At 36.9% G+C, this 144179-nt stretch overlaps 1 protein-coding gene and 1 pseudogene across 1 annotated transcript; one reads left to right on the top strand and one right to left on the bottom strand.

Moving 5' to 3' along the window:
• Positions 1 to 55665: 55665 nt before the first annotated feature.
• Positions 55666 to 74546, bottom strand: ANXA1 (annexin A1). Its single transcript, XM_026001548.2, has 13 exons — positions 74180 to 74546; positions 66928 to 67007; positions 66725 to 66833; positions 66137 to 66231; positions 65185 to 65298; positions 64670 to 64760; positions 62779 to 62858; positions 62536 to 62592; positions 60631 to 60724; positions 59672 to 59767; positions 58375 to 58433; positions 56896 to 57018; positions 55666 to 55997 (listed from the first exon to the last, which is right to left on the bottom strand). The coding sequence occupies exons 2-13, from the start codon at positions 66991 to 66993 to the stop codon at positions 55944 to 55946; spliced, it is 1038 nt and encodes a 345-aa protein (XP_025857333.1). The 5' UTR covers positions 66994 to 67007; positions 74180 to 74546; the 3' UTR covers positions 55666 to 55943.
• Positions 74547 to 79499: 4953 nt separating this feature from the next.
• On the top strand, positions 79500 to 112426 carry LOC112922065 (ATP synthase F(0) complex subunit C2, mitochondrial pseudogene; annotated as a pseudogene).
• The last annotated feature ends 31753 nt before the right edge of the window (positions 112427 to 144179 follow it).

The following is a 144179-nucleotide window of genomic DNA, read 5'->3' as shown; positions in this document are numbered from 1 at the left end:
TGATTATAGCAATATATTGTAATAAAAGTTATGTGAATGTGACATCTCTCTCAAAATACCTCATTGTACTGTACCCATCCTTCTTCTTGTGATGGTATAAGATGATAAAGTGCCTACATGAGTTGCAGTTAGGTGAAGTTGGCTCTGTGACATAGTGTTAGGCTATTATTCATCTTCTGACAATACATCAGAAGGATTGTCTGCTTCTGGAACACAGTTGACCACAGGTAACTGAAACCAAAACCTCGGGTAAAGGGAAAATGCTGTATGTATTGCATATAATCCATTGAAAGTCACATCTTTAGAGTGTTACCTTTCTCTGTCAAAAGAAAAAGATAATAAATAATGAAGGGTCAGCTGCCACTTTGAATTTCTAGCCTTACCATTGCTTTGATGCTCCAGATATGAATTAGAAATTTCTGCAATATGTACCATAGTTTACAAGTCAAGATTTACTTGTTCTGCACTTTTCTTGCAGAACCCTGGGGTCTCATGAGGAATGAGCAAAGTTACTATCTTCTGGATGTAGAAGGTATCTCCCAGAAAAGTAGGAAGAGAGGGAGTGGGGCAAGATTGTGGTTTGGAGTCAGTATAATGAAGATGTAAATCTTTTATTGAGTATATCACTTTAGACAAAGTTTCTTATTTCCCTGTGCCTTATCTTCTATTTTAAGCATAATGGAGGCAGAATTTCCAACCTAAATGAATCGTTTTGAGATTTAGATGATGTAGTATATACAAAGAGCCCATGTCAATCCTGGGGCATAGTAGAAACCCATTGGTTGGGTGCATCTATTCTGTCCCTATTCCATTATCAGCACTACTAAAAAAAGTTTTCATATATATTTTTTAATTTTATATGTGTGTATTATGTATATATGATATATAATATGGGCATATATTTGTAGAAGAGAGAGTTAGAAGTTTTAAATCACATCTCCATCCTGCGAAATTGGAAATTTACCACCTTTGTGCTTCAATTTTCTAACCTACTCAAGAAGTGTTAAGTTCAGCGGCTTAGGAAGTTCCTGAGGATGCATTAGCTTTCTGCAGAAAAGTAGAGTTTTTGGAAACTCAGAGAAAGGAAAAGGAAAAATGAAATTCTGGGAAATAATTTATTCATGAAGGTCTTGCAGATGAAGGGCATGGCTTTGGTACTACCTTTAACTGCCATATTCATTTCCCAAAGTCTTAAGTTTGGGTTTCTCTCATAACCATAAGTATTTTTTGCTCTAAAACAAGTAAACATCTTGACTTGTAGAGAACCAGTGCCCACAGCCAGCATTACCTTTTTTGGAAGCTATAGTATGCTTTGATTCACTGTCACAGTCCAAAACATAGTGCCTTTCAGGAGAATGCTCCTTGGAGCAGGGAGTCCAAGTCCAGTTGGACATCAGTGTGAACATTGTCATCAGCATTGGCAAGATCTTTTAACCTAATGGAGGGGACATCTAGTCACTGTGCCTTTCAGCAGGAGTGCCCCATAGAGCAGTAACACCAAAATACCTGAAATCTGATGTTGATAAACGTGAGTATGTTCACCTCTCCATCTCAAAGTCCCAAAGCCCCCTTTTAGTCAGAAAGAAAGAGATACTTTTAAATAAATGGGAGAAATAGTAAAGTTAAATTCTTGGTTAAAGTATGTTAATCATCAGACTGTATGATAGAAATGAATGTGTTCACTCCAGCAAACATAAAGCATTACACAAAAGGCCTAAGGAAAAAAAAGAAATGGATATGCTTGAGAGAAATAAAAGAGACAGAAAAGAAAAACTCTTCAAAGTCATATTGGATGTGTGTGGGATGGGGGGTAAGGGACGAGCAAAAGCAGGAGGCAAGAATATCACACTTACATATGTCTTTTGATAACTTTTTTAAAAGAGTAATCTCTGTACCCGATGTGGGGCTCAAACTCAGGACCGAAGATTAAGACTTGGATGCTATACTGACTGAGCCAGCCAGGCGCCCACACAGTTGCATTTAAACAGAACCCAGAAGTTGAAATTCACACTCACTCTGTGTTGCCATTTTGCTGTCTTCAGGGCCCATGTGGCAAGATCATTCTAAAAGATTGGCAAGGGACAGTGGAAGAAAGATTTAGAGTCTAAAGAGACCTGAGATCAGTAACCCTAGCCAAGTTACTTAGAGCCTTTTGATCCTCCATGCCAACTTCCTGAAAATGGATGTATAACAATAATTGTACTTTACATGGATGTGATGAAGAGCATATGAAATGAAGCATGATAATGACAATGCAGTGATAATACAAACTTTTTAACAATGCAAAGTTTAGTAACTCTTGCTTGTTAATATGCAATATTGAACCTTAGAGTATTAGCCATGTTCGATTCAGCACACAGCATATTCCACAACAAAGCAAAATATATTAATTCTAGCTCAGAGATCATTTTTTAAATAACATATTTTGAGGTTTTTAAAGTATTATTAAAATTTTTCACAATCAAGAGTCTGTTTTACATAGTTTATTGTCAAAGTTCTACCACTAACCATTTGTCATGTTCTTCTACTGTTGACCCTCTAACTCCTAGAGTTGGGCATATCTTATTATAGGATTACTTTATCTCATAAGAATATTGAAAACATCTATAATAAGTGGTTTTTAATATTCTAATTTGAGTTTAGTGGGTAAAGTTTCAAAAATATCAGCTTCATGAATTTTCCTATGGGCTTCAAGCTACAAATTAATAACAAATATTGAAAAACAGAGCGTTATTTCTTTTTCTTATGTACATCCTTCCCCTCACTTCTCCAAATCCCCAAAAGCCTAACTTTCAAGTGTTTTTTTTCCTATTGAGTCTGTGGCAAAATTAACAGAGTTCAGCAATTTATTAAGTAAAGTTTCAGAAAATGTCTTTTGATCTAACATATCAAAGAAGAGAATCTGGGATGCCAAAGTCATCCAGCAGAAGGCAGCATTGTCTTTTCATCCTACAGCTGTGTAGAGGTATATTTGATAAAGTTGTTTGATTATACAAAATAGAACTTCGCAGGGCTATCCTTCTGGGGGTTAACTCCATAACCTCACCAATTCCTCTAGAGTTCTCAAGCAAGAAAGACTCTCTCTGTCCATATTACTTCTACACCATGCAGCTAATCTTTGACGACACAGAGTGACATTTTACCAATCTCAATAACACCTGGTAAGTGCCTCCTGTTGCTAGTAGTACAGTGCTTTAATGAACAAATAAACGGCTTATCTACCCTTCTTGGCAAGAAACCCCAGCTATTGAGGCGAAGCACCAGCTCTCCCTATGTTACTTGGGCTAATTGACTCTTTGGATGAAGTTAAATCACACTTATCCCCAGTGGGATGTATGTTTGCCAGTAATCAATAGCTCAACAAGATCCACATGGCAGGTAATTAAGTGGAAAGTAATTAATACCCATCAAAGGTTTTATTAACTGTTTGCCATTCCTTCACTCAAAAGTCCCACTGTACTGTAAATAAGAGAAGAAGAGGCAAGAGGAGGGGGGCAGGGGCTAGTTTTGTTTTGTAGAAAGCCAAATAATTGCATTTTTCTTCCTGGGTTCATACCATTTTGAGGCAAGGAACTGTTCCTCAAGTTACCACTTTATTGGCTTGTTCTCTTTGTTTCATTTTTGCACATACTCAAAAGGAGGATCTCAAATAAATGCACTTATCATAGAAAACCTGTTTTATTCAGATATTATGAAGAAAAGGGAGAAAATAAGATGTCACAGTATTAGGGAACTGTGTGTTGAAGAAATTGACTGCAGATAGGCTAAATTTAAGGGAATCAATACTGCCTAAAAGGAAGAGAAAACTGTTTTATTGGTGAATGGAATGCTCTAGATGTCTTTAGTTATTTTTTGTTACTATCTTAGGTTCTTTAGTTTAAATTAATTCTTAAAAATATTTTATTTTCACTTTTACCGAGAATAAATTCTGCCTGTAAAACTTCATTTACACCAAGAAAGATTTTATGTTGTGGACTATCCTCTTTTTTTTTTTTTTTTTAATCTGTCTTTTGTGCCAATACATTTGGGAGGATACATTCAGAGGACAAGAGTCTTTTCCTTGTGCTTTTTTTCCTTGCTCATTTTTTTATCTGGGAAAGAAATTGAATCAGTTTCCAAAAGTCCTGGCTCTTAGGTGGGACTCAAATGAGGCAAGAAAATGGCATCAGAATGATGCCTAAATTATGAGAACACAGAACAGGTTAAACCACTGGGAGTCAGTACTTCATTTACTTGGAAAATTTTCTCCTATTGACCTGTTAAGACTTAAGGTTTTAAGGCCTGGATCCTTTATTTTCAACATCCTTTAGTTATAAATTAAATAATACAGTAGCATGTGTTAATGATAGGGCCATGGGCAAGAGATTGTTCTCAAGTTAGATCTTTGTTGCCAAGCCTCTATGATAACATATTAACATCCCTTTCCTGTAATTACTGAGACTTCTAAACAATTTTCTTTGGAAGTAATAGAGGCACACATGTTCAGGATGACAAAGTCTCCCAAACATATGAATACTTGACAAAGTATTGTGTGCATCCTTTACCCTATTAAGATGGTCCCATGCTTATAGAAATTTCATAGTGCAAAACTAAAAAAATTATTTTAAATATGACACTATTTTATTCATGAAAATGAATAATGTAACTATAAGTCTGAGGACATAATTGAGAAACTGAGGACATGTATGTCCCTATAAACTTACTCTAGAAAGGGAACTAAAACTCCAGATGCTTTGAATATTGTCAAATTTTCTATGTGTTGCTTTTATGCTCAGAAAAATACATATTGTTTAACTTAATGTTATTTGTATTACTATTAGACATTCTCACTGATATCCATACATTGATTACATCTGTATAATATAAACAACTGAGCCATATAATCACATTATAAATTTTTTTCTTTACAACAAATGTTTTCCCTTTCCCTTTGCTTGACCTTTCCAGTTGAACTTCTAGAGTATTCACTTATCTTATTGTATGTGTGTGTATAATACAATCACATATACAAACATATACAGACACAAATTCACATAAATATACTAAAAATGTTGAACTTTACCTGAGTCCCTATGCTCCTACAATGCCAAAAGGGTTGGAAAACTCATCCCCACCCTACCCTTTTATAACCTCAAAGAACCATCTTGCCCTCCTGTGTTAGATGAAACCCATCCGATTCTTCCTTAGAACTCAGAGCCTTCCTGTTCACACTTCCTCATGACTTCCTTGTTTATTCATCTTTGCAAAACCCATAACACCTTCCTTTTTCAGTCCTCTTTTTTTTTTGAGATGTCCTTTATTAATGAATGTTCTCTCTTTTGCAATCACCTGAATAATAAAATTATCTCATTCATTGTCCACTGTATTTTGCTTTCCATCATACACCACACACACACATACACAAGTGTACATCCATTATTTTTATTTCTCTTTTATAAGAAATGAAATCATATTATTCTTCTATCTCAACAAGACCTCATGCAAACTTTCCAAAAAAAAAAAAAAACCAAAAAAACAATACTTCTGTTGCTTTAATTCCTTATTTTTAACAACTGTATAATATTCTCTGGTTTAAATGTATTATACTGTATTCCCCTATTGATGAGCATTCACTTTGCTTCCAATTTTTGCTACCATAAATAAGAAATACGTATGTTCACTTATATATTTAAAAAAAGGATACCACATAACTTAAAAGAAACACATTTAACATTTCCAGAATTTAAGAATACCCCTTTGGTAGCAGCCCTGCCAACAACAGGTGCTAGTTTTGCCAATCTCATTGGTATCATATTAACTTTACTATTCCACTGTGTTTGTCAACATAGCTTTGTTACTCCAGGGGATTCTTAGGAAGATAAGAATTTATTTTTCATTCCAAGAACTTCCTGAAATATTACCAACTCTTCAATAGTAAGTGTCAAATGACAGTTTATATCCAAGACTCTAAACATCTTGTCTGAATATATTTGGCTGTTTCCAATAATCCTAAACCTTATTTCATGATTTTTCCCCAATCCTCATCAGCTCCTGCATTAACAGATCTGCTTAACACTAGACTTCAAAAACTCAACAATATCCTCACTTGGACCTCCTCTCTCTGAAACACTACTAGGCTCTCTGGACATGATGCAAAAAAGCAAAAAACTCAGTTCTTATCTATCTGTCTTACCTATAGGTTGTTTTGGTGTTATTTTGCAAAGCCAATATTTACAGGAAGCACTTCAAAACTTCTTTCCATGGGAAGTTATTTTGCAGATAAAGGGACAGATGAAAATTCCTTTTTTTAAAGATTTTTAAAATTTATTCATTTGACAGAGAGAGATGGAGAGCATGAGCAAGGGAAGGGGCAGAGAGAGAAGAAGAAGCAGACTACCCACTGAGTAGGGAATCCAATGTGGGGCTTGATCCCAGGACCCCGAGATCATGACCTGAGCCAAAGGCAGCCACTTAACCAAATGAGCCACTCAGGGGCCCCAAAGACAGATCAATTCTAAAGGATAGAATGTGAGTTGCCCAAATCAGTCAAATAATGCATGACTGAAGGGAAAGATCTTAAAATAATTGTCTTTTGCCACTAATATGTTTCCAAAAGGATAAGCATTGCATTCTGCGAAGAGAAATGACTCTTTCTTCTGGACTCTTAAATTATTCTGATATTACGAGAGAGCGGGAATGTTTTTAGTTTGACACACATCTCATAGCTTCTCACATGTAGTCTGTACTCTATCACTAGGGGAAGAAGATAAGTTTAGAGGACTTTCTTATAGCTGGAATACTCAAAAATCTACTGCAAAAAAAAAAAAAAACAGATACTCTGCTGGCTTCTCTGTATGTATTTTCTTATTACTTCGCACCAAAAAAATACCTAAGAAATAACTATGACAACAGTCTTTGCATGAATGAAAATAAATGGAAGCTCCAAAAATCTAAGCAACTAGTCCCTGCTCACACAGGTAAGGAGTGACAAACTAGACTTGAGATCCAGATATATCTGCTCTCCTCCAGCTTGTTATTGTCTCCTAAACCCTACACAGAAGAGAAACTGGATCTCTCTGTTAGAACCAAAAACACGTTAAGCGGAGACTTTAATAGTATGTTAATATGGTGGATGACTCTAAAAATCCCTGCCTTATTTCCTGAACCAGAATTTCTGTGAGAAATGGGAGGAAAAACACAGCCAGCTGAGCCCAGAGCATTATCTTACTGTTTGCATTTCCATAGAAGTCCATGAGCAGATCAGTTGTTGAATGGCCAAGATTCTCGAGTTATGCTGGAGCTGTATCCAAATTTGCTTTTAGTAAATGCATGGAACTCAGGCTTCTTGACCAGTGCATAGGAAACCCAATCACAGTGAAAGGAAATCCAGCTGAGTGGACAGGGTTTCAAGAACATACAAGAAATTGAACTCATACAAGAGGATTTTTAAATGTCTTTAATAGCATGAAACACTTGCCCATTTCTGATAATATTGTAGGAAACGCATTGGGGGAAGGTTAAGTCAACAGTGAGAAGGCAACAAAAAATAGATTCTGAATGATTGATTCCTGTGCTATAATCATCATGACACCATCATTTCAACTACCATTTTTCATATACTTATTACTTGGCATCCAGAATTTATTTTTTTGACAAATCTTCAAGGGGTTGCTCTTCTCAACCCCATTTTTCAGCTAAAAAATCCGGAGTCTTAAGAAAGACAAAGACATTTCCCAAAGTTCAGGGAGCTATTAAGTGGCAGAGTCTGTATTCAAAGTCGGGCTTTTAATCATAGGCCAAAGTCTAAAAAGAAGCAAATCCTAATATATGGATTTCCACAATTAAACAATTTTAAAGATTTTAAGTAAATTCAATGCCAAATATTCCAATATCAGTCTTCTGATAGATAGAAAGGAAAAGATCCTTGCTACCTGGGTCTAATTGGAAGCAATTACCAATACAAAGAGAGTATTCTGCTGAATGACTAATATTGCATGCTACATAGTTTTAAAGAGGAACGTGGCTCCTAATACACCCAGCATGGGTGCCACTCTATAATTACACTGCTAGCAGCCTTGTAATGAGGACCTTCTTTTTCCCCTCCAATCAATATAAATGCCTATCAATGTAAAATAACCACACAGTTTTCTACAATCAGAGAATAAAAAGCAAGCCTAGGCTGACATAGTATCTATAATATATCTAAGTGTAGTGTTTTTTTTTTCTCAATGTGCATTACTGGTATTATTTAACATGCATTGAGGATGGCCAGCATGCAGGAATAATTAGAACAATGGACACCTCAAAGGGAACACATAGATGCCCTGCTGTAATGGTAATGAAAGGTGCTATCAGAGGCAAATCACACCCAATTAAAACATAAAAAGGAGATATTATTAATGCTTAATTCTGACTGTGTTAAGAATCTCTGTTTGCCTTCTTTTATTGCTGATAAAATCGTTGCCTTAGCCTTACCACAAAATTAGTGGTTGGCATTATTAGTGTTATATTCACTGTAACTTCCTAGAAATTTTTGTGTTTGTGTATTTATTTGTGGGCTTTGTGATTTGTGTCTTTATCATAATATTACTTAGCATTAACTTTGTTCATAATTCTTTCAAAAAATGCAATGCCTCAGACAAAACAAAACAAAACAAAACAAAACAAAAAACCAACTCTTTTTACAACATTCAGAACTATTCAGATGGGCTTGAGCTAAATTTGTGTGAGCTATTTGGACTTGTGAGCTGGGTCTTTGTTTGGTTTCTTGTTTTTTAAACTATTATATACTTTACTAAGAGTATCTGAGGACAATACATTAGGGGGTATACAGTAAGGTTTTTTTGGGGGGGGAGATGGAGTGGAAGGGTTAAAATCATTGCACCTCAACTCATTAGCAATTGAGGGTAATCCTTAATCAGTGTGGTTATATGGCCTTGGTCTTAATCTCCCCCAGGAGCTGTTCTGGGGTTCTCTGCTCCTTCCCCTTACCGTCTCTTTTTTTTGCTACATATATGGTTCCTGCTGCATGAGTCTTGCTCAGTCTTGGTCCTTTCTTGACACTTCTTGAAAGGGCAGTCTTTCAGTTTTCAGCCTGTCTTTGTGAATGTTGAAAATATCTATGTAATGATGCAGAACCTATATTCTCTTTAATGACGTGGGTTGTTTTTGTTTTACTTTGGTACATGAGAGGGTTCACAATGATCTTTGGAGGTGACACAACTCTTCCTGTTTGAAATCCAAAATAAGAAGTGATCTTCTGTTATAGCTACATCATGCACTTTCGGAGTAACACCATTTATGTTCTTCAAACAATAGGACCTTGGTGTTTTGCTTAATATGGCATCGGTAACATGTGTGAAAGGATAATGGATAAAGTCAATTTAACTCAGCAAATATATGTTGAGTGTTTAGTAGAAGGCAAGCTTATGTAAGCTGGTTTCTCAACATCAAAATAATTCATAAGCTGGTCCACTAAGGACTCATATCCATGATGACTCATGCTATAGGGAAATTCTGAAAGTGGTACTGATGCAACATAAGAGTGCACAAGGATCCTCCCACACATGTTCTAAGAGAAGAGAGAGAGAGAGAGAGAGAGAGAGGCACATTGCTCTTCTGATAATAATTTTACCTCTTCAAATGTTACACTTTTCATAGTCAGGATAGGAGAACAAATACAATCTAATCAACACTTTGTATCTCTACTGGGTCATCTTTATTATTGAGTAGCATGATACTTCACTGCTCTCTATCAAAAGGGACTATGTAAGTAATTGTCAACTGATGTTAGAGAAGAGAACAGTTATGAGTGGTCAGTAAAGGGACTTAAGGCTGAGTCTTCTGTGGGAGCAAAATGAAAGGAAGAAACCATACCTTTTGCTTTTCCTCAGTGTTCCCTTAACCTCCCAAGTAAACATTGTTCAGTGATGGCATGAAAAAGATAGGACTATAGATGGCAGCAAAGGGCCAGGCCAAATCAAGGCCAATTTCCATCTCTTGGGCCGATGATACACACTGGGAGATAGAACCTGGGCAGTATCTGGTTCCATTAATCCCCCAACCCCCAGCAGAATAACTTAGTGCCCAAGTTAAATACTCAAGAAAGTATGAGTTAAATATGCTTGAAATTGTCCAAATCTATGACAAGGGATTTCTAAATTCACAGAGACAGTGGAATTGTTACATTTTCATATACCTTACACTCTGAACATTGACTAAGGTATTCTTTTCTGGTCCTCTTATTGTACACTGTTTCTTCAAAATTAGTCATTTTTAATACCCAAGGTTATGCATAATTGGATATTAATTAATTTTTTAAGTTCTACTTCTAACCTGGAACTTTTTCCTTCATATTTCCTCAAATCAGAATGGCATATACTTCATATGTATGCTGATTATCTGCCTTCCCCAGCTGTGGCAGGTCTTACTAATTAATTTTCACATGTATTCCTACTGAGTCTCCGAATCCTTCTTGACACAGCTCTACTCCAGCACCATGATCAGTCAGACTTGTCCTGGGAAATTAAACACACACACACACACACACACACACACACACACACACACACACAACAAACTCCTTGACGTAGATAGTTGCAGAAACTGTAATTTGAAGTTCATCCCTTTCATTCTTGTCTGTGTTGTATACTCACTGGCTTGTGGCTGGATCTGTGTGAAACAGTTTTTTCTTTAATGATGCTTTTCTGACTTTGACCATAGGTTTTTTGTTCGTTTTTTCATATATTTTATTTTATTCTGACTTTAATCAGAGTATGAATCAGTTGCACCTCAGTATTCATAGCTGCGCATTGCTCTGCCCTCATTCCTTTCAGAATGTCTTTACCTCTGCCATTATGATCCTGAGAATTAGTCATTTCAATTTTCATTGTGTAGAGTGTGGGCCCTGGAGCCAGACAGCCTGTTTTATAAGTTTTATATAGCCTTCCATTGGTTTTTTTATCTGAAAATGTGGATACTTAGAGTATCCGCCTCCTACAGCTGCTATAAGGATTAAATGGGTTAATGCATGCAAAACACTTAGAACAGTGCCTGCCACGTGGTATGTGTGCAGTACAAGTTAGCTGCCGGCAGTTCCGATATTACTGGCCATTGCTGTTGACCTGGGCTCAATGGATTTACTCTCTTCTATCTGTGTACTCTCAATATGTAAGAATTGATCTCTTATGTATTCAACTTCTATTTATGGAACTGAAGGTTCACGATTACATGAGTGGGGACATATTAACAACAATAGTAATGGCATCAATTTCACTGTGTTTTAACTTACTTGCTTCTTCAGAGCCATGCCTCTTTGAAAGTGCTCTCAAAATGGCCCTAGAAGTTTTCAAGGATTATCTTTCTAGGCTTCCTGGCTGCACTATCCTGTCCCCTTGCCTTCCAATCTCCCACCAAGCATTACAGTCTTTGTTGTTGCTCTGCTCAGCCCTGCAGTCAATTTCAGTTACTGTCCAATTGATCTTTCTGTGATTATGGGAATGCTTTATGTTTACACTCTCCAACATAGGAGCCAGTAGCTCTAAGTGGCTATACAGTACCAATGTGGCTAGTACAACTAAGAATCTACATTTCTTGTATTATGCATTTTTAATCACTTTCAATGTAAATAGCCACATATTGCTAGTGGCCACCGAGTTGGACAGCAGTGAGTCTGCAACCACCAGAGCTCTGCCATATTCTGCGTGACTAGGAAGAAGGCATCCATGTTCCTATGTGGTGATCTCTTGGATGTCTTGGTGATCTCTTGGATGCTTACAAAATCCTGTGTGTGCCCTACACCTCAAAGAGCCTCTTCAAGAAGATCTTCAGTTTCTGTCTTGAGATCCTCATTCTCTAGGTCACAGATACGAGCCAGATTGGAAAAGGACACAAGAGAGACATTTAAATTATGTTTCTCAGTCCAGGCCTCTACCTTCCCACCTCCATTGCAGTGCTCCCTTACTAATTTCTTCTCTTCCACATTCTCCTTTTCAAATCAATTTATGCACATCAACTGCCCCGAGAGCACACAGCAGTTTGACAGCTTTCATACACATGAATTAATCCAGATCCTGTGCACATGGATAAAAACAAATTAGTATGTTCTGTGTTCAGAGCTATTAGCATCCAGAAGTGATGAAATAGAAACTTCTCTATTTCTTCTTCTCTCAACTTTAATCTCATCTCCATTTTCTACCAACCTCCAGGAAATCCTCCGAACATGCAAGGACTCAGCCCATGATGCACATCTTTGTCTTTACACTTCCAATCCTCCTCAGTATCTGAATTATTTGAAAATTGCACATTTATAATCCTGAAATACTCTAGCTACACAGTTCCTCAATGTTAACAAATTCATTTGCATTCCTCCTTTTACACTTAGGTGTGGCCACGTCCCACCTCCTGCATGTTTTAGACCTAATCCACCTACAAGATCTCAAACCCAGAAATCCTCTTTCCTGAGCAGCTGTTATTTCTCCACTCCCCTCACTTTGTTTCATGACATGCTAACTTGGATTATAACTACTTGTATTTATTGCCTCTCTTCTTTAATATTTTGTAAGTTACTTGAGAGAAAAACAATAATTTGTTTCCTGTTTACCTTTAATGCCTTATGCATACAAAGTGACATTTTACTCTATGTAGAATAAATCACTATGTTGGATAAATGTATAAAGATATTTGCCTGTATTCCTTGACTGCTCTCCTGGGGCTTATTTGCATGTCCCTAACAAAACATCTTGTACTTAGTTTTCATAAGATAAATCTATGCCATTTGATCACAGACCTGCACTTTACCAGTGGGTGTTTTGTGAGAAAGTTATTTTTTTGAAAGACTTTATTTATTTATTTGAGCGAAAGAGAAATCATGAGTGAAGGTGGAGGGTGGAGGGGCAGAAGGAGAGGGTGAAGCAGACTCCCCACTGAGCAGGGAGCCCAATGTAGGGCTCAATCCCAGAACCCGGGATCATGACCTGAGCAGAAGGCAGATGTTTAACCACCCAGGCTCAGTCATTGAATCTCTTGTGGGAAAATATCTCCTAAGAGCCTCATTTCTCAATTATATGGAAGACAGACTCTTCCCAGTATTATGAAGGGATAATAATGAAAAGCACCTAATACAGCTATTATTCAACTTATCCCTCTTTGGTATATTATATCCCTTCTCAAAAATTTGAATACATTGAATACATCTTAATGCACAAGAGACTACTTTTCTCTTCATATATTGAGAAATAGAAAACTTTTTTTTTTTTGTTTTTTGGCAATGCCTAGTTTTTATGAGAGTGTGAGGAAACAGGCATGTTCTTACAAATGCCGGTGTGAGTATAAATTTATGTCAACTTTTGGAAAAGTCCTTTGGTGATTGAGAAAGTAGGAAAAGGGAAAGAGGAGAGCAAGAAGACAGAAAAGGAAAAGATAAATCAGAGGGAGAGAAGGAAAAGAGTAAACCTAGGAGGACTGAGCCCAGCACCACCGCTCAGCACAGCTTCTGCTTCCCACATCCCTCCCATGCGCCTCTGCTCCGCTCTTTTCCCTGCAGTCACCATCTGGCCCTGTTCCCAAAGAGGAGAGGACACACAGCCACTCTCCCAAAGCCTTCTGTCCTGGGCTTTGTTTTCCCTGGGCACAGTGATTATTTCTCATATGCCTTTGATGGTTGCATGTGAATGTAGGATCAATAGGAATTTGATAACCAACTCTAGGAACATCAGAAAACAACAACAGAAATAATGTATAGTATTTTCTCATTCATTCCACATAGCAACTCTCAATGTGTGGGTGTGATGGGATTTATGATAAGAAGTATGCATTTAGTCTTTGTCCCTGTTCCTGGCACAGAGATCCTAGAACCCTAATTTCCTAAGTTGTGGAGGGGATAGGGGAAGAGGTATCTTTTGTTATGTTAATGAGGTGAGTTTTGCACACCCGCTTAAGGCTGGGGACTGGTTGCCAGTGAAGCCAACCCTATGATTAGAAGGTTGTCTTTCAGTCCCACCCTGGACCTCTGGGCAGGGGCTGGGATATGGAGGTCGAATCAGTTTCCAAAGGCCAGTGATTTAACCAGCCATGCTTATATAATGAAACCCCCATAAAAACCTTAATGGACTGGGATTTCAGGGCTTCCAAGTTGGTGAACATGTAGAGATTTGGGGAAAGTAGTGCGCTCAGAAGGCACAAAAGCTCCCCACCCTTTTTCCTACCTTGTTTTAGGCAGCTCTTCCATCTGGATGTTCCTGATTCCATGTTCTTTTCTAACAAACTGTTAATCTAAGAAGCAAAATGTTTTTTTTGGGTTCTCTGAGCTGCTCTAGCAAATTAATCAAACACAATGAAGAGGTCATGAGAACTTCTTATTTATAGTCAGTTGTTCAGGAGTACAGGTCACCACCTGGACTTGTGAACTGTGTCTGAAGTCTAAGGGATGGAGTTGTAGGAACTTCCAATCTGACCCACAGGTGGCTCGCACTGGCATCTGAAGTGTGTGTAGAGCATAGCCTTGTGGGACTGAGCCCTTAACCCATAGAACCTGAAACTATCCCCGGTAGATAGTGTCAGACTTGAGTTGAATTGTTGGGGACATCCTAGTGGTGTCTAATTGCTTGTTGCTGGTGTGAGGAATCCCCTCTCTTGGACACACACACACACACACACACACACACACTCGTATTGATACCAGAACCTGTTTTATAGGAAAAGCTGGCTGATCCCATTTCTGTCACTACCTAGATGCATCACTTTGGCTATGTTTGCCCTCTGTGTCTCAGTTTTCTTTTCTTTTAGCTGAAAGAATCAGTAGTTTTAGTTTGACACCTGAGTTTCCCATACCCTGGAGAGTTCTATGGCTCATCAGTTGGAGATTGACTTCAGCAACTCTCACAGAAGGTCAGGAAGCATCTAGAGTCAGGGCTCAGCACAGTGACTGCTTTTTTGCATTCTATGTATGACTTCCACTGAAGAGAGTTTGCATTCTCTAAACCTTGTATATTTGTGCTCACACAACTGTGTCCTCTTGGCCAGGGGACACACTCCTAATCCTGCCTGTCTCCTCTCACGAGTGATATATCTTTGACCTACCCTTCACTTGTGTCCAGAGTTTGCCCAGCTCACTCCAGCTCATGAGTATTAATGGGTTCATTGATGAAACAATAATTGGCCTCATTGGTGGATGGACTTATCCCCTTAGGAATGGCCTCCAACCCTTACAGTTCCCCTTCCCACTGTTCTTTGCATTCTCATGAACTATGCACTTGGGTGTTTTTGCCTGGGATGCTCCCCTCCTTCTTCAGCTGCTTCTAAAGCCATCTGAGGTCAGCCATCAGCCCTACCTTCAAGAATGTGGGACTCTCAGTGCTCCAGAAGCTAACTTTTAAGGAGACAAAATAGAATCACATCCCCCACAACATTGAATGCTTGGAGTCACAAGATATTTCTTGCAGAAGAGAAGTTACTACTCTGTCCCATCCTATGATGCCTTTCATCCTCCAAAACTATATTTCCTATAATCCCCAGGTCTTCCCTTCCTAGGATTATTTTGTTCCTTCTATTTCTGCCTTCTGCCCTCCTCTTCACCAGACTGAGACACAAATCGTATGATGGTGATGGCATGGTACCAACTTCTGATGTGGGCACCGTGCTGTATTTCCTGCCAATCCCATCTCTCACCAAAAAGGCAGAGCAGACCTTTGCTCCACAAGCCCTTTCTTCCCAGGAGATTCATCACATGCAAATAGTGACCTTGGGCAACCCAGTTCATCAGACTTTCAGATATTTCAGAATCCCAGAAATGCCTAGATCTCAATTGTATCCTGGGGGTAAGCATACAAATTCCCCATTCCTTCAAGATCATGCTCTTTACAAGTTGGTGAAGGGTGAGTCTGACAACGAGTGAGGTATGATCCAATACGTATACTTTAAAATTAAATTTTTATGGTAGAAACAAAGTGAATATGGGTTGGTGAGGTAGGCAAGGAATGGAGGAGTGTGTGTGTGTGTGTGTGTGTGTGTAAAAATCAGTGACCTGTGTCCTATGTGAATATTTCTATTTATTGATCCACCAAGGCGATGAATTTAGAGCACTAAAATAAGAAAGCATAAGAAAGCAAGAGCTTACTATAACAGGAAAGTAAAAGTCTGAACCAAGGCCCCCAAAGAATCATAAGAAAGAAAAACAAGCAAGTTAATCATGTCCCTAGCTTCCCATTGGCTATTAAAAAGGCTTTAGATCCACTTTTGTTGTTTCCCTGAAGCAAACATACTGATGTACACTTTGTGCATATTAAACCATTTCCTGGGCTTATTGTTTCTCCCAGGATGATCTCATTTTTAATATTGTATGTGTTTTTGAAAACTGAATAAATTATTTTGTTAAATTGTGAAATTTTATTGTGAGATATATAATAGACACAAATACATACATATACACACAATTTATGGGTGTCTATGTGTGTGTACAGATCAAAACCCTTAAAATAGTTTTAGGATTGGGTAAACAAAGAAGGTTAACTTAGCAGAGGAATATATATCAAAGCCAAAATAACTCACAGAATGCTTACCAACTGTTTCCATCAAAACTGCCTAGGTGCCTGGAGTTGTGCTTTGCAAAACAAGTGAAATGATTTCACATTGTCTAAAAATAGAAAGTATATCTTCAGGAATTAAGTGCATACAAGAATATATGAGCATGGAGAAATAAAACATGAAAGGAATAAGGTATAGTTCTAGAAACACTGATGCTTGACACATCCACAAGTAAATTTATTATAATATTTGAAATATGCAAGTATAAGGAGAACCCAAAGAACTTCAACTCCAGTCCTCCAAATACTATTGATCAAACACAAGTTCCTGGGACTGTTCTAGAGGGCAGGCCAGGAAGCAAACCTACATTAATGTTTTGGAAAATATGAGTCAAGACCCTCATTGAGTCATGAAACCAATGTAATATATTAAAAGCATTTTTCATGGAATAGAACAAAACAAAATAGAAAAGAATTGAAACAAAAAATAGAAAAGATAATGTCAGTGTGTTATCCAAGGCAAGCCCGCTGTTTCCAGAAACTTTGTTTCAGGTATGTACATGTACAGAGATAGATAGAAGATACTTTTTTTTTTTTTTTGTGGCTACTTGCCAAATGTTTTGATAGCTCCTACCTTTCACAGTATTAGTGAGAAACAATTTGCATGGTACCAATAAGGGGATGTTCTACTTTGGAAGTGCTGCAAATGGTGACCTTTCTGCTAGTACAAATGACAAAGCACTTCACAAATAAAACCCTGCAGTTGCAATAATCAACACGAAGTGATGATGTGGGGGAAGAAAAGGAGAGGAGGCAAGAGCAGTGGGAAGTGGTTGGCGATGATAAAGAGCCACTTCAATCTATCAAAGAAAAAAAAAACATAGCTATTAGATTAGCTGCTGCCCACAACTAGTGGTTTATTCTCCACTTCCACATCCCATACACCCCCTTCTTCTTTTTTTTTTTTTCAAATGTGTGAGTTCCTGGACAATACAGATTTTGACATTTCTCATAATATAGAATGGCTCAAAAATCATTACAATCAACAATCATTACAATCAACTGAGTGAAATGGCTGGAAGATGCTTAAATGCCTTTAGTGCCAGCTTCTCACTCACTGAAGCAGACCTCAGACCATCTCTCACCACTGATTAGGCCATCACTTAATGCATTTCCAGCAATGTAGCTGGGACTCTGATTTCATAGGGAAAAGGAGAAAGGGGGGGGGGGCGGGAATGAAAAAGTTGAATGTTTTCATATGAACTGAAAGGTTTCCCTTGATCTTTCTATATCCTATAACTTGACATCAACAGCATTCCCCTTCTAATTGTGCTGACAAGAGATTGTTTTGGATTCTATTTTAGGGCAAGCTTCTTTAGGTTTCATGTTTGGCTTCTTAGTCACAAGATAGCACTAAGTGTGAGGTTTCCCCACACATGTGTATTATTTAGACATTTATTATGAGAATGAGCTGTATGTGCATCTCAAAGAAGGTCAGGAGAGACCATGCCCTATAATGGAGAGAATTCTAGGCTATGAGTCACTAAAAAGCAGAATAAAATGGAAACATTCCCAGAGTTCTCAGGGTTTAGTTCCTTTGTCAGTAAAACAAGTAAGTACTTGGACTAAATGTTATCAGATATTCTTTTCATCCTAAAACTCCTAGAATTTCTCCCTAAAACCATGGAACGAATATAAAAATGCTCACCAAATAATCCATTTCTCCAAATTTCCCAGCCTCCTTTGGACTTGGTTTGGGACCACATACTAGTTCTAGCCAATGGGTTGTGAGCAGAAAAGAGGTATGTCACTTCTACGCTTAGATATCTAAAAGCAGGTTTGATTCAAGATCGCCAGATTTAGCAAATAAAAATACAGGGTATCCAGTTAAATCTGAATTTTTAGTAAATTAAAACATTTTTGGTGAGTATGTGCCAAGCAATTTTTTGGACACACTGAAAAAGTTATTCATTGTGAATTTGAAACTCAAAATGAACTGGGTACCCTATGTCATCTGAGAAGTCTAGTTTAACTTTTAAGAATCTCTCATCCGCTGCTGAAGCTACCCCTGTTGACCTAGAAGCATAACTAGCTGCAGGAAGATGAGATTCCTGAAAAGCTAGGAAGAAGTTAATTGCCTTGGAGAGTCCTACAAACAGCATCAGAATTCTCAGGGGGGAAGAAAAAGACTTTTTTTGGTTAAGTCTTTGCAATTTCAAGATGTATTTTTTACAGCTTTATTGAGGTATAATTGACATATAGCATTATATCAGTCTTAGGTGCATAACATGTTGATTTGAAAATTTACATATTACAAAATGATTACCACCAGAGCATTAGCTAACACTTCCATCATATCTCATAATACCATTTCTTTTCTGTGGTGAGAATATTTAAGACCTACTCTCCCAGCAACTTTCAAGTATGTAATACCGTATTATTAACTATAATCACCAAGATGTACATTAGATTCCAATAATTTGTCTTAGAACTGGAAGTTTATACTCTTTCACCAGTATTTCCCCATTTCCCTTACCCTCCAGCTCCTGGTAACACCATTTACTCTTTGTTTCTATTAGTTCAGTCTTTTTAGATCCCACGTGTAAGTGGTATCATGTAGTATTTATCTTTCTCTGTCTGGCTTATCTCACTTAGCATCATACCATTGAGGTCTATCCATGTTCTTGTAAATAGCAGGATTTCCTTCTTTCTCATGACTGAAGAATATTCTTTTGTGTACATACACTTCATCCATTTATGGACACTTAGGTTGTTTCCATATCATGGCTATTGTAAAACAAACATGGGAGTGCAGATATCTTTTCAAGATCCTGGTTTCACTTCTTTTGGGTATATAGACAGAAGTGGATCCTATAGTACTTCTATTTTCAATTTCTTGAGGAACTTCCATGCTGTTTTCCACAGTGGCTACATCAATTGACATTCTCACCAACAGAGGTTCCCTTTTCCCCACAACCTCACCACTGCTTATTTCTTGTCTCTTTGATAGTAGCCATTCTAACAGGTGTGAGGTGATATCTTATTGTGGTACTAACACTACAAGAGGCTATTTTCCCTTAGACAATTTTCTGTTCCAATAAAGGGACTTGACATTCAAAACAATTCAAATTGACTCTCCATAGGATGTTCCTATGAATGTTCAAACCATAGAATGTTCCAATTTATTATGTGACAGGCTCATATTTTAGTCTACTCTGTCTATCTAGGATAGAGTTGGAAAACTCAACTGTCTTCAGGAGAGAATATATCAATAAGTAAAGCATACCAGGAGTTAGAGGCAGTAGGAGAAGCAGGGCGGGAGGGGGCATGTTCAGAACAAAGGCAACCATGTGACTCATTATCAATTAAGTAGCCAGTGGGGATATAAGTCCAGTATTGCCAAAGATTCCATTATTCAATGGAAGCCAGAAACTCAAGAGAAAGATTATATGAAATCAGCTATATCATATATTGAGAATATGTTTAAGCACTGAGCCATGATACTAAATAAAATATGCCTATAGACTCATAGTTGCAGCCTTTTGTTAGTCATTAGTTGTTTAAAACTAGAAAAATTCTAGGAAAATGATATGATTCAAGAAAGGGGGAAAAGTTTTGAAAACACAAAGCTATTTAGGATACTATCAAAGAAGGGATCTCCAAAGACCTGCCTTTAAGGAGAAGTAACAATAGTGGCAAGCTATATTCAATTTCTCCTTCGGCTGGAGATAACTAACAATGCATGACTTAAACAGTCTGTCCACCAAACTCTACTGGAAAAAATGACCCAGTGAGCTTGTCGGTGTGGAGAGGGGGCAACAACAGATCCAAATGGAAGAAAAAGTTAATCAAGCTCCATTCATAGCTGTCTATCTAAGACTAACAGTTAATCTTTACATTCAGCTTCTCCCACCCCTCAGCTTCATTTCAGCCACACTGACCTACTTGCTGTTTCTTAAACTTGGGGAGCCCAGCTCCCATTCAGGGGCTTTCTTCTTGCCTGCAACTGCCTTCCCCAGATATACATGTCACCTCCCTCTACTCCTTTCATGTCCTTAACTGAAAGCCATCCTGTCAATAGGACCTGCCCTGGCTACAGGATCCCAGTTTTTGTTTTTTTTTTTTTTTGTTTTGTTTTTAAAGATTTTATTTATTTATTCAGGAGAGACACACAGACAGAGGTAGAGACACAGGCAAAGGGAGAAGCAGCCTCCACGCAGGAAGCCTGATGTGGCACTCGTCCCCGGACATCGCCCTGGGCCGAAGGTGGCGCTAAACCTCTGAGCCATCCAGGGATCCCCAGGATCCCAGTTTTTAACCAGCCCCTCTACATCCACAGGCCCAGTCTTGTTCCATGTCCCTCTAGCACTCAAGTGTAGAGTCAGAATAATGCCATTGGCTTATCTCTTCTCCCCTAGCCCATCTCTTGTCCCCTTTAGCTGGAGATACTAGTTTCTGACTCCTATCTTCAACTTATGTTCTACCCCTTCTATTAATTTTTGTCTTCTGCCATTATATCTCTTTAGAACTCCAAGGGTATACTTATTGACTTTAAATATTGCTTTTCTAAAAATAGCATCCTAGCCTAAATTCAAGAAAACAGCATAATTTCTCTGAGGATATTAATTATAGTTTTCTTTAATGTTTTCATGTTATCTTCTGTGGCTTGCACTTGTGTTCATCAGTTGGTCATGTATGTCAGAGGCTTCCTGCAAACGCTTGGTCACCCGTGACTGTCTGCTCATATTTAAACTTGAGGCTCCGGGAAGCACAATTGCATTATCTGCTTTCCCGGGCTTGACTTGTCACCTTGTGGGCATCAGTGTGTGGGGATCTGACTGGTGGGTTTCATTCTAGGCAGCCCCTTGGTTGGGATAGTCGGTTTCCCACAAAGAATCTTCCAATCCCTTGGCCAGGAGGTACAAGCCCAGCTGCCAGGTTCTGAGTCATACATGGAAAGGCAGGCATCCAATGTCTCACTGTTTGGTAGGTGGCTCTGCTTTTCATCCTCTGCTATCAGTTCTGCTTACCCAGGCTTCTTCTGGAATTGGAGTGACATGGTTGCCTAAGTCTAGAAAAAAAAGGCAGAGATGTAGGAGTCTAGTTGCTACTTACTCAGACTCTCATCCAATCCCATGATCTAGATCCACCTTTACCAGGACTCGATTCCTGAGCCACCACAGATCAGCTTGATTCTCGACTTCCTCTCTTGCTAACTCACTTCTCCATATTTTCTGTGTTTTATCAGACGGGTTTCCACTCACCCCTCTGCCTCACAACCTTTCTTCCAAATTAGTCTTTTGTTCTTATGGACTTCTTTGGTTATTCTTTTAATGACTTTTCTCCTTTTCACTGAACGTTTGGGAAACTGCGATTTGACCCTGGACCTGGAAAACTTAATAGCTATCTACTTTACCACTGGAAAACTGTTGCCCATCACAGACTTTGGTGGCAAAAATGAGACCTGTGAAAAAGTGTTGACCAAAAAGAACAATAGCTTTGACCCAAAGAACAATGACATCTTAAGGATAGGATATGGTTTCAACAAGGCAAAAAAAGCTTCAATATATCAGTTGCAGAACTGTAATGATATGGAAAACTGTAAGTCATTTGGAAGAAACTGTTTTGGGAGAACAGAAAGGAACATCATTTTTCCTACCAGACATATCTTTCAGGAAGGACTAGTGGAGAAAGCAACCACGGTGACGATAAGTTATTCAGAGACAGTCTCACGTAAAGATTGTTGCAGGGGAAGGTAGAGATGAAGTAAAGTGAGAACTCAAGGGTTAATTTCCTTAGGATGTTGAAATAACTCCTGAGACATGAAACTCACACAGTATAGAAATAACTGGACAGGCAGTTGGGGGATCAGAGTTTTGGAATACCTTGTAGTTTAACTTGTTTTCCAGCTGAGTGGTGTTGGGCAAGGGACTGACTAGGGTGCAGAGGCTATTACTTTGTTGGCAGTGTTAACCCCACACATTTCCCAGTGAATTAAAATTATAAGGCCAATGACATTAAGTGGTACTGAGTTGAATACTGTTTTGTTTTAATAGCAATACATTTAATGTCATAACTTACATATAAAAACCTATAAATTTTAAGAATATTTTTCCTGGCACGCTTGGCTGGCTCAGTTGGAGGAGCATACAACCCAGGATCTCAGGATCGTGAGTTCAAGCCCCACATCGTTTGTACAGATTACTTAAAAATAAAATCTTTTAAAGAAAAGATTTTTTAAGATGTTGAAGGAAAACAGGCAATTAATTTTTTAAGATACAGTAAACAATAATATTTATGGCATGCAGACATAGTAAATATCTTAAAGTGATTAACCCATGAATGGGCAATATGGGAAACACTTGTCTTGCTAACTTTCTTTGTATATATGTTTGGATTTCATGCATGGTTTCATTTCTACTTTTTTTTTTTTTTTGAGGGCATACTGAGAAGACACATTTTTAAAGTTAAAGAATCAATTCAAAATGCTAGCATCAGCTTCCCATTTGTTTTAAGGAAGATATTTTTCCCCTCCCAGAACATGGAAAAGCAAGGCTATGTACAGTTCATTAAGACCAAGGATCTTAGCAGAAATGGTTTGCTGTAGGCACTGTTGAAACAGATTGGTTATAGCACCCTTGTCTAATAATACCAAGGAAAGCAAAACTATGACAGGCATCCAACTTGGCAGTATTTCCCCCAATGAGACCATTTTGTTTTTGGCAACCAAAAATTAAAGCTTCATCAGATATACATAAGAAATGATTCAAAAAAAAAAAAAAAGAAAGAAATGATTCATAGCACTGAAACTCCAGATCTTGCTCTCTCTTCCCAGGAATACAGGAAAGCCAGTGCTTTTACCTGTAGAGATGGCATTACAGGAAAATATTTTCAGAGCATTCTTCCCAGTCACAGACTCCTATGGATTGGAGAATTTTCCCATTTCTTCCATGATAATGAATAACAACATTAAGACAGATGTTCTCCTAACTGAATTAGGTAGAAATCAATCAATCATTTGACCCTTAGGTGATTTAAGGTGAAAAATGTAAATTCTTAGATACACCACTGTTATAGTGATTAATCAGTTTAGTTATGTTTTGGAAATTACTGTAGATACTAAATATGCTCTTTTTTTTTTTCATTGAAAAATGGCCACTCTTGAAAGGGACATTAAATTGCCTCAGCACTGGTTTGGAGGATATATCTAACCTCCAGCTAGTTAGCTGTTTGGTACCAGGAGTGATACTAACCTTCTCTAAGCTTCGAGTTACCTACCTGCAAAATGAAATAAAGAAAATGCAACTAAAGAGGTATGCATAAATATTAAATAATATAACATATTAAGTGAATGGAAAGAGCAATTGATGTATTTAAGATTAAAGGCATTATTTTTGCATTGATCTACACAAACATGTTCCAAGGTCAGTTTGGTACTGTAGTTAAAATCTGGAAATGTCAGATTTTTTTCCACATAACAATACTTTTATTAATGTCATTTGTTAAATTTCCACATTTTTTTCCTGTTTTGCTCTATTTCGTTCTCTATTATCTTCTCTCAAAACCAAGCAATAGTTGCTTGCATTGTTTCCCTGCATAGTGGAAGATGTTGGCGGCTTAGGTTTTTTGTTGTATTTTATTTTCAAAGATGTGTTCTCAGACCTTTAAATGTGGCTCTGCATCTCTTTTTTGTATTGTCAACTTTTTAAAAAGCTCGATTCATTTAGCTGTGCGCAGGCATGTTGTTAGAATGAGGCTCTCACAATCCACTTGGGAGAACAAATAAAATCTTGCAGTCTTTGCTGATGCATAATCAATAAGGACCTGGCTGCCAGAGATTTTACTTATCTTACAGCTACCTCTGCAGCATAAATGGAGATTAGAACACTCAAGGGTTCTGGTGATATTCATAAACTTTGCTGAAGGATTTTGGTTTCAGACTTAATGAACCCACCTTGAATGCTTTTATCATTTTTCATCTGCTGGAGATAAATTATCAATCTAAATTCCCTAAAGACATCCAGTCTTAGCACCCTGATTTATTCTTAAATTAGTAGATTCAAATCTTTATCTCATTCCTGTTTCTAAGCTGTGCTTCAGAGAGGATATAAAAGCATGGAAGTGTCCTGATATGACAGTTGTGAAGGGTACCACAAACTTCTCACTATATTATTTCATCTTTTTCATTTAAGAAAAAAAATGACTCAGATACTAACTGTATTAGTTTTCTAGGACTGCCGTAACAAAGTGCCACAAACTAAGTGGCTTAAACAATAAAAATTTATTGTCTCATAGTGCTGGAAGTAGAAGTCCAAGATTAGTGTGTTCAAGGGCCATGTTCTCTGAAGACTCCAGGGAAGGATCTGTTCTAGGCTTTTCTTCCAGCTTCTGATAGTTCCTTGTCTTATGGCAGCATGATTCCAATCTGCACTTGGCTTTCTCCCTATTTGAGGGTCTGTCTCTGTGTCCAAATTTGCTCTTTGTAAGGACAGCAATTATTGGACTAGGGGCCCATTACTCTGGTATGACCTCATCGCGATTATTTTACATCTGCAAAGACTCTATTTCCAAATAAGTCACACTCTGAAGTACTGAGGATTATGGCTTCAACATATAAATTAAGGACAGGAGGCACAATTTAACCCATAATTTATTTATGAATCACATTTTGGACAGATAGACTCATTTATGAATCAATCACTTTATTCTAAGACCTAGTCCATAATAAGAGCTTATTCTTCAGATTGGTCCCTAGTAGATGACTTTACAGCAGAGGACTCAGGGTTTCACTCAGGGGTATCTGTTGACTGTGAACTGACTATATATAGAAATATCTTTTCCTTGTTGTGGCTGAGGTTTATAGTATGTAGTGTCTCAGCAGATGTAAAATACACAGAAATAAAGCATGTAAGGTTCTGATATGGCACTGACTCCTAAAACAGTCCTGTCTCTGAGTCTAAAATGTCAAGATAGACCCCTTCATGAATGGATACCTAAATTGAGGTATAAAATTGTGAATATGTTAACTCTAATTCAGATAAATTAATCAATTGTTAAATCTTCTGATTCCTATTTCACAAATGATGGAACTTGATATAAATTCCTATGTCTCATTTGGCCACTAAAATTCTCTAAACTTATAGGAGTGGGTCTTCACCACTCACACTGGCATACAGAATTTAGTGAAAAGTGTGGGTTATGATTTTTGGTATGCATTTTACTTATAGTAACAGAACTTTATTTAGGAGGCAGTCACTTAAATAATTCCTTTTAAGGACTATGGCTTACAGAAAATCATGATTCCACCTAACAGAGTATATAGCACACGGTTCTTGCTTTAAAAAAGTATCTGTTGAATGAATAAAAGTGATTTACCAAGAGATCAGTGCTTGTCCTACTTTAAATTTTTTTCATAAGCATTCATTCACCATGGACAAAATTTGAACTAGAGACTAAGGAAAAAGAGATTAAGGGAGAGAAAAGGCTGAAGATAGAAGGGTAGGCAAAATGACAAAAAGAGAGAGGAAAAGAGAGAAGCACATAGAGGGATTAAGAAGAGATTATAATTCCTCAGTTGTATGCATTACACCACGCTGCTCTTTGAGAAGTCATTCTTATTAAAGAACACTTGTACCTTCAAATAGAACTTGGAATTTGAAATAGCTTTCAAATATTCAACTCACCCATTTAATGCAAAATAAATGATTTGTTAAAAGGAAGAAAAAAAATCCAAGAGGCTGAGTCATGGCAAGAAGTCTTAAATCCGATTGGTTTATTTTGATTGCATTTGCAAGTACCTGATGAAAATGTGCAAATCAGCCCATCTCAGCATTTCAGGCTTCCTGTTGATTGTGTGACAGAGTTGCCAGGCACATAACACATTTGTTTTACAGCACTGCATGATGAACTCACAGTGTTTTACCTCCAGGACTGAAAGTCCTTAATTTGTTCTTTGAGGAACAGTCTGTTTTCATCAGGAGACACGCTTTGCGTTGATCAAGCAATTCTACAGAGAGTGACATTAAAGAAAAAGAATCTGGGGATCAGGGTTAGCAAGGAAGTATCTGCCCAGTGCCCATGAAAACATAGCAGTTTTAATTTCCAATTAAACACATTTATCAATTTTTAAAGGAAATTTTCAGAATATGTCCACAACCAGCACAACAGCAATCTCCAGGGCGAAGAAAAAATGAAACAAAAGCAACGGGAAAAAATGATCAGTGAATTTGTAGTGAGTGCTCTGTTTAAGGGAAGTAATATTAAGTGCCAAGGAGTATGAAATGTGTTTAAAATACAGTTTTGATAAAACATTACTGTCTGCTTAAGAATCTATTATCATTTTTATAAATCTAGTTTGAATAAGTTGTGGGGTGAAAAAATAGAAATATATGTACAATAGATATTGGTTTTCGAAAGCTGGTTCAGAATTCCTTTTGGGAAATATTTTGAGGTATTTATTCTAAATATATCTCCTACATGTTAGCTACCTTCTTCGGGTGGGAGATGCAGGGATGAAATGACAGGTGCTGTCCCTTCCCACGTGGAGACTACAGTCTACTCTGAGCTCATCCCCACAGGCCACTGGGAATAAAGGTGAGGAAAAAAGCAAAAAAGATTCACATTGTGCTCAAGGTAGGAAAGAAGCAGTAATTTAGGGATAAGGACAAACACAAAATCAAGTCAAAGGTAAAGGTTTGAGAGAAAAGAGAAGACCATGAATAAGGAGAAAAACCTTAAACCTGAGGTTGTAAAAAATGACTGGAAAACGATTGAAAAACCAGACTGTCCAATATCCAGTTTAAAAATATCTGTGTAGAGGTCTCATGTGTCAGGATCTTTGTCATTACCTGGGAATAACCAGAATCATCCACTACACCGCTGGAACTACCCCCAGACATAGAGGGTTGGCATGCAGAAGAAGCTGGAAACAGCCGAGATGTCCAGCGTAAGCAGTAGGCACAGGGTGATGCAGGGCAGTCTTGGGGAGGTCAGGATCAAAGATGAAAACCTGACCAGATCTTAAAGGACACAGTGGGACTCCAAATGAAATCCACTACAGAAATCTCTCCTTGTCTCTCTCGCTCCTTGGGTGTGCGAGCTCATGGATACATTTATGAATAACATACGAATAAGTCACTTTTAAAAAGAATTTTAAGTTTGAATCTCAAATTCAGCAGCCAGCCACTTCTGTTTGGTTTCTTAAATCGTAAAATTGATCCTGCTGGCAACAGCCTCACTTCACATAGCCTCGGCATTCTCATCTGTGCATTAGAGGCTTTCTCTTTCTTTTCTGCAGCACATTTCCAAAATCCAAATTCAAGAATAGACATTAAAGCAATTTGTAGATTGCCACCTGGTAAATAAGTAATTATAGCAATGACTTTGTATTTGTTCAGCTCTGAACTCTTCATAAAGCTTTTGACCATATGTTGTCTGCTTTTCCATTCACAAAAACTCTGCAAGGTAGACCTCATTGATCCTCCTGGCAGACAATAAGCAAAGTTCAGAGAGGCCAATTGAGTAGCTCAAAGTCCCACAGCAAGTAAATGGCAGAGGGATCACTTCCTCCTTCACGAGCAGTCCTTTTCAGCAGTGCCTGGGTGGCTCAGTGCATTAGGCATCCGATTCTTGATTTTGGCTCAGGTCATGATCTCAGTGTCCTGAGATCCAGCACGCATCCACTCAGTGCTGGCATCAGGCCTGCTTAAGATTCTCTCTCCCTCTCCCTCCCTTCTCTTTCCTCCCACTGCTTGTACCCACACAGCATCGCATTCTCTCCCTTAAAAAAAAAAGAGCAGTCCTTTTCTATAACCTCCATTTCCTTTTTGCTCTTTAAAGAGACATCAGATAATCGGCAGCAGCTTCAGCTTCACCTAACCCATCCTGCCTTCTGATCATAGTGAACCAGCTCTGTACAAATGACCCATTGCCAGAAATCTTGGACTATCCAATATTTCGATTTAGTTAAAAACAAATATCCAGAAGTATGGGGAAGGTAGACTTAAAAAAAAAGAAACTGAAGACATTGAGGTTTAAAACAGAGCTCTTATCGTGCTGGGTAATTGCTTTTCATAGTTTTTTTTTTTTTTTTAAGCAGAAAATATAGATCCATAATATGCTAATGAACATTCACACTCACAGCATGCGCTGTAATGACTCTGGTGGAGAAGCACGCAGCTTCCATTCGGTTGGGAACAGGCTGCCAAATGAGATCATATCTAGTTTCAAGCAATCAAAGATTAAACAGTATCTGTAGCTTACTCCAAAATACACACACGTGCACATGCACACCATGACTACCACCATCACCACCATAAAATAATATTTTAAGTTACCATAAAATAGAAATGTAACCAGAGAGGAAAAGGAAGCTTTAGAGCAAGTAGTGCAATTGAGCCAAAAAATTAAACATTTTTAAAGGTTAAAGTATACAAAATAAATTACAGATCTGATGGAAACTCCATTCTCACCCACTCTTATTGTCAATCACAATCCTTAGAAGTGCCAGAAGCTGAGAGACATAACATGAATGAAGAAAAGTTGATGTATGATTAAACACAGGACAATCACCTTAACCTTTTGCCTAGACCGACACAGCTTCTCTTCTCAGTATGGATGGGCTTGAGCAGGGATATGCTTTACAGAGGAGTGAGGAGACCCCTGCTCCCCTCCCCCACAGTAACATAGTTGCCAACATTTCAGATCCCAGCACATCAGACTTAAATAATTTACTAATGGTCTCCCTGCATCATTTTGCCAACTGATAGGAGAAAACCCAGCGTCAATAAATAGCAGATTATTTTTACTATTCTTCAGTCTCTGATGAGTGACTGCACATTGCGCAGCCGTGGTTTTGTGCACTGCTGTCACCTCTGCCTTCCTCTGTTTTCTCTAAGAACTAAACCAGATTTGACTCCTTGTCATAATTTGAGTCTATATTGTTAGTGCCTTTCCATAAGATGCAGTCCATTCTAATCTCCTACACCTCCTTCTGAGACACTCCATGCAATACTGAGATCATACTATCTCAGTCCCAAATATCTATCTATCTATCTATTATCTATCTATCTATCTATCTATCTATCTATCTATCTATCTATCATCTATCTATCTATTTTATTTTTCCCCCAATTTAAGGCAGCTTTATATCTAAGTGTATATGGAAGTACAAGTGAATGTACAGATGTGTCTTCATTTGGGTTCTTCCAGAAGCCAACCCTGAAATAAGGATTTGAGAGCAATTAGGGTACTTGGAACATTAACCAAGGAAACAGTAGTGAAGGGTGCTACTGACAGGTTGTCTTAATTCTCCTGTACTTTCATTCTGCTGTGCAAGAAGGCAGACCTAGCTCCAACTAACAAAAAGCCACTGGACAAAGAGAAGCAAAGTGTGGCATTTAGAAGTCAGAACTCCGTGCATTACGCAGTAAAACCCCCAGAGAATATAATGAAACACCAGCATAATTTGCAGGACGCTAGATATAACCCAAATGGGATAAGAGTAGAATCCCCATCATCAGGATGCTGTTAGGATGAAATGTTTACATATGTGTAAACCACGTAGGGTCTATGTATGATAAGTATTCAACAGGCATTATTATGTTAGACCTATAATTATTAAGATTTTTTAAATAATTAGATTATTGTGATTATATATTTTACCTCTTTGTTGTATATTCATTTTTTTCTCTTAGTAATCATTCATTTCTGTGTTTTTATGTGTTTCTTGTCTATTCCAGAAGTTATTTTCATGACTTACAATAATATATAACATGTAAAAAAAATCAAAATGTAGAAAATAGACATTCGGAATTATAGAATGAATCAATGAAGACAAGAAATAGCTATCATAATGACCTGCACATTTGTTTTGGCTAGACATTTGTTTACAAGCAATTTAAAAGACAATGTAAAAACAGCAAGATTGCAAGCCAAAACTAGCTTCTTATTTAATCTGAGCAAAAATACCAAGGGAAGAATAAGGAAAGTTTTCTGAAATCCATGGGCCTGGGTGTTTGAAGGTCCAGAGACAACATACAGAAAATTTTGGCCACATTTTCCATAAAACTTATATTCCATTACCGGGAATATAGAACTCATCAACATATGATATATGTTTGCCATTTAAACAGAGATGTACTGTGTACATAGTCATGTGAGGTTTCTCCTGCTTCTGAAATCCCAAATGACTTTAGTGTGCAGAAGGTAGGTCTGGGGCAGCCCGGGTGGCTCAGCAGTTTAGCACTGCCTTCAGCCTAAGGTGTGATCCTGGAGACCCAGGATCGAGTCCCGTGTCGGGCTCCCTGCATGGAGCCTGCTTCTCCCTCTGCCTCTCTCTGTGTCTGTCATGAATAAATATATAAAATCTTAAAAAAAAAAAAAAAAGAAGAAGGTAGGTCTGTTCTTACAGACTCCTACAGCCCATAGGAAGGAGAGGTAGGTTAGTGGTTCTCAAACTTTCTTGGTTCATGACACCCTTAATGTTTAGTAATACTTCTGTGTGCACCAAAGCCAAAATTAATACCTCCCAATTTATTAAGTAGTTAGTAGTTAGGTCCAAGAAATTGGAAAAGTATTTATGTTCTAGTAATAAAAAAAAATTGATAATACAGTTGACCCTTGAACAATTCAGGGGCTGGGGGCACTGACCCCCTCACTGTTAAAATTTATGTATAATTTTTGAGTCCCTAAAAACTTAACTACTAATAGCCTGCTGTTAACCAGAAGCCTTACCAATACCATACACAGTCTATTAACATATATTTTGCATGTCATATGTATTATATACTGTATTTTTACATTAAAGTAAGCCAGATAAAAGAAAGTGTTATTGAGAAAATCATAAGGAAGAGAAAGTACATTTACAGTACAGAACTGTGTTTACAGGAAAATATCTATGCATCAGTGGACCTGCACACTTCAAACCATGTTGTTCGAGGTTCAACTGTAATACACACAAATGTAAAGAAAAATAATAGTTTATTTATTTTTAAAATAATACTGACAAAAGGATGTGTTTTCTGTTGGGCTCTGCATACTAAGCTTACTTCCAACTTCTAACAGTTGCATTCTTCAACTGAAAATAATCTCTGGCCTCAGAGCATCATGATCTTCACCTGCCACTGCAGGTGAGAAGTACCAGGGAATTAACATCCCCAAGAGCACTCCCAACCAAGCAGTAGTAAGAGTCAGTGCATGAATGCTCCAGCTCCCTTAGCCATTAAGGGCATGACTCTGAGATGTTTGTATTTATCTCCCAGAGCTCCCCATTGGGATTAAGCTCCATTTATCCACAGTAAGTGTTTGCTTGATAATGTCTCCTTTTATTGACTGTCTTTGTATAACTTTCCTACTTCCTCCTTCTAATATTGCCTGGAATCACCTCCTAAGCAATAAACTACTGTACTGAACCCTGGTCTCAAGGTCTTCTGGAGAAAATCAAACTGAGACAAATGAATGAATGATTCATCAATCTTATACCATGTACTAGCTATTCTTGTAAAGTTTCTCACTTCTTTCCTTTGCTCTTTATTCCAGCTCCTAAATTGGAGTGTTATTTATGATAGGCACAGAACTAATCATTATATTCTCATGGTGCCTAATCACAATTCATTCAACTGAAATGCATCAAGCCCCCAGTTTTGCATGCTGTGTTCAATGCTGGAAATACCAATATAAATCAATATAAATAAGACATATAATTTTTGCTTTCAAAAGTTCATAGTCTCAAGAGTAGAAAGACTTATCAACTGGTGACTATTGATATATAGTAAATACCTGCTGAAAGCCCTCAATAAATAATTCTTGTATACCTGGATTAATAAGCATCCTTCTTGCTCCCATAATCTTCTTTAATTTTTTCATTATGTTCTTTATTTCTTTATATAACATTCTCAGAGGAAAGGAAGATAAGTGGGTAATTTTTTCATTATGTTCTTTATTTCTTTATATAACATTCTCAGAGGAAAGGAAGAGAAGTGGGTATAGGTCATAAGTCACATGTTAGGACATGTCCCCTTTGTCATCTCTGCAGTAAAAGTAGGCTCTATTTGGTCCATTTGTTTTGAATAATGCATTGTGAGACCAAGACTGTAAGTCTCACCTTGGGCAGACACATGGAAAAGAAAGCATGAAAGAATTAACACAAATCCATCACCACTGCTAAGGAAAGGGCTTAAAATTATCACTTGTGGTGGGAGATAGCTTCATGCTTATTAGTAAAGGAGATGGATTTATGAAAAGAATCATCTGGATTCTTCCCCTTTACCCAACTCATTAATAATAAAGTTCCCTTGGGAAAGTCCTCTTCAGCAGTCAGGGATCAGGAAAGTGCTACCTAGGTCCATACATATTCAATTCAGTAGTCCCTTGCCAGTTTAGCCATGACTTTTTAAACAGAATTAAGTTAAATAACTAGATAGATAGATATCCATAGAGATATATAGTGAAGGATATAACGAATTCATAATTCTTTGCCCACCATCAACAGCAACAACAAACATGAATAAAATTACTTTAAAATAATTAGGAGTTGTTTCCAAGTTAACTATATTTTCATCAAAGGTCTAGAGCCAGTCTTATTAGAACAGTAGAAAGAAAATAATTCTACTTTCACACATGATGTCATAAAGTGATTTATAATGTGAGCATGATAACAGCTAGCAATCACAGTTTGAAGACATTAGCTCTCAGAAGCTAGATGCAAAGGGAACAGCCTCAGTGGCTGCCAGTATGATGGCTTGAAGGGAATGCCGTATTTCCCTTGAACAATTTAGTGCTCTGTTGGTCAGATACAGCCCACAATTTATGCCCCTGGGGTTAAGTGTTGAAGGAAAAGAGATTTAAAACTCAACTAGGGGGTTCCTTCAAATGAATCACAGATAAGGAGATATTGTGTTTATATGGTTATGGTCACCATGTTGCTATAACAGCCCTCTCTAAATGAGGACGTGAAAAACAGAAAACTCTTCATTGTCATCCCATTTGGTTCATTTTTAGACAGCAAGAAAATTGAGTTATCTACACCCGTGTGCATGCATGTGTATGCACACCCAGTAACAGGCAAGAATATTTTAAGCCCTTGTACAGAGTCAGACATGGTAACTACGTCCCTGAAAATTTTCACAGCCAGCTACTGCTTAAACACAGGGAATCGATAAGTGAAGATGAAATTTGTATTATAACATATTCAACTCCTGGACATCATTGCCAGGGATGAAAGAACAGGAAGCATGTTAGAAAAGTACACTTCATTTTTTTTTCTTCATTATCATTTTCCATTGACCTTTTGGAAAATAGTAGCAAAGTAACTATCTCGCTCACCCCTTTGTTAGATTCAATATAAGGAACTCACAAACACAACCAATTTCTGTTTTGTAGTATTTCCTGGTTGTGTTTCTGAAAGGAAAGAGGCTTAGGGTTTTTATATGTTTGTATTATTTAAGGGATTTTAAATACGTGTGTTGAAGCAGGGGAAGTAAATAATCAGTTTAGCAAAACTCTGCCATTTTGAACTAAAAGGGAAACTGCTTGAATTAATGCCTGTGTTGGAGTCAATACCATCTTTTTCCCTCCTGAGTATGTTCAGTACCTCACACTAGGCTAATAAAATGTTGCCTAGAAGCAGTCATTAGAGAAACTACTTTACTAAATAAGGATGTAAATAAGAATGAGTCACAATTTGTAGTGTATCAATTGTTTTAAGGGAATATTCCAAAGAACAATTTACATAAACCAATTAAAGACAACCCCAACAAACGAGTTTACATGATAAAATCAAGCCATGGGCTCCTCTAACTAGAAAACTAATAGTCCAAAAGTTTGTAGACATTTACATAGCAAGCTTGATACAAGTGTTGCACAGTACTACACATCCACAATTCTCATATCCACTCCTTTTACTTATATTGAACAAAGAAAAGAAGCACTGGTAATTCTCCATAAACAGATACACATAGACATCCATCCTTTCTTTTTTCTTTTTTTAAAGATTTTATTTATTTATCCATGAGAGACACACAGAGAGAGAGGCAGAAACATAGGCAGAGGGAGAAGCAGGCTCCCTATGGGGAGCCCAATGGAGGACTCGATCTCAGGATCCCGGGATCACGACCTGAGCTGAAGGCAGATTTTCAACCACTGAGCCATCCAGGTACCCACCCATCCTTTGTTGATGGTTAGCACAGAAGAAATAAAAACCTTATGCATATTTTGCTCCTGTTATCTGGGGTCTGTAGGAATACCATAAAGGGTGAAAAGTAGAACATCTTACAAAGTAAAAAGAAATCAGCATACTGATCACAAATGAATGGCTCTTCTGGAACAAAACAAAGCAAAATATGAACAAAAATAGTCTTTTTACCTCCCAGGGAATAATTTTAAATACATATGTGTTTTTAAGATGCAAAACTCATGCTATCAGAGACCAAACAAACCAGAGTGTTGCTATGATAGTTATGGTCAAATGCTAATGAATCGATTCAAGGTAGAGTAGAAATGAGAAGAGAATTAAGACAGCACCTTTAAAAACATGATTCTCCTAATCAAACTAGGAGACCAGACAGCAGGCAAATGCCAAGAAATAATGGTCTGATGTCTGCCCTTTCCGGGACATTTGTGTTAAAGAGCAACGTAATTTTTAAAACGTGGGAGATACCAGTGCCCAGGCAAAGAAAACAGTGCATTTTAAAGTATGTAATGAAGAATTTTCCTTGACAGGCAAGGAGAGCAAACACTGCTACTGGATTGATTCAGGATAATTTACCACCAATTCTTTAAAAGATACTCTTTAAAAATCATACAAAAAAAACCCCAATAGCTCTTTGTTTTAGCTTCAGTCAGCCTCTATTCATCAGTTATCAATAAGGAAAAGACATGACTTATTTTTGTTATTAAGAAAACACTTAAATTTCTTCCACTGGTCCCTTCATCATTTTAATTTGAATCTCAGAGGATCTTATACAGCATCTAAGCCAACATCAAAGATTTAAGAAGTAAAATGATTTGCTTGATCTGCTAAATATTTGGAAACCAGACTTCAACTAGAATGGACTATCCTGCCTATATCTCTGAGAGAGCTGAGGGGAGTGAATGTTTCCTTAGTGCAGAGATAGAACAATAAGCAAGAGAGACATAGCAGCTCATATTTCCATTTTTTTCCTCATCAGTGTCACAGAACCCTCAACGATTAAGTGTACTGGTACAAACTGCATTACAATAATCAACACAACGAGTCTCTTACTAAGATGGGGAGAGTCTGAAGAAAGTGTGTTTTAAGACAGTGTAGCTAGTCCTTGTCTTTTCTGGGAGGATGGTAAAGGAAAGTCAGGCTTCATTAATGTCAACTCTGATAAAATTGCTGGGAACACAGGGACTTCAGTTATGGAGAGGTGGACTGAGTCTACCAATTCTTTCTAAACCAACATTTAACAAAGCTTTCTGAAAATATTACATATGGCATGTATCAACGTATGACATGCGGCCAATAACAAGAAGTGTAAATTTAACTTGGGAAATTAGATATGAGAGGCATACTAACTCATTAATAACTTGTATTATTGAACTCTAGAGACAACACACAAGTAATTAGGCATGACACAGTCAATGGACAGTTTTGACCACCGGTGCTGTTACCATCAGAGGAGCAATGTAGTATTTTACAGGAGTGGGGGAGTAGGGACATACTTTTGAATGTTCCATGAGACTTGATATTGAAAAGAGCCTTCTTGCATGCACATCAAGGTTAACAAAGGAACAAAGACAGTGGTAGTCAGGAAAGGCTGCACTACTGTTGAGAGTTGTATTTTCATTGGAAAGGAAAGTCAACAGCAGATAAATAACATGAGTAATAACATCTACTAGAATTCGTTGTCATCAGTGAGCAGCAGCCCAGCTGTGGAGGGGATGATAGAACTAACAATTATGATCCTTTCATCCAGAAACCTATAGACCTAAGACATCTACAAACTGTACTTAAGAGTACACACAAATACAGTTACCAAAAATAATGTACTGAAGGAGATTATCATTATCACTTAGAAGGGATAGTTCTTTTTTTTTTAAGATTTTATTTACTTATTCATGAGAGACACAGAGAGAGGCAGAGAGAGAGGCAGAGACAAGAGAAGCAGGCTCCAAGCAAGGAGCCCGATGTGGGACTTGATCCCAGGAATCCGGGATCACACCCTAAGCCGAAGGCAGATGCTCAACTACTGAACCACCCAGGTGTCCCAGAAGGGGTATTTCATATTAAAAACAGAGGAGTCAAGAAAGCCTAATAGAGGAATTACAGTAAGAGCTAGGTCAATTGAATTTCAGTGCAAAAAGACAGAAGTGCATTTAAGTTGTAAGGTCAAAGTAGGTCTAGGCAGAAATGACCACTCTTTTCAAAGGGATTTTGGGTAATGAAATTGAATGGAAGTGTTAGGTCTGGACTGTGAACTTCTTGAATGCCACACTGAAAATGACATTATACTATAGAACAGAGCTGCCCGATAGAACCTTCTGTGATGAGGGAACTGCCTTATATTTGCACTGTCCAATATTGTAGGCATACGTGGCTATGGGGCATTTGAAATCTGGCTAGTGCAACTGAGAAACTGAATTTTAATTTTATTTAATAATAATTAATTAAAATTTAAATTTAAGTAGCCACATGAGGCTAGTGGTGTCAGTGTTAAACAGCACAGCTCTGGGGAGTGGGGAATCACTGTAGGTTTTAAGCACAGAATGACAAGATAAAAGCCATATTTTAGGCAAGTTAATTTGGCAGCAGTGTTTAGGAGAGTTAGGTGGAAAATGAGTAGTTCTCTTGAGATTGTACTGAATTTATAAATCAATCTGGAAGAATTGACATCTTTAAAATATGAGTCTTCTAATCATGAACGTGATATGTTGCTACAGTTATTTAGGTTTTCCAATTTTTAAATACCCCTGAACAGGTTTTATAAGCTTATAGCATCATAGTTCATAATAACAAAAATATAGAAACAACCCAAATGTTCATCGAAAATATAATGTGTAAGTAAAATCAATGATGTGTTCTATTGCAAGGAAAAGGAAAGAGCTATTGTTATAGGCAGTATCATGAATATATTAGGTAAATGAAGTAAGATACAAAATGATACACTTAATATTACTCCATTTAGAAAAGATACAGTAATAGGCAAAACAAAAGCCGTTATTTATAAGAATTATAAAATCATATAGAAAAGCAATTATTTATTGGAAAAGTCAGGATAATGATTTCTTCTACATGGAAGGGATATCGTTGGAATATGGGATATTCCTAGGATTATTGGTAATATTGTTAATAACCTGGTTAATTCTCAATCTGTGTAGTTTGTATTGAAAGGCAGTTTCAGTGTATATATTTAGCAATGACTAAAGGCATAGTAGCCATAAAGGTAAAGTTATTATTTAAAACAAAAAAAAAGACATTGCTCAAAAGCTTCATTGTTAACTTTCACAAAACCTCTATGCTACAGGAACCCATTCCTTTAACATTATTACCAACAATGATATCAAAGGTCATACATATTCCATTTATATATTGAAAATCACAGGGTTTAAGAAAATTTGCTACTTATTGGTTATAATTTGTCCTACTTGACAGTCTTTCATTATCTTATTTCATACTTGTGTAGTTTCCTATTGATGACAAGCCTACTCTTGGCTAATGCTAAAATTTCCAATATTGATAAGATTCTGAAATTAGGTGAGCTTGCTAAGGCAAGAGTAATGATAATCACAGAACACCTAACAGGCAATTAATAGAAGGGACCTCTCATCTCTCAGCTCTGAAAATAATAATAATGACCAGAAGACTTCAAAGTAAGTATACCTGTTTGACAAAAATAAAGAACAAAAAAAGAATGGTATCATGAGTCAGTGTCCCGGGTTCCCTGTACTTTATAAATTTGTAAAGATTATCATCCCAGTGAAGCTAACATTGGCATATGTCAGCTGGATGGTTTAAGAAAAAGCATAGCAAAGAAAAGAGAGATGAGGCTTTTTAAAGAGTTATAAAATTTAATACCGTAAACTCAGGGGCAGCGAGAAGATTTAAAAGAGAAATCTTGCCTGCATTCTCTGAAGTTTTCTATACTTTTTATTTAGTTACTCCCTGATTCCTTGAAATGCTTTTTAGTGTAAGAGAGAAGAGTGGAGGAATGTTTGGAGAGAGCCAAGATTCCCCCAGGGAGGTAAGGGGTAAAACATCTTGGGAGAGAGGAGGAAAGGATCCTGAAGAAATGGAAAGAGGGTTATTAGACCCAAGTACAGAAAGAAAATTAAAATATTCTGAAATTCAGAGGCCTGAGTGAAGGAAATCGTGGGGAGCTTCTCAGGACCTGAGAAGGGACTCTGATGCTGAGAAGCCAAAGGGCCTGTGAGCAATTCCCTGACGGGTAGCAAAATTGCAATGAGAGCCCACAAAATAATTAATCCTAAATGCTGAGAAATAGGCACACCGGGAATACCAATACGTGCCTTTGCTTTGTTCTAGTTTCTGAATCTGAGTTCACAGTCCACAGCGGTGTCTTTCTTTTCTATCGGTAACACTCTGCACACATCTACAACATTTCATTCCTTTCTGGTGATATAGCTATGAATGTGTTACACATATCTTTGTACAGTTAAAAAAAAAAAAAACAAAAGCCTTACCTTCATTTCAAATGATGTTTTCATAAGAATCCACATTGCTTCCTGATTAACTTCTCTACCACCATTAAGAAAGTAAAGTTGTACCTATATGGACTTGATGGTGTAAAATTTAGGCACCAAGGTGGTAGAGATAGACCCCTCTAGAAAGCTTCTCCTCCCCCCTCCCCCCACCCTTCCACTAATGGATTTAACATCCTTAAATTGCAAAAAGCAGGACCGAAAGGTGATGTTTTGACAAAATGAGCTCGGTTGTTTGGAAGCAGCCCCCAAGGCAGAAGCTCTGAATTGGGGGCCTGATGTGGATTTCTCCATAATGCAGATAAAACTTCATGATATATTTAAATCCTCTTCCGCAAACATTTCCCTGATTTGTTGCCAAGCTGTCACTGAATTTAGTAATCCAGACAGATTACCATAGGGGTTCTATTTTTAGGGTCCTTCTGTTACTGTGGCAGTTGCAGCTGATCGGATTACAGCTATATCCTACCCATGTAAAATGCATTGATGCTTCAAGAGGAACCTGCCCTCCACTCCCGTAATTACAATGTCAGACTGATCGCTGGATATTTCTCTCTGAATTTATTTTGTAGCTCCATCGTGGCCAATCCATTATTAACTCATGAGATGGTGTGTTGTCTTTTAGTTTTGCTTAGTGCCTTTCAATACTAGCTCACTAGTGTGTGTGTGTGTGTGTGTGTGTGTGTGTGTGTGTGTGTGTGTGTTGGCGGTGGGGAGGGGATGATGGAAAATGCATGCTGTGGATCACAGAGGACATATATAATTTGTCTGATTCTGAGACAGGAAAATTAGCAACGCAGACATTTCTCTCCCATGAATGACAATACCTCCATCTAGTGGTGAAAATGAGCAAAATATTTATATTGCCTTCAATGTCAGATGAGGAAAGAAGCATTTACAAATTTGTCTCAAAACATAATTTGTATTCTACCTACAGAATATAAACTTTCTCCTAAGAAAAATATACATTCAGATAGCCAGACTGGACCTTCCTGCAGCCTTTGCAAGGGAAAAATAAGTCCATTTACCTCAGAGAAATTTTAGCCTCTGGAAATGACTGACCCTCATTGTTCAGGTGTGCAAGATTGGCCAATTATCTCTTTTATGATTTTTTTATGAGGCATTGGAAGGGAGACAGTTATAAAGCGTAGTGAAATAACAAGTTGAATTATTTCATTTGGATTTTCGTATTTTGTCTAAGAAGTAAATTTCCCATCTCTCATAAAACTACCTTTTATTAATTTCATACTATTTACACCTCAGTGAACTAGAATCTATATTATACACATATATTCAGGTAAATTGCATTTTTTTCCTTGAAGGAATAAAGGCTAAAGAAGAACGTTGAGGCTTTCTTATTTCATAAATTACTGCAATCTCAATCCAAAAGCTCTTGCAATATAAAGCCAATAATTAAAGGCTGTCTTTTACAAATGCTCCTGACTGTGTTTTTGTTATCTCTTAATGCAGACTAATTATTGTTTTTAATTAATCTTCCAACTCATATCAAGTTATATCACTTGTAGCAACAAGTTATTTACATAAGTATAAGCATATAGTCAGCAAGCAGAAAACCAAGGTGCCAATGAAGACAAACACCGAACTTGCAGCAAAGCCCCACCAGGTGGCAGCACTCACGTGGACATGTTGGAAATCCCTGTCCTTGGACCTAGAGTACTCAAATCTCCACTTCTTTGGTGTGCTGCAAGATTTTAGTCTCTCCAGGAGGACTGAGTCCAGTAACCCACAGCAAAAGGGCCAGATCTTTCAAGTCAGAATGCCAACTGATTAATGTAAAATCGAGGATATTCCTTTCCTGAGACTGTATGTCAGAGTATACAGAGAGAGATCATAGAGAGAGAGGTATGGAAATAAATACAGATGTGTGGACATACACACTTACCTATTTCCTAGTTCTATGCACTGAACAGCCACCAAGGCAATCACACTACCGTAGCTATGCACACCTAGTGACCGGATCATGGTTCCTTAAATAATTTTCCCGTAATTGAGCTAGGGCTCTTTGGAGGAATGAGTGATATCAGGGCTCCTATAAGGAAGTACAAGATGACCTTGCATCATATTTTTGCCCAGAAAACATGAAAGTTCTCAGAATAGTGGGGACATGTCAAAATGACACAGAAGTCAGCCAGTGTGTGACTTCAGACAATATGCACATCAAAATAAATTATGATACTAATGGATTATAAGATGTCAAAGTCATAAATGTCAAAGGCAAACTGAGGAACTACTCCAGAGTTAGGAAGATTAAGGAGACATGAGAACGAAATGCAACATGGGATTCTGGATTTAATCTTGGACCAGATATTTTTTGGGGGTGGCAGGTAGCTCTAAAAGACATTATTGGGACAACTGCAAAACATAAAGTAGGTCTACAGATCAGATAGGAATATTGTATTGATGTTACTTTCCTGACTTTGAGAATTCTATTTCGATTTTGTAAGAAAATATTCTTATTTCCAGGAAACACATGATGAATGTTTAGCAGTAAAGGCTAAACGTTACTTTCAAATGGATTAGGAAAAAATCATGTGTATATTTGTATGTGTTTGTGTGTGTTTTGAAAAGACAGGACAGAAAATAGGTCAAATATTAAAATTTAAGAATTTGAGTGAACAATATATGAAAATTCTTTGTATTAGTCTTACAACTTTCAGTGTCTGAAATTTTTCAGAATTAAAAAATTTAGAAATTTAGTGTCTAGTAAATAATAATAACATAGTTCCTGGGACATACAATTTTCATAAATGCCAAGCTTAAAATTCATGATTTTCACAGAACATTGAATCACTCATTGGGTATGAGGAACTAAAGTCATATGCCCCTATCATTTATCATTTAATAATGTTATGTTTAGGGGAAAGAAGACACTTTAAAATGACGCTTACAAACTTTTAGTTGAAAAACTGAAGTGGACACAGGATTTTGCCTTCTTCTTTTTTTAGAATCCCCCTGAAATAATAGTAAATATATACAAGAAGAATAAATTACTTACAGTGCTAAAAATAAGAAAAGATGCCATCAACCAGACACAGAAACCTACATGTTTGTAATATAGAAAGCTGGTAAAATCCTATTGATGGATAACTAGAATAGAGAAAATGACTCAAAACTTATGCAGAAGGTTGAAAAACAGGTGGAAACTATTTCTTTGTATAGAATCACAAAGTGGTCAAGTTCAACATTGGCAAAGATGGGGACAGTGAGGGGTTCAAGGCTGTCCTCAGGGTTACTAGTAAAAATCTGAATATAGAATGGATGAGCTTCTGTATTTATAGCAGGTAGATTATATACCCCCTCAAATAATAGCCCCAAAGGAGAAGGTAATCGTGTGGGTACAGTCTTCCCTATCTCCCTCTTGGGGTGCAAAGGAGTGAGGGCGTCAGCTAGAGAGAAGGCAGAGAGATCGCACGCAGGTTGTGGTCCAGCTGGCTCCTTGGCCAACCCCAGAGCCACGTACCTCTAGACCTTCTATTATGAGCAGGAAATAAATTCTGACTTGTTTAAACCACAATTCTTCAGATTTTCTTTTATCTGGAGCCAAAATCATTCCAAAGCCAATTGACCATTAAAACACACAAATGCAATCATTAGAAATGCTAAAGAAAAATAAAATAAAATTAATGCATGTTTGTAGGAGCAAATAGGACTGGGGAAGGTAAGAAAGATCTCTTTTACAGGAGAGATTTTAAAACTTTCTAAAGTTCCTAAACTAAGAAATAGATGGATAGGTTTGTGATAAGAATTTTTGAGTTAAAACATTGGAAGTAAAAATACAGTTTCAAGTCAATCTATTCATTGTCTCATATAATACGAGAACAAATTAGGAAAAATGATTTAAATGATTTAAAGGTCAACATTTTAATAAAAGCAATACAAATCATATATGCTGGGAATCTGAAATGAGATCTCATATCGTGTGACATAATCATTCTCTTAACATGTGAATACTTATTTGTACAAATCAAAAAACACATTAAAAAGTACATACCAAGATTCCAGGCATTTCCTAAGTCTCCGTTTTGCAGTTTGTTTTCAAGAATAAACAAAAGAAATTCAAAGTATCTTACTTTTTTTTCTTCTTCTATGCAGCTGAGAAAGAATAAAATGCTTGCAGTGTAAGAAAATTTACTTAGTCCTTAGAACAGAGTTTAAGGATCTGTGGAGGGCAGACCCGGTGGCTGGGTGCTTTAGCGCTGCCTTCAGCCCAGGGCCTGATCCTGGAGACTGGGGATGGAGTCACGTCGGGCTCCCTGCATGGAGCCTGCTTCTTCCTCTGCCTGTGTCTCTGCCTCTCTCTCTGTGTGTGTCTCTCATGAATAAATAAATAAAATCTTTAAAAAATAAAAATAAATAAAGAACCATGGAGGGAAGTAATTATATAATTACCCAATTTCATATGCTGTCAGTGCATGCTTTTTTCCCTTTCTTACATTTCCATTTTCAGTATTGATTTTTCATTTCTCCTCATTGTATTAGGCACATACTCTCAGTTTGAAGCTAATATCTTAACCATTTGAAAACCCCTGTTTAGAGTTAGTGACTTGACTTTGAACAATCTGCAATAAATCTAGGGATCCATTGGCCCAGCACCAAGGGCAAGAAGCAAAGAGTATTTAAAAGCAAGAATCAGGGCACCTGGGTGGCTCAGTGGGTTAAGTGTCTGCCTTTAGCTCAGGTCATGATCTTGAGGTCCTGGGATTGAGCCCTGTGTAGGACTCCCTGCTCAGCAGGGAGCCTGCTTCTTCCTCTCCCTCTGCCTCCTGCTCCCCCTCCTTATGTGCTCTCTCTCTCTCAAATAAATAAATAAAATCTTAAAAAGAAAATAATTAAAAGCAAGAGAATAGGGATGCTTTCTGACATATTTCGGTATTCAAATTACTGAGTTCTAAATGGAGTTATGCATTCTTCTAAATCATATGCAATCTTAACCAGCAAAATGCTTCCAGCTAGTCAACATAACTGGGATTTGTGTGTTTATTTCTACGCCAGCATTGGTGGCAATCAGTACTGTTTGTTACTAGCACAGTAATGATGAGTCTGATCCTGTCTCTCACAGATCCATTAACCTCTCAACAGGACTAAAATTCACATTCAGATCGAAAAGTGCAGATATGGTGAGCTTTGGTTCCCTGGGGGACGTCCAAGTGTTCAACAAGTCACTAGATGTGCAAGGCTAGAACTCTGAGGAATCAATGCTTACTCATTAGATTTGAAAGTCGTCAAAAATGCGGATGGAAGATAAAAGCATACATATGGATGATATCCACACGTAAGCCAAGTATACCACTGTGGTTAATGTCAATGCTACAGATTGAATGTGCCCCCTCCCTCCCCAATTCATATATTGGAAGCCTTATCCCCAGGGTGATGATATCGGGAGACGGGGCCTTTGCAATCTGCTGAGGTGTTAAGGGCAGAGCGCTCATGAATGAGATTTAAGAGCTCTTATAAAAGGGGCTGCAGAGGGACCCATGGCCCCTCTGCCATGTAAGGTCACTGGGGAAAGACAGCTAGCTCTCTATGAACTGGGAAGAGGATTCTCACCAGATACTAAATCTAAACTTCCGAGCCTCACAAGTGTGAGGAACACATTTCTGTTGTGTATAAGCCATCCAATGTGTGGTAACTGGTCAGACAAAGACAACCAATAACACCTCAGGAGTAGGCAAAGGGAGAGGAATCCATAGAAAAGGAGGAAGGGGGAGAAACTGGAGGGAACAGAGGATGGAAGTCACAGGAGGAGGGGACACCAGAAAACAGCCTATCAAATGCAGCAAAGGAGCCCAGGAAAGTAAGGACTAACGAGGGTTAATGTAGTGCTAAAGTCACTGTAGGCAGGCCAGGGTCACTTCTGAAGAGTAGCAAGGAATAAAGAGGGGTAAGGAAGCTGAGCTTGTCGCTGACATGAACTCACTTAGCAAGTGTGGACTCAAAGGAGGACCAGCATGACTTGTGTGATTCCTAAAAATCTATGCTCCATTAATAAAATGCAGTGAATTAGGGAAAATGGATAAATTGGCTTTTTGATGCCTCACTTCAAATGGAAATAATAAATACAATACATAAAAACATTTCTGTTTCCACAGCACACATACAGCTTTTCCCTTTGTTGATCATTGCTATTTCTTTATATTCTTTTTTTTAAGTTTTTACTTATTTATTTGACAGAGAGAAAGAGCACAAGTAGGCAGAGTGGCAGGCAGAGGAAGAGGGAGAAGCAAAATCCCCAATGAACAGAGAATCTGATGCGGGGCCCAACCCAGGACCCTGGGATCATAACCTGAAGTGAAGGCAGATGCTCAGACCCACTGAGCCACACAGGCACCCCACCTTTATATTATTTTAAAAATGTTTTTCTGGGGACACCTGGCTCAGTGGTTGAGCATCTGCCTTTGGCAAAGGTCATGATCCTGGGGTCCTGAGATCAAGTCCCACATCAGGCTCATTGCAGGGAGCCTGCTTCTCCCTCTGCCTGTGTCTCTGCCTCTCTCTCTGTATCTCTCATGAATAAATAAATAAAATATTTTTTAAAAAAATGTTTTCCTATCCTTCTCCAGTCAACAGTTATGTCTCCTGGGCCAGATAGTAAACCACATGAGGAAACTAGAACACACTTTCTAGTTCTACATTGAATTTCCTTAAGCAGTTCTTTGTGTACACTTAGGAGGAAGTTTTTAAAGTTTATCGCTAGATGGCAGTAAAGATCAAAAGTTGAATGAAACCAGGCAGGAATACTTCCATGAGTACTAATTTTGAAATAATTATGAATGTGCACATTTGAAATCAATATAGTGGTTATATTGTTGAATGCTATTGCTAATACATATCTGGAAATGATTCTGACATGTTGTTGGTGCTTAAAAAACAGATTCTTTTGGGGAAAACAATGGAAATACAAAAACCAAATGGTTAAAAGACACAACTTAGTGATAATGTGTCTGTTTGTATGACAACTACACCCTCCATGACTCCTAGAGACACATTGACAAGCTTTTTAGATAATATGAGAATCATACCTAAAATATTAAAGTGCTCTTCTGTGTCTTATATCAGAAAACATGCTCTTCCCCAAAATGGAGAGCAACTTCTTCATTCAGTATTTTAGCATTCTTCATTCTAGCATTACCTTCATTTTTCAGGAATAGTCGGCTAATGCAAAAAGTATAAAATAGCATTAGGACAGTGCATAATAATTCCCAGTGTACTTAATGGCATTTGCTTTTAGTTTAAAATAATTTTTACAAGTTCTAATATTTTGCCAACCTTTTATTTTAGAAAAGGTATAGGATTCTGTGCTATTTGGGGGGGCATATTTATCATTTGCTTCTTTGCATAACATGAATAGTTATGATAAAACAATTTAGCTATGTAACCTTTGCACTCCAAACAGCACCATTGTGACCTTTGATCAGAGGTGAAGGGACTTCTGACACCTATGTGGATATACCTTCAAGAAAGAGTCACAAAAACAAGATGGTTTAGTGAATAGCCTGGTGGATCAGAAGTTCATCCTCTTAGTCTGTTCTGATATAATTTTTCACTCAGCAGCCCTGTGATGATTGGCCAATTAATTATTTTTTTAATTCTTTTTATTGGAGTTCAATTTGCCAACATAAAGCATAACACCCAGTGCTCATCCCATCAAGTGCCTCCCTCAGTGCCCATCACCCAGTCACCCCAACCCCCTGCCCACCTCCCTTTCCACCACCCCTTGTTCGTTTCCCAGAGTTAGGAGTCTCCCATGTTCTGTCTCCCTCACTGATATTTCCCACTCATTTTCTCTCCTTTCCCCTTTATTCCCTTTCACTATTTTTTATATTCCCCAAATGAATGAGACCATATAATGTTTGTCCTTCCCTGATTGACCAATTAATTAATTGAAGTGCATAGCTTATGCTTATGTCTGATGGTACCAGACACCAGGGGCATATACTGAGCTATTTCTGCTTTTATTCTGTAATCTTTTAAGGCGGAGAATTCTTGAACCTTTTACATGAAGATGGGAAAGAACCAGTAAAAGGGAGATATTTAAAATAACAAAAAAAGCAATAATGAGTCCCATGAAGTGTAAACGCTTCCCTGTGAGATGCATTTATGTATCTGTTCCACATAATCCAACAAAACACAGAGAAACAAGGAGATGCAACAGGTCAGCTGTATACACTTTAATAAATGGGTTTTACTCCTTTAAATAAGAAGTAAAATTTGCAATTTTATATGAAAGTGGGGATTTTCTCGTCAGATATTTTGTTCCAGGAAAAAGATATAAAACTCACCCAAAACATCGGGCACCAGAGTAGCTCAGTGGTTGAGCATCTGTTTAGGGTGTGATCCTGGGGTCCTGGGATCGAGTTCTGCATCTGGCTCCCCTCAGGGAGCCTGCTTCTCCCTCTGCCTATGTCTCTACTTTTCTTTATGTCTCTCATGAATAAATAAATAAAATCTTTAAAAAATACCTCACGCAAAACAAAATATCAATATTTACTTGTAGATTTTTTTTTTAAATCTTAGAAAAACTATCATACATGACTAGCTCCTAAAATTCACATGAGTCATTGTTTAGATGAAGAGTAAATGTAACTTATTTTGTCTTTGGTTGATCAGGTCTTTCCTCCAAGTTCCCAAACACTAGAAGAAAGAATTATCTTTGAATCTTATCTTGTTTAAAATCCATTAAGAACAGTGCCTCTGGGAACAAATGGCTAGTGTCTCATATCCCAAGATCACCACCAGAGTCAGGTGCCCCCCAGGTAGACAAGAGATATTAGCCAAAAACAGAAAGGCCAGGGGACACCGAGCCAGAGATCTCCATCTTCTCCTCTACAATGACACCCTTCCACTGAGCAGATTCCAGAACATCCTGGAGGGTAGCCAAGGGAAGAAATGGAAAAACAACAATAACAACAACAACAAAAACCCAAAAACCCAGAATCTAAGCTCTTTTTCTCAGACAGGTAGAGGAGTATCTAAAAAATTATTAAATCACACCAGATGGCACTAAAAGTTCATGTTTTCCCTCCTTAAACTGCGTATGAAGGTTTATGGTGAAGAATAGATTTTTAGACGACATAAAGGAGCTACATTTGGAGTCAGCTTCATGAGTACATCTGTGCCAATGCATTGGTTCAGAAATGGCCCGTTCAGAAGAGCCCCACATTCGATTTCATGGCCTGCTCCCACCATCTTGAAATTGTTAAGTTTTGGATAAGGAGCCTCACATTTTTACACAATGTAAATTGTGCACTTTGGCAATGTACTTTGCCATGCAGCTATGCCTGGTTATATTCTCTCTGCTTCTTTATATTATTCTAGGACTTCATTTTTTTTTTATCCCACTAGAGATAAACCATTGCGTTTTTTCCCCCTTTTCCTTTTGAGAATTACTGTAGCAGCTGGTTTTTCTTGGACTATATGAAGAAGTGTTGCGGGTACTTCTCTGATATTTTACTTCTCAGGTAATAGATATAGAAAGACTAAAGTAGAGGACTGAACGTGGAGGATTTTAAAAGAAAACACACAGGATAAAGATATTTGAAATATAAACGTTGAGACATTTGAAATCAATAATTGGTTTGCATCCTGACAACGCAAAGTTGCCAGTCATTACTGTCTTCATAAAAATGGAATGACAATTGTTTCCAGCAAGAAGCAAAGAGCCTGTTTCCATTAGACAGGCCCAAACAAAGCAGCTTTTTTTCCAAATGGGTTGTTTGGTAGATGACTCAGCCTGGGACTAAGCTTGAGTTTCTGTGGATTTTTGTGGTAGGGCCTAAAACACAAACACACACACACACACACACACACACAGTAGAATTTTTGATGTGCAAATATATTCAAGGCACTTTCATTTCCTTTTCTCTCGTATCTATTTTTTGTATTCTTCTCTGCTTTTTTTCACAGATACTGTCTCTACTTTTACATCAGATCCATTTGTGGTTCCCTATTCAAAGAAAAAGACAGTCAGTAAATAAGCTTTCCAAAACTGACACTATTGAATGTAATAATCTCCAGTGAGACAAGAATACAAAGAATATAATCCACAATTTAGCTTACTACAGGAAACCATTGATCTTTACAGTAGCTAGGAATAATCTGACACTTCTGATACTAGAGGGCACACTATAAAGCACAACCATAATAAAGGAAGGTTTAATTGGTAGAAATGCATTGCTAACCTCTCATAGTAGCAGCTGCTACTATATATTAATATTTCCTGAGTTTTTTTTTATTGGTGCTAGGAGCCGATTATCTCACTTAATTTTCATCACAACTCATCAGACAAGTAAACTGAGGCATAGAGAAGGTAAGAAACTTGGCCAAGATCCATATTCAGTGAGTGATATAGGATTAGGATTTGTGTCAAGCAACCTGATTAATTCTTTGTTGTGAAAACACTGACTTTTGAGTCAAAAAGTAAACAGTGGTGATAATTTATAAGAGGGTGTGTTGTTGACACATCAGTACTAAAGAAAGGATTTGGAAGGTGGGTTGCTTTGGTTACTGAGTCAATAACCAAGTTTCTGCTGTTAAAGGTAAGGAAAGGATCATTTCCACATGACTGTGTTTTAGGTTTCCAGATACCAACCAGTTATTTTCCTGTATTTCTGGCTCAGCCTGAAGGAGATACACAAACTCTAGTACAAGGATTTCTATTCAGACCCTCTTTTTTTTTTTTTTTTTTTTTTTTAAGTCATTTCAGCTTGGAGCTAAGAATGAGCCTCATCCAATTTAATCACCACAAGATTTATGTCATTGCAAGAAATGGATGGAAAATCAAAATTCATTCAGTCATAGTGACTATTTGACCTATCATAGCTAATCATCTTAGCGTTTGGAGGCACTATTTTTTTTTCATTTTCTCTTGGATGGTTTAATATTAGCTGTTCCTCCTGTTCCTTATGCACCTTATATTAAGTGTTACTCTAACTCCATTAGGTCAACCCTTACAGCAACTCTGTAAGGCAGGAAGTAGTAGTAACAGTACTAGAGGTAGTGGTAGTAATGGTCTCTTACTGATGAAGAATAGCAGTCTAGAAAAGGTCATTATTATTCTCAGAGTCTATTAATAAGCCCTGAAGCTTTGATTAGAAGTCAGATTTCCTGGGACACCTGGGTGGCGCACTGGTTGAGCGTCTGCCTTCAGCTCAGGTCATGATCCAGGAGTCCTGTGATTGAGTCCCGCATTGGGCTCCCTGCAGGGAGCCTGCTTCTCCCCCTGCCTATGTTTCTGCCTCTCATGAATAAATAAATAAAATCTTTTTTTTCTAATACAAAGTGTGACCTTTTGAACTATAGTCATACCAGTGAATTGTACACACCTTGTCAACATCCCCACGAATATTTTTCCCATGATGGTTCTCTGATATTTGTGTCACAAGGACCAGAAGAGGAGATTTGTGATGCTTTTAAAGCAATGCCAATCTGTGAACTTGCATAGCTACTCCATGGATGATATTGCAAGTAGTGGTACACAGAATGTAATGACTGGCTATCGCCTTACACATGGCATATCATCTTTTTACAACAATGGCCATCACAATATCACTATTCTTCCCCAAATTGCCTGGACCCTGTTACTTTGCCTTTAATGGGTAAAATGTAATTACCTTCCCTTTGAATCTGGGCAGGCTCACTACTTGCTTAAAACCAAAATGAGGGCAGCCTCGTGGCTCAGTGGTTTAGCACCACCTTCAGCCCAGGTCATGATCCTGGAGATCTAGAATCTAGTCCCACATCAGGCTCCCTGCATGGAGCCTGCTTCTCCCTCTGCCTGTGTCTCTGCCTCTCTCTCCTTCTGTGTCTCTCATGAATAAATAAATAAAATCTTAAAAAAAAAATGATGTGTCAGAAGTGATGCTGCAACTTCTGAGACCAGGTTGTAGGTGATGTAGCTCCTGCCATGGTAGCCAGAACACTTGTGGTAGAGCAAGAACTGCTATGTTGGTGGGCTTACTTCCCTGAGGACACCATGCACTAAGGAAGCTCAATCTAGTCTACTTGGAGAAGACTTATATCACCTTATAAAGAGAGAGATGCCTGGCCAACCCTAGACTCCAATGAACTACAATTGTAGGAGATTCTTCTAGCCAGAACTGCATAGCCAGGAAGAGAGAGGATTGGAGGTGATTCCCTACAAAGGTCTTTGGTGACAGCGAAATGATGAGAGTGTGAGAGCAATAAGAAGATTGCTATGCTTTTTTCCCTCCTATCTCATCCTTTCACAGCTCTCAAGGTTCTTGCCTATTTTGAAACCTCTTGATCTTCTATTCATTCTCAGTCCTTTACTCCAACACACTCATATCTGTAAATCCCTCTCTTGTAAATTAACCAATCAGTCTCTGTTGCTTGCAACCGAAGAACAAACTGATTCTCCTGATGTTTAAGCTTATAGATGCCAATTACTTTGTATCAGCACATACACATATACTCATCCAGCCTCATTTTTAAGTAAAATGTTTAGTTTAGGGAACCTGAGTAGTCCCAGAGATGATGAATCCAGGCATATCTGAAGTCTGGCAGCCACTTTAAGACCATGAGGTAGGTAATCAACATAAGGCAAATGTCAGATATTCACAAGATTTCCCAACATCAGTCAGCCTCAATGCAAGCAGTGGTCTTCCCCTGGATTTCTTGTGGGGAAAAAAAAATTATTCATTTAACCATTATTAGTCAGATTTTTCTGTTAGTTACAGAGGACCACAAAATTAATTGATACATGCACATGAAATATCTTTGTGCATTCCATATGAGGTATGTAGGAACTAGGACAAAAGAGGAAGAAGAAAAGTCAAAAGGGAATCATGCTCAAAGTAATTAACCTTGCACTCTGGTGGCAAAGATGTCACTTGAGGTGTCACATAAGATATAAAGAGCATACTTGGGTCACTGTGATGAATATTCTAATTTAATCATAAGAATAAAAAAAAGAGGTTAGATAGAAGCAAGGAGCAACTACTTTAGGAGACACTTTAGCCAAAGATGAAGTATGCAGAGCATATGTGTGTTGAACCTAGAGAGAAAGGGGTGAAAGACCAATGAATAATATATGCGGTATAGTATATGGTTTTGCAGTATTAAATATATATATTAAATAATATATGGTTTTGCAATATTAAATATTCTTTTATATTATTCCTATATTTATGCAGATTGTTGAAAATATTAGCAATATTTTGTTTGAGAAATTGATCATCGGTATTATACAGTTTCTACTCCTCCATGCTAGAATCAACAAGTATTTAGTGTATGTGTGTCTGTGTGTGTTAACAAAATCATCATAGGCTTACAAAAATTCACGTATCAGGCAAAAAGGGATAATGGAAGGTTTTTCAGCAAATGCAAAATGCTGGCTACCTGTTTTATGTGTTTGTTTACTTATTTGCATATTTAAACATTTAAGTGTATGTTATCTACAAGGGACTGGGTAGGGTACTAGAAAAACAGAAGTGAATAAAACAAGCACACAGTCCCTACCCATAAGAAGCGTAGAGAAGAGAAAGGACAACTGAACTGGCAGTTGTAATATGGTATTATGGAAGCATTGAGGGGCAGGCCTCACCAAGATTTTGAGTTTCAAGGAAGACTTTTTGGAAGAACTGTCATCTTAACACAGAGCTGAAAGCCTTAGTGTGAGTTAGAAACACAAATGGAGGGAATGGGGGATTTCCCTAGAGTTTAACAATTTTGTGCATAATATTGTCAGAGGTTTATCCTATACCACAGTGTTTACCAAGAAGAATATCTTGTCCATATGGAAAAACTAATTTCTTGGCATCATGTTTAATTTCAGTATCTGGTCACAGAGCTTGAGGCTTTTTGTAGTCTTTTTCTTTCTCTTTGTTAACCAAATCTTGATAATAAGTACACTTATAGCTAATAGTTGACATTTATATCTCCAATTATTTTTCCTTTAAACCTATTCCCTATTAAAGGGAAATGAGCTATCAAAAAAGAAAATTGACAATGAATAAATTGCTTTGCATGGCCTTGGGAAGTAGATTCACACACACACACACACGCACACACACACAAATATCACTATAAGCAGAAGAGGACATTTTTATTTTTACTTATTATTAAAATAGCATCTTTGTCAAAAGATGTGGCTTTCTGAAGTAGCTTCTCATTCAGTTTCTCTCCTTCTTTGGACTTTCTTTCCATACATAACTTCAGTGAGATGGATCTGGGGTCAGGAATTTATGTTAAGATTTATGTTCATTCATTCATAAACTATATGAACCTGATCAAGTCAAATGACCTTTGGGAGCTTTAGATTTCTCATTTATAAAAGCAGATCACATTCCTCTCACAGATTTGTCTGAGGACTAAATAAAAAGAAAACAAGCTTCTAAAAATAGTTTTTAACAATGAATGATTCTCTATAAACACATTTATTCATTTAATCCTTCAACAAAGTGAAATAACATTCACCCTTCATGCATTCCCCATTTTATTGCCTTTCCACAATTCTGCTACCTATTTCCCGTTTTGCTAAAATATTTCATATGTGTCTGTATTATAATCATTACATTATATTGTCACCTGTTGCACAGGTCCTTGCCTCTGGATTTATTTTAAGTTTCAAAAGTTGAGAACTGTTTTTTTAATAAACTTTATTATTTTAGGACACTTTTAGGTTTAGAGCAAAATTATGCAGAGTTCCAAATACCCTACCTCTATCCCATAGGTTTCCTTATTATTAACATCTTGCCTTAGCTAGTGCTAATTGTTACTCACTGTTATAATTGATGAACCAATATTGATACATTATTATTAACTAAAATCCTGTGATTTACATGGTGGTCTATGATGAGTTGCACATTTCTGCAAGTTGTAAACTGTAGGTTTTGACAGATGCGTAATGTCATGTCAGAAGGCAAGAAAGTCTGCATGATAAAGTTTTCAGAAGTCATCTTCTAAGACAGTGGACAGGGAAGGAAAGGCAGGCAAAGAGAGGGTAACTCACTTAGGCAGTTTCTCTAAAATTAATTTAGAAGAGGAAGAGGTGTGGATGCAGTCTTGACCCGCAGATACATTCAAGCACCTTGACTCTATTTTTTAGAATAGTACTGATGAAAACCCCTTGATAAATTCATCCTGTCTCAATGTGCCAGCCTTAGGTTCCCTCTGATTTCCCACTCAGGTACTTTTCCAACCAAACAAGCACACAAAGGAGGTACAATATGTAATAACAAAAGACCTAAAAATGTCAGAGGCTATGATAAGCAGCTTATCTGTCAGTCTTAGTTTGGCTGATGTATTATGGCCCAAGTACATTCATGATTGTTCCATAGGATGTATGGGACCAGGTGTAAGTGGAAGAAAGTGAAGTGTGGGGATCAAGGCAGATAAAGCTACCATCAGGTGAATGTAGCTAGGATGGTCAGAGATTCAAATACCCAACTGGATTATTCTGGAGATGAATGAAATGAAATGAAATGAAATGAAATGAAATGAAATGAAATGAAATGAAATGAAATGAAATGAAATGAAATTATTAAATTAAATTAAATTAAATTAAATAATTAAATAATTAAATTACTGCCTATGTGGTAAGAATACTCTCAGGGGAAAATAACTGATTTCTTTTACAAAAGTGCAAGAACAATTTGACAGAGGAAGCAAATGGTGTGGCTAAGAAAAAAGAGAGAGCGCTTTGACCTAGGTTTCACATTTCACTATGGATCACAAACTTTAAATGTTAAATGTAAAACTTTTAGGAGAAAACAGAGGAGAAAGTTTTCAGGGATTAAGGTCCATAAAAAGTCTGTGTATGAAAAGCACTATCAATGAAAGAAAAAATGGAATAACTGAACCACATTAAAATTTAAAGTGTTTGCTTTGACAAAGACCTAATAAGAGGATGAAAAGACAAAGCTGCAGACTGAGAGGAAACATTTGCAAACCATATATTTGACAAAGGACTACTATCTAGAGTATACAAAGAATTCTCAAAACCCAACAATAAATAATAAAGTGTCAAAATGCAAAATAGTGACAATATCAAATGCTGACAAGGTTGTGGAGAAACTAGATTGTTTATACATATATAAATGAGGTGGTACAGGCACTCTGGAAACAGTTCGACAGCTTCTTTGAAAACTTGACACTCAACTGCCATTTTTTAAAAAGAGAAATTTTTATTGCTGTTATCATTTCATGTTCACGTTGGTTTGTGAAGCAACAGAATGTTCAATTGTTACAATGCTAATGCAATAAATCCATTATTACACAGACCTGCACTTAATTATCTGTATCTGAATGATCACATATAAGGAGTCCATTTTGCAACTCTGTGAATATTTTCTCAAGTTTAATATGCAAAATCTATTTCATTAAATGATTATAATTTAGGATTCAAGTCCTTGCCCTTGATACCAAGTTAAATTATTTCATTATACACACACACACACAAACACACACACACACATATACTCAGAATAGAAGGACCAATGACACACAGTTGTCCTGTAAGATCATTTTATTTTCTACTGCACAAACATCTTTCTCAGGTAATGTTATTAGGACAATCTTTTATGAGGCTTTATGTTTTGGGATAAATATAGTTTTAAAAAAACTTACATGGATATAAAAACAATTTATAGGCTATATTTTTTAGAAAGTATTTAGCTAGACTGTATTCCTGCTGAGAAAATTTTCCTATTTAAGTCTATGATATGGAATGAAAAGATACGATTAAAAAGTCTTCTGATCAAGAAGCTTGTGATCATCAAAGGAATGTTAGTCTCCGCAGAGAGCCACCAGGATTTTTTCATAATCTCCCTTGGTTTCATCCTGTTGATTAAGAAATAGAGTATATTTAATGCTACCTGGAACCATAATCAACATAAGGGATTTTTAATTATAGAAGAATTATGTATTTATAGATTTACAGATGTAGAACATATATCACAGTATGTAAACTCTAGGATCTTTGATAAGAATATCATTTATTGAAATAATACAACTAATACAGCAGATAACTGATATTTGTTCATTGATTATTACATAAAAAGCAATAGCTTTCAAAATTCAGATTATATTGATTATGTTGTATATTACAGCCATTATTTTCCAAGAATGAAATATCACACAAAATTGAGTAGGCTTAGCACAGTTTAATTTCATATCATAGTGAAGGCTATTTGACTCACTCACCAGGGAGAGAGTGATAAGCCTGTGATTTTCTCACTTTTTCTTGATAGATTTAGTTATCTGGTGTAAGTGACAACTTAACTTTAAATAGTCACCTATCTTTCAATCTTTCAATAAGTTGAAAATCCTTGAACTTTTCTTTCTTTTTATTTTTAATGAAAATTTAAAATGCATGTTATACATTTTAATAACAAAATCTAGGAAAAATTAGAATGATAAGTTTCTAATTTCTGACCAATATTCATTGCAAAATAAATCATTATATCTCCCTACTAAAATATTCTGGTTGCTAAATTTATGTTTGGGAAATAAATATTTCCATTGCTACTAAAATATTTGTGTATTTGTGTAGTCTTTTTTAGTGTAGAACTTACTAATCCAGTGAAAGTTCAATTTACTTATAAATTATGCATCCTAATAAAACAAATTAATCTTAGATATAAAATCTATAGATAAGTAAGTTCAGTTTTTCTTTTTGGAGAAGTTGCAAAAAAAGACTGCCGTTTGTGGAGATGGCATTATGAAAATTATAACGTACCAGGATGGCTTGGCAGAGAGAGACACCATACAACTTCTGGTAGCATGCTTTGATATCATTCATGTCAATTTCTGAACGGGAAACCATAATTCTGATCAGTGTCTTATGACGAGTTCCAGAACCCTGTTTAAAGCAAATGACGGTAAATGTCATACTCAGAGCATACTCTTAATAAAGCAGGTATAGGTTTGAATGTGCAGCTCTTTTGTTTATTCATTAAAACACACACATATGCACACACAGGCACACACACACACGCACTTGACACAGGTGGAAATAAAATGACAGGAACACAACAACAGCATCGGGAGCATGTAAGAGATTTTACAACCTCCTAATTGGTCTTCTATCATCCAGTCTTTCCTTGGTCTAACCCATTCAAAAATTACCAATAATAACATGAACTTCTAAATTGCAAATATGATCATATAATCCATCTGTTTAAAACCCTCAATGGTCTCTGGTGGCTTTTAGGAGGAAAATCAATCATTTTATTTGGGTTTACAATGCCTGATTCCACAATCTCTTCTTCCACTGTGCACCATCACTCTCATTATATTTATTATCTTGAGAGAGTCATGCTAACTCCTCCCCTGGACCAACTTTATCCTTCCATCTCTTCCACCCCTGCTCTCATCTGGCCAATTCCTATTCAAATATCAGGTCTTAGTTTAGCAGACAGCAAGTCTACATTGATTTCTCCTGCTCTTCTATAATGTTAGGTATTCATCCTTACTCACCTAGATAATTACCCCCCTAGATGGCAGCAGGCATGTGGTCTGGGACTGTACTGCCTGCCAGGTGCTGGCACCATGTGTATCATTTTACCATTTCAGGAGGATTCTTTCTTTTAATTAAATGGTTAGATCTCTCTCTCTCTCTCTCTCTCTCTCTCTCAACTTCCTTATTTTGGAGTTGCAAAGGAAAAAAAAGAGACAACCTAATAGCTTTTCACAACACCTGTATATAGGTGGCATCCCGAGGAGAATAAAGTTCGAAGTTGAAGTGGTATTGCAAATATATCTTAATAACACTTCAGTAATTTTAAAACAACATTTTAAAATCTTGGAATGAAATATGAATCCGCGACATGGATGACAGAATAATAAAAAAGGCAAGTGAAACTTAGAAAGGAGGAAATTATAAAACCCACAACCTTGGTGGAAATAGGCTACTAATGCATTAAAAGAAAAAAAATACATAACTTTTCTCTGTTGACTCAGGTTTTATGGAAACAAGTATACCACGAATTACTGACAAGCTCACCTGACCACCTTACCTATAAAAAAAATAGGACAAGTCTGACAGAATTTTATTCCACTAAGTATGTGCATTGCCTCTTGCATTAAGTGGAACAATGATTCTTTTTTAATGGGAAGATATGAACATCGGTGTGGTTTGCAAACAATACAGTTTCCTGTTTTTCTCCCCACAAACAGTAATTTCACCCCTCAGCAAAGCATAAAAATAGAATGTTACCTTCATGGCCTCATGAAGCTTCTCAGCAAAGAACATAGGTTTGCTTGTGGCACACTTCACTGCAAGACAGGCACACTTTAGTTGACATATTTACCACATGAAAAGAAAGATACATCTGAAAGTTTGACCAGCAAAATTCCATTCTCCACTCTACTTCCTCATCCCTCCTCTACTAGGGGATATTTGGCCTATAAAAAGCTCTTCTGTAGATGGCGGTCTTGAGGAATCTTTTCCATGACAGCATCACCTATCTCCTCTATCTTAAATCCACCCAACAGCAACTTCAGTTCATACTCTCCCGAGAATACTCTTGGACATGAGGAAACCAGTAGATGATAAAGGCCATGGGGGCATACCATAAATATTTTTCTTAAGTTGTAATAAGAATTTTTTTTCAAGTGAAATAGGACTTGTTTTCAGTATAAGGCATCCACAAGATAAAACACTAACAGATGCAACCACAAGATAAAACACTAACAGATGCATCCATTAGTAATAGTCTCTACCTTGCTACTCAAAGTGTGACCAAAAGTATTGACGTAAACTGGGAGCTTGTTAAGAATACAGAATCCCAAGGCCCCACTACAGACCTGCTAAATCAGAATCTGCATTTTAACATAGTTTCCAGGAGATTCGTGCACACATTCATTTGAGGAGCACTGCTTTAGAACATAGGCTCCCAGGTCATTGAAATAGCACGGGAGACCTTTAAAACCTTTTTCTTCTGAAGACCTTTCCAGAAGGTCCTGGAGACCTATGGAGCTAATCCCTCTGGACTTGTCTAAGATGACTCAATCAGCAAGTGACAGGATTTGAACCTGCATTTATTTATTTCCAAACCCCATGCTCTTAATGGCCACTCTGACTTTCCTCTGAGCTATGCCCACCCTGGTGCGTCACTTGGCATAAGTAAATGCTTATGAGAAAGCATTTCCCACTTGTCCAACTTTCTGAAAAAGGTAATAATATCTATAATTATTAAGAAGGCCATTATACACCTTTAGCTAAATATTCATTGCTGTTATCTTACATGTTGCCTGTATATAGAACATAAGTTTATCACATCTTAGAATTTTTAAAAAATTCTATTTATTTATTTATTTTTAAGTAAGCGCCACACCCAGCATGGAACTCATCACTCTGAGATCAAGACCTGAGCTGAGATCAAGAGGCAGAAATTTCACTCACTGAGCCATTCAGGCTGGGCAGCAGTTTTTGGTTTTGTTTTGTTTTTGAATTGTGGGACAGCCTTGATCATTTCAAGTTAGAAAACTCTTCCCCTTCCATGACTACATACCGATAGCCGTGAGGCATTTCTCGATGTCACCTTTCATCTCCAGATCCAGAACTTTGTTCATGTCGTGCTTACTGTACTTGCGGTATTTCTGAAACACTGAATATTAAATTTAAACTAAGAGATGTACAAAGCATCCTATGCTTTAGCAAACTAGCAAAATCAGGGTAACTGACTCAAAGCATTTCTTTGGATGACTGACTCTTCAAAACACACATTTTAAAGCTAATCATTTTACGGAGTGTATTTTGGAGACTTTGTCTTCTCCTAAGAATGTAACTCGCATAGCTATCCTGGTGCTCCTGGATATTTTGGGGACTTCTCACACATGTTGACTTTTATTAGAACTGGCATGTGATTGACAACCATAGCCCTTACCGCATCAGAGCTAAATGCCATACCGAATGGATCTTCCCTTATATAAAGAGCTGTGTAGTAAATGTCTCTTTCTTTTATCCTAAAAAATCACTGTGCTATTTTAAGATGATGAACTTAAAGTCATCATTTGGACTTCCCCCTTTGCCTTGGCTTCCAAGAGGTTCAGAGCCAAATCTTGTGCTCAAAGGTCAGAATTCTTGTTGCTTTTTGGTCTGGGAGCATCTCTATGCCTTCCCTGCCCCTCCCCACTTAGTCCTGACTTTAATGTTTCTCTTCATTGTAATTTCATTCTGTTGTATGTGTATATTTTGTCACACCTATTCCAAATATTTTGGGGGAGTAGAAATAGTCAAGATAATTAAATGAAGCTCTACCTGCCAAAGTCACAAAGTATGTTTCAAATATGGTAAAATAGCGACTGTGCAAAGTTGGACAAATGCTCAAACAGCAAGAAGGGGGAAGGAACACTACACCCACTTGGTATGAGAGTGACACTGACTAAGGCTGCACTCTTTCCCTTCTTTTATTTGTCCTCAAAAAACCTGCGTCTTCTATAAATGGTTTTCAGGAATTTTTTTTCTTACCTTGGCGAAGGTGGGGATAGGCTCTGGTGGTAAGGATGGTAATGAACACATTCACATCTGTTCCTTTTCTCCTTTCTCCTGCTTCATATAAAGCCTATCAAGAAACAAAAACATAGGGGCACCTGGGTGACTCATTCAGTTGAGTATCTGCCTTTGGCTCAGGTCATGAATCCAGGGTCCTGGGACCAAGCCACAGGGTGAGCTCCCTGCCCAGTGGGGAGCCTGCTTCTCCCTCTCCTTTCCCTCTCTCTGCCTTAGCGCTCTCTCTCTCTCTCTCTCTCAAATAAATAAGCGAAGTCTTTTTTTTTTTTTAAAGAAACAGAAACAGAAACATTTGAGTATCTACTGACTTGATATCTGCACAAGAATGTTAGATCTTTTCAAAAATTTTCTAGGCAGCTGCTTTGTGTCCAATTTAATCACAGTAGGCAATGCTAAGAATGCAAATTCCTTAAAGATAGGGAGGGACCTTAGTTTGGCAAGTATCTTCCACAGTGTCTCCAGGCACCCGGCAGACAGTAGAGACTGAATATATTTCTTTTGCAGAATAAATATTTGCTGGATTAAATTGCTTCCGGATTATGTTCTATATCAAGACAGCTCCATGGGACTCTCTAAAAAAAATTTTTTTTACTCTTAATTGTTCAAAGTAACTATCAGCAAGTACTAATAAATCAATAATACAAACATAACCTAGATCTTGAATTTTGATATAGAATTTCTGGAGTCAGATTCTGACTCTGCAATTTAGTTGCTCTATAATCTTAGATAAAGAATTTAACCTTATTAAACTGCAGATTTTCTTCTTTCGTAACTGAAAAAGATAATCCTTCCCTTACTGTCACAAGCATGCTCTGTTAACTTTGATATGCTAATTGCCATCATCCTCCTGGGCCACACTAATCCATGTAGCTGCCATAAATATACATCTAAGAGCCCTGATAGCCTTACAATGGAACACAAATTCAGAAATGGCATAAGTAAATAATAATTTTTTGTTATGGGGGCAATTATTCATAAACTAACTTCTGTTCTTCGATATGCTTGCATAATTTCTATTATGCAAATTTCTATTATTTTAATAATGGCCAAACTTCTGATGGACAGAAGTTATTTTGGATTTTTCAGGCAAAAACCTGGTATGTATGCATTTATTCAACAAAAACTTTTACTGAGTTCCTTTTATGTGAAATATAATGTACTGGTATTGTGAAGGGAGTGAGTATGCACACATAAGTTTCTATCCTACTAACTCACTGTGATGAATGTATAGACATAATACTGTCCCATGAGGAAAGCATATGCAAATAATAGGGTTTTTAAAATTTTTTAACAGAAATTCCAGCCCTAAAATGGCACGATTTTTCTAATGTTGCCAATGGATTGGTGTATACATAACCAACAACCTCAATGAAACTTTGTGGATCAATATACCAGAAAGTATATAAATATATTATTATAATATTTTATAGTTATAAAATCATTTCTATAATGTTTTCATAACATAAACATATCTACAAGCCACTCCATTGTTCCATTAAAAATGTTGTGCTTACTCTTTCCACTTGAGTTAAAAATTTATTTTTCCCTTTCTTATACATGGTAAAATAAAAATTCAGAGTTTTCTCAACAAAACAATCCTTGTGAATGATAAATTCTCATTTTCTTTCAATCCTTTCCCACTTTGTGAATAATGAAATCTTTAAAAACATAATTTTCCTCTCTTGGGTTATTCAAGAACAGGTTGGGTGTGCATTATTCAGAGAATGAATATTAGGGGCCATTGGTCTCTCAGAGGGTCTTAGTTTTGCTTTCACATAGAGACATCAAGCGGTAACCTCACCTAATGCAGAACCTATCTGACATGGGAATCCATTCCAGTGGTATTTGTCAGCACTTGCTTACCCTGGCATCTGTATCGGCCAAGTCATCATTTACGCCAAAATCCTCAGATCGGTCACCCTGAAAAAAATCCCATTCTTTGGTAAGTGGTTTTCTAGCATGTAATCACATGATTTATTTAATTCCTCTAAAGTCAGATAAATAATATTTTTTGAGAAAAAGAGAATCAAGTGCTTATTTCGAGAGAGAGGGAATCTCATTTTACTCTTCAAAAGGAAGAGGTCTGTCCTGAACTAGTTGAGGTACCTTAGCAAGAGAAAGCAGAGCATTCCGATAATCTCCAGATGTGTCTGAGGTGATATCTTTAGCCAGATCTCTCTTCAGTTCTGAGAAATGAGAAAAGCATATTTTGCAATAAACCAGTGAAAATGGTAATAAAAATAATATCTGACACCTGTGTACTGGCTTAGCATTTGCAGTGTCAAATGTTCAGTCACTTAAGGAATATATTTCAAATATTATTTTTTAAATAAATCAGAGCAAGTAAAATTTTAGATCATCAAATTTACTTCCTACAAGGCAATGAAAGCAATTTAGATAATATTGTGAATAAAACTCTACAGTCATACAAATTTTGCTAATAAGAATAAATTGCATAGGTATACATAATTTAAAAAATTAACTTTGAAATAAAACATGCCTGAACTTATACAATGGTATAAATTAGAATAGTTATTTAAAAGAATAAGCCGGAAAAAAAAAAAAAAGAAGAAGCCGGGACACCTGGGTGGCTCAGCGATTGAGCGTCTGCCTTTGGCTCAGGGAGTGATCCTGTAGTCCCAGGATCGGGTCCCGCATCGGGCTCCCTGCATGGAGCCTGCTTCTCTCTGCCTATGTCTCTGCCTCTCTCTGTGTGTGTCTCTCACGAATAAATAAATAAAATCTTTAAAATAAAAAAATAAAAAATAAAAGAATAAGCCAGAGGTACTTGCTTGAACACAGATTACTTACTTTAAAAAAGTATAAAAAAAAAAAAAAAAAAAAAAAGTATAAATACCTTACATGTAATATAGTTTATGTATATATATGTGTGTGTAAGTATGTATAAATATAGATTTACAACTTTCTTTTGTCTAAATACCCTTAATTAACTAGGCAAAATAATGCTGTATTAACCAAAAATTAAATGAATTTATAATTGACTAGAAGACAGGACAGTTAAATATTAAGGTATCACTGCACTGCATTTGGGGTATAATGGAGAAATATAGATATATACCTCCGTAAACTGTTTTATCAAACAAAAAAACTATTAATGATGCCTTTCTTGACTATTATTACTAATAAAGGGATCTAAGATAAACACTGGTAATGACATAAAAATTCCTTCTTCTGATTTCTTTATTAAATTGCTCTGAAAATAATGTGTGAGGGCTACTATATTCCCTGTGATTGGAATGAAAATCAAGCAGAAAGATCCTCTATGGTGTTGCATTTTGGCTGGGAAGCCAAAAATGTGGAGGGTTTGCGAAACCAGAAAAGGAAACTCGTGAAACTTCCAAAATTGCCCAGGACCCAGTTATAGCTACCCGCTTGTTGACAGTGTTGAGCATATCATTTAAATGAGATGTTTCACTGGATAGATAAAATGAGCCGTGGACTTTCATCCCCATGGAGATAAAGAGTAAGTGAATCATTTATATTCATAATAGTAAAGTGAAAGTTCCCATCAGAGGATTATAAGCACTGCACTCTACCTTTTCAAGGACAAATGGAGAATATCTTGTTTGGAAATTTCTGTTCTTGTTATCTTTTCAAAATAAAAGAGAACGGAACATTTTTTTGGGCATAAATCTCAGAAAAATAGGAATGTATTTAGGAAATTCTTTAAATTCAATGCTATGAATTGAGTTTTCCGTGACAATAGTATGTAACATTTGTCTTTGAAAGACAGTTTCTATTAAAGTGCTAACTTGACAAGGGGTGGGATACTGTCTCCCTTGACAGCACCCTAGCAACTTGAGGGCTATCTGGTAACAGTGCACATGTGCGAGATACATCCCAAACAATGAAGAAATATTTTAATATGAAGAATTTCCAAAGCTACATCATTAACTCCCACGTTCAATTTAAAGAAAGGTCTATCAGATTTAGTTTCCAACTAAGGTAACTTGGACTGCTGGGCATTAAAACATACCTTCTCTATAGACTCTGTTAATTTCTCTGATTTCCTTGTTAGTTCTTGATGCCAAAATTTCATCCAGAGTGTCTTCATCAGTTCCAAGGCCCTGAATTGAAAAGGAAATGTAGGAAAAACTTTATTCAAGAGCGTCTGCTAGTTTTGGTGTCCCAAAATTTATTTGAATCTGGCATTTAGTAAATTTCCTATGGTATTTAATAAATAGCCACAATATTTAATAAATACGATAAATTCATTATATTAGTCTAAAAACAAAAGCCATTATTTTGCACAAATATATAAAAAGTGAGGTCTAGGATTCATGCAGTGACAGACATCATGAGGGGAGTGGAAATAATACATCTGCTAACACCACCATTTAATTCATTCATTCATTCATTCACTCGCTTATTTTATTCCCACTGATTGGCATGCCCAGGGGTACTGGATGCGAAGCTATAACAGGAGGTATAAGTAGACTTGACCTGTACAATCTGTTGAGGAAAGGAATTTTGCTTATATCAATTCTTTACCTTCATCGCACCACGAAGTTCATCAGCGTCAAACTGGGCTGGAGTTTTTAATAGAGCCAAAACAACTTCCTCAAGGTGACCAGAAAGGGCTTTCTTCAGAGCTTCATCCAGGGGCTGTACCGAAGAGATTAGAGTCAGGGCTTTCATAAGCAACATGCTGGGCGGTATAGCAATGTGGGGTTGCCCAGCCTTTAGGTAACCTTTCTACCGATTTCTAAATCCAGCCATCTTCTAGAGCTCCTTTCTTTCAGATACAAAATATGGTATGTAGAATGCTATCTTCACTTTTTAGATATAGAATGATGACAGTGAAATGTACTGAATTCACTGATAACTTCTGAAAGGACTTCTTTGAGGGTTTTCTTGATCTTTTACATGATGAGGAAATCACAAATCTTAAAACATATAGATCTGTATATCGATAGAAACAGAAGTAAGAATGCTCTAAAAAATGCATTAATAATTTTCCAGGTTTTGGAGTTTGCACTGCTCAAATAAGCACTATAATCAGACATTGGCATTATATCATTTTCTAACTGCAACTCCTTAAAAAAAATACCCCTTATTGGTTTAAAAAATACAAATCTTGCTTTTAAAGTAGAATTATACGAAAAAACTTTACACTTAGACATTAAATTGCTCAGGTTAAATTTTAGCAGAAGACATGTCAATCAGAACATACTCCTTATTGCCAATAGTACTTTCGGTATTCACTATATTCAAATTAAAGACTGGTCTCCATTAGAGAAGTTATCTGCAAAGAACCAAGATGATTCATGACTGACTTTGCTAGTATTGATTACATTGCAATCAAATGGGTAAGTACTATAATCTTAGTTGTAAAGGGAAAACAGTGTTAGAGACTGAAAAAGTAGGTAACTGTGCTTTAAAACCCATGTCTAGACATACATGTAACTGAAATTGAATATCTAAATTTACCACTCTGACCTACCTTTCCTTTTTCCTGGAGATATGCTGCTTTGATCTGTTGACGCTGTGCATTGTTCCTCTTAGTTAGAATGTCAATGATGGTTGCTTCATCCACACCTGGAAATAAAAGGTCACCAGGCTTTAAATCAATTTTCTTGGGATGCCTGGGTAGCTCAGTGGTTGAGAATCTGCCTTTGGCTCAGGTCGATCCCGGGGTCCTGTGATTGAGGCCTCCATTGGGCTCCCCACAGGAAGCCTGCCTCTTCCTCTGCCTGCGTCTCTGTCCCTCTCTGTGTGTCTCACATGAATAAATAGATAAAAATCTTTAAAAAAAAGACCCTACATGTGAGGAGAGATGTTGATGTCAGCACTGAATTTCTGCTGGAAATAAGCTGGTAAAAATATCAGTCATAACAATGGAGATTCCACTTATTTGACCAAAATTTGCTAAGTGCTGCGAAAGGCAATATATCTGTGTTTCACAGATAAATCTTTTTTATCTTCAAAATGAAACAGACGTTTCCAACTGCACGTGTCTCTTTTATGATAGTTATTCAAATGGCCACTGGGAAACCTCCAGGAGAGGACTGTTTGGGGAACACCTCATTACCTTTAACTGTTATTGCGTTGTGCAAGGCAGCAACATCCGAGGATGGATTGAAGCTAGGGTAGGGGCTCACTGCTGACCCAGGACCGCCTTTGGATCCTTTCACAGTTTTCTGTGGATGACAGAGAAACAGAGTCATGTCCATTCATTCTCATTAGTTTCGATTCTGATATTTAACTAAGTTATTTTATTGTCACTTGACTTACGATGTATTCCTGCTCTTCATTTTCAATAAACCAGGCCTGTTTGAGGAATTCTGATACCATTGCCATTTTTAAAGAAGTATCTGGAAAGAAAACAGGTAGATTTTATTACAGAAGACCAACCCATCACACATATACATCACTCTACTCTCTCACATACTCAAGACATAGAGTAGCTTTGACCTTATTTTCAGATCACTTATTAGGAGCATAATAAAATGCTAGATGTAAGCTTTTTAAAAGGAGAGTCTTATTCCTCAAACAGAACAGCCTCTACTCAGACATTTGGCTCTTTCTTGTCATATTTAGTCCTAACCTTTAAGGGTCAGATGATTCTACAAGGAAGTGTGGAGGCTGAAGAGAGGGGCTGGTGATTTACTTCACTGCTCTAAATTTATAGACCATCCACCATGTGCTAAGCACTGAGGGCCCAGAAAATGTTGAAACTTCATCCTTGCCTCAAGAGAACTTCCTGCTAGTGTGTGCTTCCCAGGGGGAAGACAAAAGCTTAGAGGCAGCGCTAGCTGATCTGAGCCTCTCTTGAAATGAGTCAAGATGAACCTGACAGAAAAGTTATAGAGAACAAAACAGAGAGAAGGTTGTCATATTTGGGACATTGAAAGTTTTCTACTGAAGGAAGAAATGTTGACAGAAGCCCAATCAAAGAAGTTTAAATGTATCTCCAAAGCTTTAGGAAAACATGAATGGTTTTCTAAAAAGAGAGCAGCATGATTCCTTTTATATTTCAGAAAGATCAGTCATCCTATATCATAGAGGACGGCAAAGAGATGGGCAAGATGAAAGATTAGAGGCTGTTTAGCAGGCCTTCAGAGAATCTGCGTGGGATTGGTGAGGGCTGAAAGAGAAGGAATGGGGAGAGAAAGAGCATAACATTTTACGTTTATAAGGTAAAACAATCTGTGACAGTCTGCAAAAGTTGATTCAGACTTAAAATGTTAAAAAAGTTTGACAAAGAGATATTTGGATGGTATTTCTCCTTCAAATAATTCCATTTCCATTTTCCATTCCTTGGGATAAAATTTTTTCAGCCCCTGGAGTAATTGCTATTCTCACATTTCTTCCTGGTTGAGCCATCCTAAATACTAGCCCTTCATATTTCTCCACCCAACACAAAAAAAAAAAAACAGATCATATACCAGGTTCTTTGTTCTAACAGGAAGTATCAGGGTGAAATTGCAACATAGATGCCCCCTTTAGTCAAATCCTATCTCAAAATTTTTGGAATTGCTCTCATGGTTCAGCAGTATTTTGTTTAACCAACCATGTATATTTTTAAAACCTGAAGCACGTTTAAAACCTAATGTGGGGCACCTGAGTGGCTCAGTGGTTGAGCATCTGCCTTTGGTTCAGGTTGTGAGGTAGGATCCTGGGATCAAATCCCACTTCGGACTACCTGTGGAGAGCCTGCTGCTCCCTCTGCCTATGTGTCAGCCTCTCTCTGTGTGTCTCTCATGAATAAATAAATAAAACCTTTAAAATTTTTTTTAATTAAAAAAAAACCTATTGTGCTCCGTTTATCCACAAAAGAAGTTATCAGTGATCCTTTTTTGTCTGGGGATGTGCTTTTAGGAATCCGAGGTCAAGCGAGGCATCTCTCTCCACACCCTTTTGCTTATCCCTCTGGAGACTATGACTGTGAGTACATCTGAAAGAGTCTGGAAGGGTAATCTCAGTAGTTTTAAATTCTTGATACGAAGCTAAAGGAATCATGAAGAATAAAACCCATAACCTGATTCCTTAACAGCATGTTCAGACAAAGAATTTCAGCCACACCTGCTGAAAAATAATCTGTTTCAAGTAATGAAATTAAATACATGAGGGAAATCATATCTACAGCAGAAACTATCTCCACTTTATTATCATGGGGATTGTTCGAATTACTATTATGTCATCTACGAGAAGAACCAATATATTGTGCATTCATTTAAAGTAATCTCTTCCCCACCCCACCCCCAGCAATGGATAAATTTGAAGTTATTTCCTGAGGTGAAGTCATGATGTACAATTTTGCACTAGGTTTTAGCTCCCATTACAGTCGTAATCTGGAGCAATTGCTGCGGGCACGTGGAGTTTCATTTTCCAATTATTTAATTGGCACATCCTGAACTTCTAGCAATTTCTGGCAAGATTTCAGGTATGTGAGATTTCCATTTTTATAAACTCATCCATGCCCTTCATAAAGTAGAATCCTCAAAATGAGTGATATGATTGGTCACTCAGTAAAATACTCTTCCATCAGTGAAACAGGCATTCCAGTATTTCCATTCTTTGCAATTGGGCAAACAAACAAACAAACAAAAACTTCAAAAGAGACCAGAGACAAAGGATATTGTCAACATAATTTTAAAAATGCATCTCAGGGACCGTGGCTGGCTCAGCGGTTGAGCATCTGTCCTTGGCCCAGGTTGTGATCCCACCTGCTTCTCTCTCTGCCTATGTCTCTGCCTTTCTCTGTGTCTCTCATAAATAAGTAAGTAAGTAAGCAAATAAATAAATAAATAAATAAATAAATAAATAAATAAAATCTTAAATAAAAAAGAATCTCACAACTTCAAAAAATAAATTTTGTGAAAACTTTACCAGGACTCATTTTTTTTCACTTCAAAAAAAAAAAATGCTCCCATAATGCATCGATTTCTTCACATAACACAAAACAACAAAAATAAGGGGTCTGAATAATTTATTTGACACAACAGAGTCTATACAGGAGATAGCTTTGTAACATATCTCCTGAGTTCCTGGATCTTAGAGTCTGAAATAATTTGGATGGCCTGAAAGCATGGTCTGGAAAAGAAAAGTAGCCTGAATAGATTGCCTCAGAAAAGCAATGTGAGGAAAATGGAATCTCAGTCCAGCCAAATAATATCTACTAGCTCTCAGCTTAAAGACACAAGGGATAGTGGCAGGATATAAGAAATTGACCCGAAGGAAAGAGATTTTATTATGTACTAGTAGTTAACTACTCAATGTCAACTGCATATATTAATAGAAATCTTTAACAGTTGCAACATACCTTACAAATACTACAGTAAAAATATTTTTGCCAAAAATGCGGAGGAGACTGGGACACCTGGGTGGCTCAGTTGGTTAAGCGACTGACTCTTGATTTCTGCTCTGGTGGAGATCTCAGGGTTGAGATCGAGCTCCCATAGGGCTCCACATAGGCCATGGAGCCTGCTTAAGATTCTCTATCTCCCTCTCCTTCTGCCCCTCCCCTAATCGACTCCGGACTTCACCACTCCCACTCTGCTCCAGTGCACACTCTCTCCATAAAAAAAAAAAAAAAAGAAAAGAAAAGAAAAAATTCTGGCGAAATTGAATTGCTAAACCACTCTATCTCTTCAATAATTACCCTCTGCTTGAAAACTAGCATTTGTACTTGATAAAACCTATTCAATAATTTGAAGGTTAATACTTGCTTAACTATAGATGAATAATGCATACAAAGATATTTTATAGACTGCTATATGTTATAAAAATGTCAGATATTATTACTATTCAGAGAAATATTTGGTCTAAGAAAAAGAATTGTACAGTTAAAAAGATAAATTACATAACCCCATGAGTTCACAAAAGATTTTCTTTTTTTCTTTTTCTTTTTTTAGTTGTACTGTTTATAGTAGGTACTTAAGAGCACATTTTATTAATGTACCTTGGCTCAATATATACTTAATCTGACTGCTAATGAGCTCTGAAACCAAGTTTATCTCATCCTTAACATCATCTAATTTGACGATGAAATTGGCCATTTATAGAGAGATTGACCTTATGGAAATTAATATTTCAGAGTTCTTCTAGTAAATGATCTGTTTGTCAACATGCACTGTCTACCAATCTCATTTATCTGTGCATAAATGTGTAACTTTCTAGAGATGAACATTTTCTTTATATTTATGTTTCATAAGACACCTCTCTTTATCTCATTCAGCAAGGAATTAAAGAGGGTAAATATGCATAAAATATGCCCAAGATATTAGACAGAATGTAGGATCCATGCTTGTTAAGCTATATCATAAAGGTATTCTGGAAACAGTGCATTAGTAATTAAACTGATCCAAATTTTGGAAACACTAAGGCTTGTATCAAAATCAATTTCCTGATTTTTCAAAAACCGCACTCCAGTTGTGTCCTCGTTTTTTAATATATAGAGACAGGAGTAAGTTAGAGGCATAGGGATGTCATATCTGTAGTGTTCTCTCAAATGTGATAGCAAAAATATAGCGAGAAGGTAGAAGAGGAAAGAAGACCAAACAAATGTGGCATATTAACAATTGGGGAATCAGGGTATAAAATATATGGTAATTCTTAAGCAATATTCTTGCAACTCTTTTGAAGGATTGAATTTATTACAAAAGTCGTTTGTTTTGTTGCTGTTGTTAATCACCATTTCTATCTCTGTTGGCCTCATGAAAGACAGCTTCCAAGATCTGTGACAAACTGAGTTTCGTGGTCTCTCATGCCTTCCTCGTGACAATCTAGAATGATCAGTTGTACAGCGATACCAACAGTGACTTGCCTAGGACAACATCCTTTTTTTTTTTTTTTTTTTTTAAGATTTTATTTATTTATTCATGAAAGACAGAGAGAGGCAGAGACACAGGCAGAGGAAGAAGCAGGCTTCTCATTGGGAACCCGATGAAGGACTCGATCCCAGGACCCTGGGATCACGTCCTGAGCCGAAGGCAGATGCTCAACCACTGAGCCACCCAGGTGTCCCTAAGACAATATCCTTATCCCAATGTTCTACTTGGGAACAGTAGAAACAGTATGATTTCCTGGCAGTGTTCTAGACGGAAGTGGCAAGCATCAAGACATACATAAATCCATGCCGTTTGATTGCATATTCTTTTAAGCTAAGGACCAAAAGACTGGCAGGAAATGTTATTTTTAATAGCTCACACTTGAGGATCAAACTCATTAACAGTGCGTGAACCCATGGAGACTGTGGCAAGGTTTGCCCTAGGACTCAGGTGTTTATGTTTCAACGCTTTGGCTTGTGCTCAGTTTTTCCCTTGATTATGTATTTCAGAAGTCCTTCCCACACCTACCCATGTGGGAGAAGGCAATTAGACTAGCCAACGGTATGACTTATGAAGAACCACTTTATGAAAGGTAGTCTCATGAATGTTCAGCTTCTGGGCCTTTGGACACAGTGTCTCCTTTGCCGGGAATGCTGTTTCCTCCTCCATATTTGCTCTCCTTGGCCCAACTGGTACTTCTACAAGGACTCAGCATAGACCACTTCACACCCTCCAGAAAACTCACTCATTGGTTCAGCACTGGGCTGGGTGACCTCCTGCGCTCTCCCAAGGCATCCCCCTGCCCCTATGCTACTCCCTAACCAATTTGTATCATTGCTTTCTAGACATATCTATATTCCCTCGCAGCATTACCATGAGAGCAGTGCTAATCCACATTCATTATGTACCTCCAATCCCTGGTATTTACTATGCTAATAAATGTTACAGAATGAAGAAGCAGTGTATTAGTGCTAATTACTTAGGAAACATATCTATACATTTAACAAATGTTTCCTCCTAACTGTAGGATATAAACATAAGAATTGAGGAGTGCTGAGCCCTATTTTGATTCTCTTTAACTGACTTTAGGGCCTCAAGAAAACATTTAACTTCTTCAGGGGTCTTCATTTGCAAAAATAAGAATGTTGGAATAAATAGTATCTAAAATGTGTGATAGCTCTGAAGTGCCTACATTAAATTTCACCTCAAGTGGACAGAAGAGGAGGAAATTAAGGAAGATAGCATATAAACTGTATCTGTTCTGATTGTTCCGATAAAATTTTATCCTGTTTTAAAGAAAAGTGAACTTATTTGCTTCAAAAACTGCTTTGGGTTTATCACTGAAAAAATAATAGGGCCATTGGTTTAGCTGTTTAGCTCTGATTTTAAATATAACTCTAGGCTCTAGAGAAGGTTAAGAACAACCAACTCAGCAAACTACTTCATCCACAGAAATTTAGCTTTGCAGATCTTTTGATTGAGAAAGCATTTAATAAGCGTGAAGGTCTAAATAATGTTATTATGAACTATTTATTTTGTCAACATCAGTGAGATATTGGCTATCTGCCACATGTGGCTGAGCCTGAGGGCCGGGTGGTAACATAACTTCTGGAGAAGAGGCCATTTCAGAATTATGAAACGAGCACTGTACCACAGTTGAATCATTCTGCAATGTTCCTTCTTTTCCAGCTACCAAAATACATTCCCGGGTGCAGAGGGGAATGTTACTTTTTCAAAGTTCACGTATAATTTTAGACATAACAAGGCAAGAAAAACACACCTTTCTTCAGCAAGCTAGCATTAAAAGTTAGACATCAGGACATTTAATTTAACATTCAAAATGGGCTAAGAAAAATTCTTGGAGGAACACTTGTACAATTAGCTGGATATGTTATGATTCAAATTCTCTCCCTTTTGCAAATATATCCAACACCAGTAAAAACTCTGCTTTAGACTTGCTTTGTGGTTTTCTAAGGAGTTTGTGGCCATTAGTTCTCATTCACAATCCAGATGCTACTAAGTAGAATAATTTTTAGAGGACCCAATTGGCATTCACAGGAAATAACTTATCTGACACCACCCAGAAAGTATTTCCCTTCCCTTTAGGTTTTCAAAGCATCACTGGAAAAGCTGGTCTATGACACAGAGACCACAGGAATAAGAATGTGGCCACACCCTCTTTAAATGAAATGTTTAATAAGCGGATCCTCTGATTTATTTACACTGCATAAATAAACATAACGTAATTTCAAATGTTAATTACAAAGGGCATGATTATCACTATGAGGTCTGACTCTATATGATTCTTATCAAAAAAGAAAAATAAGACAGTCCTGCTACTTTGAAACAGTTTCCTGAAACTCATCTCTAACACTTCTGTTCTGCAAGCATCCACCCTCCCTATGTATAACTCGGAGGAGGAAAACACATTCTTTCTTCTTTTTTTTTTCCCCATGGTAACTCACCAACCGTACAATAAGCCAGGATTAAGCAAACTGTCCATATTTGTAAACTCTATTTCTTAACAAAGTAAAACAGAACATTACAATCTGTGGTTTCTAAAATATAAATACCCAATGTGACTTTACAGAGATTTCTCAAAGCATACTAAATACGCCTAGCCCTAAATCCTGCCGAAGCAGTAACACTTAACATCCCGAGGGGAAAAGTTTTTAAAACAATCAAAACTAACTGAAAAGAAAACTAAGACTTACCCTTTTTTTCACTCCTTCTTCCAAAGCACTATGAGATTCTCCTCTGAACGTTTCACACTAGAAGAGAAGCCTTGTACTTCTGATTTTATAGAGTTTGAAAGGAGGCCACACCTAGCAACCAGAAGTTAGTAATTGGTTGCCCTTTTGTTTGTAATACGTGGCTCAGCCTTGCCCGAAACAAAGTGAAACAAGTCTTGCAACAAAACTACTCACTAAACCAACTCCAGGCAGACAGCACAAAGGGGGAAAAGAAAAACCGGAAGCACAGAGTTTTTCCCCCTTCTTAGTTTGCACTGCTTTTTCCAAAGTAAAATGCAATAGATTTTCAAGTTGCAGCAGTATTGTCTACCCCAACTCTGCTACCAATGATTGACACCTATTTTTTTTAGTTAAACGGGTTGCGAAATAAAAAATATATAAACCTCAGATAAACCCAAGAAAACCCTTTCAGTTTGAATCCCAGCTCCATCACTTACTACTATGTGACCCTAGGGACATATTTAATTTCCCTGAACCCTTCTACTTTTGTAAAAATAGGGATAATATTATCCAGGCGGTCTTAAACACTAGAATTCTTGTGACAATTGAGAAATAATGTATTTTTGTAAATTTTAACATCATACCATGCTGATTAAGTTTTATTTATATTTTACCAGCATTTTTCTTACCTTAAAAGAAAAGACTTGTTGGGGCAACTGGGTGCCTCTGACTCTTGGCCTCAGCTCCAGTCTTGATCTCAGGGTTGTGAGTTCAAGTTCCACATTGCACTCCATGCTGGGCCTGGAGCCTACTTAAAAAAATGAAAAGAAATGATGAAATAAAATAATTCTTGTGCTTGTATATAGCTTGTGTATGTAAATAAGAAATATAAAAGAAATGAATCCCCAGATTATCTCAAAATTGTAAGCAAAGTCAATGCTTGAACTATGATTGTTATGACATTTTTAAAAGGCCAATTTACAGTAATTCTTTTATATAGAATCAGTTTTGCAGATAGATTTACGTAGATGCTTGACATTCTAGAGTAGTTGAACAATAAACCAAAGCACTAGAACTGTAAAATGAAAAGATTAATGAAGTAGCAGCTATTACAAAACAGGTGCCTTAAGAAATTTCCTACCTGACACAAGAAACGGAAATTTGTTTTGGTAGCCTCCATAGTGATTCAGTTTTATTCTCCACAAATCCTTACAAAATTGTATGTGATATTTCCATTAAACTATGCAAAAGTATAAACTCTCTTATAGTGTGTGGTTCAGTTTATAGGACATTTTAGTGTTTTGTTCTTTTGCCTCTTTTCCTTGTAGATATTTCAGGTAATTATACATATGTTATTATACAAATATATACATACATATGCATATATGTATTTGTCAGCTTTACAAAAACCAATGAAAATGCCTTCTTAAGATTGTCAGTTTTTATAACACATCCTAAATTCTCAATGCTAATTTCAATGAAGTCAACACATCCTGACATGGGATGATCAGCTAATCTAAATATTTGGGAAAATGCCAATCTATATATTTGGCACCCACCATGTATACGCTGAACGAATTAATTAGCTACTAACTAATTGTTTCATATTACTACGTTTCATTTGACAGATAAAGACCAGCTTTCTAATACTACATTTATTTTGTCAGGTGTGAAGGGAAAAGATAATGAAATTTGTTTTTCTATTTGTATTTGTAGTCCTAACTCTGGTAATGGAAAAGTTGGAACATTTCTGCACAGTGACATGTGAAATGAAGAAAAAAGTCCATGTGCCTTTTATAAAATACAATGACGTAAAAGAAATACATAGGTTCATTTTTTTTTGTTTTTGTGGTTACCAGTAGCATAAATCCAGAGGACTTGCTTTATATACTTGGATTTGTAAAGCACTGGCAAACCTAAAATAGGAACAATAAATGTGGTCTGTGGAAGAACTGAGAAAAAAAAATATTTTTTTTTTTTCGAAATGAACCGTTAGCTCTAACTCTAAAAGCAAGTGAAACTCCCAAATATAAAAAGTAAAGCAAGTCACTAATCATAGAGGAATATTGATGTGAATGATCTGTGGGAAAATTTCTCCCCCCAGACAATCAAGTGGATTCGTGAAAATAAAAGGGAACATAGCATATGTTGTCACTAACAGCTGAGGGATAATCAGGAGTCCAATGTTTTTTATGTATTTGAAATGCCACCATACTGCAACCCTGGAGACATGACTCACCAATCTTACTGCTTCTAGAAGGTAATGAGTCATCAGCTCCAGTTACTTCACAGAGAGAGAGAACAAAAAGGAAAGGAAGAGAAAAAAGGGGAAAAGACCGTTAAAAGCAACCACAATGTATACATTTTCACAGCATATTTATTTCTACTCCTTTAGTGTAGGCCTGGTAGTAAAGAGGAAACAAAACAATGAGACAACATACGGTCTCACTCACACACATTATATGTTAACAGAGCAAAAAACTATGTGCCTAAGACTCCAGCAAAAGATCTGACTTAGGGCTGCCCTGGTGGCTCAGGGGTTTAGCGCCACCTTCAGCCCAGGGTGTGATCCTGGGGACCCGGAATCGAATCCCATGTCGGGTTCCTTGCATGGAACCTGCTTCTCCCTCTGCCTATGTCTCTGTCTCTCATGAATAAATAAATAAAATCTTTTTTAAAAATGATCTGACTTAGTAAGGGATTTCCCTGCACCTCTTTATGTCAGGCTCAGTCTCAAGCATTACTCTTCATATGGAGAAAGAGGTATATTCAGAATCACCAAGAATAGCATTTTACTGAAATCCCAAAGTTCTTTACACCCACTATCCACAGTCCATGGAAATATTGCTTTCGTTGGTTATTTAAAATGTATTCACTGGTTAAAGCATTTTGAGAAATAATATTCTAGATGGTTTTCTCTTTACCTCTAGATATATCAATAGGCAAATAATTATCACATGTGCACATGCACACTGAGTTCCTGGGGTGATGATGATGATTATTAACGCTCAAGTATTCCTGACATCACATGAAATAGAAAGATATATATTGTTTTAAATCTTGCCTGCCCAAGTTAATGAGGTAGTCAAATGGATAGTGAGGTTCACATGAGTGCATCTTCATTGGACCTCACATAAGGAAAAATAGGCAAAATTATCTGTACAGTACAAGTGGAAGACACTTTGTTTTCTTAACATATCAGTGTAGGAAGGTGATTGACTGAGAATATGATGGATTAACATTTTGATAAGTTATATTGCTTTCTTGGTACAGATTCAACAAGAAAAAATGAAAGGAATCACCCTGTCCCTCAAAAAGTAAACCATGATTGGAATTCCTGAGATTGGAATTTCCTCATGCCCATGACCTTTGGAAAGAAAACAGACATTTCTCTTTAGATCGAGGTCCAGCAAGACAACTTTTTGGGTTTTGACTAACCAGACACATCTGTAGCAGTGTGTTTCAATATTTAGGTCAAAATTATTAGTAGAATATGAAGTCAATTTACCATGTACTGACCAACATTAAAAAAATAGAATAGAATGAAAAGGATGATTATGGAAACTATCAGAATGTTTTATACATTATAAAGTAAATATTATTCTATGAAATCTTGGCTTATAGTGATATGTGTATATGAGTGCATGTTATAAAGATATAAATGTATTTCAACTGAATGTTGTGTTTAGAAAAGGTAGAAAAGACTAAAGATGAGTAGTAAAATAAATGTACCCAAGAAAAGTAGAAAATATTGTGTCTTCCTATTTATATAATACAGCAAATACAATTATATCATAAGGAGCATTGTAGACATGAAGATTAAAATATTGCTTATATTATAAAAAAATGAAAACAACCCAGTTTTCTATCTAGAAAAGTGATATAATATGAACAAACTAGATTTATAAACTTGAATCCATGCTGAAAACATGTTAATCAGAAAGAGCAGTATCAAAGGATAAATATGATACTTCTGGAGAAAAAATTTAAACATCAATTATAGCATATATTTTAGAAATGTTTACATATGAAATATTACAACAGAATGATTGAGAAGGATGATTACAGACTCTGGGTAAAGGTTATCCCTTAGGAGAAAGGAAGACAAATGGCAGAGAGTATGGGTTTTTCACCACACCTATTTCTTTTCTCTCTTTCTCTCTTTTTTTTAAAGATTTTATTTATTTATTCATGAGAGAGGAGGGGAGGCAGAGACAGAGGCAGAGAGAGAGAGAGAAAGAGAGAGAGAGGCAGAGACAGAGGCAGAGGGCAAAGCGGGCCCCATGCAGGGAGCCAGACGTGGGACTCGATCCCGGGTCTCCAGGATCACACCCTGGGCTGAAGGCAGCACTAAATCGCTGAGCACTACCCCCTTCCTGGGCTGCCCTCTTTTTTTTTTTTTTTTTAAGCATTCCAAAATAAGTAATGTTTGACAAATTTATGTGTTAGACACAAAGGTGGTTATTATGTCTTTCTTTGTAACTTTCTATATTGTTTAAAAATTTCAAAATTGTATATTTAAAGGAATCAGACATTGTGTTTGGGTTTTTCATCCAATACCATATTTATGAGATTCATCCACGTTATTGCATATATTTTTATTGTATGTATTACTATCTTTTCATTATTCTCATTGTCCTATGGTATTCCATTGTATAAATATATCACAAATTTTTTATCCAATTTTCTTTAGTCAAATATTGCATATTTCTAATTTCTGGCTATTACAAACTATGCAGCTCTAAGTATTTTATATGTATCTTCCAATACTTTTGCTAATTTCATGGGATACGCATACATTCAACTGTAGTCAATACCGCCACACAGTTTCCCAAAATTGTACCAAGTTACATTCCAAAACAGCAGTAAAGGAGAAAGCCAGTCATTCTTTAGCTTTCTCAATCTTTGGCATTGTCTTTTTTTCATTTTACCAATTCTGGTGTTGTGAAGTAGTATTACCTTAGAGTTTTAATTTACTTTTCTCCAGTGACTAGTGATATTGAGCAGTTTTTTACATATATGCCAGTTATTGAATATTATATTTTTTGGACTGCCAGTTGAAGTTTTGGGTCCATTTTTCTATTGGGTTATTTGCTTATTCCTTATTGATTTGTAGAAGTTATTTATATTTTCTTTATACAATGTTCACAAACATGCGGAATTTATCTGTCAATTTTTTAATATTTTAAATTTAAATAAACTTACACACACACCAGATGCACAAAATGGTCTGTTCTAAAGGAGTAATTGCAAAATTCTTGGTCATGAGAGAAACAAGGACTTCTCTAGAGCATGTGGTGCATGTGGTCTACTTGAATCTGCTCAAAGCCCTTGTGTTAGTATGGCCATGGGAGGGGTTGGTCTTGGGGCATTAATGCAGGTCCTTAGTGCTGAGCTGGTCATCAACAGGTGAGATCACTGAGAGAAAAGAACAAGGAGGTACCATTTCCTATTTCACTAGATTTTTCTGAAATTTGTATTCTGGTATGACCTAAGGATAAAAGAAAAAAGCACTGAAAACTCATTTATACTGGACTTACTGCTATTCTGGTGTGAGTGCAGAGGTAAAGGCTAATTTTAGTTATAATTTGGATGAATGCTACATTTTTTCTCTTTTAGTGTTATATTTCCAATATCCACCTAACAAAAATAGCTAACATACTTGGGCTAAGGTCCTGTCTCTCTACCTGTCTACATTTTCTTTTGTAGTTGAGAAATCCTAGAGAAGACAGAAACTCAGATTCAGTGGTGGCTTAGTATCTATTCCTGTGTGACTTAGGAAAAGTCAGTAAATTATTTGGTGAGTCAGTTCTGACACTTCCTCCAGCAGGATCATGCTAGAATTAGTGACTTCATGTTTCACAATCTTTTTTATCTTTGAATATGGTATCCCCATTCCTTTCTTTGTTTTCCTAAAAAAATTTTTAAAAGAGAGAGAATAACACTGTCACATTGGCTGTCATAACTAATTTTATTCCAATAAATTTTCAAGAAGCTTTGGGGGAGGAAAATTAAGATGTGCTAATAAGGTTGAGAGAGCAAACTCTGCTTTCTAGGTCCAAGAAAAGCAATGGAGCTATTTAAATCTGAAGTTGTGAGATTTCAGGTTTCCTAATGTCAGCTTAACTATGACACATTTTGTATACAAATTCCTTTATAAATCTTAGTAATTTGTGCCATCACAGTGATTTTTCCTTTGATTGCAACATATTTGGAGCAAAACCTTCTAGTAGGAAAAGAAAAAAAAATGAACTCATTGCATAACAATATTTGTATGAGCAATAGATACTATATATTCAAAAGCCCAATTGACAAGAACACTCGTTCATTGCTGGTAGGAATATAAAATGGTACAGCCCTTTAGGAGATAGCTTGTCAGTTTCTTACAAAATTAAACAAAATCTTATGATATAACCCAGCATATGCACTCCTAGATATTTACCCAAATGAGCTGGGAAACTTATGTCCACACAGAGGCCTGTGCAAAAATGATTATAGCAGTTTTATTCACAATTGCCAAAAATTGGAAGCAACCAAGATGTCCTTCAAGAGGTGAATGTATAAACAAACTGTTGTACACCCACATGATGGATTTCATTCAACGATAAAAGAAAATGAGGTATAACCCCAGAGAAGACGGGAAAAAATCTTAAATACATATTGCTGAATTAAATAAGGGTTATGAAAAGGTGATATACTGTATGACTCTGACTACATGCCATTCTAGAAAATTAAACTCTAGAGATAGTAAAGAGATTCATGACTGCCAGGGGTAAGGAGGAGGAGAGAGGGAATGAGTAGGTGGAGCACCAGGGATTTTTAGGGCAGGGAGACTTGTGTGTGTAATACCATAATGTTATACACATGATGTTGTGCATTTGGGAAAATCTACAGAACCGCACAACATGAAAAGTAAACCCTAATGTAAAACTATGGCATTAGTCAATAATAATGTATCAATACTGGTTCACAAGTTATAACAAACAACACACCAATGCGAGATATTAATAATAGAGGACACCGAGGCCAGAGGATGAAGGAGTACATGGAAACTCTCTATACTTTCCTACTCCACTATTCTGTAAACCTCAAATTTCTTTAAAAACTAAACTCTATGGATAAGAGTTTTGGAAGCATTGTGGAGAGAAAGTGGTGTGAGAAGAGCATTGGAGAATGTGGGGGTAAAGTGTAGGCAACTCTTAGACATACACATATACTTACATAACATGGTGGGAAAATGGGGAGCAAAAAGATATTAATTGTGATGTCCTGTTAGAAAATCTGAATATACTTTAAATTGAAAAATACATAAAATCATTAAAGAGAGTTGAAGATATAGGAAAAACAGAAGAGTTAACAGAACAAGCTTCCAGAAGCTTTGGGAGGACAGAGATCTGATATGGAACAAGAGTTACTACCCTTTGGGATGAGGGGTATCCTCTCCTACAGAGGAAGTCCTCCCACAGAGGAAGTCCTCATATCCCCTTTTCTAATTGACGATTTGATAGGAGAAAAAAGAGATAACAGTCCTTGAGTAGAATAAATGTAGTCCTGCTAAGGGGCAGAGAGAGAAAAGCATCGGCATGAAATCCCACCTATGTTCAAAGGGAAGACAATGTGAAGACATATCTACAAACAGAACATTTTGGAACAAGTTTATCCATCATGGCTCTCAGACCCAACCCTACCAATACCTTCATCTCAAACTTCTAGCCTCCAGAACTGTAAGAAATTAAATTTCTGTCTGCTAAGTCACTCAGTCTATATTATTTTGTGATGGCAGCCCTAGCAAACTATTACAGACTTATTATTTAACCAAGGACACACTTGATTAAATGCCCCTGTATAGACTTAAAGCTCCACTAACATATGATTAATAATTTTTTTCCGCGTAGAAAATTCAATGAATTAGCTAATTGTGAGCATTCCATATTATTTCTTTGTAATCCCCACTGAATCTGTGAGCCCAGTTTCCAGAGATAAATCATACATATATTATAATGGAGAAGATTTAATGTATGTGGATTTGTGTAAGATATTTCTCTTTGAAAAATATTGCTTCTTACTTAATCCTTTCCAGTGACCCTCCCTCCATGGTGTAACAGAGTTGAGACTATAGATTCCCATGGTCTTACGGGAGGCAACAAATGGGATCAGACATCTCCTTCATGAAGCACATTGCTACAGAATTATAGCAAGATCAACAAACCCTTTAGTGTGAATCCCTGAGAATGTGAGGTCCAGAACTTCTCGCAGTTGAAGAGAAATTTATCTTACTGTTGAGAAGTAAAAAAAAAAAATGTATTTGCACTATTTTAGATAAAAAAAAATAGCTGGTAAGATAAACTTTTGATTGATCTTTAGCTCCTAGTGTCCTCAAGTATTGATATTACAAAAATATTAAAAAATATTTTGTCCACAGTAAATGGTTATCTCTAATTTTGACAGAGTCCTAAAGCAACCTTTTTTACTTCCCTATTGCAAGACTGATGTAACTTAGTTCAACGGTAACAGATAATGCTTGGGTTTTGCAACAATGCACCACATTTTTTCTCTATGCATAATGATGGCATGGAATTTAAGACCAATTTTAATAACGGAATGATTTGAAATGTCTTGCAAGGCCATAATTGTAAAAAACTATTGGAAGCGATTTCTGTGTAGCTAGTTAGTATATAAAGATTATTCTATTAGTTTTTTTAGATATTTTATGTTTTTTATGCATCCATACAAATATGGAAGATCATGAAACTGTCATAAAATAAGCATCAAAATACAAGATAAAAAAGTGGAAACGCTGCACACATTTTATAACCAAGATCATCTTTAAGCTCAAAGCCAAACATGCAAATTCTAACATTTTCCCTAAATCTGCTACATAACCAGGAGTCTTTTGGAAAGACTAAAAATAAGCAAAATGGGAAAAAGAAACAGTCTTAAATTCCTCAGGTGATAGCCAGATTCAGAAAGACCCCAAGAAATTTAAATTCAGCTAATGAGTTTGCAGTGGACAATACAGAGAATTAAAGATCCTTACGTTTCTTTGGTAGCTCTTCTTCCTATTTGAAACTATACCCCTGTTGCCTGGTTAAGGCCTTGCATTTTTAAGAGGCTATGGCAGGTGCTTGCAATATGCACATTGCAGTTTAATTTCCATCTGGGTGAACAAGAAGTCAGCTGCCTGGAGCTGAGGCATATTTACTGTGAACACAGGTAAATTTGTTTAAAGTATTCTAAGTGTAAAGAGAATAATGGATTAGTTGGGTGAAAAGGGAGCACAAAAAAACCAAACCAAAACAAAACAAAACAAAAACCTCACCAGGATTAGAAATGATGGGTTAGGCAAATATTCTTTACAGCATTTGATATTTGCAATATGGAAATGAAATGAAGATCAGAAGAACTGCCTCATGGACTTCTTAAAATTCAGTATCTCCTCAACTTCCTTTAAACCAAAACATCTAAGTTACATTTCTCTGCAGCTCGAGTGTATTAAGTTTCATATCCCTATGAGATGTTTTTTTTTTTTAAACACTATATGGGGGTTTGTGAAAACAAGGACTGCTTTGAAGAAAGCTATTGTATAGTGAATGTCACTACCACAAAAGAGGCTTTCTGAGAAAATTAGTGAAGAGTCCATTTTGTGAGTAAACTTGTTTTGCTGGAGTTACTGAAGCTGAGGATGTGTAACTGTGGTTTGGTGAGTCATGACTTTAAAATGTGCCCCGAAGTGGGGAAGAAAGGGAGAGAGATTTGCAGGGGATACCACTGTCCTGTCAGAAGCTAAGTAATCAGGAGATAGTATCATTCCTTTGCTTGAAATACTTGCAGTTTTCTTTAATAGGTAGTTTAATGTTAACATGACAGATGCTTAAAACGGAAACCTGAACTCTTAAAAAAACAAAAAACCAAAGTTTTTTCAAATGACTCATTTCTCTCTAAGGAGAAGTGGTAGAAAAGTCACATTTTCCCCCTTGGCAGGGTGCTCAGAACTGCTTCAAGTACTTGTGTCTTGAAGAGACTGTAGTAGTAATACATTGTAGTAAATTTATTTCAACTATCTGAACATATTATGTTTTATTTCTGCTGATCTCATGGAGACTTAGAAAAGACATGTCTAGGCTAGGCATTCTCGGACTTTGAGCTTCTCTCTGCTGAAATCCTATTCATATTTTCAGACCCAGCTCAACAGCCAATCCTCTACAGCATAACTTCAAATCTCTATAGAAAGGAGTAGTAGCTTCTCTGGAAAGCAAACAGCACATTGGTTGGGTCTTGAATCGTTTCATTTGAATTTTCTTTAAGATTTAATTTATTTATTCATAAGAGACACAGAGAGAGGCAGAGACACAGGCAGAGGGAGAAGCAGGCTCCCTGTGGGGAACCCAATGCGGGACTTGCTCCCAGGACCCTGGGATCACGCCCTGAGCCAAAGGCAGATGCTCAACCACTGAGCCACCCAGGCATCCCCATTTGAATTTTCAACATGGCTGTCATTAATATTGTCTCTCACTTCTACTAGATTAAGTTTCTTCAAGATGAATTCTTATTCATACTCTAATTGGCCACAGGACTTTGCACATTTTAGGAAAACACACACAAAATTTAAAACACCTATCCAATCATTTGTCAAAATGATTCAGATCTATCCAGTCATGTGTTAGCGCTCCAGAAAAATGTTAGCAATCACATACACTAGCTGCTCTTTCAGGCATGGGAACTTTGTTAAAAACAGTCCAAAAATTTACCACCCTCACAGAACTTACAAGCTAAACACATAAGTTGTACTATGTTAGAGAATCTATCCTGAAAGGAAGCTTACTGTTCTGTGCCCTATGGAATTTCCCAATAGTCTACTCAAAAACAGTGCAGATTTTGAAATTATATTTTTGCCTCATGAAGTGATTTCAGCCAGCAGATTATAAATGGCAGATTGTCTGAAGGCTTAGGTATACTCTTGCAAGCATAGCCAATATCTTTCATAGTCAAGCAAAAAAACCCCACAAAACAAACAAACAAAAAAACCCACAAAAAACTCCAAAACAACAAGAACAAAAAAACCCCAAACAACCGAGAGGCTTGATAAGGCAATCATAGTTAAACCTCTGAAGGCATCAAAATTCAATTCTCTGCCCCTTGTGGACATGCTGTGAAGAAATAGCATCTATTCCCCAATAATGTAGGTGACAAAAAGGTGGTAAGAAAAGGAAACAAACCATTGTCAGTATTCTATCTAAGGGCGAAACTCACATTCAGGAGGAATAGCTTGCCCTACATGGGCTAATGAAAGCAGGAGTGGGGAGCCTCAGTTGGTTGAACGTCTATTTTCAGCTCAGGTCATGATCCAGGGTCCTCGGATGGAGCCCCACATTGGGCTCCCTGCTCAGCGGGGAGTCCACTTCTCCCTCTCCTTCTGTCCTTCCCCCTGCTCTCTCGCTCTCTCTCAAATAAGTAAAAGCTTGAAAAAAATAATAAAAGCAGTAGCAATATAAGAGGAGGATCAGAAGACAAATCAACTAAAGCCAGCTGTAGTAGCTCTCAGTAGTGGAGGGGCAAGAGGCCAGACTGTTCAAATTCTATGTAAAGGGCCAGATAGATAGTAATAAGAAATTACTAATACTTACTGAGCTCTTGTAGTGAGCCAGGTAATGGTGAGTAGGGAGGAGGGTTCCAGGGAAAGAGGGAAGATCTTGGCAAGGTAAGCATTGCAGGATCCTTATCAACTCGTTGAGGGAAAAATATCATTAGGAGCAAGGGAAGCTTTTCAACGAGTTTGTATCATTTTACTATTTAATTAACCTCTCCTTAATATAAAAATAACCTCTTGATATATAATAATGTCTCCTATATTCATTATATTAATAACTAATATTGTCAATTTGTGTTTGGGGATTAGTTAGGATTGCTAGTGCAGAAGCTGAACTCTAGCAAGTTTGGTCAGAAAGAGGAAAGTGTATGAGAAAGATGCTGGGGTGTCTGTAACTCAAGCATAGATCTGGCCCTCAGACCTTTAGAGGTATGAATGAGAATGCTATTAAAAGTTACTGTCTCTTTCTCTTATCTCTTTATTAATCAGAATAGTTTTTCTCCCAATGGGAGGAAACTTGATAGCCAACATTCTTGCATTCACATTTCCAGATGCTTCTCTGCCAAAGAAGCACTGTTTTCCCTGTTTAGGAAGAAAAATCCTGGAAAAGTATTCTGATTGGCCTAGCTTGGATAAATGGCCTATATGTAAAATAGTCCACTGTGGACAAAGAGTTGATGTACTGTGATTGGAAGACCTTACTAGAGCTTGTTGGTTGGTTTTATCCAAAAGAAGATAGGGTTGTTCTTAGTATCAGGAGGAATGCTTCTTAGACAAAGTAACAAATGTTCATAACATTATTTCAGGACTGGAATCCATGGTTTTGTCCTCTGCACCTCCTTTTATTTTGTGGAAAGGTTGAAAATCCATAAGCTTCAGTCTGAAATTCATTGGCTTTATTTCTCCCTTAGCATAGCTGGAAAAAGTCTTCTGTAGTCTCTACAGTGATCTGTGGATGACAGGAAATTTTAAAACAAGTAAAATTTGTCTACCTTTCTCCTATCACATAGCAGTAGGTACAGAACAAGTTTTCTTTCTCTGGTACTGACTTAATCTGAAAAAAAAATCTACTTTCGGTATAAATATCTCATTATTATTCAACATCAAGGTTAATTGGTTTAATGTTTATGCATTTGATGTTTTTGCAAAAGTGATTCTGTAACCACTTGTCACAAACAGCTGTAACATGACAAAGTTTGAAAACTTACATAATGAAGGCCTTTTTTTCTTTTTACAATTGTCGTAAAATCTCATTTCATTTATTCTTTGGTTTAGTGAAATATAGTGAAGATGGGGTTAATATGATCCATATTTGGATGATCTGCACAACCACCAATATGATCCTTTTGTTGTTCTTTCGGTTTTGTTACTCTGATCACAACCCTTTCCATTTTATAGTACATCACTGTTTGCAAAGTCCCATAATTTTACCAGGTTGACTGCCATGGACTTTTTTAGTTCAACCAATCCAACAGAACATAGCCTTTGGGTAAGAGAGTGATTGACTTTGAATAAGATATACTTTATTGTACAGGTATAGACAGAGATAAAAATATTAGAACTGAATTTTCATGACCTTCCGTAGGATGTACATTCAGGTGGAGAGCCCTCAAAGTTACCAAATTTGAAATAATTAGAGCTTATTGAAAGCATGCTTCTTGTTAGGAATTTCATGGCTGGTTTGTAATGCCTCCAGTCTCTGCCAGTTTACTGCTTAGTTTGGTGGTCCATTTGTAGTCAGAGGAGATGAGAAATATTCAATTAAGGTTTATAATCTACCGTAAATTCTGGAAAAATCCATCCTGATGATAGAGCTGTAGAATACTTAGGGACGTCCATCATTTTACACTTAGGAAAAGCACTACTTTTCATATGGAATCAGAGATTTATGCTCAGATGAATTCTAGAATTCACACTTAAGTCAATAGTGCATTTACTAGGGCTCCTGGCTGGCTTAGTCAGTAAAGCATGCAACTCTTGCTCTCAGGGTTGTAAATTCGAGCCCCATGATGGATGTAGAGATTACTTAAAAATAAAATCTTTAAAAAAATGTGTATTTACCAAAGGCACTGGTACAAGTCATTTTGTAGTTATAACTCTAAATAATATATATATTATATTATGACAAATATATATAATGTTATATTATGACAAATATATATAATGTTATATTATATTATGACAAATATATATAATGTTATATTATATTATGACAAATATATATAATGTTATATTATATTATGACAAATATATATAATGTTATATTATATTATGACAAATATATATAATGTTATATTATATTATGACAAATATATATAATGTTATATTATATTATGACAAATATATATAATGTTATATTATGACATATATATATATATATATATATATATATATATATATATATAATTGAGAGCTCCAGAAGAAGGTTTGATCCAGGTTCTGGAGACTAAAAAACAAATTTCCAAAGCTTTGGAAGCTTCATGTGTGATATTACATTTAGATCTCCTTTAAAAGAAGAACAAAATCTGACCCAAAATATTTATTTTAAGGAATAGAGAAGATATCCTTCCATTAAATAAAGAAAACAATCTTTTTATAGGGATTGGCACTGTAAGATTGTTAACCAACATCCCTTATTTTAAAATTTTCTTTCTCACCCATTGGTTGATCTTCTCATGTTGTTTTATTGATGGCTGAAGTGACCCTCTTTCATATACATTCATAGATGGTAATTTACTATTATAAAGGAAAATGATGGTTTTAGGTAGAAGTCTGGAGAAGAAAATTGGTAAAGGTAAGTATATACATTATATATATTCCATCAATGTCAAGAAGATAGGTAGATAGATGATAGATGATAGATAGATAGATAGATAGATAGATAGATAGATATGATAGACTTACTAAAATAATGGAATCATTCTTTTTCTAATTGACCCTTTAAGCAACCTCCCTGTTTATTAAGAGCCTATTGTCCTGGTTCTGTACCTATCCTTCAACAAATGAAAGCTTATTTTGCAGTTTCAGGGAGAAACTCTTTCCTTCACTATCATTTCTGAGGAAAAACACAGAACATATTTTTATAAAGTAAAAAAGAGTTTCATCTCTTGCCTTAGTGACAAAAAAGATCTAAAAATGGGAAGAGAAAGCAATGATGGAATATTATTTTTGTTTTATTTTGTATTGCTTTTCCTCATCCCACAGTTAAGAGCTAAAACCTTGATGAATTGCATCTTCCTCTCCCATTCTGTTCTCAGTGCCACATGCGCTTGAACTTGGCAAGACCAAATTTGCTACCACTTTTCAAATAATCTTGAATCCTATGTGTGCATATTTGTTTACCATGTTTCTAGTGAAGACGCTTCCTCTCCCACCGATACATTTTTGTATTCTTTCAAGTCCAGCTACAATGTACAGTATGTAAAAATTTAGAAAACTATAATTAAGCCTTAAGAAGAAGATTGTGGGGGCACCTAGGTGGCTCAGTCTGTTAAGTGTCTGACTTCAGCTCAGGTCATGAACTCAGGGTCCTGGGATCCAACCCTGCATGCAGCACCCTGCTCAGTGGAGAGTCTGCTTGTTCATCTCCCTCTGCCCTGCCCCCTGCTTATAGTCTCTCTCTCTAAGAAATAAAATCTTAAAAAAAAAATAATAAGGAAAAGAAAAAAAAAAAAAGAAGAACAAGAGTAAGAACAAGAAGCAGATTGTCCTGGGATGCCTGGGTGGCTCAGTTGGTTTAGAGTCCAACTCTTAATTTTAGCTCAGGTCATAATCTCAGGGTCCTGAGATCGAGTCTCATGTCAGGCTCTGGACCCGGCATGGAGCTAGCTTGAGATTTTCTTCCTCCCTCTGCCCCTGCCCACCCCATCCCCACCCCACTCAAAAAAAAAATCGTGCTGAAATTCTTTTTAATGAACTTGGTGTGAATATATACTTACTTGTGTGGTTATCTATGTAATTGCACATTTGGTATTTATCTCCCCCAACAGGCTCTAAGTTCCTTGATTTCTTAATAGTTTCATTTCCTAGCACAATGCCTGGCACATAGTAGGCACTTAATAAATACTTCTTAAATGAATAACAAACAATGAGCTACTTCTATATTACAATGAGTTCATTTGTCCAAAGAATTATTTATAAGTAATCAGACAGGATGATCTGGTTTACTCTCCACCACTGATAAGCGAGTAATGTTCTCTGACAGTAGCCCAGAGGCAATCTCCTGGCAGTGCTTTTAAAGGATAAAGGTAAGCCAATACTGACTACAACATGAGATAATGCAGGTTCTGTGATGAAACAACAGATATGGAAAATTGATCTCTTGAAATTAATTCTAGGTTCAGTTCTGCATTCTAACCTCTTTCTTCCTTTCTTCATTTTAAAATGAAATCCTTCCCTATTAATTAACGATATGATGATAATAATGAAGAATGACTTCCTTGTTTAACAACCCACAGTGGACCTGTTGCTAACTAATTCAATTTCTAGTGATCAGAATGGGAGCTAGAATGATTTTATTGTAAAAAAAAAAAAAAAAAAAGAATGACTTCATTGTGAGGGAAAAGAAATATTTAGGTATATATATGTTATATATATATAATATATATATATAATATATATATTATATATATATATATACAGGACTGGGAGGTAGGGGAAGGTGGGGAGGAGCACACTAAGGGTGAAGCTAACAAAATAAAACATAAAAGAAGCACTGTTAATACCTGCCTGACTTGAATCAGTTCCTGAGTAAATAAATACTTCACATGGAGCTAGTGCAGAGTGATTTGAAATTGAATGAGTAAGGAGGAAATTTAATCTATGGTGGTAAACCTGAATTAACCCTCTTTGTTTCTTTAATGCTCTGGGTTGTTAACAATACAAAGGACATCTACAATCAATCAATGTTTGTAATCTACCCAAGACTCTGAAACATAAATCTTTGCTGAGCATCTGCCTGGGTGGGCTGGTGGCAAAGTAATGGCTTGATTGTTTTTATCTCTGACTAGCTGACTCCTTGTAGCTTAAGACTGAAACTCCACAGATCCCACCCTCTGGTGTATACTTGGCACATACTGAGATCTCTGAGGCATGCTTGAACTTTCCTCAAAAGGGCAAATGGAAACCAAGGAGTGTAGAAAGAGCTGTCAGTAGCCCCATGTCTCTCTGGCAACTTTCAGAGAACACGCAGCTCTCATCCTCCAAGGTTCATACATTGAGTGGTCCATGGTGCTGTAGTATAAATGTTTTACCTCCTAGGGATGTCTGGGGGGCTCAGTGGTTAAGCGTCTGCCTTTGGATCAGATAGTGATCCGGGGTCTTGGGATCGAGTCCCGTATTGGCTCCCTGTGGGGAGTCTGCTTCTCCCTCTGCCTATGTCTCTGCCTCTTTCTGTGTCTCTCATGAATAAATAAAATCTTCAAAAAAATGTTTTATCTCCTATAACAAGGTTTGATCATTTGAGTTGTAAAACTGAATTGGTTCTGTTCTGCTGCAGTACAGGTGTGTGTGTGTGTGTGTGTGTGTGTGTGTGTGTAACATTTCCTCAATGTCAAGTCTCCTAGATACCAGTATTATTATTATTATTATTATTATTATATATATATATATATGCACAAATGATTTTTGTCCAAATGATAATTATTCTAGGTTCAAATGATAATTATTTGATAAATGATAATTATTCTTTGTCCAAATGATAATTATTCTTTGTTCAAATGATAACTGACAGCATTGCATTTGGAAAAGTTTAAACACAAAGATTTTAAAAAATTTATTCATGAGAGACACTGAGAAAGAGGCAGAGACATAGGCAGAGTGAGAAACAGGATCCCTGCAAGGACCCGAATGTGGGACTCCATCCCAGGGTCCCAGGATCATGACCTGAGCCAAAGGCAGACACTCAACCACTGAGCCACCCAGGTGTCCCCATGCAATTTTATTTAGAATATACAAAATGAGAACTATACTAAAACTAAGAATAGTTATTTATTAATAATTTGCTACATTTATAAGACATTTCAAACAATGCTTCAAACTACTTTGTTGAACAGACTACATATACTTATGTGTGTATGGATGGACAGGTAGATAGATAGATAGATAGATAGATAGATAGATAGATAGATAATAGATGGTAAAGCTATCTTCATGCCAAAAATCATGCCACTATGCCAATTAAGTATATCATTGATTTTCTGGAACTTTATCTTCTGACTACCCGATTCTTAAACTGGGACAAAACGATCCTAAGGGCAGGGATATTAAATAGTGTCTAGGGGTGCCTGGGTGGCTCAGTTGGTTAAGTCACTGACTTTTGATTTCAACTCAGGTCATGATCTCAGAGTCCTGGGATCAAACCCTGCATTGGACTTCATACTCAGTGGGAAGTCTGCTGGAGATTTCTCTCTCTCTCCTTCTCCCTCTGCTCCTCCCCCTGTGCATGCTCCCATGTGCGTGCTCTCTCTCTAAAATAAAGAAGTAAATTAAAAAATAGTTCCTAGCATTTTCTTCTCAAATAGATAACCACAAAGTCTTTAAATCAAAGACACTGAAGTGAAATCCTACCTGCTATGTCTGCCAGAGGTAAAACTCCTTATTAGTTTAATACTTTGGCAGTTACAAAACTTTTTTACACATATTTATTCTATCCTCACAATTATACTGTGGGAAAAATAAGGGAGGTGATATTACCGTTGTACACATTTCAAGACTGAAGCCTAACAAAGTTTGAGATTTAGCTAAAGTCAATGATTACTAAAAAGAGGAGTCAGGGCTTGAATTTAGATCTTTTATCTGATTGCAGACCATGGTGCTTACCTTAGCCTAGATATTTAGGGGCATAAAATTACATAAATTCTAAATATAGATTGATAAAACATTATAGGTAGCAAAATTATAGATTGATGATAAAACCGCAAAATCAGTTGGGAATGAGGACTTTAGTGACAATGAACCCATATACAGCTACCATTTAACACTTAAAAGTCTCTTAGTAAACTCTCCTATTTATAGTCCCATTTTCAGAATACATAGAACTATAGGCATCCACTTTGTTTCCCCTCTTTGGGAGGGTGTGGGAACCTCAAAAGGACACATAAGTTTCTAATGCTACATCATTATTTAATTTCTGGCGTGATTCTTGAAAAACCAGCTCTCCTGGAGTTAGCACTCACAGTGTGTTCATACTATTCAAAGTTTTCTTTTTGAAATTTTGTTCTCATCTCAGTAATTTTTCATGCCTGACAGTTGAAACAAAGCAAAGTGATGAAATAATGAGACAGTTTGATTTATTCATTGTCATCATAATGAAGGGAAAGCAATGCAGAGGCATTCTGCATGCATAGTTTTTGTCCATCTGAGTTCTTTTCTCTGGGTTGATTGTTCCTGAACTCTATTATTTTTCATAATTTTCTTTGACTTTGTGTCAGAAATTCTTTCATCATTGAAGTACCTTTTACTCTTCAGTTCCTTTGTTGAAATTTTTTTCATTATTTCTTTGCTGCTATTCACTAAAATCATTGACTGTAAGTAAATGCTTAGTTTCCAATTTTCTTAAGAGTTTTTCAGAAATATAAGTAAATAAACTGACACTTCAGACAAATTTTTTGGTATTTTTGGTTTCAAGTAAGTTATAACCCCTACAAAATTGCCAAGAATAAGTTCTATCGATTACAGCAAAATCTAATATAAAATGCCTATATTCCAACTCCAAAACAAACTAACCAGAAAAATAGCAAAGCATAAACTATGTCAAATAGATAGATGCCATGGTTTACTCTGATCTCTAATTAAATGAACTTCTGAGTACTCTGCTACTCTGTATCTGAGATGCATTTAAATTACTGATGATACTGCTGATTGGAATTCATGTTTTATTCATCTTTCTAGAAATTTAGAAAATTTTATGATGTAATGATACTTTGCTTGTATTGATGGCATGAATGACATAATTTGGCAGAAATGCTAAAAATTCCATCTTCAAGACTCTACTAATTGTTAAAGAACAAAACCCAAATTATTTGATTTTCATCTTTCTCAAGCTACTGATATTAAATTTTTAAAAAATCAAGATGATGATACCAAAAGAAAAAAAAACATAAAATTTCTATAGATTCTGAGATTAAAATATAGGAATGCTTTTTAAGAAACAAACTTTAGGACACCATGGATTTCTTTCTTTTAGGAAAGAAAAAAAGAAACACAATCTACCATGAGGTTGGTGTATCACCTTCAAATGAGAGGAGATTTAGAAACTTCTGATGGGCCACTGGTAGATGATTTTGCCTGTGAGTGGGTCATTCACATAGCAAATGTCAGATAGAGAAACAATGCAATTGAGACATATTCCAGGAAATATCCTCTCTTCTTTCATATGACACACAGCTGGTGCTAGGATAGCATAACTCCTTTCTGAGCATATGGCAAGACATAGGCAGAAATACAGGGAGTATCAGTCTAAAAGTACTTCTTGAGAGCATCTGGATTGAAGATGGTTTCCTCAGGTGTCACCAACATGGAAGGCTGCTTTGACAAGTGAGAAAAAATGCTGGGGCTTGCTGCAACTGGCTTGTCAAGGTGTGGCCATAATAGTCAGCCAAGGCAAGAACAACACCACACACAGAATGCAAACATCACGCCAGCTATTGGCCAGAGTCCTGAATAGAGTCCTTAAGATTATTAAGAAATAAATATCTTCATTCACTACACAATGTGCAATGTGAATCACAGATGTTCAACAGGGTAGCTAATGCTTACGGGCATTACAGGACTCTTACATATTACTGATAGAGTTGTAAGTGAGGAGGCTGTTCTGCTCCTTTACTATTTTGATCATGGGACTGGACTAAACATGAGAAAAACTCATATTTAGTAATGAATTTACCTGAATTTTGTCAGTGTTTAATGAAACATTGGGTTTTGAAATGTTTTTTAAAATTATTCCTAATTTAAAGTAGACTTAAATGTTAGACAAAAACTAGAAGTAGCAAGGAAAAAAAAAGAACTGATCAAAAGTAGAGATCATAATCCAGTTTAACAGAATCAGTTGTTACAAAGTAAATCTATAAGCTACAGAATAAAGCAATGGCATTGGGTAAAGATTTAAAGCTAAAATGAATGAAACCGCTTCCAACATAGCTATTTCACCTATTTCCCAAACTTCCTCTTTTTTAAAAGATTGATTTATTAGAGAGAGAGAGAGAGAGAGAGAGAGACATGTGAGATAGGTGGGAGAAGAGGTGAAAGAGAGGGAGACAGAGAATCTCAAGCAGACTCTGCACTGAGCATGGAGCCTGAGCTCATGACCCTCAGATCATGACTTAGCTTAAAACCAAGAGTCCATCGCTTAACCCACTGAGGCACCCAGGTGCCCCTCTTATTTTCCACCCCTTCTTATGTAGAACCTGAACATCATCCACAGAGAAATCCCATTTTCCATTCAAAATCAGCTTTCATCTGTTCTCTCAATTTTGTTTCAGGACCATCTTAAGTAATAAAGGCAAAGGTCACATTTACTGCTTACAGATACACTGTTCAGTGTTGCGCAAAAAGTTTGGAGCATATATTCCTAGAGATAATCCTCCTAATAGTCTGCAAACTGGATAGTACTATTATCCTACTGTACAGGAGGCCTCACATTGACTGGTTAAATAACTTGCTGAAAGTCTTGCAGTCCCTAGGTGAAAGAATTAGAACTGAACTTCTGGGCAATTTTTCCCTAAAGACCGTACTTTGAAAAACTTTGCCATAAGCTATTTAAGAGCAACCTTCTCATTTGACAAAATACAGCTTCCTTTCTTGATTAAAACTCTTCAGAGTGTAGGGATAAAGAAAGCATACCTCAATATCATAAAAGCCATCTATAAAAAGCCACAGCAAATATCATTCTGGGAGAGAAAAACTGAGAGCTTTTCCCCTAAGGTCAGAAACACAAGATGGATGCCCACTCTCACCACTGTTATTCAACACAGTACTGGAAGTCCTAGCCTCAGCAATCAGACAAGAAAAAAGAAATCAAAGGCCTTCAAATTGGCAAAGAAGAAGTCAAACTCTCACTCTTTGCAGATGATATGATACTGTAAATGGAAAACCCAAAGACTCCACCCCAAAATTTCTAGAACTCAGAGCAATTCAGGAATGTGGCAGGATATTAAATCAATGCACAGAAATCAGTTGCTTTCCTATACACTAACAATGAGATTGAAGAAAAAGAAATTAAGGAATAAATCCCATTTACAATTATACCAAGAACTCTAAGATAGCTAGGAATAAACCTAACCAAAGAAGTAAAGAATCTGAACTCTAAAAACTACAGAACACTTATGAAAGAAACTGAGGAAGACACAAAGAGATGGAAAAAAACCACTCCATGCTCATGCATTGGAAGAATAAATATTGTGAAAATTTCTATGCTACCCAGAGCAATTTATACATTCAGTACAATCCCTATCAAAATACTATTGACTTTCTTCACAGAGTTGGAACAAATAATCCTAAGATTTGTATGGCACCAGAAAAGACCCCGAATAGCCAGACGGATTTTGTAAAGAGAAACCAAAGCCAGGGACATCACAATGCCTTACTCCAAGCCATATTACAAAGCTGTGGTCATCAAGACAGTGTGGTACTGACACAAAAACAGACACATAGGTCAATGGAACGGAATAGAAAGAACCCAGAAATGGCCCATAACTATACGGTCAACAAAGCAGGAAAAAATGTCTCTTCAATAAATGGTGCTGGGAAAATTGGAAAGCCATATACAGAAGAATGAAACTAGATGATTCTCTTACACCATATACAAAGATAAACTCAAAATGGATAAAAGATCTAAATGGAGACAAGAATCCATCAAAATCCTAGAGAACACAGGCAACAACCTTTTGACCTCAGCTGCCGGAACTTCTTGCAAGACATGTCTCTATGGGCAAGGGAAACAAAAGCAATAATGAACTATTGAGACTTTATCAAGATAAAAAGCTTCTGCACAACAAAGGAAACAGTCAACAAAACTAAAAGGCAACCTACAGAATGGAAGAAGCTATTTGCAAATGACATATCAGATAAAGGGCTTGGTCTAAGATCTATGAAGAGTTTAGCAAACTCAACACCGACAAAATAATCCAGCCAAAAGTGGGTAGAAGACATGGACAACAGGAACATGAAAAAAGGTACATATCATTTGTCATCAGGGGAAATACAAATCAAAACCACAATGAGATACAACTTTACACTGGTGAGAATGGTTAAAACTAACAAGATAGGAAAAAACAGATGTTGGTGAGAATGCAGAGAAAGGGGAACCCTCTTATACTGTTGATGGCAATGCAAACTGGTACAGCCACTCTGGAAAACAGTGTGGGGGTTCCTCAAGAAGTTAAAAATAGAGCTTCCCTATGACTTAGAAATTGCACTACTGGGTATTTATCCTAAAGATACATATGTAGTGAAATGATGGGACAAATGCACCCCAGTGTTCATAGCAGCAATGTCCACAATAGTCAAACTGTGGAAGAAGCCACAGTGTGGCTCACAATGGAATATTACTCAGCCATCATAAAGGATGAATACCTACTATTTACATCAATGTGAATAGAACTGGAGGGTATTATGCTGAGTGAAGTAAATCAATCAGAAAAGGACAATCATCATATGGTTTCATTCATATGTGGAATATAAGAAATAGTGAAAGGGAACCATAAAGGAAAGGAAGGAAACCAAGTAGGAAAAATTAGAGAAGAAGACAAACTATGAGAGACCTTTAACTGTGGGAAACAAACTGAGGGTTGCTGAAGGGAAGGTGGGTGGGGAATGGGGTAACTGGGTGCCCGGCATTAAAGAGGGCACATGATGTGATGAGCACTGGGTGTTATACTATATGTTGGCAAATTGAATTTAAATTAAAAAAAATAAAGGTAAAAAAAGAGCAAGCTTCTTTCTTATAAATTTGAATTTGAATACCATTTAGTGTTAAGTGAGCTTCAAATTTTATGAGAAAAATCAATTAAACCAGGGGAGTGTGAAACCATATGTTTCACACACACTCTCACACACACATGCACACACACACACACACACACAGTGTTTATTTTTAACCTTTTTAAGTCATTTATTAGAGATGTCCTTAAACAAGTGACTTTACATCAGTTCCCTCATCTACAAAACAGAGATCGTGTCATTTACTTTTTTGTACCCATGGAAATGATGTAGAAAGTGATGATATATATTTTAAGGAGGTTGAGATGATGAGGCACAAAATAACATAAGAGCTAACAGCAGAGATTTTGGAATCCAATTGCTAGACAACAAATCTGATTTGATACTAACTATGGAACTTTTAACAAGTTTTGTAATGTCTCTGTGCCTCAATATGCCATCTGTAAAATACACATAGCAGTTAGTATTCCATATAGTTGTTAGTGGATTATAGGAGAAAATCTGTGTAGAAAATTTAGCATAGTATCTGATACTTAGACTTTTCTCGATGAGGATTCATATTTGTTTCCTCATATCCAATGAACTAAAGACTACATTGTAAGAATGAGAAAAAAACTGGTTCCTCATTTGACCATATAAAGGAAATAATTTATATAGTTTTGAAACAGGACAAGCTAAGGTTTTCATTTGGAAATGGTTATTTTACCATTTTGCATTTTTTTTTCATAATGAAAATAAAGCTATGTTGGGGAGTGGACCAATTTTTTGTACTTCCTTGATGTTCTCTGAAACTGTTTTTTTTTTAAAGATTTCATTTATTTATTCATGAGAGACACACACAGAGAGAGGCAGAGACACAGGCAGAGGGAGAAGCAGGCTCCATGCAGGAAGCCTGACATGGGACTTGATCCCAGTCTCCAGGATCACGCCCTGGGCCGAAGGCAGGTGTCAAACTGCTGAGCCACCCAGGGATCCCCTGAAACTCCGTTTTTTTTTTTTTTTTAAAGTTTAAATTTTTTTTTTATTATTATTTATTTATGATAGTCATACAGAGAGAGAGAGAGAGAGGGGCAGAGACACAGGCAGAGGGAGAAGCAGGCTCCATGCACCTGGAGCCTGACGTGGGATTCGATCCCGGGTCTCCAGGATCGCGCCCTGGGCCAAAGGCAGGCGCCAAACCGCTGCGCCACCCAGGGATCCCTGAAACTCCGTTTTTAAAGATATGTAAGAGTTTGACCCTTAAGGAAAATAGAGTAGAAGAGATCTCAAGAACCTGAAAGAAAATAAGTGAACTATTTATCATTCCTTCTCCCAACTGCGGTTACGAGTTGCCATTCAGAACAAGAAAAATGTTCATAATATTATCAAAAGGAATATATATATATATTATATATATAATATATATAATATTATCAAAGGAATATATATATATATATATATATATATATATATATATATATATGAAAGAGGGAAGTACAATAAGTGATTCTATTAAAAACTCTGAAGAGGAGGAAGAAAAGTTAGGGAAAATTGCCAAGGATGCTGCAGTAATAGCACTCCTCCTGGAAGCCAGGAATGGGGGAAAGACCACAGCAAGTGCTTCTGGCCCTGTGGTGTTTAACACTGGAAATGGGATTGAAGCCCTCAGGCTGAACTCTAGGCCTGTCACAGCATGTTTTCCTTTGGAGTCCACGTGCTCCTAAAGGCACTTCCTCAGTGGGTTGCTAGGAGATAATTATACTACAGAACTTTGAGAATCCAAAGCAGATGGGTGGTAAAGTAGAGATGCCGTCATCTTTGTGAGTTTGCTCTAATATCCTTAGGATTCAAAAGGAGACAGAAACAAAAAGCATCATTATTAGAATGGAAAATTTAGAAATGTGAGCTTCGCAGTTTAACCAAGTATCTCATCTCAGCATAACGAAACAATTAAGTGAAGGCCATTCCCTCAAGCCCTCAGAGTAACCCAGCAAATGATAAAGAAGACAGGAAGTAGAGGCCCCTGTCAAGTGAAGCAACGTCTGATTTTAATCAAGAAATTGAGGATAAGTATATCTTTGGAGAGATTTTATCATCCTGCAAATGATCTCTTTTAAATTTGTGGTATATGCTGGGCTGGCACTTCTTGGAAAAAAATACTCAGGAAAGTCAAGCTTTTTTTTTTTTTTCTGACACCATATTCACTTTGATTCTTTCTTTTTAAATTCTTTTCCTGTGCGATTTATCACATACAAAGAAAATTTTATAAGCTCTAGCCTTATGTGTGCATGTGTGTTGTGTAGATAGATAGATAGATACTCTATTCTGTTCCATCTATATTTTGATCTTTTGAATAACCAGTACCAGAGAATCTTAAATTCTACAATTGTCTAATGCATTTTGATATCAGATAAGGCAATTCTAACATCTTCAAGTCTCTCTGGACCAAGACACTTTGATAATTTTCAGCAGTTAGGAAACAGCCAGTCACATTTCCCACACCGGCATTGTACTTTATGGAAGGATTCTACAATAGGTATTGTGAAGTTTTAGTCATTATGAAAAATTAGATGACAGAGTTACAAAAATCCCTAAATTGTATGCTGTGTATCTATTCTACAGTGGCTGTTAACTTTCCTATGACTCATTTGGTGTTGAAAACCTGTAATTGCAGCTTAAAAAATAAACAGCCCTGAATTTAATCTACATGTATACACAAGTCAATCACTCCATATTTTCTCCTACCTAAGTTTATTTCAAGGATTTTGAGTAGTTCTACCAATCAAGAATCTAAGATAAATGTACGGGCATAATTGCTTGTTTGTAGGCAATGATAAACACATCCATTCCTAGTTCAAAGAGTGGAAGGAATTAAAATGCTAAATGGAAAATTCTAATTAAGATTTCGTTACACATAGAGCATTGTAATAGGTTCTGAGGTATAAGATTAATCCTATTTGCAAGGGTCTAGGAATCAGGTTGGAAAAATGGACCTTCTTTTATATATATAAAATTTCCATAATCAACCAAGGCAGAATAGTAAATATTAACTGAACAGGATTGCTATTTAGAGGAAGAGGTGACAACCAAGAGATGGGGCAACTGGAGAAGGCTTTATTGAAGCCTTAAAACAGAGTGGCACTCACATAGAGAGAAGGTGCAAAAAGGTATTCCAGAGATGGGAAGCATCATTAGCCACTAGACTAGAATGTTCATAGACAACTTGCTGTTTGTAATTTCAAATTATATGCAAGATATATAGAATTATATTACAGAACTATCTACAGTGTATACTTGTGGCATTGTAGGGGCTCTCTGTGGGGGTAAGGATGTGCTCAGGTTTATAAACTGGACGAGGAAGTAATGTTTCATGGGCATTAATGATATCAGGCTTCTGCTCATCCAATTTTAATAATTTTTTATTGTATATATCAAACCATGCTCTTGTTGGCGGTCCACCTATTTTTCCTTTAGAAACACCTTTGCACATTAGTCATCACCATAGATTCCTAATGGTTTAACATTGCCCTTGCCGTCTGCTACTCTGGAATCCTATCATTCCCAATGACAACAGTTACCTAAGAATATTGTCTGTCATCAGCCATGCTGTAGCCACCATTAAGCTGCTCAAACATGCCAGTACCTCTATCACTAACATATTCCTTATGAGCTAGTGATGACAGCATTCTCTGGCCCTTCCAACAGCGTTCTCTGGTTTCTCAAGAACACAGCCAGTTGGTGGACTCTCAAGGATTATACAATAGAACCATTCCAGCATATTCATTCCTTTAAACCTTTTCATCCCTTCCTCAAAACTGCCAGGGCAGTTCTGTTGTTTGTACTTCATTTAATATGATCCTTTTGCTCCCCACAAGCTTCTAGTAATCATCCCAGCAGTCATTTTGGGATGATTTCCAGGTGCCCTTGTCAGGCAGGGAGAATGCTCCTATATGGCCAACTCTCCTTTATTGAGCTTATCTTTCACCTCCTCTAACCCCTACCCCAGTCCAATACTATCAAGATCTACTTCCTGGCATGCTTTCCCAACCCCTGATTTCTTTCACTACAATTAATCATGTCCTAAAGTTCCTTTGGTGAATAATTCCTTTTTTTTCCCCTCTGGCAAGAAAGTAGTTCCTTAGCTAGCCTCTGCTGAAACATGATCTTAGTTACAGAATTAGAAGAAGGGAGAGGAAGTACGTCAGATTTTGAAGAGAACAATCATTGTCTTCCAAGGCATCCATCTCAGTTGATGTTTCTACACGGTCTTCAGGCAGGAGAAGGCTGCTAACCTTCAACAAAACAAAGTAGGCCCAGAGGTTCAGAGGAATCTGGGGATCCCCTGTTCTTGAGTACGTCCATCCGTATGTCCCCATTCAGTGCTTTAGGGCCCCATTCCTTTTCTATCAGGTTTTTGATTTTACCATTAAAGACTTGCCAAGGCGGGACGCCTGGGTGGCTCAGTGGTTGAGCTTCTGCCTTCAGCTCAGGGCATGATCCTGGGGTCCTGGGACCGAGTCCCGCATCAGGCTCCCTGCAGGGAGCCTGCTTCTCTCTCTGCTTATGTCTCTGCCTCTCTCTCTCTCTGTGTCTCTCATGAATAAATAAATAAAATCTTTAAAAAGATGAAAGAAAGAAAAGAAAGAAAGAAAGAAAGAAAGAAAGAAAGAAAGAAAGACAGACTTGCCAAGGCTGTGAATTCAATCTTCATTATAGTACTACTATTTTTACAATAAAGTTCATGTTGAATAAAAGAAAAATATCTATATATTATATTTTATTGTAATTAATAATTTATATATATGGATAGATAAATATATATAAATCAATAAATAATTTATATACATATGATATATATTTAAATATATATAAACCGTATGTATATGGTTTCTGTCCTGGATTCCTGGCACAGAGTTCCTAAAATTTTGTTGTTTCCTCTATGATAAGAGCACTAGGGAGCATCGTTTGTTCTAATATTTGATTCTGGAAATTGATTCCTGAGACAGGGCTCCTAAATCCCATGGAAATTACTGGGTGATAGCACTATCTTCTGTTCTAATGAGGGGACTCCTGGTGGGTTCCTAGATGGGGTTGGTCATCAGAAAGACTCAGCCATGATTAGGAGCTTGGTAAAATGAGGCGATCTGCATGATTCTTGGTCCAACTGGATTGGTGTCCTTATAAGAAGAGATTAGTACACCTGTATGGATGTGTATGTGAGGAATGTGTAAGAGAGAAGGAGGACCATGTGTGGACACAGCAAAAAGTGACCATTTACCAGCCAAGGAGAAAAGGCCCAGAAGAAGCCAAACCTGCTGATGACTTGTTCTGGGATTTCCAGCCTCCAGATATATGAGAAAATAAATCTCTCTTGTTTAAGCCACCTAGTCTGTGGCACTTTGTTAATGCAGCCCTAGCAGACTCATACTGACAGACATATAGGTGTGGGCTCCTGGAAGTGAGAGCACACTGTGGGCAACTTGCATGGAGTGGAAGACAAACCGGAGGGCATGTAGAAACAGCACCCATGGTGCCTGCTCTGGCCTGGGACCCTCAATTCTCAGTAAACAATTTCTAGAATGTGAGCTTCTTGTCTCTACAACTTTGGCCTTTGCTCCATTAGATATTCTGGTTTCCAGAAAGGACATCATAAAGGTTCTACTGGAACCTGAAGCTATGACTCATACTTTGTCAGAGGGGGCTCTGAGGCATTTACTGAGGCTTGCTTTATTATAAGGAGGCAGAAACACCTATGTCTGGACCTTGCGAGATTCCTTTGGATGCATCTTAAATTTCTATACCTGGAGATGATGATAATGAATGTGATGATATAGCAATGGCCATAGGATGAGGGCCAAGTGTCAAGAAAACAGGCCCTTCAAAGTTGAGGAAATGGATCACTCCACAAAGTGATCAACCTAGACCAGGTACAGTTTAACCAACAATGAGAAAAATCTGGGATAATTAATAGTGGAGTGAGAAGAGCCCTTAGTTGATTGGTTACTATTAAAATCTCATTGCTTATTTTAGTATATGCTAAATTCCATTTTTGTTTTTGCACAGACAAGGGATTTAGAATTCTATAAAATAATAGGTATAGCCATATTTGAGGGATTGTTGTCTATAGAGGGGAAAATACACTAAATAATCACAAAAGACAAAATCTCTTTGCTTCTATACATGACTTATTGTAAGACTCATATATAGTCTATTAGGTTAAAAGTGATTTTATATGTTTTTGTTTCCATATCTAAGTAGTGTGTGTCACTGAAAAGGTGTTCTATATAACACAATATTGGTAATGCAAAATTGATCTTACTTTAGTCATTTCTAATCATAGTTCTGTCACTGGCACAATTTTAACTTTACTTCAGATTATAATTGTACATATTAATTACCTACAAAAAATTTACTATGGATCCACAACTCAAAAATTAAATTATATTTTAAGTATCTTATTATACATTTAAAGAACATTGTCACAGTAGTGGTAATTCAGCTCTCAAACTTCTAAGAATAAAATACAGAAGTTGAGTTACTATTTTAGAAAAAGAAACAAAGTGGTAAATGTGATATTACAATCTTGTTCTTTTGCACATTAAGAATACTTTGAGTAAATATATACAAAAGCAGACAATTATGTTTTTGTTTCTGTCAAGCATAACAATGAATATGAAATCACTTGGTATAATTTTTAATAATAGAAATTGAAATTTTTGCATGTGGGACTCTGTAAGTGACTTAAGAAAATTATAGCTTATTTCATGGATGAATTCATTTAGAGAAATTGTTTATAGCCATAGAACGGAAAATATTCCAAAATAATTCAACTTTTGGTAGAATAATCTTCAACATATTTTCAAAACTAAAATAAACATCTAAATAAATCTTACATTATATTCTATATGAATAATTATTTTGATGTTAGTTTCACAAATGTTTTATTCATACCCAGTGATAATTAACTTCTAAACCTATTAATTAAAGCAGCAGGACCCCATATTGTAATAGAAATATAGAGACAATTTTCTTCCCAGGGAGCCAAGCTAAGTTAGTATTCAGAACCTAGAAACAGAATATAGACAAAAATATTAATGTCCCAACTCAGCCAACCTTCAAAGAATACATGTAAGAAAAAATGGAATAAACAAAATTCTTAAAATTGAATAAAATACTGGACATTAGTTCATGATGAAAGGTGAAACAAAAATTACATAATTACAGAATTGGACAAGTTATGAACTTATGGTGGAAACACTTTGTGATAACACAAATTAGTATATGTTCTAATATTACCTCATTTAAACCTACTCTCACTCATGAATCTACCACCCTCCTCTTTTTCTCTGACCTGCGAATTTCCCCCTTACTCTTCATCCCTCGATATCTCTGATCATCCCTAGGGAAGCCAAGGAGTCCAGTGGGCTGAGAATAGTTACTTGGAGATCAGACATCTGCCTCCATTTAGGCAGCCAATAGCATCTCATCTAGGCAGCCAATAGCGATCAACTGGGCAGGATTTTGGGTACTGCAGATGTAGGTATGGACAACAATCTATTCACCTGTCTTCATCAGCATTATATTTTCATTGGTGTGATAGACATAAATAAGTGAAAAAGTAAATAACCAATGATCTTAAAATCTTGAATCTTACTGCGCAACTTGGAGTAATTTATTTAACCTACTAAGCCTCAGCTATGTCTTTAACCTCTAAATGGGTATGATAATATTGTTTACTAATACAACTGTGTGTATGTGTGTATATATGTATGTGTATATATAATATAATATCCCATATATTATATATAATAAATTACAACTTTATATTATGTATCTTATATATTATATATACACATATATATGTGTGTGTGTGTGTATTCTTCCTTGAGATGAAATTAGCCTTTAAGAGAAATAAATTATAAATACAATTAGACTGGCAAAGAGCTTTATGTAGACAGAAATCAAGCTCATGGAACTAAACATACTTCATCCAAATTTTGGATACAAATTGCCTCTGTTGACATGATTAATTATAAAGAAATGTATGAATTGTGGATAATCCAGTGAGCAAAGAACCTTGTTATCTGACTGCTTGGACTGATTCCTCTTCCCCTCAAATTAGAACACATCCTGTTCGGTATCATAACTTGCAAACTCTTTATCTATCTTTCCTGACATTCAGTGTAAAGATGACCAAGACTCTCCAATGTATCAAATCATTTTACTGAGGAGACTGTCATTTTGTGTTCACTCCAAATCTCAGAAATCTTAATTTTAAAAAAGGCATTAAAATCATGATTATATCTATTGTGTGAAATGGTGTTCACATATTTTGCCTTTTATTAATCATTGAGCTTGTGAATAAACTCACAGTTCTTTTTTTGCCTTTCCCTTGATCTACCAGCCAATCTGAAACCTCTTATAGGAGAGAAGCACTTGCTCGGCAGCCACTTGTCTCAGGAAGGTACTGAAGTCAGCCTTTGCTTGCTGACCCTCCACACAGTAGAAAGCTCTGTTTCTTCCACTTTATCTTACTTGTTTTTGTGATGTTAAAATGAGATAATCCATGCAAAAATATTTGCACACTGCCTAGTATATACATGGCAGTGATGTATAAGTATAATCAATAAGCTACTATTATTATCTGATCCCCTTCTCTATCCTACTGGGCTTGCCATAGTTTAGAATCTTAATACTTTTTGACTTGTTATATTTGCAATAGCCTCCTAATATAATCTACCCCCACCTTCCATACATATTATGTATTGCCACCAGATTAAATGTCCTCATTAAATAATTCTGGATCATTTAGGTTTCTGATCCAATGCCCTTAATGAGTTTACACCTTAATCAGGCATTCAAGACTTGCCACCACCTCACTTTCCCTTCCTAATTTTAGTGCCCCTTATACTGAACACCATATCTGATTAAAACAGCTTGTTTACTGTTCTTTTAAGTGACTCAACATTTCCTTTCTACCTGGAATACCCCACTCAGTGTTTCACCTCCAGCTGGCTCATATCCACAGTCCCCATCCTTCAAACATCTCTTCCTCATATCTACTCCTCTGAAAGCATGTTTTATCCCTTCTTTTACTTTCTTCCTAATCCTTATGAGTTTCTACCTTTCACCTTGTAGCATTGTTATTTGTGAACCTGCTTTATCTCTCCTAGTAGAGTGTAGGCCCTTGAGGAAGAATCCATTTCTGGTCCATATTTTCATTCTCAAAGTGTACACACTGAATAAATATTTGTTGGCCAAATGAATGAATTAACTTTCCAAGTCTTCTGGCCAGAAGAGTGAGCAGGTTAAACATCAGATATAAATAGTATTTTACTACAAGGCTGATTTCTTAACCAGAGAGGTGCTGACTTAATTTGTGTTATGACTTCTGGAGAACAAGGGAGCTCACCCGTTTCTAAAATACCTTCTAGCCATCAGTATTCTACTAGGAGAAAGCCAATAAGAGTTGATTTTCTTAGTTTTCTTAATGGTTATAGGTTAGTTTAGGTTTCAAAAGACATGCACTTGCTAAATAACTTGCTTGTTAGGTTACAGATCATGCAAGAGACAAGGAGGGGTAAAATGATGTTGAAGGTGGACACAGAATGGTGCAGAAGACACCTTTTGCTTACATTGAACTTTTTAAATGGATAAATACCTGTTTTAGTATTTGGCAGCAATCTAATTTCTCAGCAGCATGTGTCATAGTTTACCCAACATGAGCCAGACTACCAGCAACTTCCAAGAACCTGCAGAATCAGAGGGCGTAGCTGAACCTGGGGGGATAATATGAGGGAACACAAAGGCAGGCAAGAGTGGATGTGAAGAGGGAAATGGAAGGGCCGGGAAATAGAAGATGAGACTGGAGCAATTCATGTGACTTCACCCATGCAAATTCAGAAGTCACTGCTGAGTCAAAGCAGGCATGAGCAGTCACATGGTACCTTGGGAAAATCCTCAGCCGAGGAAGCAATTATGTTCTATTGGGAAGAGAGAGTCACTGAAGCAGGCCTGAAAGAGAAATAATGCTGTCAAACTGGAAGAAAAAAAAAAACCTGGTAGTTGCATAGCTGCAAAGGAAATATATGACTAGGACCACATGACCTTGTATTAGACACTGTAATGCTCCATCCTACTTATATTCCTATTTATTACATACACAGAGCTCTTCAATGAACGTACTATCAGGAACTTATAATTATGACATATTATTCATGCCGCCCAGATGTCTCAGATTTCACTGACCTCAGACTATAGGGAAAAGAATGAAGTAATACTTTCTTTTTATTCCTAAATCGTGATGACAACAGTTTATCCACTTGGTTGGTAGAATGTAATGATCATGAAAGTATAAGCCACCTAAAGTATTTCACATGTATGTTAAGTCAGTTTTCAGCTACATTCAGGAAATGAGGTTTGTGACCAGTGCTATGCTGAGCTATATTCCCACCAGAGCTCACCAGAGCCAACTGTGCACACCTCTTCCAAAATCTGCATTAGGTAAATTTATGATGGTAGCTTGATGTTGGCTGTGGGTCAAATACTATGATCCATGCCTTTTTTTCACTCATGAAAGCTGGTTGTTAAACATTACCAGCATACTACCACGTTTGTGCTGATCTTTTTTTTTTTCCCCTACCAGCTCTTGTCTGTGGTTTATTCCACTGCCCCTGAAGCCATCTGGAAGAGCCGTGCCATTGTTACTCTTTCCCGTGAGTTCAGTAGTAGTGCCCACAATATTGTTTCCAGATGCTTCAAAAGCTTCCAAACTTGGGTTTGCCAGAACATTCTTGGATTCCTTGCAAAGATGGAGGAGAATAACCTATCTCAACTCTTCATCTTATCACCGGGGCTCTACAAACTCTCAGGATTCCCGTGGTTTCTCAGTCCATCTTACTGACTTCTCCATGTTGTCTCAGAAGGAGTCCAACAAGCCTTGTAGGAGATAAGCACTACCTCACCCCTGTTCTGATTTGTTTTACTTCTTAAGAGCCCCCTGCTGGGGCAGCCCCCAATGGCGCAGTGGTTTAGTGCTGCCTCCCGCCCAGGGTGTGATCCTGGAGGCCCGGGATCGAGTCCCACATTGGGCTTCCTGCATGGAGCCTGCTTCTCCCTCTGCCTCTCTCTCTCTCTTTCTCTCTCTCTCTCTCTGAATGAATAAATAAATAAAATATTTTTTTTAAAAAAGAGCCTCCTGCCAACTATGAAAATGTATTATGAAAATGTATTTCTCTCTTCCTACAGACCAAACAAAAAACTTGATGACAGGAGGGGCAGATGGAGTCCAGCTTACCCAGAGAGCAAGCCTGCCATTTAAATTTATTTTTAAAACATATGCACTAGTTGTGCTAGGTATATATCTTTTTGCCTCTTTCCCCGGATTAACATTCTACCCTTTTTCATCCTGCTCTGTGTTTTGGAAAATTCGTACATAAGGGCTTCTGCAATGGTTCCCTTTCCCTCTAACATCCTCTTGAGTTTGGCCAAAGGAAAACACTAGTGGGAGATTTGGAAGTCATTGTTAGATGATATTCTCTGTATAGTGCTCAGTTTGGGTTCTCATGACTGTTCTCTGTCCTCTGGCCTAGGGGGAGAAACAGCTCCTTGTTGGTGGTGGTCCCAGGAAACAGCAGCAGCCCTCATTGTCTTCCTAAAGCCTCACCCTATATATTTAAAGAAAAAATATTAAAATCTCATCAATTATACAGTTTGAGTATACCACCCTTTATTCTGTTGGAATCCTGGCTGATATGCTAATCACATGAAATCATAAACTCTGAAGCTTAATGTTCTTTTCACTACAGAAAGGTACTACTATTTGGTATATTTATGAATCATATATTCATGTTGTTTCAACTATTGAAAAGAACTAATAATCATTCTGCCAAAGATAGCTGCTTATTTGACCTTAATTATTGTATATCTGTCCCACCTGTGATCTCAGGGGATCTTGTCAGAGTATTTTAAATGCATAACTCCACTTGAAATAAATAAGTACTTGGGGAGAAAATTAGAGATAATAAACGAATATTAAGTGTATGGAATCTTATAATAAATGTGAACATATTGTTGATGCATACTAGTATAAGAATAATCCAGCAATTTGGGGCACCTGAGTGGCTCAGTTGATTGAAAATCTAACTCTCTGTTTCAACTCAGGTCATGATCTCAGAGTTATAAGATTGAGTCACTGTCGGTCTGATGCTTAGCATGGAACCTATTTGAGAATCTCTCCCTCCCTCTCCCTTTGTTCCTCCCCCTGCTCACATGCTAAATTAATAAATAAATAGAAAAGTAAAATCTTTTTTTAAAAGATTTTATTATTTATTCATAAGAGACACACAGAGAGAGGCAGATACATAGGCAGAGGGAGAAGCAGGCTCCCTGCAGGGATCCAAATATGGGACAAAATCTCAGGACCCAGGGATCATGACTTGAGCCAAAAGCAGACACTCAATTACTGAGCCAACCAGGTTCCCCTAAGTAAAATCTTTTTTAAAAAAGAAAAAGCCAGCAATTTTATCAGAGCATTAAATATATAGTGATGAATTGGAATAAGCTTTACCTCACAAATAGTATCTCTGGATTCAGTTACATTAAAGTGAAAATCGGGTGTGTAATTTTGGTTTAATACAGAGAAGTGATAGAAAATGCACTCTCATGTTAGCAGAAACTTGAGTCTCCCATTATTTCAGTGAATAGATTCTGGAAAATATTTTCCTACTCATCTAACCCAGAAAACAAACAAGTGCAACAATTCAAATGAATTAATCAGGATACGTTTTGGGGTATCCAACCCTCTATCTCCCAGGCCATTCTGAGTCAGTCATCAAACCAAGGAGCAGCCCTAAAGCTGAAGCAGTGTCCAGAGTGAGAAAGACATGGCCCTCTCGCCTTGACCGGCAACCAGAGACTAAGGGAAAGGTTGTAAGACAGGACTGACTCATTGTGAAAATGTGGTAAAGGAAATACTGTTTCATTATATTATATTCTAGTGACTACATAGTTTGTAAAACCTATGTATTCAACTGGATAAGAATTATGTTGCCTTAAAATTTCTCTTCCTTATGATATATATTCTACTATCTTATTTTAATGGCTCTAAAGAACGTGATCTCATAACTCTGTGTTTAAATGTAGTTAAACAACACGATAAAAATGGAAAACAAAACTAAACAAATAAAAACAAAATAAGAAATAAAAAAGAAAAATACACTAAAAAAATGATGTGAGTACATGAAGGGAAAGGCCTATGTTATTACCTTAGCTATCCCAGCCCCCAAAGGGCCTAACCTAATGATTGGAACATATTAGGACTTCGAAACCTCTTTATTAAATTTAATGCAAATATTCAAAATAAAGTTAAAATCTGACTGGCTATTTCTGGAAAAGTTCCAAACTTAAGCATTTAGTTGTCTTTACATGTAACAAAAAATTAATCTGTTTATGGAATCTTGGTGACTCCAAGAAATCCAATGAATCTCTCAAGGAGCCGCAGATTACCTTAAAAGGATTGTCATCAGAGCCGTGCCATAGGTAGTCATTGTCGTTGATGCTTTCTTGCTTGGAATTGTTTCTGATGAAATGCAAGCTCATCCACCCTGCGTGACTAAAGGTATTAAAAGCAATGAAGAATATGGACAGGGCAAGCCATGATTAATTGCTTAGTACAATGAAGTTAATCCAAAATGTACATGAATCTTAATTTAATGCTCATTATTTAAAAAGAGGATCTCTGATGTTTCAACATACCTTTGAAACCATTACCTTCCTAAAAATTTCCACTCATGAACTCTCAACTCATGACCAGCAATAATTCTAGAGAAATTAAACAGTCTAAATCCATTCGTCATAAACTTTCTCAGATTGTTACATTTATCTGGCATGAACAGTTTCAATGAGCTCTAATTATATTGCTGTTTTTTATTTCGAGTTACCTATAAATTGATAGGTTAAAATATTTTCTTGCTTCTCCTGAGCACACAAAACAAAACAAAACAAAACAAAACAAAACACATTCCCATATATAAATCAAAGTATCAGAGACCCTTGAGCCCAGAAGTTCCAGGGCAAAGCTGACCATCACTACAGAGTCAAGGTTGTGACAATAGTTTCTGACAAAACTGGGGATTATTTGAGAATAGAACTGGTAAAATTTGTAGCAAAGTTGATGACCTGGGTTGGCAGAAGACAGAAGATATTTTCAATCTAATTGTATTACTCAGGATAAGATAGGCTACATTGTAATAACAAGATGACCCCTGAACCCTTGTCTTCTCGCACTGGGGGAGCAGCTCCCCTGCCACAGCCCCTCACCCCCTGAAAATGGACAGTGGAATGCAAAGTTTGCCTCTACTCCTTTCTTTGTCAGGAGTACCTCTCAGCTCTTGATCTGAAAACTGTCTGCAGTGGTGCTAAAACCATGGGAGACACTGACAGATGAGAGCCTCAGCGGCTTGACAGCTGCAAATCTCCTGACCTCATTTATTTCTAGCCACAGCTTCTGAACCAACACCATTTCAAGGGACATGGGTACAGCAGCCAAATGCATTGGGATGGGGCAGCCATGCATGGTAGGGGTGGCTGGCTCTGGGGCTGGAATTTGGACTATGTTTGGGAGCCTCATCATTTGTTACGCCAGGAACTCCTCTCTGAAGCAATAGCTAGAACGTCTAGAATGGCATAGGATGTTACCCTCTTGGAGGCCATGGGGCTTTTTTGCCTGATGGTGGCCTTTCTCATCCTCTTCACCACATGACAGAGCCATCTCCACCTCCCATGCGTCTTTCTCCTGTGTCTTGTCTGCTCCATATGTTCCATTTCCTATACCATCCCCAGGCAGCCTAGGGATAGTGGTTGGCTCAGGCTTAACAGAAGAAAGACAAATAAATACTGTATTTATAAGGAAAAAAATGACTCCTGAAATCTGACCAGCTTAATATATAAAAGTTGATTTCTTGTTCACCCAAGTCAGATATAATTTGGTAGCTCACTAGAGTCGAGTCCTTCCCAGGGATACCACAGATATTCAAGCTCTTTCTATCTTGTAGCTCCAACCATTGAAAATTCTTGGTTTCTAGGGTAGCTGGGTCAGGAAAAAAGAGAGCTGGGTATTGTCTGGACTTTTCATTGATGAGACTCCAAAGTGGCATGTATACTGAAGCATAGACCATAGAATTTGTCAAATGCTGCATATACTTTCCTGCATATCCCAGTCTCCGTGTAGGCTACTTTTGGCCAGTGGGCTACAGAAATAGTGTGTCAGCTCTGGATTGAAGCATTTAAGAGCCAGAGTGTGGGGTTTTTCAAGCTCTTTCTCCTTCTGTCATGTGACTGCAGTCCCAAATGGTAGAACTTTTTTCTTTCTTTCTTTCTTTCTTTCTTTCTTTCTTTCTTTCTTTCTTTCTCTTTCTTTTTCTTTCTTTCTTTCTTTCTTTCTTTCTTTCTTTCTTTCTTTTTCTTTCTTTCTTCTTTCTTTCTTTCTTTCTTTCTTTCTTTTTCTTTCTTTCTTTCTTTCTTTCTTTCTTTCTTTCTTTCTTTCTTTCTTTTCTTTTCTTTCTATATGATCCTCAAGTCATTGTTTGGAAGGGAGCTGCCCTAGGAAGCTTCTGGTCCCATAGATGGCTCTGTGCCTGCAAGAGAAGAGTCAAATTGCATATGCTAAATTTTGAGATTTGGAGTTTGTTTCTACAACATAACCCAGCCTATCTTTATTGATGCCCCAAGGATGATGAGCACGTCAGAACCAAATCTTCGAATGGAGGGGGTTCTGTGGAGCTGTTTTCTAGAAACCTACTATTGCTAAAATGTGAGTACTATAACTCAAAGTAATAACATCACATAAACAGGGATAAACATTATGTGACTAGAAATGTGTCTATCCACTTTAGAAATTGCTATACATTTTAAATATAAAAAAGAGCTCTTTCTTCCAAGAACATATTTTATCTTACCCCTAATCATTTTTCCCCACTTTTCCTTCAGGATCTATAAAAATCTAGGTAACATTTTTAACTGATGGCCAATAGATATTTTCATAGAGGACCTGAGTGGCTGTTTCCTCATGGAAAAGAATAATAAACCTTCACACACCCAGATCTTTTTATTAAAATAAATCTTCCAATTGCCTTTCCTGACACACCAAAAATAAGTTCAAGCGTAATTTTTAATGGAGCGTGATGTAGATTATAGAACTGTCGACTCATAATCTCATTCCCTATAGAAAAAGACCCTGTTAGTGTTTCTTAATGTATTGGCTTCAGGTGGGTTTTCAAATATGCAGCAGCAGAAAGGGCCTGACCCTCTCTAATATTGGAAACAATTCATGTTAGGTATTCCTAGGACAAATAAGGCTATAAAACTTTTTTTTTAATAACTGCAGATTTTAGTTTAAACATAAATTGCACGTAGTTTGCAGTTACTTAATGGGACACAGACATCCTCGCCTCTGGAGAGTCAAACTTCATGATTTTCAAATATACATTCAGAGAAACCATCTATAATTTTGCTTTGAGCTTTGGATGCTTTGGTTTCAGTCAAGATCTATGAAGTCAGGTTTATGACTAAGAAAGCCACTTTTCCCCCCTCTCATGAAATGGACAGTTAGCTCCAGCCGAGCATAGATTAACAGAGAGAATTGCTAAATTGCCAAATACTTTCCTTTTTGAGCCAATAGAAGAAAAAAACAGCATTCAAGGGTTACTCCAAGTTTATAGAACTGTTAAAAGCCTAGGGATTTTCAATGCCCAAAGCAATATAAGAGAGAAGACTTAAAGACATCTTTTATAGAAGAATATGGAAAACAATCCTGTTACAAAGTGATGATAATAAAAATATTTCTCTCCTTGGTTGTGCTTCTTTAATAATTACTTTTAAACATATTAGTCTTTTGGACAGCTTCTCCTTTGTAATGGTCCAGGAAAAAAATAACAGGTCAATATTAAGAACCTCTTCCATTTTTCACATCCCCGAGAATTTCTTTGTCTCCATAATATGGGGGCTTGGCTGTGCAGTCTGGACCAATGCGTGAGAAATGAAGCAATGAGAACAGGAAGCTGAAACCAACCTGACTGCTTTTCACTGCTAAGGGCCAGGAGTTATTTGTAGAAAAGGAAGTTATTTGTAGAAAGGACTTGCAGGCACAAGAGAGGTGAGAAATCGGGCTGGGTTGAAAGAAGAGATTTAAGAATATTCGAGAAACTGAGGGAGAAGTTAGGACTGAGTTGTCGAGCAATGATGAGTGAGTCTCTGCAGCAATGAGTGGGAAGGCAGAAAGGATTTTTCATGTTGGGCAACATGGTATGAATGGAAGTCTTCTCTTGGAGAGAAACCAGTAAAGATTAAAGAATCTCTCTTTCTCTCTGGGCGTCTGGGTGCCTCAGTTGGTTTAGCTTCTGACCTTTGGTTTTGGCTCATGTCTTGATCTCAGAGTCATGAGATCAAGCCCCAAGTAGGGTGCTGTGCTGGGTGTGGAGCCTGCTTAAGATTCTCTCTTGCCCTCTTCATCTGCCCCCTCCTAAATCAATCAATCAATCAATCAATCAATCTCTCAATAAGAGATGATTTTTCTAAAGGTAATAAAATGTTGAAATAGACCAAAGAATGATCATCTTTAAAGGTTATTCTGACTTATAACAAGATATATTAATTTTCTATAAAAATATAGTGAAGCACACATCACCATGCTCTACCAAGCCAATAGGAAAACACCACAGAGTAATGGATGAACATGATCACTCATTAGTGAAATTACCAAAATACCAGGGATAAGGATATGAATTACAGTGAGGAATACTTCCATGTATGAGGAAGATAAAATTTGTCTAACAGGAGCCTTAGCAATAGAGAAGCACTTTTCTTACATAATAAGAGGTCTGAAAATGGGCCTCTCTTGGCATTTGTTACTTTCCTTACCTTTCTCTCATGATTGAAGAGTGTCCCTGGCTCTTTACAGTGGCAGGTCCTTGAGATGAGAGTAAGTCAAGCTTAGCCCTTAGAGTTTATGGCAAAGGAAGAGAATGTATGGAATGTGGAGTGGCCTCAAGCCTTCAAGTAGAAAGGCTTCTGTGTAGTTCAGTATTACCTACTTCAAGTTTGGTTTCTAGGGGTATCCCACAGAGAGCAATATTTTTGGATTTTTATGATTTTCCTGTGAATATTCTCACTATTCAGATATTGGCAATTAGCCTCGTTAATACCAGGTCAAATACCAGGTCGAAACCAGTCAGGGAACAAGGATGTATCTGGGCCCTGAGGGGTAACTTATTCCTTCCATCTACTCTGTTCCCCAAATTAAAAGGTTTTCACAAACCAATATTGATATAAACTGTTTGTCATATATCAGTGCCATTAAAAAAATCAGGCTCTTTGATTCTCAGAATGAATGCCTCTTAGATAATAATAGAGGGGGAAGTCACCCCCTCTTGGTTTCTATCACCAAGAAATTTATTGACAATATGAACTAGCTAGTATATTTTATAATTCTAAGATCTTTAACAACATAAAAAACCCAAAAAGTTCCATAGGCTCAGATTGAGCTTAATTTGGATCATGACTCAAATCTTTTGTATTTCTACCTAGATGATGGAGATCTGAAAGCCCAAGGGGTTTCCAACAAAACAGAGTGAAATCAACATAACCCATGCCACTTACTAATTAAATATGCTTTCAGGCATGTTTGCAACAAGGCAACAGATTATAGCTTCCAACATCTTTTCTTTGGTGCACAGCACTCTTTTCTATGCACTGTTCTAATAGAATTGCTTTGATCTGTCCCTGTTCAATAGACACGAGGATCTTTGATCAGAGATATTAAGGTCTTGACCCATGGTGAGGAAGTGTTCATTGCAGGAGTATGTATTTTTGTCTTCATTACTGTGTGGCATTTATTACAACATCTCTTATTTAGAATTGGCTTGAAGTTAGACCTTAATTGCTTCCAGATACACTCCTATGGATGTTTTGCACCTGAGTTCACTTGTCTCTTTTGAAGTGGAAGAGCTGGGCGTACCTGGATGAATAAATTTGGCATCAACAGAAAGTTAAGTTTTTTCAGGTGGCTCATTGGATGGAAAGAAAAGAATACAACTGTTGAAAAGGTATTTTTATTACACAACACACAAATATTTGTATTAACTTGAAGAACAAGTTTGATAAAACACACCCCAAAGGGAGATTAATAATGTACAGATAGCCTATTCTTCCTACTAATTCTAGCACAATAAAGAATGTTTTCAACTTCCTTATCATTACAGGGGATATTCAAGAAACAGTTTTGGTGCTATATTGATAAAATCTAAAGACAGAAATAAATGATATTATCTAAAGGTGATAAAAATAGGAATGAATCATATACAAAGAGGTGTTCTACTGACATAAGTCAATCAAATAAAATCTGTTCTCTAAAAAAGTACATAATCTTTTTTTTATTTTTGATAATGATGATAATAATAGCTACTTTTTAATTAATGGCTTAATAAATATCTGGTGACAAGCAGATTTTATTTATAAATAATTTTTTAACTACTTTATTGAGGTATGATTGACATATAAAAATGATATATAGTTAATGCATACAACTGGTTTTGTGGACATAAATATACACCCCAGTATACAGTGATGAAAGCATCACTGCCATCTATGCCATACACATATCCATCACATCCATTTCTTATATATATATATTTTAATTTTACATTAGCACATTTAATCCTCATACCAACCCTAAGCAGTCAGTAAGTAGTGGTGTGCTGTCATCACTTTACAAATGTGCGCTGAAGGGAATAATCATTTGCCTGAGGTCAAACTGATTGGATGTTATAGAACTAGGAATGGAATACAAATTTTTAATACTGCAAAGACGATTTATTTAATTATTATTAAAATCATTGTTGTTATTGGCTTCTCAAGCTTTAGAATATATCTAAAGAAAATAGTGAAAAAGGATAAAATAATTAAGTATATGTATCTGCTTATTGCAGCATTATTTAGAATAGGGAAATTTTGAATTAAACTCTGTGAAGCATGCATCAATAAGTAAAAATGCTTATGGTAGGATGGCAAGTGAAAAAGAAAAACCCTCATTGTACAAAGGATAGCTGATCCATAACAATTAGTAATAATTCTACTTCTCTGGATAGAGATTGAGAGATACATAAGTAAAAGAAAAAATATTTCTGAAGGTGAGGTGTTTATAAGATTCAAGCATTTTAAGGTATCACAAAGTGCTTTCACTGTCTTGTATGTAGACCGTGGAGCAAAAATAAAGACTCCTCATTTTAAAAATACGGTAATGAAAAAAAATTAAAAAATAAAAATACAGTAATGACTTTTTATTTATAAATTCAAATTAAAGCAAAAGTTATGAAACAAAACAAGCCCCTCTCCCTTTATCCTCTCCCTAGTGTCATGTTCCTTGTGGATTATCTTCTAAATTCCTAATGGTGGGAAACTCATAAACTGTGAGTTGCAATTTTAGAGCAGTGTTTTGGAAAGGGGCACTATAAAATGGGGTGGATTGCCCAAATAACACACTGAAGTGAGCAAGAGAAAGCATCCACATCCTGAGAACTTACAGAAACATCAAGATGGGATAGGCGAATATACACAACTTCTGAAAAATAGAAGAACCCTTGAAGGAACCAGATAAATAGCAAGAAAAGGAGGACCAAGGCCTTGGAAAGAAGAGAGAATACATATTTTCATTACCACTTGGCTAATTCATAAGCAGCAATGGAGAAGCTAAGATACCAAGCAGGTATCTTGTCTAAATATCTTTTGGGACTGATAGAGAAGAGAGATGAGATACAGTTCAGGTACCCTTAAAGAAGAGAGCTCTGGTAAATTACCCAGGTTTTAGCTTAAATTTTTCTTCCCAAGAGCTATTTCTGAGAAATTGAGGTGAACAGAAAAGATATCAGTCCTCAGAGAGTCTGAAATTCAGCTTTCAATCATCTCAATCCTTGTTTGAAAAGAGATGGTCTTCTACCCTAATTGCCTGCTCAGAGCAAAATAAACCCACCATGGAGGAGCTAATATTATCAAGAGGCTTAAATTGTCACCTAAATGTTTCATACTAAATTTCCAGAATTTAATAAATATTACCAGATATGCCAGGATCCAAGACCAAATAACTAAAAACCAAAAGAAAAAAGCCAGGCAATAGAGAGACACAGATGTTTTGGATTTTGGAATTTAAAATAGGTGAGAATAATAGTCTAAGAATCTAGATGGCATGAAAGAGGAATGGATAAAGAATATGTGGTCTATGTATACAATGGAATATTACTCAGCTATTAGAAACGACAAATACTCACCATTTGCTTCGACATGGATGGAACTGGAGGGTATTATGCTGAGTGAAATAACTCAATCGGAGAAGGACAAACATTATATGGTCTCATTCATTTGGGGAATATAAAAAATAGTGAAAGGGAATAAAGGAGAAAGGAGAGAAAATGAGGGAAAATATCAATGAGGGTGACAAAACATGAGAGACACCTAACTCTGGGAAACGAACAAGGGGTAGTGGAAAGGAAGGTGGGCTGGGGGTTGGGGTGACTGGGTGACAGGCACTGAGCGGGGGGCGCTTGGCGGGATGAGCATTGGGTGTTATGCTATATGTTGGCAAATTGAACTCCAATTTAAAAAAATAAAGATTGAATTCATCTGCAAAAAAAAATTAGATGGCAGATATTTTCAATAGAATACTAGAAACTAGAAAAAGAATCAAATGAATATCATAGAACAGAAAAAAATAGCTGAGATTAAGAAATCAATAATAGTTTAATAAGAGATTTTTACAAATGAAGAAAAGAGACAGGAACTGGGAGACAGGCCAAAAGAAAATATCCTAAGGGAGTAAAAATGGATAGAAAATATAAAAAATTGTGTAGAAAACATATATAAGTGATGTGATGAAAAAGTCAAATATATGTGAAATTACAGTCCCAGAAGAGGAGTGGGAAGATTGTTGCAATATTTGAGGAGATAGTAGGAAATAACTTATCAAAACTCTTCCATGAATTAGAAAAAGAAGGCATACATTTCAACTCATTTTATGAGGCTAGTCTAATTTTGATATCAAAACTCAAGAAGAAAGGTTACATGAAATGAACACAGACCCATCTCTTTTCTGAATATGTATGCAAAAATCCCAACCAAAACATAGACAAATTGAATACAGAGATATAAAAAAGATTATCTCTATCATAACCAATTTGGGGTTTTCCAGGAATCTAACAAAATAATGTCATGCACTGAATTAACAAGATGGAAAAGAAAAATGATCTGAAATAGATGCAAATACAATTTTATAGACTTTAACACATTTGTGACACACAAAACCTTTCAACAAAGTAGAAGTAGAAGGGAATTTATTTAATATAACAAAGTTTATGTGATAAAACACTACAGCAACCAAACATAAGGGTAAAATATAGAAAATTTTCCCTGAAATGAATGAGACACAGAACAACGATGTCCAATATCACTACTGTTATTTAACATTGTCAGAGGTTCCAGTAAATAAATGAAAGGCATATAAATTGCAAAGGAAGAGACAAAACATTATAATATGCAGCTGACATGATAGTGTACATTGGAATTTTCCCCCTTAAAAAAAAACTATGGTCACCTCTTATGATTTGTAAATGTATTTTGCAGTGTTATTGAATATAAGATTAGTATTCTAATATTAATACATTCCTATTGGCCAATAAAATATATTGAAAATAAAGATAAAAACAAGCACATGTTACACTAAAATTTTGGGAGTGTTATCAAAGGTGAATCACACAATTGTTGAAAGAGTGGCACAATATAAATCACACACAGAAAAAAGTAAGGAACACAATACATCTTGAGACATAATTTTTTTTACAACATAGGAAACATTGTATTAACTAAGCCTTTGGTATGTTTTGGGCACTGTTTCTGACTTAAAAATAATATGAATAAAAAGTATGAAGTGAAGTAAAGAGCATTGGGGTAAAGGAAAGATGTAACCAATTTCTGCAACTAGACACATTAGTAACAAAGATGAAAAAACAAAGACCCTGGGGCACCTGGGTAGCTCAGTCAGTTGGGCATCTGACTCTTGACCTTAGGGTCATGAGTTCAGGTCCCATGCTGGGTTTTGCATTGGCATCCGCGCTGTGTGTGTAGTCTACTTAAAAAGAAAAAAATTAAAGACCTTCAACTAGAAAATCATTTTATTTCATAAGGTGGAATTCAAGGGAGCCTATAATTATATAGATATAAGTAAAAACTTAAGGTAATCTTTGTTTTGTTCATGGATATAGCCTTTGTCTCTGGTATAACACCTAGCATGTAATAGTGCTCAAAGAATATCTGAGCTGCTCAGAATCTTATAAATTTTTAAACATTTGACTCAAATTAGATAAAAATAACAGGCACAAATAATAGATTTTATTTTGAGCCACACCAAATTTTAGGTGCCTTACCCATACTAACTCTTTTAAATCTGTCAACCTTATAAAGTAGGTGCTAATTTTATTCCCTTTTTATAGGTGAGAAAACAGAAACATTAAGCAACCTGCCCACGGTCACACCTGTACACGCTTCCTAGTAAGAAGCATAGGAGCTGGGGAGCTGGGATTTGTACTTAAGCCAGCTGCCTTTGAGCAATGTGATCTTAAGCAGTGTGCTGCACAGCCCCCGTAGGATTTGAAGAATTATCTAATCTAAATTCAAGCTTTACTTGAGATCTCAAAGCATTGTTGACACAGTTTGTTAGATTAGATCCTCATTCTTCTGATTCCCAGTCTCACATTCCTGCCCACTCTGTATTACACCCCCAGTCCTTTAAAGGAGACTTACGAGCCAATCATGGGAAAGAGGAAGAGGGAAGGATGATTAGAAATGTTTGTGCAGTTTTAAATAAATAACAGAATTAATAGGGTGATATTTAACTTTTTTTAAGAGATATAGAGAAAGAGAGTGGACATGTGAGCTGGGGAGGAGGGGGAGAGGGAGAGGGAGATAATCTTAAGCCAAGTGAGGAGTCCAACTCATGGCTCCATCTCATGATCCTGAGATCATGACCTGATCCAAAATCTTGCTTAACCAACTGAACTACCAGGCACCCCAATATTTCACTATTTTTAAGGAATTAGTCATTCAGCCTATTGGACATGATATGGGTCAGATTAAGCAAAAATTGTTGAACAAAATCAAAATGGTAAAAATTTGGACATAACATGTTAAAATGAGAACAAGAACCCACGTCTAATAAATAAAATCAAAGTGTCAGAGTTGCCAATATAGATTATAGTATCTTTAAGATAAGTTCATGATGAAATAATGAGTCCTGGCAAATCACTATATAAATACACACGCAAAAATCTTATGAATCATAACTTCATTTAAACAGAGCTCATGGGGGCACCTGGGTGGCTCAGTCAGTTAAGCGTCTGTCTTTAGCTCTAGTTATGATCTCCTGGTCCTGGAATTGAGCCCCGTGTTGGGCTCCCTGCTCAGCGTGGAATCTACTTCTCCCTCCTCTTCCCTCTGTCCCTCCCCACCACTCATTCTCTCTCTCAAATAAATAAAATAAAATAAAATATTTTTAAAAATAAACAAAACTTATGCTTCTGGTTTATGTTTCTTAAACATTAAAATGTGTTTCCTGTGCGAATTCTAAAAATTAAATGAAATTATTTAACAACTCGACTTCCATTTTGAGAACACAGTGTTATTATATAGGATCCACCTTAGCTTTTGAGTAACATACACTGATGATAATCTTGATTACTAAAAGATATGGATCGAGAACATCTTTCCTTAGCCCCCAAAATTCAATCATAAGGCATTTTGTGTTAGACGTTGTAGTAAATGCAGAATCAGTATCATTCACGAAGCCCTAGTTGAGATGGATTTGGTTTATTGTTCCCTACTCAGCTGCTTGAAATCTTAGCTTCTGTCAATTTCCCATTATTCTAGATGGGTGACAAGACCACTGACTGCCTCTGGTTCCCAGAACATTCTGCTGTAGGTCAAGTCAACCAGAGCAGAGCAGAGCACAGGCTCTCTTTAGACTTAACATAAAGATCACATGTTCCTTGAGTGACATCAGTGGCTTTAACACATGGCGAAATTGGGCAAGATTTTGTTCTCATATGCAGAGCATGAGGATGAGATAAAGAAAACTTCTATTTGAAGAGAAAATAATCCCTATACTTGACACGTACCATGGGCTGGGTGAATAGCTGACTGAAGGAGTAATTTAGGAGAAGCTCTAATTACATGGGAAATGTAACAGTCAAGAGATTAAAGCTGATGTGTAAACTTAACCACTTCTTAGTCATGTGAGCCTTATTCTTCTACCTTCTCTGAGCAGTGATTCTTTCACCTGTAAATATGGTTAATAAAACCGAGTAGGAATCTGATTTTTGAGAATTAAGATAATGTCTGGTAAGAGCCTATACACAGCAGATGATAAACCTTTTTGAGGTAAATCCTGAAAACATTATGTTACACTTTAAAAAGTTGGGTTTATAGGTCATATGAATTTTTCTCTTCCTGCTTTTTAATTTTTCTATTTTTCTCTGAGTTTTTGTGGATGGTAAGGATATGTACCAAACAGGAACACCTAGGTGGTTTAGTCAGTTAAGTGTCTACCTTCGGCTCAGGTCATTATCCCGGGGTCCTGGGATTGAGCCCTGCATCAGGCTCCCTGCTCAGTGGGGATCCTGCTTCTTCTTCTCCCTCTGTCCCTGCTCCTGCCCCTGCTCATGCTATTTCAAATAAACAAATACTTTAAAAAAAAAAAAAGGATATGTACCAAATACAACATAAATACAAATAACCAAGCAAATGGAGTTTATGAGAAAAGAAGGTAAATGATGCTAAACATTTGATACCATAAGAATGCTGTGATACACAAATGCTAATGATTTACCATTGATCAGTATTATAGCTGACTTGCTGTTAAAAAATTGTGATATGTACTATAAGCTGCCTTATGTTACTCATTTCTAAATCTCAATTTGTCTGGCCTATTGACATATTTGCTAATCAAAATCCACGTTTTTATTTTGATAGAAGTTACCACTGAGGTACCCGTTCTCCCCCAAAAGGAAATTTGCACCCACGGAGACGTGCCACAGTGACAGGTGACAGTTCCCCCTACTGGCCAGAAGTGTAGAGGACAGTATGCATATTGTATCCTACCTCTGAAAGCATTAAGAACTTATCTCGAAGGTATATAGGTGGGACAGTATCTAGATGTACACACATACATATGGACACATACAAAAAACACCATTTGTTCGCATTTTCATTCCTGCTCCATGTATATAAGCTTGACAAATGCAGAGCATATGGAAAGTAAGTTGATACAATTGAAAGGCATCTTTTTTGTGTGAATACCAGGAGTACAATCCAGGTGGGCCAATTTACTAATAACCACATAAATCTGTGTTTCAAGCACTAAGACTAGATTTTAATTTTGACCAAGTATGACATACTCAGGAATCCATGTCCGCATTAAGTTTAAGCACAACTAATTTTTTTTTCATGTTCTTTATGATTTTCTAACTATTCTAGACTATTTTTTTAATGTATTGAGCTTTTCACTGATGTTTCAATGGATGTCTCTGCTGGGTGAGGTAGTGTGCTAAGTGCTGAGGCTGGAGCAATGAACCAACCAAGCAAAATCTCTTCCTTCATGGAGATTAGATTCTAGTGGGGAGAAATAAATGTTCACATTAATGCACACTAACCTCCGAAGTCTTCAATGTATAACACATGTCAAATAAGTAAAAGCGAGTTTTAATTATTCCTTTAATGAAACTTGGAAATGTGAGTTTTAATTCAAATGTGAGTTGACCTGTTCCTTAGGAAATTGATAGATCTAGTTTTCTGCTGATGTTTTTAAATACGTTAAAAATTGCTAATATATATATATTTTTAAAGATTTTATTTATTTATTCATGAGACACACACACAGAGAGAGAGAGAGAGAGGCAGAGACACAGGCAGAGGGAGAAACAGGCTCCATGCAGGGAGTCCGAGGGGGTACTCGATCCCAAGTCTTCAGGATCAGGCTCTGGGCTGAAGGAGGCGCTAAACCACTGAGCCACCCGGGCTGCCCTTATAGCTTTATTTTTAAGCTACTCAGATTAGATTTTTTGCAGCTGAAAGGTTACCTTTCTAAGGCTACTATGTGAGCATATTAATTAATTAATATTAATTAAGTCAAGAACTGGCCACAGCACACTGTTATGTTACCATTGAATTGGAGGCTGGTGTTGATTACCCTTGGGCCAAAAAGTAACTTGCAGCCCGCAAGAGAGTACACGGGAGGTCTGAGATCCAGAGATCCCAGTTGCTCTTCTGTTTCGTGACAACAGCTCCATGAGAAATGGGTGACCTTAACAGTTGCTGTGTCTCTCTACCAGAAGGGGTTTGTGGTGATCTCATCCTATAGCATGTGCCCATGCAGTAAGGAGTAGAACTCATGCAGTTTTTAAGGATGCTCCAAACTTTTCTCATCTCTACAGATGACCAAGAGAGGAAAATAAAGATACTAAAGAGACTTTTTGTTTGTTTTAAAGATTTTTATTTATTTATTCATGAGACACACACACACACACACACACACACGCACACACACACACACACACAGAGGCAGAGGGAGAAGCAGGCTCCATGCAGGGAGCCTGACTTGGGACTCGATCTCAGGTTTCCAGGATCACACCATGGGCTGAAGGAGGTGCTAAACCGCTGAGCCACCTGGGTTGCCCATAAAGAGATTTTTTTAAAGATTTTATTTTTATTTATTCATGAGACACACACACACACACAGAGGCAGAGACACAGGCAGAGGGAGAGCAGGCTCCATACAGGGAGCCTGACACGGGACTAGATCCCAGGTCTCCAGGATCACACCCTGGGCTGAAGGCAGGCACTAAGCCGCTGGGGCTGCCCCCATAAAGAGACTTTTTGAAGCATATCATAGCCAAGTAATACACAAAAGAACCAACTGGCAAGATACAGCAAAAGTAATGTTGGGATGTAAACTGTTGGCCAGGTAATTCCATATAAAATACCACAGAGATCATTACAACCAGCACGGGAGAATAAACAGCTCCCTTTTAATATTAAATTTCATTACTCCTGGGTTTTCCACACATTCTCCTCTTCTTCTGCTATTTTCATTCTTAGTTGGGAAGAGAGATGGTTCAAAACACTTAGCAGCAAACTTTTTTAAGTAAAGTAAAATATGCAGTGGATAAATGCTAGCTCCTTCTCGGCCTTCAAGATTCTTACCCTGGAAAAAAAAAAAAGATTCTTACCCTGGGGCTAAAGAGAAATGTCTCATATGATCACCATGCCTTTATCCCAACCGCTTTTTCTCCTTTGCAGAAAACTACTGTTTCAATCACGTACTTATATTCTTAAAAGTCTGCAACTGCATCTGTAGGTAATTTATAGAATTCCATATTGTTTTGAGTGTCATGATACTTGGTCTACTGGAAGAGGAAACAAAGAAGCTTCCACAGCTGGAAGTCACTTTTGAAACTTCTTCACTCTCTGAGATAGTCCCATGCTCTAAAACACAGGACTCACCCCAGATACACCTGTGGGAAGAATTGGGGTAGGCAAACAAGTGCCACAAAGATACCTGTGGGAAGAATTAGGGTAGGCTCAAATCAAGGTGTCCACAGAGTGGCATTCCTTCTAGAGGCTCTAGGGAAGAATTTGTGTCCTGCCCTTTTAAGCTTCTAGAGATTCCCAACTGCCTTGGTTTCTGATCTTCTCCCTCCCACTTCGAAGCCAGCAACATCACATCTTTCTGTGTCACATCCCTGTCCCTGACTCTCCTCTGTCTCCCTCTTTCACTTTTAAGGACCTTTGTGATTACATTAGGCCCACCCATGGAATCCAGGAGAATCCCCTTAATTGAAGATCAGCTGGTTAGCCACCTTCATTCTATCTATAATTTAGTCCCCCTTTGACAAGTGAAAGAACTCACAGGTTTTGGGGGTTTAGGACACCTGGTGGGACAACAGCTTTGGGATGCCACTATTCTGCCCACTACAGAGATAGTAGGTGAGAAGTACTTAAGCAAATTCAATAGTGTAAGGTCAGTTTATAAATCCACAGAGCAAACTTGAGTTAAAACCTTCAACCTCAAGTCACCTAGGTGGCTCAATGGTTGAGCATCTGCCTTTGGCTCAGGTTGTGATCCCGGGGTCCTGGGATCGAGTCCCACATTGGGTTCCCCCCACAGGGAGCCTACTTCTCCCTCTGCCTGTGTCTCTGCCTCTCTCTTTGTGTCTCTCATGAATAAATAAATAAATCTTAAAAAACAAAACAAAAAAGAACCCTTCAACATCATCTCCAGATAATGAGGTGATGATTTAACAGCTCATTTTGCCTATTGCAAATCTGATGTTACATCTGAATCAATCATGTCAATGTTAATAATTCACTCAATTTATACTCCAGAATGCAGACATGACATTAATATTAATCCCAAATAATTCACTTTAAAACTTCTTTAAACCAAACCATATTTGATTTTAAAGTATCTATTTTTCTATCATTTACAAAGATAACAAAAGTATTTGAATAGTGAAAAACCTTATTCTGCGCTTCTTTCACCTTCCAAAGTAAGTAGGCTCTGATGAAGGAAACAGTTAACTTATAGAAGAAGAGAAAACTCTCCTTCACCAAGCAAACAAACAAACAAACAAACAAAATGAGAACTAGGAGAGAGAAAAGGTAGGTTTTAAAAAAGTGTACTTTACTCTTCATGGTTTGAGCCTGGCAGAGTTTCAGTTAGAAGCTTGTATCAGATCCTTGGTAGGCCATGGCTCAAAGTTTTATTTGCAGTTTTTGTGAATAATAACCCCTCATTTTTTCAACTGCCATTAATGAAGCAAAGTGCTAGTTCCTAGGATTACAAAGAGGAATTAAATGTGGTATAAGCCTAAGGATGTATAACTTCAGTGCAGTAATGGAAATGTGTTAAGAAAGATATTTATGGATTATTAAGGAAGCACTAAGAAAGGGGATCTAACACAGCTTGGAGAAGAAAAACAAAAATAGATTTAGGAATAACTTCCTAGCACATAGATGCCTGAGGTAAGGACTAGCACATAAGCAAGTATGAGTCAGGCTTTAGGATAGAAGTAGAGCAGCCAAACTAGACTCCAGGAAAACCATGAACTGAAGAACAGAAAGTGATGGAGCACTCCAAGCTTCTCTTCCTCAGCATGGCCAACTTCTTCTCATTCTACAAGATTCACTTCAAAAACCACCTCCTCTGAGAAATCTTCCCTGACCAGCCTTACTGAACCACAACTCCCCAGTAATTCATGATCACAGCAACCTATTTACTGCTTTACCGGTATTTATTACAATCTTTACTTATGTTAATCCATATGTTTAGGTTTTTACTTCTCTTCTTCCTTACTAGAATGTAAACTATCAGGCACTATCACCACTGCATTTTTCTAGAATTTTTCATTAATGAAATATCCACAGTGATTTTTAATAATAATTTATTGGAAGGTTTCTTTTTTCCCCCAGTCTTCCTCTTATTTCAGCTGCTGATGAACTGCAAGAAATCATAGTGGAGCTGGAAAAAGTCCAGGAAAATTTGAAACTTGTACATGGTCATCCAAATGCAACAGTGTCCCCAGGGAAGATAATATCCTGGGATTTGTTTGTCAAGGCAGAACAAGAGAGAATAAATAGGCTTGGAAACATAATCCTTTCTCATAGCTTTAGAATAACTAAAATCATATTTAGCATTGTTAATCTGGTCACCCTCTGAGTAAATATCCTTCTGATATTTGTATTTGGAGGCAGGTTAAAAAATTGAAACCATCATATTACTCTACATTCATGAGGAATATATTTGAAGGCATTTATTTCATGGATACACAAATGAATATATGCCAACTTCTTTTACAGATCTATTTCTGTCCCTCTAAAAGGTCTTTAAAAAAATCACTTCACAATGTTGTGTTGAGATATAGGTTCTAGCTGTTAGGTAAAGCACATTCTCAAGAGACTTGTTAAATTTTGTATCACGGCTTGCGAATCTTCAAAACCCTATCTTTAAAATGTAAGATCTATTATTTCTGACTTTTGTAGGAAGTAGTCAGACATGTATTTTCCTATTTAGACTTCTACTGAATCACTGGCTATAACCAAGACAAAAACCCATCTTGGGTCACAATGATTTAGACCTGACTTAAGGTCACTAACAGCTGAGGAAAAAATACTTTGAAACAAATAAGATAACAAAATGATCATCATCTTCATAAAGGCTTTGAGTAGTATTTTAAAAGCAAAAACTTTGAAATCTAAAATAATTTTATACATATATGACTAGATAGGTGGATATAAAATATTATGTGTATTTGTGTGATTTGTGTGTGTGCTCTTTTTTTTTGTGTTAAGAATTATTATGTTACTTTATAGATACTCTTTCTTCAACCACCCCCCCCTAACGTACACACATCATACCTTCTTTTTTTTTTTTTTTTTTTTTTGAGAGAGAGAGAGAGGGAGAGAACACACATGCACATGACCAGGGGAGGGGGAGGCAAAGAGAGGGGAGAGAGAGAATATTAAGCAGACTCCATGCTCAGCACAGAGCCTGACATGGAACTCGATCCCACAACCCTGAGATTATGACCTGAGGCAAATTGAGAGTTGTGTGCCCTTACAAATACACATTCTTTTTTTTTTTTTTAAAAGATTTATTTATTCATGAGAAACACAGAGAGAAAGGCAGAGACATAGACAGAGGGAGAAGCAGGCTCCCAGCGGGGAGCCCGATGTGGGACTCGATCCTGGATCCTGGGATCAGGCCCTGAGCCGAAGGCAAATGCTCAACCACTGAGCCACCCAGGTGTCCCCAGATACACATTCTTAAATAAGTAATCTGCTGTTTTGGACTTTTAAATGGCTGACACCCCTTCCATACTGAGTTATGGCCAGTGAAACTGGCTAAGGAAAGCAAAACCCAAACTCAGAGATGATATGGGGTTACTCCAGCTCATGCTGACTCAGTTTATGATCCTCTGCTTGTCTCACTCAGGCTTCATGTTCCATGTTTTCAATGCTTGCTTTTACTGGAAGAGACCAATCCTGAAGCAACTCCACACATGGGTGGCCACCTTTAGCCACCAATCCTATCATGTCTTTCTTGTTGGTCTTTGGCTTCTCACTTGGCTCTTAGAATGTTCATCCTCTGAGGGTAAAAAAACTACCCTAGCCTGAGCCACTCTTTTGTCACAAGTTGAGCTAATACCTGTCCATGTTCCCCATCCCCTTCAGACCCCACAGCAGTTTTCCCTAAAACATACTCACACACACATGCTTTCTTAGGCGGGAAATAAGGATTTAGTTTTCCAGGACAATATTTTTTCTTTTCTTTTCTTTTTTTTTTTTTTTTAAGGATTTTATTTATTCATTCATGAGAAACACAGAGAGAGAGAGAGAGAGGCAGAGACACAGGCAGAGGGAGAAGCAGGCTCCATGCAGGGAGCCTGATGTGGGACTCGATCCCGGAACTCTAGGATCACATCCTGGGCTGAAGGCAGGCCCCAAACCACTGAGCCACCCAGGGATCCCCTTATTTTCTTTCCTGTAGCTGGTAGCTCAGAGTCAGACACACAGCAGTTACACAAAACACACCTGGTGAAGACTCAGCCATCACGTACGAAGAGGCATACAACCACAACATTTAAAGGTAAGACAAACTGTTCCCTGCGTCTAGTTTCACATGAGAGATATCCTCTCTCATTTTTTTTATTTAGAAAAAATTAGTAAAATTACTCTAAGAAACATATACCTCAAACAGATTTTTTTAAATTTAAAGCCAAAAAACCCCACAAAACAAACAACCAAAAAACACCAGAAAATTCCCTTTTTATCTTAATATGATGCTTAGTTCAAAGACAGAGGACTGCATTGCCAAGAAACAGGGAAAGAAGAAAGAAAGAAAGAAGAAAGAAAGAAAGAAAGAAAGAAAGAAAGAAAGAAAGAAAGAAAGAATCATTTCTATTTCTGGTTAGCCCAGACAAAATCAGAATGATGGAGGTGGCCAAGCCAGAGGCAGTCACCTCCTTCATCAGGATTACCCTATAAGAGTCTAGAAAAACTGGAGGGCATTATAGTTGCATTTTTTTCCCTCATCAGAGCCTTTTCCTCTCAATTACCAGTATTACAACTGATCTTCATTTACTAATAGAATTACTGATTTTCAGGGGTGCAGTGTGATCATCCACTGTCTCACATAATGCATTAATTCTTTGGCTGTATTTGCATTTTTATTTATTTTTTAAAAGATTTTATTTATTTATTTATTTATTTATTTATTTATTTATTTATTTAAGAGAGAGAGAGATTGAGAGAGAGAGAGAGCATGAGCAGGTGCGGGGGGAGAGGAAGAAGCAGATTTCTCACCACCCCTCAACAAGGAAGCCCCATGTAGCTAGATTCCAGGACTCAGATCATGACCTGAACCTAAGGCAGATGCTTAACTGACTGAACCACCCAGGTGCCCGTATATTTGCATTTTTAAAATTCACTCCAGTATAATAAACATCTAACCTCCTCTTATGATATGACCTCAGATTTACTTCACTGTTTACAAAATTCTTGTCTGTAAGTAGTATCCTTGTTGTCTTAACTGTTCTGTTCCATACACCTCATGTGATAGTGGATGAATCCTGGCAGAGACCACCATAGATATTATGGAGAAAGAATGTTTCCAGTCCTGGAACTGTCAATACTTATCTCTGATACAAGAGAGAACAGGAAAAAAACTTTAATAGAGGAAAAGGTATTGTGAAAACAACCACATTATAACTGAATAGTATTTCAAAAAATGTGTAGAATATCCTCAAAATTCATCTTGAAATGAATTAAATAGTTCTCTGTTTTTTTAACTTCATAGCAGCTGATAAATTACCATAGATTCCATAGGAAATATTTCAAGATGACTTGCAAGTTAACGAGTCACTATAAGCTAAGTTCAAAGCTCAAGAGGCCCATGAAAATGTTCTGAGAAACACTTAACTTTTTACTTTACAAACCTTAGAAGAGAATTAATTTTACGACAAGAATTACATTAAAGTGTGCAATTATAAATACAAATGTTATTTTAACTTACTTTTATCCCCCCAATCCCATAACTCTTACTCCACACTTCTTTTAAAGTACTGATTTTCATAGCATCATAGCAAATTAAACATGAGAACAGTTGGCTAAAATCATTTAAACTTACCAGAACAAAATATTAACTGTACATGTAAAGTGTGACTTAGAGAATATATAAAAAAATATGGCTCCCACTGGCTATAAAAATAATTACTGAAAATACTCCCGCTGTAGAACTTTTAAGAATCTATGCCTCTAAAGCTTATAGTGATATAGTGATGTTTCTCTGACATTTAGATCATTAATTAAACATAATTAATTGTGTTTCTTTATGGGAGAATAATTTTATTTTTAGAAGACAAGTGGATAACTCAGAGGTAGAGGTGGTGTATATTTTACTTTCATAATATTTGTAGATAGCCACAATCCAGGGAAAGAACACAATGGAAAATGTCTTAGGATTATGATGGAAGACGATACAAAGATTCCTCGTGGACGCTGGGTTGCAGCAGCTGGAAGTCTAGAGGGGCAAATATTTGAAAATCCTAGAAAACCTAGCTCTCCAGGGCACAGTTTGCATAATGCTCTCATTCTGTTCCAGGAACAATGAGGAGTCAATGTGACGTATAGCTAGTGAATGATGAGCTGGCGTCCCTCAACTTCTCATCTGATGCTTTTTGAGTATATTTTACTTCAGCGCATCTCTTCAGAATAGACAGGTATTGCGATGAGACATTTAACAGATGTACAGGCAGCCCTATATTGCCTTCCCTAACGTAAATTTAATTTATGGCAAGAAAAATGGATGAAGTTTGCATGCTTTTCTTATCTTTTATAGGAGAAAAGCACAGCTAATATAATGTATTTATTTGAAAGGGGGACACCTGGGTGGCTCAGAGGTTGAGCATCTGCCTTTGGCTCAGGGCATGATCCTGGGGTTCTGGGATTGAGTCCTGCATTGGGCTCTGAACATAGAGCCTGCTTCTCTCTCTTCCTGTGCCTCTGCCTTCCTCTCTGTGTCTCTCATGAATAAATATATAAAAATCCCTAAAAAAAAAAAAGAATAGATTTTAAAGGATGCTCAGTAACTTGGTACAAGGTGACATGGTGATATTTTAATATACACTTTTTCCTGTGTTCTTTTCCATCATCAAGACTGTAGTTAATGTGTGTAGCACAGTTGATTAGAACATGGGGCTAATCATAGGTTTGATTTCTGTGTGGGCTGCATGGTATACATCCCTCACTGGGCCTTTAATTAAAGCAACTAATTATGTTTCAAATGCTAAGGGCAAGAAAATGTTGATGGATTGGTATCTTAAATCTTGACAGCCTACTAAAAACAGATGTGGAGTTATAATGGCCCCTATCAACTTTATCTATAAAGTTTAAAGTATCCTTTTGTTAATATCAATGTCTTAATAAACATGTAGATGTCATGATTCTGTTTCAAGTTTTATACCTGTTTTACCTTTCCACTGGTTAAAGGTTAAAGTTGAGCAGGTTAGTGCCAGGTTAATGATGAAGTTTGCTCTCAAAAGTTAGTGTACATAACTCTGATTACCTAAGTATAGGAGTGGTAAGGTCTTAGATGGATAATTTAAGTGGTTGGAGCATAGTGAACATCCACTGGCAAAAAATGAAACATTTAATGAAAGATCTAAAACAGCAGGTTTTATTTTATCTTAAAATAAAACAATGGAATACTTTGTTAAAATGTGATATGTCTATATGCATTTTCACAAATCATATCATAACAGACAATGCAGGCAGTGTTAGCGTACAAACCTTTTTTCAGCCTCAAAAAGAGATAGCATTAAATCTGAGAAACGATTTTAACTATTTCCAAACTTTAAACAATAATTTGCTAAAAAAAAGAAGTCAGGAAATCAAAGTTATGTTACAACAGTGCAGAACTAAACCAGAACAAAACACAATTCCCTCAAGTTACATGGGATGAGTTGGTGTTTCTACAGCACAGGGAGATGCAAAGACGAGGGTGTAGCAAAAAACATGGTCCCAGCTCGCTTGTTTGAATTTATTTTAAAATTTGGAAACTGGGACACCTGGGTGGCTCAGCGCTTGAGCGCCTTCCTTCGACCCGTCATGATCCTGGAGTCCCTGGGTTGAGTCCCACATCGGGCTCCCTGCATGGAGCCTGCTTCTCCCTCTGCCTGTGTCTCTGCCTCTGTCTCTCCATGTTTCTCATGAACAAATAAATAAATTCTTTAAAAAATAAAATAAAATTTGGAAACCAACATTTAACTGTTATGTCAGTATAAAGCACAGTTAGCCAGTGTCATACGCATATCTGATCCAATGACTCTCCTGACTCGAATTCTTATAATTTCCCAGCCTATTAACCATTTACATGTTGCCCAAAGAAGGACGCCTGGGTGGCTCAGTCCATTAAGCTGCTGGCTCTTGATTTTGGGTCAAGTCATGGTCTCTGGCTCCCCACTGAGCAGGGAGCTTGCTCCTTGCTCCAGGACTCTTTCTCTCTCTCTCCCTCTGCCCCTCCCTCTGTTCACATGCTCACTCTCTCAAATTATTAAATAAATCTTTAAAAAAAATAAAAAATAAAATTTGTCCACAGATCTAATGGTGTAAGAGAATCTGAATAGTGGCTAAGGAGAAAGTTCAAAGCTTCTGTCAAAAATGATCTAATTAGTTTTAGCCAGTCCACATTATATACTGTGAAATCTCAGCTGCTCAGCAAAGAATCCATTAACTGTTCACAAAATGATGCAGAGATGTTTGAGCACACACACAAAAAAAGGGTAATAGTAGGTTGGCAAACATTCAGTTTCATGAAGATTTTGGAAGGATGTACTAGAGGATCATGAAAAATACTTTGAAGAGTTATGAATTTCTGAGGCATAATTCTTGAATTTTATTTTTTATCTCATTCACTAGTTAATGAAATTATTGCCTTCAAGGTGGAGTCGTAGTTTTTAATGAAACCTACCTCATTGGAGATTTGCATAAAGAAGACAATTTCATGAAATATCTGAAAGCAAAGCAAGGAGAGGAATAATAGTGTGAGACCTCAGTTATATTCCTCTGCCTTTTTATATGCGTGACCAAGTTTCCTACAAATATCTTACTTGATTTTCATTTTCTGTGAATACTTTTCAAGGTCGTGATTTTATCTTTAAAAATCCAACAACTTAAACTCATGGCTAGTAAAGGAATACCCTATCCTAATAAATCCAAAGATATGAAACTATTGTTTTCTAAGGAATAATGGGGTCCCAAACTTTTAAAGCAGCCTTACTTAATGTCATAAGTTACCTGTTACTCTGAATGCATCAGTTCCAGTATTAAAATGTACTGTTAGGGGGATCCCTGGGTGGCGCAGCAGTTTGGCGCCTGCCTTTGGCCCAGGGCGCGATCCTGGAGACCCGGGATCGAATGCCACGTCAGGCTCCCGGTGCATGGAGCCTGCTTCTCCCTCTGCCTGTGTCTCTGCCTCTCTCTCTCTCTCTCTGTGACTATCATAAATAAATAAAAAAAAAAAAATTAAAAAAAATAAATAAAATAAAATAAAATGTACTGTTAGGATCCTCAAAGTCTTTGTAGCTTTCTAATCTGTATTGTTGATGAGTTTGTGGCCCATTCTTTCAAAAATCTTATGATAACTGAAATTCACTTGAATCCTCAAGACCTAGAGAAATTAACACTAGATTGCATTAGAAATGGCAAACTCCCTAAATTAATTATTGTCGGTACCCAACAATTGCTGACAAGTGAGATAATTTGTGACCTTCCTTCTGCACTTTCCAAATCTGTAATAGGTGTTCTGACTCTATGTGGGCTATAATGTAAAATAGATTTTTCCTAAAATTACAAGTTATTTAATGAATAAAACTGATTTTAAGTAAATTAACAAATATTTATTGAATGTTTTACTATGTACCAGATGCTGTTTAGTTAATCAGCTTTATAATGGTATAATTTCAATGAACTAATGAACACCAAAATGAACTCTTCATGAAGATCAACTTTTTTTCTACTAAAATGACCCCTTTGAGTGTATCACTCAATGAGTTTTAACAAATGTATATATCCGTGTAACAAACACCATGATCAATTTACAAACATTTCATTACTCGAAAATAAACATTCCTTATTTCCACTCCCTCCTCTAGACACCATTGATCTTTTCTAGAATTTCATGTAATTGGAATTAGTAGATATTATTTTATACTTGGATTTTCCATTTTTACTTCAGCATAATAATTTTGAGAATCACCCATATTTTTGTATTTCAGAAGGTCATTCCTTTCTATTGCTGAATATTCCTGCTGTATGGATAGACCAGAATTTGTTTTCTCATTCACCTGTTGTTAGGCTATTGTGAACAAGCGTTATGAATATTTATGAATACATCTTTGTAGAGACATATGTTCTTACTCCTTTTGAGCAAATATCTATGAGTAGAATTGCTGGGTCATATGAGAAACTTGTGCTTAACTTCCAAATGCAATTTTAAACTAAAAATGCTATTGTAAGAAAAAAAGAATAGGTTTTTTTCTCTCATCAAACTGACAGCAAACCTAATTGGATTTACATTAAAAAATCATAGAGCCTTGGTTTTCAAAAATTGAACTGAAATACAAGGTATATTCTATTGCTTTATAACAAATTACTACAAATTCAATGTCTTAAAACCACATGCATTTAACATCTGTCTCTGTGATTCATGAGTCTGGGTATAACTTAATTGGCTCTCTGTTCAGGATCCCACAACGTTGTAATCAAAGTGTTGGTCAGGTAGTGGTATTTCTAGAGTTTGGGATCCTCTTCCTAGTTCACACCCAAGAAATCAGGGGTCCTTATGGTTGGAAGACTGAAGTTCTTATTTTCTTGCTAGCTATATCAAGGAGCTGAGCTCAACTGCGAGATGTGGATCAGTTCCCATGTGGTCCTCTCAGAGACCTTTCACAATACAGACCTCACTTCCTGGAGGCTAGTATGATAATCTTTGACTTCGAGGAGGGCCACAGTCCATCTTTTAGAGGGCTCACCTAATTAGGCCGGGCCCATGCAAGATAGTCTCCCCTTAACTTAATTCAAAGTCAACCGATTATGGACCTTAATTATATCTGAAAAACTCCTTTTGCTATAAAATGTAACATAATCATGGAAGTAGTACCTCATATTCACGATCTTACCTATACTCAAGGATAGGAGGATATACAGGGCATATATTAAGGGTCAGGTGCCTGGGGTGTTATCTTAGAATTCTGTCTATACTCAAGGCAATACCTTGGATTTATTCAAGCTTATTGACTTTATCTTCATACCTCTCTTAATTTGGAAGGTTATTTTTCTGAGCAAAAGAGAGGAGTAATTTTGCCACACAGGGGAAAGACTTGAATTTCCAATGCCTTAGAAAAATCATGCCACATGTTTTTTTGTTCTGTTTAGAGTGTCTACTTTAATCATTTTAAAACAAGCACTTTAAGAAAAAAATCTCGTTTTTTGAATCTGAGTAATTTTCTGGCTAGAATAATAGTTTTTTTTGAGATTAATTTCTTTGATTTTGGATGCCTTTGTCTCCTTTGAGTTATCATCTGAAAGCTGAAAGCTGTTTAAATGAGTGTAAGTCTACTCTTAGATATATCTCACATTAATAGCACTGTTCTTCTTTAGAATGGGACAAATATCAAGATACCACTCACAGCAGATGGCCCATAAAGCTGCAGAAGAAATAGCAGAGGAGCTAAAGGAAAATTAGAAGGCTAAACCAATAAAGAATGCTCCCTCTCAAAATTAAATGTAAACCAGGTGAAATTCTTCTTAATTTGGAAGAGAATGAGATGGTGTAGTCCATAAATAGAATTGATAATAACATCTGGATAAACATATACAGAAAACTCAAAAGTGTGTCGAAATCCATCTCCATCAGACACAAGAGACACAATTTATTCCAATCAAATTCTGCAGATTTGTCAAGATTTGGGAATTGTCTTTTTAATCTGTTCAACTAATCCTAAGTGCTGTGCCATGTCTTAATTTTAGATTTTTGGACTACAACATTGAACTCTTCAACACTGAATTAAATGCTACTTTATAACTTTCTGTGCTAAATTTATAAGGGGGAAGGATATGTATTTATTTTCCTAGCATTCGTTTTTAAAGAAACTTTTGTTGATTGATTAATTTATGGGCATAGGGGCTTAGGGAGAGAGAGAGAGAGAGAGAGAGAGAGAGAGAGAGAATCTCAAGCAGACTCCACACTGAACTTGAAGCCCAACACAGGGCTGGATCCCAGTACCCAGAGACCATGACCTGAGCCAAAATCAAGAGTCTGACGCTTAACTGACTGAGCTATCCAATCGCCCTCTAAAAAAACCTTTAATGTATTTTAATGAAGTTGCCATTTCTTTTTTATTTTATTGGAAAATATTTCATCTTATCCCAAGGAGAAAATATAAAGTCAGAACTCCAAATTAATGCATTTCTAGAAAATTCAATTTTCTATATTAATAAAAGAAAATAATTTTACAAATTATTGAACAAAATATTTCACAAAGAAAGCATTTATGTTTGATTTTACAATATTCTTAAATTATATTACTATGATCAAATCTCCCTGGTTAAAAAAATCCAATTAAAACAGCAATAGAAGACTACAAATTTGTTTAACCTTTTGGAAAGTCAACTATAAAATAAATTAGCCAAGGCTAAAAGTATCCACTATGGTGAAGTGATAAGAAAATTGGCTTCCCCATTCTGCAGACCTGTTCCATAGGACTCCCTGCATTATCCTGTCTTTTCTAATCTCTGGAACGTCATCAGAAAGGCTCTTTCTGCACTTTATAAATCTGATTCAAGCTTAGGCAAAGAAAAACAAGTTTTCTAATATTTATTTTTATCCTTTCTGAAGACTATGAAGTATAGTAAATGGGCAAACTGAGCCATCATAATAAAGTTAAACAAAAGAAAACAAAATGAAGGAACGAGCAACACCTGAAATCAAAGAAAGATTATCCAACTGAACTGGCAAGGTCTTAGAGGATCATCAAGGGTATGTCAATGCGTGGTTGAAATTTAATTTGATTTATCAAATTTATCAACTATCCCAATTGTCAAATATTGAGAAAATATAATATATAAATTTATATATTTGTACATATATAATTACAAACTGCATTAAAAACATTATAAAAATAGGTAATAATGGTTTTTCTACTCAACTATACATAATGCATTTTATGCTCTGTATTGAGACAGGAAATACTGATTAAATGTTTTCAAATATCTTTTTTTAAGAAAAATATTGGAATGTCAAAGATGGAAATACTAACACTGTTTATTTGCAAATATTTTCATGTTTTCTAAATATTTAACTGGAAAGGAGTTAAACCCCTACCTTGTATAAACCCCGTTCTCTGCACTCTAAGGCCATAGAGGTAAATGAGAACACAGACGGTGTCCTCAGTCAGAGTTGTAATAATAACAGAAAACATTTATTGCATATTTATTTACTGCATGAGAAGGTGCTCTGCCAAAGAGTTTAGGTGCCTGTGTATCATTCAGTCCTCATGACAGTACTGTGAGTTATGTGATGTTAGCACTGCCTTTTTCCAAGTCAGAATACAGAGACATGGAAGACTGTGCTGGCTCACAGCTAGCTGGTGGGAAATCGGGATTCAGTGGGGTCCAGGCGGGGAAATACTAAACCTTCATATTAAGTATTAATATTTAATATATAAAACAATGCCTTTCTGAATCCAGTTAGCCATAAGGCATCATTTTCAAGGTGAAGACACACCATCTGACATGGACCTCTTCTTTCCCCATCAACAACCTGTCCACATGTCATCAAAAGGCATGTTTTAGATAAATGTACACGATTGTGCATGAGAATTATGTTAAAGAAGTTAGAGTATTTCTAGTAGATAAACGAGAATAAAGAGAATTAATAGAAAAGCAACAAGAGGTAGGAAAGAGAAGAAGATAAATGAAACGTTTGGGGAAAGAATCAGGTTTGGGGTTTTGGTTTATTAGAATTTGGGGCACTGTAAGCTAAGAGCCAGCAGGTGGCGCTAGAGCACGCATATTCCAACATCCAAAAAGGTTGGCCTGGTCCCCTTAGTCCCACTCACAAAAACAAAACAAAAGCAAGAAAAACTCCACAACTGATCAAATACTGGGAGTTGAGCACTGAGTATATGTTAGTGATACCAGCTGTAAACTATATTTTCAACCATTTTATGAAAAAAGGGACTATTTGAAATGAGGTGCTGTTGTGAGGAAATGTTGGAATGCCAACATGCACAGTAATATTTTATCCAGTTTTCTTCCTTTCTGGTTCCTTTTCAGTATTCACCAGAGACGTTTTCCGTGGCCACTTCCTAAGTACAAAGTCACTTGCAGCTTCCTGGATCCACTTAATAAATGCAATGCCAGGAGGCTAAAAATGCTCACGTCCCCCAATTATTTCTCAGACAGAAATAAAGATTGAGAAAATAAAATCTCTGTCTAATATGATTTTAATTAAGAGCACACTGACAAGTAAAAAAAGAAAAAAGAAAAATAACTTTGAAATTCTCAACCAATTAACACAGTCCTACTTTCCCAAGAAACTAAAGACCTGACAAAACTTATAGCCATTTCATTCCTGGTCCAGGTTTGTCTCCAACAAACATATATTCATTGAAGTGTCATCTGTTTGTGACCCATGATGCTTCTGAGTAGACTTTCTGGTTTGTTGAGGAATGATCACTTGCCATTTTCAGTACAACAGTATCTTTAATTTAATTATATATGAATATTTGACAAAGCATTTATAAAAAGGAAATTCATTGATTTCTTATCAAAAGCAACATTCATCTGCTTATTATTCCTGTAAGATCTTTCCACCATAGTCCCACCTGCTCATAGAGGCAAGAGATGATTTCATTTCTTTAACACACTAAAGGATACTGCTAATACAAAGGGTTTGGAACAATTGCAATAGAGTATGAAGCATCTGCATATTCAGCATGTCGTAATTTTTAAATAAATGAGTGATGACATTTGTAATCTAAGTTTCCTTCCTCCTTCTGGCTTCAGATTTCAGGAATAAAAAAAATATGATTGTAATGATTATAGTTCAGGCCACTGATGGATGCTTATGGCACTTCCTTAACACACCCACAAATTGGACAGTGTGTTAGTGATGGATCTTGCCCTTCTTTACCAGCCATTTCAGGTTTTGAGGGGAGGATACTCTTGCAAAAGTTGTGGAAGAGTATAACTGAGAGATTAGTTTTTTCTTTGCTTTTAAAAAAGGATTTAATTTATTTATTCAGGAGAGACACACAGAGAGAGGCAGACACATAGGCACAGGGAGAAGCAGGCTCCCTGGGGAGAGCCTCATGTAGGACTCAATCCCAGGACCCTGGGATCATGCCCTGAACCAAAGCCAGATGCTCAACTGCTGAGCCACCCAGGTGTCCGCAAAGCTTTCAGTATAACCCTGTATGAGCTTAAATAAGGCATCTTAGAGGTAACCAAATGGGTGCAAATTCAAAGGGCTTCTCCCCAGACACCTTATTTTTCATAAGATGGGTGCTCACTGACACCAAAATAGATTCAGGCTGAATGGAAGTTTATTTTAAACATCAATACTCTCTCTGAGATTTGAACTAAGATTTATATTTTACTTCTAGTTTAGTTTCTCATGCTGAGTTTTTCTTCCCTTAAAATTATTAATCTAGCTAACTTTCTATCTCCGCAAAGGAAAATAAAGTTTATTTAAAAGAAAAGAAAATACGTGAGGAAAGGGGAGGAGAATTATATGAGAACAACTCTTTTTCTTTTTCAATGGTCTTGCCTGGGTAAACAGATTAATTGGTGGATCAAATGGCAAAATAAAAATTTAAGTAAATATCATTACTATGCAACCAACCAACTCTTGGGAGTCAAGAATCAGAGAAGGATGGAATCTGGAGATTTTAATGTCCTTGTTACCTGTATGTGTGCCCTGCAGGTCTTGTGCCAAACAAGGATCATGTTGGGGCTTTTGTAAGCCAGGGTGAAGCAAGAGACGCCCTTCCAGCTGACTTATGCAGTGGAATAAAGTCATGGTTTGCAACATTCCATGGCAGGGTAGCATGAAGGTAACAGGCAAGAACCTAGGCAAGAATTTATCTTAGGTCACACCACTACTCCTCTAGATTACTATGTTCTCTCTAAACCTACCTTATTTGAGTTCCTCACACATTCATGATGCGGGCTAATTTGTGGTTAGGAATTCTCAGCAAGTAAAGCTTCTTTTATTGCCTTGACTAGGCTGGGGCCAAAATGGGCAAGGACTTTCACATCTCCATTTTTAAGGGAAAGCAAGTCTTGCCCTTGAGAATTGGCCTTTTGAAGAATCCCAGGATTATTCGAGGGGTCCTACCTCCTACTCAGCTCTGGTTCCCACATTTGTTTCTGCTTCCAAGGGCACATCCAGTACTCATTCACCCCTATAGATTGCTCTTATTATTCAAGCATCTATTTTCCTAAGAAAATAGACGCTTGAAGAAGCATCTACGCTTTAAGAAGTCGTCGGTAAATTCTACTGAAAATTGTCAGTGTGCCTTACCAAAAAAGATTTTGCTGAGTATCAAACCAACTATCTGAACCCCATTTCCCCTTAAACAGCTTGAGTCAGTCTTCAGCCCACATCCCTACACCGAAACTCACGTTCCAAGATAATTTTCAGAAAAAGGTAAAATTGCGACTCTCATACAAATATAAAATGAACATGTGTGAAAGGATTCCTTTGATTCCTATTCTGTGAGAGAACCAGGCAGGTGTTAAAACCAGTTCAAAGGAAAAGCCAGAATGGCACAAATTTGCATGGAGTAAAGGAATGTTGAGATGAATTGCGGTATAGAGACCAAACTCTGGTTTTCTCACCTCCAGTTAGGTTATTACCAAACTGGACAGGAAGTGTCAACTAAATACTACCAGACAGGCCAGCATTTCCCTATCACTTACTTATGCTCATGAAGAGTTGCAAAAGTGGCTCAGAGATAATGAACTGAGCTAGAACCTGATCACCTGGAAAGGTTTCCATGAAATGCCACGAAAGGTTTTCCTGTTAAAACACAATTTTTTTTTCAATACCGATCATATGAAGATCATTAATGATTCCCAAGCTGAAGAAAATGTAATGTCACTTCTCAATAATCATCCCACTGCCACTGTTAACAGCTTTTGACATAACTAATGACTTCCTCTTTTTCTTTTTTTTTTTTGGACTCCCTCTTTTTTGAAAAAAATTCTTTGCTTTCCCCTTTGCTTTTCATGAGCTCTTCTCCACCAATACTCACTGACTACATGGTTTCAACCAGTTCTGAGGGTTTTCACATCAACTACATGCTTAAAGTTCCTCATATTATATCTTCAATCCCAATGACTCTGGGTACTCCTGACTAAAAATCACATCTACTGGGCGGTCTGGGTGGCTCAGCGGTTTAGCGCCACCTCCGGTCCAGGGCGTGATCCTGGAGTCCCGGGATTGAGTCCCACGTCGGGCTCCCTGCATGGAGCCTGCTTCTCCCTCTGCCTGTGTCTCTGCCTCTCTCTGTGTGTGTGTCTTTCTCATGAGTAAATAAATTAAAGACATCTTTTTAAAAAAATCACATCTACTGTCAAATTGCCAAATAAAACTGTGTTATCTGAACTTGAACTTTGATTTCTTTTTATCTAACTGTTTTTCAAGGTACACACACACGCAGACCAACCTCATGCAGTTCTAGATATTCAAGCCAAGACAGCAATCATCTACGTGTTTTCCACATGTCCTTCAGGTTCATTCTCTACCTTCTCCACCTTGATTCGTGACAACCAAAGCTGTCCTGTAGGAATTAAATCAAGTTTCTCTCTTGCTCCTTGTTTAGCAAATGGTTTCAGTCCAATGAGGAACCTGTGCAGTCGATTGGAGGGAGGGGAGGGGGGAGGTCAAAACATTGACTCCCTTCTCTACACTTTTATGAGGCAGCTCTAGGCTGGATGTTTTCCTTAAGGCTGGTCTGTCCTGTCTCCCCTTAACACAGGTTTTTTTACTGGACTTTCAACTTCCAAGATTAAATAACCACATCTTCTCTTCATTTGTCAGGGCATCACACTATCCCTTGGGTTTCCTATACCCTACTGATATCTTCCTAAATAACTCCTTTATTAAACACACCTCTGATTATCTTAATTTAATGAACCATATCTTTTCTGATGGAACACTAAGATACGAGCCTTGTTTCACATCCAGCAAATTCTCTGCACCTGTTTTCAAAATATATCTGGAGTTTGACCCCTTCTCACTTGGAGTTCCCTGGTCCAAGCACCCTCATCTCTCTGCTGCATTCTCAGAAGAGCCACTTCACT

The sequence above is a fragment of the Vulpes vulpes genome, chromosome 1 (genome assembly GCF_048418805.1).
Source record: "Vulpes vulpes isolate BD-2025 chromosome 1, VulVul3, whole genome shotgun sequence".
NCBI lineage: Eukaryota > Metazoa > Chordata > Mammalia > Carnivora > Canidae > Vulpes > Vulpes vulpes.
Note: the sequence above shows the minus strand (reverse complement) of the source record. Positions and strands in the feature narration are given on the sequence as shown.

Excerpts from the sequence above, each read along its gene's own strand:
- ANXA1 (XM_026001548.2), bottom strand. The coding sequence starts at position 66,993 with ATGGCAATGGTATCAGAATTCCTCAAACAGGCCTGGTTTATTGAAAAT. Across the intron at positions 60,725-62,535 it reads TGGCCGATACAGATGCCAGG|GCTTTATATGAAGCAGGAGA; the intron begins GTAAGCAAGTGC and ends GTTTCTTGATAG. Across the intron at positions 58,434-59,671 it reads GAAATGCCTCACGGCTATCG|TGAAGTGTGCCACAAGCAAA; the intron begins GTATGTAGTCAT and ends CCTGTCTTGCAG.